Below are 144,179 nucleotides of genomic sequence, written 5' to 3' on the forward strand. Positions count from 1 at the left end.
TTTAACGACGCTTCATACACGCGCTACGTTCTTCAGCCTCAATGCTGCTGCTGCTTCTGTTGCTTCTGCTGAGACGAAGAAGCAGCTTTTGCAAGGTCAGCCCGAGAGAGGGGGGGTGAGATGAGGAGGAGGAGGGTTGTGATCAGGAGGAGCAGTTCTCGTGGTACTGGCTCGCTGATCCGTGCTCCGTGCGGGGCGATGCGCAGCCCGGAATCTAATTACTCTCGTGCACATGTTGACTTATGTCGTCTGCGGATCCTTCTATTTTTCCTTCGTCTCTTTGCATTCGCGCACGTGGATCCCCCTGGTGGTCTAGTAAGGTAAGGTTCGCATTAGTCGGAGGAAGTTTGTACTGGGTTTCAGCTTGACTGGAGCGGAGTCAAACGTAGGCACGATTGAACTGCAACGCCGGAATGCCTGCTGGCACTGTTTGTCTTATATGTGGAATAGCGGGCCGAAGCTGGACTCACGAAGCTGAATGTATTCGTTCAGTCGATACAAAAATAGCACGTAGGCAGTTGACCCTCCCAGCGACTTGAAAGTTTGTAAGCTATAGCAATACTTTCCTCGGCGGGCATGCGCGAGCGCACAATCCATCGACAATGGGTCTGCTTGTTGGATGGAAATTGCTCGGTAACCATGTGCTTCGGCGAAGCGCATCCTATAAATAACGGACAGACAGACAGACAGACAGACAGACAGACAGACAGACAGACAGACAGACAGACAGACAGACAGACGGACGGACGGACGGACGGACAGACGGACGGACGGACGGACGGACGGACGGACGGACGGACGGACGGACGGACAGACAGACAGACAGACAGACAGACAGACAGATAGATAGACAGACGGACGGACGGACGGACGGACGGACGGACGGACGGACGGACGGACGGACGTACAGACAGACAGACAGACAGACAGACAGACAGACAGACAGACAGACAGACAGACGGATGGACAGACAGACGGATGGACGGATGGACGGACGGACGGACAGACAGACAGACAGACAGACAGACAGACAGACAGACAGACAGACAGACAGACAGACAGACAGATCCATATATATCTGTCTATTTTTACCTTGCATTGAAAACTATCACTGCCAACGCGTGTACCCTGTACACCTACATTTGCCAGGGGATTAAAAAATGAGAAGCTCGGTTGGCCAAGGGTTTAGCCCTCAACAATAATAAGTAAAATGTTCAGAAATAAAATTAACTGTTTTTTAGAAGAAAAGATGATCCACTTTTACCTTCCCCATAATTATCGCCCTCGTACATCGTACAAACCGAAGAGGCCTTTTCGTCAGTGCCCGGACTCCTTGCATAAAAATCAAAAGGCCTGCATCTGCAATAAGCCAAGGGACAAGCCTCCAACGCTCTTGGCATGCATATAGCTTCTCCAGCCAACCGTGCGCCCCACGTCGGTAGCAAGTGCATCTGCATTCCGACACAAGATGCACGCTTCTTTCTTTCTTTCCGCACGTATAGGAAACACGCCAGGCACCGATCATATCTCTGAACACATGCGTGATATTACGTCGCTTCTTTGGTGTTCCGTGATGACGGTCACCCCGACGAGTGAGCATCGACTTCAGAACAACATTACATCAGCTGTGTAAAATTACCCGCGCAATGCGGGTTGCTTCATTACAGTCCTTCCGACGCAAGGAATGCTAAATGAACCACGCGATCTTGCGCAACTTCCCTTTGCGACCATGCACGAGACCGATAACGCCGCTCATAACGGAGTGCAAGCTGGGACGACAGCATTGCGTGTCCGCGCGACATACATCCACAGCTCAGGGACCGAGACAACTCGCCTCTCAAGGCCGCCCTTGTACGCAATAACGAGTGGATCGTTCAGCGCTAATCGTGATTTGCTGTAACCCCTGGAACTAAGCTGTTTGACCGGTCGTCCTAAGGCGGTGCGGCCGTTGGGGCTATTACAAGAATGTGGTATTTGTTTTTATAGGTTTTTAAATGACATTTATTTATGACGAATGCAACGACGGAGCAGTGGCGGTCCCAGGGGGGGGGGGGGGGGGCCGAAGGGGGCGGTCGCCCCCCCCAAAGAGGTCCTCAGTTTCTTATTTTTAGTTTTTTTAAGCATTCCACTTGCGCGAAGTTAAATCCCAGCGGGTTGCACCGCATACGCGCACACGCCTCCATGGTTATCACCGCTTTAGCAGAATTGGCGCAAGGAGGGGAGCGATTCTTTATTCGCCTCGCCCCTCCCCCCCCCCCCAAAAAAAAAAAAAAAAATCGCCCCCCCCCCCCCCCCCCCCCCCCAAAACCAATCTCTGGGACCGCTACTGCGACGGAGAGACACGCGTTCTCACGCAATGCGCACAAAGGCACGGTTCTGAGCGTTGGTCTTGCTGACAGTTCGACTGTCAGGTTCGACGATCTCCCGGGAAAGCGTTATTAGAAGCGAAGGTTTACGCAGAAGTAAGCTACCTCTGTCACTAAAAGGAATAGTATGCAGCCAATGCGTACTGCCGGTGATGATGCATATCGTGAGGAAATTCGGGGCCTTACTAAACAACTGGAAGGAAAAATTAGGTCGCCTCAACGGGCCATGGAACGAAGGATGATAGGAGTAATACTTAGAGACAGGAAACGAGCTTCGTGGATCAGAGAACACGCTTTTCTGATGGAGGCGGAAAGGAAAAACGCCCGTCTGTTCGATAGTTCGGCGCACGTTAGAGATTCCCACATGGTCAATATTAATCCGAAGCCCTCCACTACGGCGCTCCTCATAACCTGTGTAGTTTCGGCGCGTTAAACACCACAATCAATCAATCAATCAATCAATCAATCAATCAATCAATCAATCAATCAATCAATCAATCAATCAATCAATCAATCAATCAATCAATCAATCAATCAATCAATCAATCAATCAATCAATCAATGAATCAATCAATCAATGAATCAATCAATCAATTCAATGAATGAATCAATCAATCAATTCGATGAATTAGAGAACAAACTATAAAGTAGAAGATATCATAGTTCAAATAAAGAAAAAAAAAAGGACTTGGGCTGACTACGTAATTAGGCGAAATGACAATCGGCGGACTACCAGGGTAAGTAAGAGAGTGGATACCCAGAGACGGGTCTAAAAAAGGGGGAAAGCTAGTAACTTGATCGAGATACGAAATAAGGAAGTTCGGGGGAAAGAATGAACTCGGGCAGCGCAGGACAATAGAGGTTGGAGGTCAGTAGGAGAGGCCTTTCTCCTGCAGTGGACTTAAATATAAGGCTGATGATGATGATTTTACTTACGTTCGCCCAAAAACGTTAATGAGAGAGTAAATGTTAAGTCACTCTAAAACAGCCACGTGTTCACTCACGTCTATGCCCCGACATAAACATATGTATCTACGAAAGAGTACGAAACAAAAACGTGTTTTCAAATTTTAATGCAACAACTAACTGAAACTCTTACGGTTCCCTAAATGTGGCTGTACGTTTACGTTTGAAGTGGTGCTGTATTTTCTTATTTATTTATTTATTTATTTATTTATTTATTTATTTATTTATTTATTTATTTCAGTACCCTAAAGGCCCGTTAGGGCATTATCCAGGGGGGCATGTGCTTATACAACCCAATTGCAAGGTATATAAAAAAGGAACAAATGTGTAAAAACAAATTCGTACATATAAATGTGTACAAGTCAGAGTAAAAAAGCAGTGATCAAGGCGAACAACACAGCACGACCAAATTTTCGGAAAGAACCACCTCAACAAAAAAAAATTGCAACACTTCCCGCGTGGAGGTATTTGAGTAAAGCGGCCTCACATAAAGATGTATCTCTTACAGATGCAATACTTTCTGGTAACTGGTTCTAATCATTCATTGGCAGGAGAAATGGAGATGACTTGAATTTTTATGTACTGGCAAAAATTGGAGATGTTCCGGGGAAAATTGCGGGTGGTTATAATATAGGGAATGGAAATAAACAAGACGAAACAATTTGCGACGGAGATCGAAATTATGTAGATTAAGGGAATTTTTGAGAAAATTGAGGGAATGTAGATTAAGAGACTATTTTAGGGCATTAAGGGAATGCTACCAATTAGTATGTCTTATCTCTAAATACATTCGTGCGTGATTTGCGTGCTATGCAAGCGTGTGCGCATGGCAGGCGGTGTAATAGACAATGTAGAAAGTGTGTTGATATGCGCGATAATTTTAACAGTGATTCTGTTTAAGCTGGTTGTTGGGCCGGCGAACGTGCACTAGAATACCTCGTTGAGATATGACCTCATCGCGCGCGATGGCACCACGGTAGTTTTTCCTCGCCGAGCTCGGTCGGGACTTGTACATGTGCTGCCACCTGTCGGAGGCGCGATGCAACTGGTACAAGCACGGCTTCGGAAGCGCATCGCAGGGCGGCTCACTTGTTGTAACGAGTGGCGCAGTTTTGACGGTGCAACGAGACGAATTAATGTCAAAATGAAAAATGCAAAAAGGCCGAGGAGCGATAACGTTAATCAACTTCTTAATTAGAGTACCACACGCCAGACCACACAAGCCGAACGGTGGCCTCCGAGCGAGCTCAAAAACTTCGAGAAAACGCTCGTCCTTCTTCCTCCGCTACTTTAATCGGAGCTTCACCGCAAATCCGGTGGGCACTTGTACATTGTGCATACTTTAATAACCGAGTGTTCATTCCTCTTTGGGGGGCTAACGAAAATTTGGCCGAGTCTCCAAGCATAACCACTCATCAGCTTAGCCGAACCAAGAATGGGCTAGGTGCACGGGGCCGCAAGCTTTGCCCAGTCTTCGCGCCACTAACGCGAAGCTACCGCATTTTTTTTCTACCTTCAGTTCTCATCACATTCCTTCGCAGTCATGACAGGGAGATGGTTATTTTATTCAGTGCCCGAAACGAATGATAGCGGTAAGTTGCTTCCTTCACACAAAAGAAGAAAACAACAAGAAGAAAGAAACCTGTTTGCCAGTTAGATATTAGGTTCCCCAGCCGTATCGCCACCCTGCATCAGGCTAGTTCCTCTATAAGCCTAGCTCCCGCGCGGAGATGCGTGCCTATAAGTACAAATGAAGCCGCGATATCCGAAAGGCCGCCTCCCGTCTGCGCACGTGGGCGCGGCTCGGTCGAACAAGGTGAAGAAACAATTAAGAAGCTAAATGGATACGGTCGGAGGTATCGGGGACTGGGAATATGAGAAGATTACAGAGGTAAGAACAGATATATACAGATGGAGGGCCAGTTGTAAAGACAGAGAGAGAGAGGGAGAAAGCGGGGGAGAGAGGGAGGGAGCGAGAGAGAGATACGGATTCATATAGCCCGATAGAATTAATGAAGTCCACAAAGCCCAGAATTTGCAGATACACGCCAGAAAGGGGAGCGCGCGGCGATCATCACAAATAAAAAAATGAATAAATAAAAAATAAAAACGACATGATCAGGTTAATATCTTATTAGTTGCCATTGACGTTATGACGACGAAAGTACACGATGGATTGCCAGCAACTTTACAAGCTGGCAGGGGGCCGGTTCCTGACGCTTCAGGTTTATATCCTGCTGTTTTGCTATTCAAAGGTACCATACAGACAGCATGCAAGTTCGCTTCGATCGAATAATTGCCTGGTAAAAAGAATGCTCATGCGAATTTTAATGCGAATTTCGATCAAATAAGAAATGTAACCAGAAAATTGAAGAAAGGGTGGTTGCTCACTATCTACTTCTGCACACTTAACTTGTGACATGATAAGACCAATTTGAGCGATATTCTGATCCCGATAAGAGCCACCATTGGCTCCTACTGGCTTGCGGCGCTTGAAGCGGTCATGGTTGAAACTAAAAATAACGTTATTACGTCTGCCACCCGAAGTACGTCGCAACGCCCTTATTACGTGGTATCGTGCTGGTGTAAGCGGGTATAGTTTGGTATACAACTCGCATGAAAACTACGTCTTTAGTAAAGGCTACATTGCTTGCCGTCGGACTATATTGTACTAGGATACGAACTGCGTATTCACAATTGGCGGTGAGCGCGAACACAGGCGGCGCTGCGAAGCGCGCCTCCGTGACGACAGCTTAGGGATTCTCGCATTTGTTGTCTGCTTCGGTCAGGATCACTCTCCCTGCTGTTTCTTTGCGCTCGGTCAACGTCTGATGCTTGTCCGCACCAGAATTGGCGTGTGGGTAACTTTTTATCATAATAATAGGCTTAAAATCGCATACACTAGCTCATGGTGTCAATTAAAGTATAGTTTTGGATACTGCTACGGGAGAAACATTGCCGGCGCCACGCCATTCCTTGCGAAGCAGGTCCTGTGCGGAGCGCGAAGAGTCGGAGCTAGGCGTCAGCTTCTCATGTAAGCATTCGAACAAAAGGAACAGTCAGCTGCTAATAACCGACAACAGCGAAAATTGAAGACCAAAATAAATTCTAGGCCTTCAGGGCTGTCGGCTTTGGCAGAAGGCATCACGATTCCCGGTAATCATATGTAAGGTAAAACAGTTTTTACAACCTTGCCGAACGCTCGAACGCGTTTTGTCACATCACTTTACGTTGTCAAGGCATGAAAGTTTGCCGACATGCACTATAGACTGCAAAAACTGTAGGTTGAGTTCCAAATAACCCGGTGTGTATATACGCGCGTGCTGATTCTATACCAGGCATCTAACCAGTATGGAGGTTTATTGAGCAAAACGAGTCACGTCTTCGTTAAATTTATAGTAACACATATATGTTTGTTAAGACCTGGAGGGATATTTCAGACCATTTTGCACAGCCATATCTTCCCGATATTCGGATATGCAGTATAGGAAAACTGCACTCAAGAGGAGGAGGAGGAGTAAGGGGAGGAGGGGAAAACTTTGTTTCACAATTAAATCGATCTGGTTAGTGGGCCGGGTCCTCAGTTCAGGACAAGAGAGTAAAAGTAATTTTCTTCAAATCATAGAACGCCATCCCAAATAGAATAGGATTTGTTCTTCGTGCCTGGAAGGGTTGAAAAGCAATAAAGAGCTACTTGGAATTTTTCTTCGGTTCCGAGTCTTGTAATACATGCACGTATACTATTTATTACGTTAGTTAGCGAGTATATCATGCCTTCAACACCGTAATCATGTCATCATTGTTCGAGTTGAGAGTCACTTAGTTATGATAACGATATAATTACGATAGAAATTCGGAGCACAAAAGCCGCCTTCGAGTACTGTGGACCACGTTGTTTAGGGCGCGATCGCGGTGGCGTAGCACAAACCTTCTCATTGTATTTGCACGTGAATAAACAAAGCACGCTGCTGATATGCACCTTCTTGCACGCAGCCGTAATGAAAGCCAATTTGTGAAGAAGGGAATGTATGCCATACAAAATGAATGAAATATCCACACGACCTTTGTGAGGCTCGCAAACATCCCGAAACCTCCTAATAATAAGTTGGTGACGCCGCAGAAAAATTAATGCATTGGGCAGAAAAAAAAAGCAAGAAACATTAATCCGATACAACACAACAACGAAAGAAACAGAAGAAAGCCGCTTTATTTCCAGCTGTGCGATGAGCGTGTAGAGGCCGCTGCTTGGTACGTAGTATTAGACTGTTGAGTCTTCATAGGAGCATCTCAAAAATACTGCAGGGAAGCCTACGCATTTTGAACACTTATCGAGAAGCTCTGATCGCTGATCCTCGCGAATAAGCAAGAAAGGACGAGTTACACACGATCTTCTGACCGATACTCTGAAGAAAGTTGTTCTCTATCTCTTCGTGTGTTGCAAACTTGTGGGGGATACAGCTTAAAATCATTCAGATGCGTCAGAAGCTGGCAAAATAACTGAGTCGCTAGAAATACGCTTTTTAACGCAGTACAGCAACGAAGCGGGCGATTTCTAGCCCAGGCACTGTTGCCCCTCACAAGCGGAGTGTAGCAGACGACAGCGGCGCGAATCCCTAAGCCGACGTCAGAGCCAGGGGGCGCCACTCAAAGATCTCACCGCCAATAAAGGAATATTTTATGTGGTACGTATTTTTCAAGTTCAGCTTTTGGTTGACTTTTTGTTTCTTGATGGCCACCACTTATTTGAAACCTCGCCGAACTAGCCCTTTCCTCTCGACCCCTAAGAACGGGTCTGCATAATAGATTCTACACTTAAGAAATTTAGTCAGGTCGAGGGCTATCTACGACCGGTTTATTGTAATCGGCTAAACGCTTTGTAATTGAGATAGGACGGTCGCCCAAATGTCGCCACATATACATTCACCCCGCGCACGTATGGATAGGACAACAGCTCAGCTAAAGTGCCACGCATTCGGGACCACCACGTTCAGTTAGATAAAGAGAGTATACAATGAACAACAGCAACGTTATTTATGTGTATCCGGCGTCAATTGTGGCGCTGCAATCAACAAGATAAACGCGTCTACTCTCAGTCGGCACCGAGAACCCGCTGACGCTTTATGTAAATAAACGGCAGCATTTATATTGTCCCGATATGATAGACAAATGGAACGTCTGGCCGCCGGAATCACTCGCTGATACAATATTAACTCCATTAGCTCCTAAGCGGCTCCGGTTAATGTGTCTCCACCGCGTGCATTCAGAGATGCCGACATTCCAATAGAAAAATCTCACGGCTCATTCGCCTGGAGCATGCACGAATACGCGAGTTGCACCGAAGCTATAGACGCCCTATCGGGGAGTGCAGGGGGGAGGCTACACTGCGAGCCCATTAGAATGCAGTTCAGGTGCGCGTTTATGCACTCGCCCGCCAGACGTGAGACGCTCTTTCGGCATTTGTGTGTACGTGGTTACCTTTGGTCTGGAGTGGCTCATTTTTCGTACCTCGCTATTTCTGTCTCCCTTCACCAGATTTCTTTTTGTTTTCTCCTCCTCCGCCGATAAGGTATCGGTCGAGACGCAACGCCATCGGTTTTTACGGCCCTCCGATAGATAGGCCAACACGTATTTGCTTTTACGGCGCCCCCATACGGCGGAGTCGGCACATCGTCGCTCGCTGCGTTTTCGTCGGCCGCGGGCTTTGCTTTGTATACTTTCGCAAGACGCTGCAGATTTGACGACAGCTGGACCGTCCCGAAGAGGAATTTCGAGACGCCGCAGAAATCTGGAAGCAGCGAAAATAGAGCTTGCCCCTCCCGCAGCCCTCAGCATCGTTATTTCTTTTCGATGTTTAGTCGACGCTTTTCTAATCTGACCGTCCCTCCTTCAGACAGTTTGTGCTTCAGTTTTTCGTCCCCTCTTTCTTTCTTTGTTTCTTTTTCTTACGTCTGCACTTCGTCTTCATCCGAGCTCTGCAAAGATTGATGCCTTCCTGGTGTCTTTCTCTGTTGTTGTTTTTCAAATATTCTAGATCGAGCGCGCTGTTGCCTGATATCGCGCATTTCACCGGCGAGGTGATGAATTCTCTGCCGCGACCGAGACGGAGGATATGCAAATGAATGCTCCGCGAGGAGTCTTTTCTCTCCAACCACTGCGGCGGACTTTCCGTGTGAATTTTTATGACCGACGCACCGAGGAAGTAGCAATCGTCGTTCCAAAGCTCGCGGCCCATGTTGAAGGCGCTAAGTGTCCTCGCCTCTGAGGGGACAGCGCGAGGCGATGACACCGCGGCGTGCCATCCTCCGCTATCAGCTGCGCGCTATCTCACGCCTCAGCGCGCCCCGAGTCGTAGCCGTCGCTCTCCTCTACGGATTTGTTTGGTGCGTTCACTCTGATCCTGATTTGAGAACCGCTTTTTTTCAAATGTCGCGGAGGAATGACCGCGCGGAGCAAACATCCGGTTTTGCGCAGACGTGGGGGATGTTTTGGCGTTGACGCAATTTGTCGGAGAAGGACGCTGTGGGGGTCTTCCCATTGGGATGTTTATTGTTTGAACTACGGGGGAACTGAGGCTGCCAGGGGGATGTGATGAAACTGTCGAGGTATCGGCTTAGTAAGATCGGCACGCAACATCACGCAAAGAGGCTGCGACCCGAGAAAGAGGCACGAGAAAACGATAACTAAAATGGCCTTAGTAGACGCACCTATTGTGAGCATAATGAATGAAGGAATGAATTTATTTGGATGGAAGCGGTCGAATGACCCGCCGCGGTGGCTCAGTGACTAAGGCGTTGCGCTGCTGAGCACGAGGTCGCGGGTTCGATTCCCGGCCGTGGCGGCCGCTTTTCTGATGGAGGCGAAAAGCAAAAACGCCCGTGTGTTCGAGATTTCGGCGCACGTTAAAGATCCCCAGGTGGTCAAAATTAATCCGGAGCCCTCCACTACGGCGCGTCTCTTCGCCTGCGTTGCGTCGGCGCGTTAAACCCTACAATCAATCAATCAATCAATCACTCAATCAATCAATCAATCAATCAATCAATCAATCAATCAATCAATCAATCAATCAATCAATCAATCAATCAATCAATCAATCAATCAATCAATCAGCGGTCGAATGCCCCGGGTAGGGGAATGGGAGGAAGGGAAGGAGAAATAACGTGAAATCGAGAAAAGCAGCGTCACATCAACCAACGATATACCCGAATAACACGCTTATTGTTTTATCGTCGGAGTTTTTGATGTCGAGTACAGGTCTTTAATCACACGAAGTTGAAGAGCTTGAGGTTAGATCAACTCGGGAAAGGATTAAGGTTAATAATTTCTGGGGTCGCAGTGGCTTTTCTTTTTACTTTTCGCTTGCCTGGGTATTTTGATTTTTAGTCGAAACCAAATACCTCCAATGACACTTCTGGAAGCGATACCAGGAAGTTTCAACTATCAATCTGAATACTCTTGCTTGCATGCGAGTGTATACCATTTTATTTGCGTTCCTTTCTTTGTACATTAGGTTGTTAACATTTTATTGCGAACCATCACATGTTTATGCTTTTTCCGCCATTTGAGTCTTTTTTATTCAGAATATCAGACGATTGTTTGCATAAGACTGCAATTAATGCATACTTCAGGAGCGTTGGATAAAGCTAAAACGAGTGAGCATAGAGGTACTGATGATGCACGTTCATTTAAATAACACTAAGCCTTCTCACTTTCGCACTCGACGCTCGCGTTGAACGTCTTTCACCATTTACATAACTCGCCGGTCTTGATGCCACAGCGGTTTAATTGTGAGCAAGCTAATGCTTCTCGAATACTTCCATGCCCACACTGCAGCTCACGGGCGCGTTCTTCAACTGAACTCGACAGTGACGCCGGTAATTAACGTCATCGGCATCGCTTCGTAGAAGCGAGGCACAAAACCCACACTCCCCGCCGCGAAAGATTTGTGACGTGGCTACACGCGACTTCTCGCACGGCAGGTATTTCTAGCCTCCTCCTTAGCCACGTCTTTCGCAGGGCTGACCTTTATCGCGGATAGCAATCATCAGCGGGATGAATTCGCGGTGCGTCTTTGCCAGATACTGCGCGTATACTAGTCGAGGCACACTTTCTCTGTGCCGATGCTCCATGCGCTGCGAAGGAAAGGGACTCAGTACGTATTTGCTGTCGCTGATCCTTCGGCTTTCGCGATCTTTATCCGAGCAGGAGAAGGGGGCAGAGAAGGAGATCCTGCAAGATGACTCTCAGTTCACGCTGGGGCATCCATAATCCACGGAGGAACGCGCACCGAACTCGCGTGGGGAACGTCGGCCGCACAAGGGGGGGCTATTCATCACGACTCTGCCCAATACGCTCTGCATACAGATGAAGGGCGCAGTCCCTTTGAGCTCCCACGAGCCCTCGGCGGGGTACAAATTGGAGCGAGAGGACATCGATGACTCCGATAGTTCGGCGGCTTGATGCGATCGGCGCTACGTATATGGAATGATCGGCTCGTCCTATGACCTAACCCTTTTTTTTCTTTTTGAGTTAGCGCACCCTGTGGGAGGATTAAATAAAGTCTTTTCGAGGGCCGGTTAGACACGTGAAGCTCAGTTTCCTAGCTATTTTTTAACGATGATGAATTAAATTTGTCTACATGTACAACAGTCATAAATTTTACCTATTAAGTTAGCCAGCCCTGAGGACGTTTTCAAACACAGTTCTCCGAAACCGGAACAGAGAGTCGGGTTCAACTCGTCCGCCTGTGAGAATCTGTCCATCTCGAAGCAACCGTTCACCGCGCGATCCTCCTCCGTATCGCCGGGGGTTCAGAAATGGGATACAACATAGTGCAGTTCAGCGCTGCACTTAACACAGAAACACGTACGTCCATATTAGGATAATCAATGTTATGGGTGGAAATTTAGTGGAGTTTGCTGATAACTGTCGACGAGAAACTATAACCGAGCAGTAATAAAAGTAGCTTTATGAAGAAAATGTTAAGGATTGCCACCGTCTTCTTTCCCGCCTCCGTTGCAGTACAGTGACAACTAGTGCGCCTTCGACTGTTTCTTTTATTAACTCATCCGTCTCCGGTATAGTGTTGTCGTTATGTGAGAAAACTTTAACTCCCTACTGTGACAAGGGCTGCGCGCCCTGAAGGATCTGGCTTGAACGAAATCCCCAGTTGAAGTCGATGCAGGCTTAAAGGATGCGTAGAATGTGCTTTATGTTCTAAAAAACCGGAAACAAAAGGTTGTACCAAAACTTCGCTTATTGCTATCGCTCAGGTGCGCATTGCGCTATCCAGGCGCATATAGATTTTTTTTTGGCCGTGGTTTTCTCACGCAAGCCAACCTTGCTACCACGGTGTAACTCAGCTTCAGTGCTGTACTTGCTATGTTTTCTATAGGGCTCATATCAACATATTTGGATACACAAGAGTGTGTTTAAGAGGGTAGATTGAAGCTGGACTGGCATGACGGTTCTGTTAGAAAACCGTCGCGCGGAAAATGAAGTCATGGGCGGCGGCACCATTGTCACGGGGTGCTGCTTTTTTTTTTTTTTTTTTTTTTGATAAAGGGATGGGCGGGGGGGGGGGGGGGGGTGTAGGAGTCGGCTTCACTGCAAGGCTCTCCGCTGCTCCGAAACATAATTCTACAAGTTGTCACACACACAAAAAAAACCTGCACTTTTTGCCGTTTTATTTTCAAAAAAAAAAAAAAAAATCTTCACTAGCACACGAAACCTGGGGAGGGGCGAAGCATGCAGTGTATAAGTGTATTCTTGGCTCCTTGACGTTCTTGCCAGCGGAGATGAAACCGTTGGGGGGTGAAGGTAAAAGTAGAGGTTTCCCATTTACAGCTTCGCTTTAAAGGGGAAACCTCTTAAGGTTTCCCCTTAAAGGGGAAACCTTTAAAGGGGAAACCTTTACAGCTTTAAGTCTCTTGTCTTTGAAGCACGAAGATCTATAGCGCGAGGTGTAAACAAGTGTCCCGGTATTTTAGTGCCGTGATTTAACGAGACAACGATTATGACGCACAGGAGACGCCAACAGCCCCAGCCCTTAAGGGGCTTCGCCCATAAAAAAAGTGGTACACAAATTCTGTGAATGGTTTACTCTTTCGATCGTCTCGCTTATACATTGAGTCTCTGTAAAGTTGGCTTCACTAATATACACAAATGTATTGCTAAAAAATCATTTGGTTAGGTTTATGTAAGCCGCTTTACATCAAAGTATGACGCCGATATGTATTCCTAAAAAACCATACACACCGAGTTTTTAAAGTCGGCTTCACCGCTGTACACAAATGCATTGCTAGGACATTCTGTCAGGCGCTTTTGTTTTGCTTTGTTTTTTGAATTCATCCTTTTGGATATTGCAGGTACCACTCATACACATTCGCACTGTTATAACGAAGGCGTCACGCTTAAAGTGACACTTGTTTTCGGGAAATAGAGGGCGGGGAAGCACAGGATTACGCATTAAAAACTAACTATTCGTTTTTTCGCCTTCGTCAGTTGCCTATTGCTATTGCGCCAACACAATGCCTTGTTAAAAATGGTTCAAGGCGCCTAATCGTATGGGATGTTACTAGCGGCTTCAAATGTGTAGCATGCACACGTTTACGCACAATCGGGTATCTCAGGAGCCGTACGACGCGCATATCTTGAGTGGAGTTTTCGTGCATGTTTTGGCGCGCACTCGCCAGTGCTGCTTATCTCGGAGCCTTATCTGCACGCGGAAGCTGCTGTTTGCGCTATGTTTTCACGAGGGCTCACGTCGCCTGAAGCCACTCGTCTCGGCTCGTTACGAGTGGCACCCTGCAAGCTGCGACGAACCCGGGGCAGAGTTTTGACGTGGTGGCCTGTTTAGCATTTAAAGTCCGCGAAGAGAAGTGCACAACTAGCTGCAAAACGCTCGCAAAGCTGGCGACCACGCAAAGTTTCGAGGCAAACGGTATTATGAGCGAATGTGGCCTTTTGTTAGGTACATTTAAGCTTGGTAAACAAGAATGGGAGAAATACGGTTTTGCAGTAAATAAATGTTCATTCCTTGGTCTGGCGCTATCGTTGGCCTTTGCGAGCTCTCGTTCCCGGCGTAACGGGTGTGGTTCGCGATGGGGAGCTAATATTGGGGCTTCGAGCTTCCGAAGTGTATACTGACTTACCCTGGTATTCTAAGTTCCTCTTCCACTCGAGCCTCCAGTGGAGCAGATCCCTGAAATCGATGTCCCCAGCATGAGCATTGCGGAATCCTCCCCTCAGCCGAGTGGATGGAGCAAATGGAGTGGAGGAGGGACTCAGAATGCGGCCTTTAATCTATTCGGGATGTTGGGGGTGGGATGCCCGTAGGAAAGGTGATGCGCGCGATATTTGGCGGTACCCAAGTGTTGTGTTCGGGGTTGGGCGCTCCCCCTCCCCTCATTCCCCCAGACTCGGCCTGAGGGGGGTTCTTTGAGTTACTGTTTATGTAGGGTGCAGACAAGATCGCAGTGTACAGGACCACTTTGCGATTGCGTCAGCAAAGAATGGTTCCCCTGCCCCGTGATGAGGTATCGGCAGAAGTACGTGATTAGACGAAGAAAAGTTGGAAAGCTGGCAGGCTCGAAGCACAGACAAATATTGATCATTTATGCGAATGAAACGAATACGCTTCACACTGGAGACATCTTCATCATTGAACAATGAACTTTATTGACATCATGTACATTGTACACAATGCCAGAGGCCGGCAGAAAAAGCCATCTCAAGGACAGCTTGACGGAGCTGCGGGCCACCGTTTTGGCACCAGCGTACAACAGTGTTCTACAGTACAAAGACATAATAATAAGCCGCGTAGAAATATGGCATCCCTTGCCCCATTGAAAGAATGTAAAAAAAAAAACGACAACAACAACAATAACAACAAGAGAAAGAAAAAAAAGGAAAGAAAAAAATTGTTCAGGTTTCCCACATTTTCACATCCGTTATGACTCGTTTGTAATTTCGTAAAGGCAGTAGGCCTACCTCCACTTCACATATTGCGGGAGCACCTAAAGTTGGACGTCAAATTTTAAATTGGACGAACGAAGCAGACGAAAGAATGACCACAGAATCGCCTGAAGCATTCAAGTTTCTTGCCACTTCTGGTGACAATCCAAGAGAGTGATACTGGATATCGACCTCCGCACCGGCCTACCGCCTTCCTCCTCATACCACTACCTTCGTCAACCCGAAGCCATAATAAACCCCGCAGATCCGATTCCTGGAACAGTCAGGAACGGTGACAAAGGCCAGATAAAAGGAAAGACGTGCGTGGCTGGCATTCCGTCCTTCACGGCGGGGGGAATCTCTCCCCGTAATCTCAAGATGACTCCTTGCAGATTCCCATCCCGAGAAGATAATTCTTTCCCCGAGAACTCACCGCTTCCTAGCGGAAAAGGGGAGCGGTAGCTGTCCAGGAAGGTGACCATCGCACGCTAGATAAACTGGCACAGATAGCCACCCGTAGGGACGGGGCTGCGGCTACGTCAGGTGCGCTGGTGAGACGCCAAAGAGATATAACCGGAACGGAAGAAGCCCGCAAAAGTTGTGAGTTGACGGACACAGGAAGACAGGGGAGAGACAGAAAAGAGAACGGAAACAGGGCCCACAGTGCTGAGATAAGTCGCGAAAAGAGTGGCCGTTTTGTGGACGGAGGCGCCAGCGATTCGGCACACTGCAGGCAAACCGGACTGGAAGTCGCGCCACACACAGGCACGGAGGCGACGCACCGCTGGACGTCGTCGGCGGGCTGGCGCCCGGTTGTCCGGTGGTGGGGAGGGACTGAAGTGTTCGATGGCTATCGGCCGAGACCGCTCCATCACCTCCGCGTTGGTGGTGGTGGCGCTGTTTCGGGAACGCGAGACGTAAAGTATGCACGTGATGGCGCCCGATGTCGCCGTTCTCTCCGTGCGCAGCGGCACGAAACCCTGTTTGTTTTCTTTGCCTCGCGAAGGAAGGGGTTTTGGCACGCGATGGCTTGCACTTCCTAGGAAGGAGTAGTTAAACGGGGGCGTGGGGTTCAACCCCTCGCGGTGCCCGCTGCGTGAATGTGGGGTTCTTTTTTGGTTGTTGTTTCTTTTTGTGCGATACCCCGATCTGAGAAAGGTGCGGCTTTGCAGATTTGTTTAACGTTCTCGTCCGCCTTCTCTTCCGCCAGTGTGCTGGTCTTGCAAGTGCAGGTAAGTTTGCACTGACGTGGGTAGATCTGGAAAGACAGAAGGGAAGGGCCGAGCGTTTTGATAGCCTTTAACTGCGATGTGCACTAACTATGCGAACATTTGTGAGCTAACTATGCGAACTAGCACTATTTTTTTTCGCCGCTATATAATTGGTTAATGGGGAAGAGGCGAAGATAGCGGGATGGTTCTCGTATCAGTAAAATGTCTTTTGAATAATCTTAATGTGTAGTGGTAACTAGATTCCATATGATACAGTTTACGCGGAGCTCATGTGTTTAGGCCCGATATGAAAAAGAACGAAATTATAAAATAACAAAAATGTCACAAAGTAAGGGTGAACTCCTAAAAGACAACAAAAGCCCGATGCGTCTTTGTTGTCTGGTTTACACTTGGGAGGGACGTCGATTAAAAATTTTAACCCGATTAATCGGCAAGCTTTAATCGGTTAATTGATCGACTATTCCGTTGCGTGGGTTTATGAAGGAAAATGATAAATACATTTATAAATCAATGAGTTGATCAGTCAGTCGTTTATTAACGTGCCCAGGCCGCCGCATGGCCTTTGTGCTGGCGCACAAAAAAAAAACCCAACAAACAAAAGAAACACGCAACATTCTAATCAATCAATCAATCAATCAATCATGTTTATTTACGTGCCCAGGAACAGCCAGAGGCCTGAGTGCTGGCGCACGGGTAGTTACATGAAAACAAAATACAAGAAACATATAGCAAGAAACAAACAAGCGACAAGACACACACAAATTGAAGTAGTGAAAATGACAGAAATAAAGCACAGGCGGAGCCTGGGTACAGGTAAAAATAAAAAAAGAAGATGCCTATGTTGCTCTGCCCGTCGTAAAGGCCACACGACAGGCAGAGCAACAAAGTTTGACAGTAATACAACAAAAACAACGGCAAGAGTGTAGAGACAAATGACAAAACGAACAAATGACAGTAAACAGTTTCAAAAATAGGCAACTATCAGTTGGATAGACACAACCGCAGAGAAATCAAATTCCAGAAAAAAAAAAGAACGACAGACATATCATAGGTGTTTAACATACTGTATTCAACAGCGTTGTACGGTAAACTGTAAAGGATTTCTGAAAGATGTCAAGGCGTTCAAAGAAGCGGTTGTAACAATTCTGTATTCTGCGCACAGGAGAATGATTGGATAATAATAATAATAATAATAATAATCAATCAATCAATCAATCAATCAACCTTTATTTTCGGTGCCCAGGAACAACCCTAGGGTCTTGGTACTGGTACACCATATACAAATCGTACATAAAAACAAACTAAAATCAAGACAACACAACACACAAAACTGTATGCATGAAAGAAACAATAAAGTAAAGATAGTTACAGTAATCTCAGAAAGCAAAACAGCAAAAAAGAAAAAGAAAAAAAGAAAAGAAAAGAAAAGAAACAGGAGACCTAGCGTTGCAAGCCATGACACTCGGACAGCGAAATGTTCAAGGCACGTGAAAAACAGGAAATACTCACTGAACATGACAGCGATAAGTTATACGCATAACACGAAGGTTTTATAACAAAATGTTCGGAAGTTTCAACTTTGAAAGAAGTTCAGCATTACAAGCACTGGCACTCAAACGTATACAGAAAGAAATTCAAGCAACGCAAAACAAGGAAATGTGAAAAACAAACAAACAAGAACATGATTTGCCTAAAATAAATACAGCACATAAATTTGCAATGACTAAAGGCACTTAAGCTACAACAGTTTTCAAGTCGTTTGAGAACAAAGAAAAAGAGCTCTGAAATATATCAAGACGATCAGAATATTCATTATATGCACATTGTATTCTGCAGATGGACGAGCGTCTTCTACTTAAAGCATCTGTTCTAAAAGTTCGAAATGTTCGGAAAAGTTTGTTCGGCAAGTTGACATTGATAAGTGTAACCAAGTCGTCACACAAAATATCCCCATGAAGAAGTTTATAAAGAAAGATAATATCAGCTCGCATTCGTCGACACCGAAGGGAAGGAAGATTTTTCAGAAAAGGCACACTGCCGTTAGCGTCTTCTAGCACATGACGGAAGCGGTGCTTAAAGATAAAGAGGAACTTATTTTGAACTCTTTCGATACGGTCACTATTGGACTTGCAAGTTCCATTCCAAACAACAGAGCCGTATTCGAGAAGAGGTAGGCAGAGAGCCGAATACAACTTTAAAAAAGGAAGAGGACCTTTAAACTCTCTAGAATACCTGCAAACAGCACCCAGACATCGAAGAGAGCGACGGGTAATTTGTGTAACGTGGGAAGAGAAAGTCAGAGAAGAATCAAATAGTACTCCCAAGTCTCGAATTTCAGTCACCCTCGGCAATGCAGTGCTTGCAATTTTATAAGAGTATTGCAGCTGTTGAGTTTTTCTACTATAGGAGACAACTTTCGTTTTTGAGGGGTTCAAAATTAGGTCGTTTTTGGTGCACCAACGATGGAATGACGCAATATCAGCCTGAAGATAATTACAGTCATGAATATTGCGCACTTCTCTAAAGATTTTCATATCATCAGCATACAACAAAAAAGAAGAATTTTGAATTACAGAAGCAACATCGTTAATGAAAATGGAGAAAAGAAGGGGACCCAGAACAGATCCCTGGGGTACACCACTTGTTGCTTTGTACCTAAATGAAGTTTGACCGTTAACACTTACATAGCAATATCGCTGCTGGAGATAGCAACGTATAAGACCCACCAAAGAAGCGTGGACATCTAACAGAATGAGCTTGGCAAGCAATAACGAGTGGTTGACTACATCAAAGGCCTTGCTCATGTCACAGTAGACCACATCAAGCTGGCTTCTACCAACGATTGCTGGGACAGCCTGCTCCATGAAGCACGCGAGGTTTGTGGAAGTTGAACGACCACGCATAAAGCCATGTTGATTAGGAATGAGGACGTGTTTAAGTGAGAAAGACAACACCATATGAAGAGATAACTCGAATAGTTTAGAGGCAGAACAAAGGAGCGAGACTGGCCTATAGTTTATGGCGTCAGTTTTTGGGCCTGACTTGAATACAGGGAATACGCGAGAGATTTTCCATGAGCGAGGGAACGTGCCAGACCGGAGACAGTTATTAAACATTGAAGTGAACACTGGAACGAATATGTTTGCATACGTTTTTAGAATGGCGCCAGGAATACCATCTGGTCCACAAGAAAGCGAGGGCTTTAGCCGCTTGATACTGGTCCGCACGATGTTCTCATCCAGTTGGAAACAACCAGAGTTACCGCCCTGGTGACAAGGGGCGCTACTGTTATCACTGCCACCGCTAATTCCAAAAAAAGAAGAAAACTGACGAGCAAAGCAGTCGGCCACCTCCGCAACCTCATTGCCGTTGGAGTCTAGTAAACGAATAGATTCTTTAGTTTTACTGGATCTTGAATGAATGTACTTCCAGAAGGCTCCCGGTTGATGGGTTGCTTTAGCTTCTACTGATGCCAGGTACGAAGCATGATCACGCTTGTGCAATATTTTGCATAAGGCACGTAGGCGCCGAAACTCCTGAGTGAACTGGTTCGCACCAGAGCGCTTCATCTTTCTATGCGCACGTTCTTTGAGTTTAAGGGCATCCCGCAATTCAGAAGAAAACCAGTGTGGGAATTTGAACTTCTTTGGTAAATATTGCGGGATGTATTTCTTCATACCCAAAAGTACAATCTCAGTAAAACGGTCAACTTGTTCATTGACATCAGGTTCGTCAATGACTGTCGACCAAGGGACAGCAGAAAAGTAATCATACAGCCCAACGTAATCTCCCCGGGCGAAAGCGTAGCGAGGTTGCGTGTTGCAGGAACTTACGGAATGGTGGAGCATTGTGGGAAGGGAACAGGAAATAGAAAGAGGAGGATGAAATCTGCCAGGTCTAACTAAAGGACAATCAGAGTGTGACACACTAACATCATCAAAATTCGAAAAACACAGGTCCAAAATGTTTCCGCTGCAGTTTTCTATGTGATTATGCTGTGCCATGGAAGTGAAAGACGAAAAATCTAGTAATCTATTACCCTTCTGTTCAATGTGGTGGTTATGGTGGGAACAGGATAGATGGCTCCACTGAACGCCAGGAGCGTTAAAGTCTCCAAGAAGGAGGACCTTGCGGTTGCATTGAGTAATAAGCTCTTGTTCAATGGAGGAAACTAACTGATTGAATGCGTCAGGAGCTACATCAGGGGGAATGTAAAAAACCCCAACAAGAAGTTTTTCAGTTTTAGAGATAAGAATTTCAACCAATAATAATAATAATAATAATAATAATAATAATAATAATAATAATAATAATAATAATAATAATAATAATAATAATAATAATAATAATAATAATAATAATAATAATAATCAATCAATCAATCAATCATTTATTTGCGTGCCCAGGAATAGCCGGGGGGGGGGGCCTTTGTGCTGGCGCACGGAAACAGAAACACACGAAACATAATGTACACATCTTTCAAATACAAAATAAAATACAAAATACAAAAAAAAACGAAAGGATAGCTTATGTTGAAGTTACGGAATGAAAGTCATTTAAGTGCATGAACTCAAGGATAAAAGACAAATGCAGAATAAGAAAAGTTGGCAGTTACGCCAATACAAACTCACAGACATGTTTGCGAAACAGAGTAGGGCAATCATTAAATATATCAAGGTAATCCGAGTAAGGTAATACTGATAATAATAATAATATCAGTATGCTTCTAGGCCTGGTCGCAGACATTCCTGGTGAGATAAAGAGATCATCGTCATGTCGCTTTCGTCATTCGTCGTAATTGCAGGGGACGCCGATTAATAGTGCAACACTAAAGTGGTGTGAGCCCCCGCTATTAGGAATAGTCATTTTCCCGTCTAGGCTGGCCATCACCTTACGCTTTTCATCACTACAATCTTGGATCATACTTGCATCGTTTCCCGGTGTGGCTTACGGAGAGTTATTTGAACACAACTAAGATCCTCGACATGCCTCCGCTGCCTTTTAACATGACAGTGTTGGTTCCTTTTGCTCGCGTGACTTCAGCCAATTAACCATGATTAATCGCAGCTTAAGCATTAATCGATTAATCTGAAGGTGAATCGATCAATCCCCACCCCCAGTTTGCACGTTTGAAGCTTGAATCAATACCACTTTTCTTTCTTTTTTGTCGGGCTATCAATTTTAAGTAGGGCCGTTTTGTTTTAGCCACTTACTTTACTGTTGTGCTGAACGAAGATTTTTGTAAGATTTTGTCAAGCTGCGGCAGCTACGGTGAACGAGTGAACTGTTCGTGTTTGATTTGCATATGTATGCAACTTGGAAAAGGTAGCTAGCCGATAACGCAGGCTGAGAGATCGGAGACTTCGCGACTGCTGGAGTGGCAAAGCTTGATTTGAAGAGCAGTGATTCTCAACGCATTTCGGCACGCGTCAGCGCGCAGTAAATATGCACAAGAAGAGACAACTGAGATGTGACAAGCCCAGAGGGGCTGTAAGGCACAACGAGCTTCACCACGCGTCAGAAAAAAAATGGAACTGAAATTTTGAGAATATCGTACTAATACGTAAGCATTCGTTTCTGCCACTCCGCTATACACCGAACCTTCTTAAAGTCGGATTCACCGCTCTATACAAATTGATTGCCTGGAAGACCTTTTACTGGTTTCCGTGTACGCGGTACCATATCAAAGTATGAAGACCTGGTGTATCCGTACAAAACGTTACACCCTGCCTGACCTGTTTTAAAAGCCGGCTTCACTTATACACACAAATGAATGGCTAATGCATTATGTCGCATGTGTTTTCCTTGCTCTTTTTATTCCTGATTCTTCTTTGTCAATTAAAAAATGACCAAAAATTTGAATACACACCATAATAAGTATTACAGTAATCAGCTATTTTAACTTGACCAATTATATGCATGCATTTTGCAGATATAAAACGCCAGGTTTTTTTTTTCGGGAAGGCATTTTGTTGGGGTACTCGCCAAGGAAAAACGGGAGGCATTGAAAATCATTTCTATTCGGCGTAACGCAATAGATGGTTGTCTCACTAACCGTATTTTATAATCTGAATCGTCGTCATGACTTTTTGTTTTTGCTTGAACAGTGTTGAAGTCTTCTTTAAAGGGACAGACAACCGAATCTTGTCGTGTATATGTTCTCTAGCTCATACGAAAGCCTGCGTTTTATATAGCCCGGTAACCACAAGCAATCTCTGAATAAATCGGCGGAAATAATTTTAATTTGGCAGCAAACTTCCTAAATCGGAAGGGTGGCGGTTCGTAGTGTCGAAACTTGACACTACAATATGTGTCCCTGTCACGTGGCCTGCAAACCTAGCACCTACTGTAACTGCTGAAACGTTTATTTACGTATTGAAAACCTTTTAACACAAGTCTTTGTACAAGGTTAAATTGTATATGTATTTCTAAACATTATTTTGAAATTTTTAAAGACACGCCGCCCGCCATCTCTGGGTGGTTCTCAGTGTGGCTAGAATCAACCCAGAGTCAACCCATGCCAGGATCAACGGCAGCGTTCAGTAAACAGGCCCAGCGTAGGAGCTTTGACGATTCTGCCTGAGTAGGGGCGTTGATTCTGCCAAAAGATTTGATTTCAGTTTCCAAATACGCAAAACGGCAGCTTAAAAAAAAAAAAGAAACGTTGCGCCCGGGGAGAATCGAACTTCCCACCTGCACAACGTGAAACTAGATTCTACCTATCGTCTATCCCAACAGATGGCGCATTCGTGCAAAATAGACCGTTGCATTAAAAGAAAACACATACAGGAACAGGAAAGCCGGCGATTCAATTTTTTTTAGCTGGGGACAAGTTTTTAAATATCGTTTTTCATTTCGCATACAGACAAAAGTATGTTTGTGCGCTATTCTGTGTCATGGTTGCCAGCATTATTTTTTGGGACAGACACATACAGCCCGTAGATCTAAAAAAATTCGGTTTAAAAAGTTCTAGGGCGTTATCAGCAAAACCGTTTCTCGTCAAGGTGCTTTAAGTGATGCCCTTTCATTTGGGATAGAGAATATATACTCGACAAAAATCGGTTGTCGGTCCCTTTAAAGGGCCTTTATGTACAGCGGTTCATAGAAATAGCGGGATGCAGCGATTCATAGTCTTATAAAAATACAAACTAAGAGGAGCTAGGGTTTTATTGCCTAGACAAAAGGCTGCTTATATTGCTTTTAAAATACTCTCCCAGCAAAGCAGTTGTGTAGAGTGGGAAAGCCGACTTTAGGTGCTCGGTGAAAGCATAGTGGTTTACGCCTTTAATGGTTATTCCCACTTTGGCGTTTTTGCATATTTTTGCAGCGTAGCTGTTTACTTCTAGCACCTGTTTGCGTGCCCGCGTGAGTTCTCAGGGTGGGTATGCGGGCTGGGAAATGTCCGCGAACATGAATTTTCGTAAAGAGAGAAGGCGCTTCGAGGAGGTTTAATAGCGCGCGTGCTGTTCCATACAGGGGTTTTAAACTCGGTAGTACTGACAGGCGACCGTTTATGCCGGTACACCGCAGATGAAGGGAACAGAAAAACGTAGTCAAACGAAGCTGCGAAATTCGTCATCGTCGTCAGCTCTCCAATTACACGACAGCAGAAGCCAGTAGCGGCGCAATGCGCAAGACACAGATCGGAGCCATGCGAAAGCGATAAGGTGGCCCGCAAAGCAAAGCGTCTCAAGCGACAAGATTACAAAGCCCTCAGACGACCCCAAGCGGAAGCAAAGAGAGTATCACGCGTTCAGCTTGACATTCGTGCGTTCTCATTCACAAAACGTAAGGAGTGCCGAGATGTTCTCACGGTTTTTCTTCCGTGAGTGTGTGCAACCCAATGAAATCGGAACAGCTTCGCTGGGTAATCATCCACCACGTGATTGGTTTGTCCCTTGAATTTAGCTTGTTTCAAGTTTGAAAACATCTTTTTTTTTACAGCTGACAGTGAAGATGATGAAGGACACGGAAAGCGACATTAGCAAGGCCCACTGTAAGTAAAAGGAAAAAATGTGATGCATGTTCTCTCTAAGGATGTGAAGGCAAAAGCCAAGTTGGGCCTTCTGTTGATCTTTCTGTTAAACTTTCATGTCACTCTCGTCAGGCCGCTGCCGCAAGCTGCATCCGTACTCTCTTCCTCCCGACGGTGGTTTCGACGAGATGCATTTCGACATGCTCTAACCTCTTTTTCCGTGGCCCACTTTCTGGTCTTTCCGGTCACCATTAGGGCCTGCTCCGTCGTCTTCCACAGCGATGTGCAACCAATCTCTGCGACCACGCGGCGACGCATATACAAGGCGCGTTCATTTTTTTTTTACTTTGCGAGAGTTTGCCTTACGGCATAACAGTTATATGTACAACATCACATTTGTTTCACGCAGAAACGTCAACAGATACCGGTACTGAGGGCCCCATATCCACCGCTGTAGATCAGGGGGTCTTCCAGGATGGAGCCCTGTACCCCGGAGGTGTTGCATGCGAGAGGTTTGAAGGACAGGGTAGGTCCATAGAAGGTGGCTCGTGTCAGATTCGGACGCAGGGACCGTACAAAAGGGACAGGTGGTCGGAAACGGTGCGCGATAGCGGGCAGGCCAAGCGTGGGTCACTGCTGGGGATAAGGCCACCCCAACTCGAAGCCTCTGCAGCAGGATCTCCTCCCAACGAGCGAGCCCACTGGGGAGGTCAGTTCCACGTGGTGGAGTGGCGCGGCGGAGGTTGTTTTTTTACACCAGCAGTTCTTCTAGGGTGGACACCGGAAGAAGTGGTAGCGGCCGTGGAAGGTCGACACGGCGACAGGCGCGATCCGCCGCTATGTGGGCAGGAAGCATGTCCCGGCGCATCTACAAAACACGCACAGGTCATGGGTATGTGTCCAGGATCGCGTGAATACGTGCCGACGTGCTGGTGCTACGCGCAACGCGACGTAGATCACGAATCGCTGTCGTTCCGTGTATATTTTGTGGTCCTGCTCTCTACGGCCGTCCAGAAATGAGGCACACTGCGGTTGGGTACAATGAGAAACTCTTTACTCACATCCTCCACGCTGTCACCCGTCCGGCCACACACAGACACACCGAAAAACACTCTGCCTCGAGTTCGAGTCCCCGCGCGCGGTTCTTCAGCACCACCGCCCGCTCCTTCGCCTCGCTGCCCGCTGCCCGTCGTGTCCGCCAGCGCCATCTCTCGGGGCCCGACGTCCCCAGGTCCCGCGGCAGCAAAGTGTGCGCGGGGGAATCTTGGAGGCCATGCGTGGCCGGTGGGTGACCGGCGGCGAAGAGGGCCCGAGGAGAGAGCTCGTGGCGAGGGGCGCAGAAGCGCTCCCCACATCTCTCCCCCCCCTCAAGCCTCGCCCGCCGTCCCCAGAAGCAGCTGGTCGGCGGTCTCCTCCGACAGGTCCATCTCGTCGGCGTCCTCCGGCGTCAGGCTGGGCGACTCGAGCGCGTGCCCCAGGCCGGCGTCAGTGGCCGCCCCCGGAGGGGCCGCAAACGGCTGCCAGGCCGCCCCGCTGTGTACCAGCAGGCTCCTGGGGGCCGGGTCCGGTGCCCCGATGGGTGGGGCGACGAGCGCGGGCCTGCCACCCGCCAGCCCCTGGCTCGCCGCACATTCCAAGGGCTCCCCGGACACCAGGCCGCGTGCGACGGCCGTGAGCAGGTCGGGGCGGGTGGCCATCAACACCCGCACGGCCGCCTCCTCGAGCCCGGCGGTTAGCCCGGACGGCGCCGACCAGCGAAGGCCGGCCGCGCCGGCAGCTGCGGCCCGCGCCGCCCTCTGGCTCCTCGCCGTCCGCTCCAGGTGCAGGGCGCCGATCCGGTGGGCGTCCCAGCTGACGACGAGGGTGCCGCAGGTGCCGCACAGCGCCCTCCGCTCGTCCTCGGAGAACGCCGGCGGCGGCTCGTCGTCCCGCTCCGCCAGCGTCAAGCCGCGGAACGGTGGCGGCACCCCCTCCGGGTCGTCCCCGCGCTCGGGCCGGGCCTGGTCCCTCCAACGCGACCGCGCGCAGTAAGATACTGCCGCGCCGTCCGCGACCACTGTCCAGGTGGCCGCGCTCCGCAGCTTCTTCGTTCCTCCCCCTCTCGGGGCGGCGCGCGCCGCCGATGAAACCGCTCAACTCGGCGCGCGCGCTTCCGCCGCCTCCATCGGGGCTGCTAGCCGCGCGTGCACCCGCCTCCAGCGGCGCACGCGACAAAGCATCGGCTACCTTGTTGGTGCAGCCTCGGCGGTACTCGATTGTGTACGCGTAACGTTGCAACGTCAGCGCCCACCTCGCGAGCCTGCCTGCGGGGTTTTTAAGCCCCTTCAGCCACGTCAGTGCCTGGTTATCCGTCTGCACGGTGAAAACCGCGCCATCTAGGTACATGTCGAACTTCGACAACGCGAACATGATAGCCAAGCACTCCTTTTCGGTTACGGAGTAATTCCGCTCCGCCGGTGTGAGCGTGCGGCTCGCGAAAGCGACTGGCCGCAGCTCGCTCTCGTGTTCCTGCAACAAAACAGCTCCCACACCGTAGTCACTAGCGTCTGTCTGCAAAACAAACGGTTTGTTCAGGTCGGGAAGGCGCAAACTAGCGGTGTCCGCTATTGCGCAAGCCAAAGAAACGAAGGAATCCTCTTGTTCCTTTTCCCAGACCCACTTTACGTTCTTCCGCAACAGCTTGTAAAGAGGCCGTGCGAGTTCCGTACAGTGCGGTATGAACTGCCTGTAGAAAGCAACCATGCCCAAAAACCTTCGCAGGCTTTTCACGTCTAGTGGTCGAGGGTAACTAAGGATGGCCTGCAGCTTCTCATCGTTCGGTCTCAGGGTACCATTGTCCACGACAAAACCCAACAGATCGACCTTAGATGATGCCAGCTGCACTTTCCTTGGGTTGATCGTCAGACCGGCCTTCCTCATGCGTTCCAGGACGGAACTCAAGTGCACGAGGTGCTCCTCAAAAGTCTCAGAATAGATCACCACATCATCCAGGTAGGCCATCGCATAGTTGTACCTCGCGTCCCCCAAGACAATGTCCATCAGCCGCATGAACCAACTAGGAGCGTTCGACAAGCCAAACGGGAGTCGAGTAAATTCGAAGAGCCCGCGGTGGCAGGTGAATGCGGTCTTTTCGATGTCAGCTTCGGACATTTGAATCTGCAGGTACCCTCTGCTAGCGTCCAGCACAGTGAAGTAGCGAGCGTTGCCCAGCTGATCTATCACCGACTGAATGCTCGGAAAAGGGTACGCATCTCTCTCGGTCAGTGCGTTCAGCTTTCTGTAGTCTGCGCACAGTCGTACTGAACCGTCTTTTTTCAGTGCCAAGACTACAGGGGATGCCCAGCGGCTTCGTGAGGGTCTCACTGCGCCTGTCTCGATCATTTTATCTAGTGCGCAGTCGAGGTGCTTCCTCTTATGGGCACTTATCGGCCTCGGGTTGAACCGGAATGGCCGAGCATCACCCGTGTCTATCTCGTGCTCTAGCACATCTGTCAAGCCAGGTCTCTCGGTAAAGCAGTCCGAAAAGGGGAGCAATGTTTCCGCCAACATTCGGCGCTGATCATCGGATCCTGCAAAAGATGCGACAATCGCCTCGACCTCGGCACTCATCTTTCCTGACGCATCCCTCTGGCCCTCCGCGGCACAGTAGAGATTGCTTGCCGGCTGCGGTCGTAAACCGGGCGTCGGCGTGTTCGCGAAAGGAAAGAACTGGGTTAGCGGCCCGAACTGGTAGCCGTTCCTCCCCATGTCGAGCACGATGCCCTCCTTTGAAAGGAAGTCTCTCCCCAGTATGACCGAGGTAGACAAGCCAGGCAGGTAAACAAAACGCTGCCTGCGCTTCTTGCCTTCCAAAGTGAGCGTAAGTCTAACGGCTCCCTCTGCTTTCGCTGACCCTGCTGCTAAGCTCAAGGGTGTCCCAGCGGACCTGACCAAGATTCTTCTTTTCCGGCAGGCTTCGAAGATTTCGTCTCCGATGAGAGAAACCGTCGAGCCCGTGTCGACCAGTGCAAAAAGTTCCTGACCGACTAATTGCACTCGCATGAATGAGGCAGACGAAGGGGGTCTCCCTGCGCCCTGCATGCGGAGGGGGCCAGCTGCCCGTCGACGCCAGCTTCGGGGTGCCCTGGGGGCTCCCTCGCGCCCCCTCTGTCTGGCCCCCTCTTCTCGCTTCCCGCCGGCGACGACGAGCCACCGTCCTTCACCGTCGCCGGCGATCCGAGTTTCCCTGCGTGCTACGCATTTTCTCGGGGCATTGACGGGAGAAGTGGCCAGGCTTGTGGCAAAACCAGCACAAACGGGCCATTTCGTCCTGCTGCCCCCTTCCTACGCCTGCGTTGTTTCTTTCAGAGGAGTTTGGGTGGCCGCCATTCGCTCCCCCTTGTCCTCGAAAGCCGGCGTTTTGTCGAGGGGCCGATCGGCGGTCTTCCAGCCCCGAACGGCGCCTTTGCTCGTAGGAGTACGGGTCTAGCGCCCTGATAGTGGCGGAGTTCCCCACTGCAGTCTCTTGCCTCACGGCCATTGTTTCGGCCTGATGGGCGCTAGGCACCGGCGCTCCTGACCAAGCGCAACCCGGTTCGAGCGATTCTCCGGGCCTCGGCGGCAGCCTGTAGCGCAGCTCGGCGAGCAGATCCGCCTGAACTATGCGCGCTTCCTGTGCGAGGGCCTCGAGGTTAGGAAAACTCCGACCCCGCAAGTGCGGTCTAAAACGCGGGTGGCATTGCCTGCACACCCGTGCTACTTTGTCCGCGTCGGCTGCCGCTGGGTCGGCCCGTTCGTAGAGCTCCTGCATCGCCCGCACGTACTCGAGGAGGCTCTCCTCAGGGTACTGCGTGCGAAGTGCAAGCTCGTCCCTCATACGGTGTTCGTAATCGGGTGGTAGGAACTCCGCGCGGAATCGGTCCTTGAAATCTGCCATCGACGTGAACGCCGGCTGGCAGCGCCTCCACCGCGCAGCGGTTCCCACCAGTGCTACGGGCAGGACTTGCCTCAGCACATCCTCCCCCGATGCGCCCAGCGCCGTTCGGTAGGAATCGAGTTGTTGAAGGAACTCGTACACCAATTTCGCGTCACCGTAGCCGGAGTATGAGGGGACCTCAACGTTAAGGCGCGGCCGCGAACCTGACGCTACTGGGGCCGCGGCGGGGGCCACCGGCGCCGAACCGAGCGTTCGGGTAATCTCCGCGAACATCGCGGTCATCTGCCTCATCATGGAGGCGAGATCTGCGGGCTGCGACTGCTCAGCAGCCTCCCGCATAACGGCGTCCGCCGCCGCGTCTTCCCCCGAGCCCTGCGGGCTCTCCTTTTGTCCCGTCTCACTCCTTGTGGTCGGGGCCATCGCGAGCGAACTATGTCTACAACGCCAAACTGCACACACACCGGTACAAAACACTCCGCGCTAGCTACTTACGCAACGCGAAAAACGAACCACATTCAGAAATCTACAACGGGAACAGAGGCATCCAGACAATATATGACGAAAACTCAAGCAAACACACATCAAAATAAAAAAAAACTGCAATAGGCGCGCATCAGAATACACGAACGACTTCTTCTCAAGCGCTACATACCTTCCTACAAGCCTACAAGACGCTACGTATCAGGGCCGTAGCCAGAAATTTTTTTCGGAGGGGGTTATGGGTTATCGGAAGGGAGGATATTTGCCGAAAGGGGCATTAAGTCTGGCTCGAGGGCTGCCTGGAAAAATTTTCGGAGGGGGTTCTATCCCCCAAACCCCCCCTCTGGCTACGTCCATGCTACGTATATATACCCACGATGTAATGTAGTCACCTAAGCCGTTACACAAACACAGAACGAAGAACGCAAAAACTTCAGGTTTTCGCAGCTACCGTGAAAACTAAACTAAGAAACCACGACTCCGCCATCCACCAGATTTACCATACATGCATCTATACGGCGGAAAGGTCCGTGAAGCCTAGTGCCCAAAATGGCGCTTCCTTTCCGGAACAAAGGAATACCGGCCCAAACCGCAGTGGGCCCCTTCCCGGCCGCCGCAGAGAGCAAATGTCCACTGGTGGGCTTGGAATCAGCCCCACTTTCGGGCGCCAGATGTGGTCCTGCTCTCTACGGCCGTCCAGAAATGAGGCACACTGCGGTTGGGTACAATGAGAAACTCTTTACTCACATCCTCCACGCTGTCACCCGTCCGGCCACACACAGACACACCGAAAAAAATTCCCCCGCATTTCCCCGAGGGGGAGAATGTGAAAGTGCGAATGCACGGTTGTCGGCCCGCTTGCGGCGCTTGCGCTCGGCCCCCGCAGCCCACCGCCTCGCCGCCTTCTCTTCCATCTCTTCCATCGGGTTTGTAGTATCACGTGTACACCACGCAGTTATCAAGCCGCTATAACGCCGCTGAGTCGCCAACGCACGCCGCTGACGACGTAGTTTGAATGCGTTAAAGATATAAGGCGCGTCACTAACACTGATATCAGCGTCGCGTCCGTGGCTTGGTCGGTAGAGCGTCGCGCTGCGGCCGCTAAGTCCTCGGATCGAAACCTGGCGCCGGATGCTGTTTCTTTTTTAAATATAGAGGAGCACTGCGGACGCCGCCGCCGCCGCCGCCGGCGGCGGTGGATGGTTTGGGGTCGCTTATAAAGTGCATTCGCACTTAAAACACTCTGCCTCGAGTTCGAGTCCCCGCGCGCGGTTCTTCAGCACCACCGCCCGCTCCTTCGCCTCGCTGCCCGCTGCCCGTCGTGTCCGCCAGCGCCATCTCTCGGGGCCCGACGTCCCCAGGTCCCGTGGCAGCAAAGTGTGCGCGGGGGAATCTTGGAGGCCATGCGTGGCCGGTGGGTGACCGGCGGCGGAGAGGGCCCGAGGAGAGAGCTCGTGGCGAGGGGCGCCGAAGCGCTCCCCACAATTTCCAGTTTCACGCAGGTAGTTACTACTGTCGAGTGTCGATGCAAGCGCTTGGAGACCATCCCGAATAGCAGTAAGTTCTGCCAACAGGCTTGGTAGAGAGCGGAGGTTCCCGTAGGCGCAGCACTAGTTTAAGGTTGGGTGAGAGGGACAATCCAAGTCTGTGGTTACGAGGCAGTCGTGTGCCCCGGTGTCCACGAAAGCTTTGCATGACTCGTGGCCGCATCGCAGGCGCCCAGTGACGGACATGAAGGAGGACTGCAGCCACAAGGCGTGTTCAGAACGTTCTACACTCCGTCTCCTTTTCTCAGAAACCTTCACCGGCCATGCTATTTCGCTTTTCTTGAGGGCACTCAAATTTTCTGTACTTAGGGAATTTCATAAAATATGGAGATCTAAAGCTTTCGCCCTAATACAACTTGCAGACTTCAAGTTTGACAGCGTCTGCGGGCATATTGGAATGCCTAAGCTGTTTTAAATAAGGGGGGGGGGGTGCCAGGAGCATGGCGCCGCAGCGATTGGTGGATTTGGCACCGCCGGCGTCGTCGTCAAGCAGCAACGTCACCAACTGGAGCGGTGGGCCCCGTACGCCGGCTCCCGGCTAGCGGGACACTGCGTCCTAGAGCGACGCCTTTGCCGATGTCTTCCTCTCCGGGCACGCGCACATCACCGTCCCGTCATGGCACCTGCGTTTTCGCCCAAAACGCTGACTATACATGTATGTAGTAAGTACTCCAGCGGGGAAGGTTGGGGAGCCGCCCGTGGTGCGAGAACTCTGGACTGCTTACGATGCTCCCTTTTCACCTGTACATTATCATCATCATTAACTGCCGGACCAGCACTTCGTTCTTATCTCTTTAGATACTCATCATCCCGGTGTTCGCGGCCTCCTCGCACGAGCTTCCGAATAAACTGTTGCCCTGAACATCCACCTCTCCCGTGAACCTTGTGCGCCCTATATATACGGCGGACTTCCGTTTCACGCGTAGCATTGATTTCCGAGTAATTTCACTTCCGATGACGTGTAACGCCCTGCATTTGCACAGAAATCCATAATTGGCGGAGTAAACAACTTTAGTCTCTGTATAGCGTAAATGGAAATAATTCGTCGAAGGGAGTTTTGAGAAAGTAACAGATACGAAGAATAGAAAAAAAAAAAAAAACGTTTTGCGTAAATGAACTATGTACAACGGCAACGAAAGACAAATCAAAAAAGAAAAAGGCAGGAAAAGAACGACGGGAAAGCCAGTAAAAGCTTGCTGGGAGCGCCGTTTAAAGTTTAGAAGGCTGTTTTACCAAGTTCTAGAGTCATGGAAACAAACTATCCCATCGATATGTATCGGCCGTAACTTTGGAGAATAAATTACACCAAAACCATTCACAATTTCGCAAAAGATTTTGTAATGTTCATATCCTTGCTATGTGCGAAATCACTTTTCTGCGGTTGTTTCGCTAGGTTCCTTACCTGTCGGCTTTTGAGCGGGAAAGTTGGGGACGAACACAACTCTATTTGTGTTTAGTTGCACACCTTCCATATTCGGCTCATATTATCTTTGGAAGCTATAATGTGCGCCCCTATGTACACACAGCCGAGCGAGAAGTATACCGGCCGACGTACAGGAAACTTTACCGCTCCTTTCTAAATGAGGCTGAGAGAATCGTGAAAGCTTTATGACATCAAGACTGCGCCAAAAGTGCGCCAAAACCTCGAAAGTGCGTCAAAGTGGTTTCGAATGGTTCTGCATAGCTATATACGTCGTGCTCAAGCATTCTTTCTCTTTGACCATGCGACTGGATCGAGTGAACAGACAGACAGACAGACAGACAGACAGACAGACAGACAGACAGACAGACAGACAGACAGACAGACAGTCGCGTTTAGGCAACACAAGAAACACTATCCTATTCAGAAAGGAGAAACGTAAAACAAAAACACAAGAATACCGCACGATAAGCTCTTGATGAGAAGGAAGTTTTCCTTGAAAGGATCCCTTGTTAGGGAGGGCACGTATTTCGCGAGACCCTTGCAGCCTGACAAATCGTGACACGGCCTCCCTCCCACCCCTGACTTAGACGCACTTAATAGAGCATCCTCGTACTGCAGCGTCCGTGGAAAGACGTTGATGGAGAGACGTTAAGCTGTTAAAACACGACTGGTTAGCGAAGAAGTGGGAACTTTTTATGGACTTGGAAGTCCATTTTTACGGCTGCAGGGTTTTTCTCAATCATACGATAAAAGGCAGAAAAAAAAGAAAGAAAGCAAGGAAAAAAAACGAGGGGGGGGGGGGATCTTATGGCGAACAGTTTGAAACTTCTTCTTTTTAAATTGTCACCAAGATGAGAATCTACGTGTTATATATTGACGCGGATGCAGCTAGGTTAGATGAGATTACTTCTGGAATGTGCAGCGGCGGCGTGCGTTTCGCCCCTCAGGTTTTATGCCTCCGATAACTCGAAAGATTCCACGTGCAAATGCGGCGAAATGGGGCACCACATTCCTGCGAGTTAGGGGCCAGGACTATAACAAGGAAGAACGAAAAAAACAAAACGGGGCTAGAAAGGGCATCCGAAAAATCGTAAAAAAGTGTGTGTGTGTGTGTGTGTGTGTGTGTGTGTGTGTGTGTGTGTGTGTGTGTGTGTGTGTGTGTGTGTGTGTGTGTGTGTGTGTGTGTGTGTGTGTGCGTGCGTGGTAGAGGGCCAGCTTTCTGTGTATGTTGCGTCGGGGCGGGTGTGATTGGAAAATATAGGGCAAGCAACACAACTTAGCAACTGGATAAAGTGGCCTATTTGGTATTTCATTGTTTGTACAATTGAGCGCAAAAAACGGACAGGGACTGTGAAAGGACACTTGTGTCGCGTCCTTTCACAGTGCTTCTCTTTCTTTGCGCTCAACTGTAATAACATGGCCAAGAACACTTTACCGAAGTATTAAACGCAGTTTCAGAAGGTAACTTTTATACTTTCTGAAAGGCATGCATAAAAAAGAGGAGGGATGATGAACATTTGAAATCAGAAATAGTGGGAGACCCAATTACGCTGAAACCTGTGCTTATGGCCATTCCGACACGCACTGAAAATTCAGGCTATGATGTGTGCACTGAAAAAAAATCAGGGAAGCTTGCACTCACGAGCAAGACTTGAATGGCGAAGCTGTCGTAGGGGAGCATTGCCGGACACATAGTTAAGTTTCAGTATGATTGTTTATTTGCATAGTTGCGGTGCTAGTAATCGTCGTCATATGCATCCAAGAGGTCGTCGTATTCCTCGCGGCGAGTGGTAAATGAAGAGTAGTCCTCAGCATTGTACACTTCCACCAGCCCTTCTTCATCGACTCGATGCAGCGGTGGCGGGATCTGCAAGTCGTCTCGGGTGGGATGGGCACACTCCTAGCCTTGTCTCCAATTACCCATAATGGCTCCTAGAGAATGCGGCGGCCGCGGTGACATCTCCCAAGCAGGGTGTCTTTTCTTCTCTAGCATTAGCGCTGGATATCCTCTCTTTTTCTTTTTGCTAAAGCCACTCTGCGTGCAGGGGACGCTCGCCGGCCGCCGCGGGGCACGCGCCCACGAGCAATCACATTTTATTGGTATTTTTTCCTGCAACACCGAACTTACGGCTTGTACAACACCTGCACTGTTAAACAAGTGGCGGATCGTATCTATGTCACGAGAAGCTTTCACCGTGGGTTGGAACGAAAATGCGCGTGGCATTTCGTTGATAATGGTATTGTGATAACCGTGGTTGCTGATTTTTGTGAACGGTGAGTAATGACAAGTGCGCAGGACATACGAGACGTAACAAAGAACGTTCAACGTCTCAATCTTCCTGGTCAACAGGCGACCAGCTCCAAGCGTAGTGAACGTGATACCCACAGTAACTGGGTCTTTCGATTGATTGTAGGGCTTTATACTCCCAAACGCAACGCAGGCGGTGAGGCGCGCCGTAGTGGAGGGTTCCGGATTAATTTTGACCACTTGGGCGGGATCTTTAACGAGCGCCAAAATCTCGTCACACCGGCGTTTTTGCTTTTCGCCTCCATCAGAAAAGCGGCCGGCGCGGCAGGGAATCGAACGCGTCACCTCGTGCTTAGCAGCACAAAGCCTCAGCCAGAGTGCCACCGAGGCGGGTAACTGGGTCTTTTCCAGGTGCTGTTCCGACAGTCGCTTCCTGGGGCAGCACCTAGGGCGCGGTACCGGGTGGCGAGTGTTACCTGGGTAAGATAAAACCCAGCGCCGCACCAGGTAGGAATTCCAGCAGCAACAGCAGCACCAGCAGCAGCAACTCCCTGAATACAGAGAGAAGAGGCTAGGAAAACATCGCAGTACTTCTGTGTCGAAAAAATTCGCCACTGGTAATTTCCGGTTTCAAAACTGTACCTTTTTAATGCTGTTAATCGGCCTCCCTAAGCTGCTTCTGTGAACACCCATGAGTTAAAATTAACGTGAAAAGAGTTGCGCCAAGAGACAGAAGTGACAGGCGTTAAATAAATTGCAACAGTGGCGCACGCTTTTAAAGCCGACTTTTTTGTCAGTTTAACCAGACGCTCTTTTAATTAGGTGCTCCCGTTAATTATACAAATGGTTCTTGCTCTGTTGCCGCCCTGTATTCACGCTCTAATCTTTATCGTAATTAAGCAGGATAAGATGAATAAATGATCTGAGGCTTGAAGTTAGTAAGCGGGGCAGTAAATTAAAAGAGGAATATACCTTGTACTGTCACCTAGCCATAGGCAAACAACAAAAATAAAGCCAGAGCCAGCGCTTGCACAACCTTCTCTCGCGTTTCTTGTATTCTTCTCCCGCGTTTATGCAAGAATTCAACATGAACAGTAAACAAACAAACAAGCAAACAAACAAACAAGCAAACAAAAAGAAGGCCTGCACCAAATATTGGGCAGCAACGTTTTCATCTGCCCTGAGAAAATACCGTATTTTTGCGGTTACAAGCACCCCCCCTCCCCCCCCCCCCCCCCGATTCTAAGCAACCTCCCGTCCTTTCAGGAAAAAAAATCGGAAAAAGTTTGCATGCGAATCTAAGCACCCCAGTTTCTAAGCAACCACCGCAAGGTGGATTTAAGACGCGTAGAAACTGGCCCGAGTTGGCGTTTGTGGCCGAATAATTTATGAAGTTTGCAATTATAAACCATTCGACGGAACAGAAGACGACCTGTTGTGGGATACAGAAAGCGGTGGCTCAAACGGAACAACGGACTCGATGGGAAGTAAGGGTGACATACCGTCAGACGTAAGCAGTGGATTCACAGCCTGTACAAATTTTTTCTCTTGAATCTCTGCCAAATGAAACATTAATTCTTGCGCCCATCTCGTCGAGATACCGCCACAAAAAGTGTGCGTGTTGTTCGTATCTAAGCACCCCCAAAACTTTGGGGAACCACGATCGTAGAAAAAAGGGGATGCTTAGCATCGAGTAATACGGAATAATCATTTTTGTCTTATGTTAGTTCCAATGCTGAGAAAGGCATGCAACTCCCCGTATGCCGTTCTTCGTTAATTACTAAAACGAAGGTTCGGTTGCAGCACTACGAATATTTGCATTTCGAAATGTGCCACGAAACCCTGTGAGAATTACAGAACTGCATGCGGTTAGCATCGCACATCGTACTAATACCGCATCAACCACGCAAGCTGATCGGTGCTGCCATCTGTCGGAACGCGGCACGTAACTTCAGTTTCTGCTCCCTCTCCTGGGCAGTCGGTCAGCGTCCGGCCGTCTCCTTTCCCCAGTTCTCCTGCCCGCGCCTGGTCAGCCTTCCTACAAACGTCCTGCCGATTCTTTTTGCTCGTACGGCCGGTTCGAAAAGCGCATTCCAAAGTTAAGCGAGTCGAGAGCGTTTTCGTGTTCGCGGGAGGCGGAGGCTTTTGCATTGGCATGTGGGCGCTCGCGGCGACCGAAATCAGAGGAAGGGTGGGTTCTCATGAATATCCAGACTAGGCGCCGTGAAAAAGAGACACCGAGGGCTTGTTTGTCTTAGACACTAACCTTCCGTCTCCGTTTTAAGTCAGAATTGACCACGGCGGCTTGCCCGCAAAAAGTACGGCAGATAAAAAAAGCGGGAACACGAGGCGGGCAGCAACTGTGTGGGCCACCACCACCAGCACTATTGCAACAGGAAGGCGCTTGAGTGACGCACCATTAATCTTGGTCGTGGACGAAGATAGCAGTTATCGCTCTGGCGTCGTTCATTTTTCGATGACGAATGGTTTTGAAACGCCGCTGCTGCTTCCCTTCACAGTTGGTATCGTTCTCAATTTTGTTCTTTCTTGGCCTTCTCGATTACGTTATTTTCTTCTTCTTCGCAAGCACACGCGGGAAACCTTTCACAGTTGCAGCTAAACTGAAACGCGACTCCTTCGCTCCGTTTTTGGTGGTTGAACTGCTCCTTTTCCCTCTCTGCTCATACGCTGCCGCTGCTCGACTTACGAAGTGTCCAGTTTAGGCCCCACAGCGAGACAAGAAAATGACGCTTACAAATGACCGGAGTGTGTGCCCTAAGAAAAAAAAAAATTAGTCGGTGTCGTGAGAGTTGCTGGAAACCGCGAGTACGCTGATAAAAAGCCTTGCAGATGAACTGAGCGTCTGTACAACTTAGGTTCGCGCTGATAGGCTTAGGCGATGTAATTATTTTATTCCCAGCTTTCGTACGGCATAAAAACTACCAGAAAACGTCGTAAGCAAGTGTGACTGGTTGTGTGAACAGGAGAGGAGACTAATCTCTCAGAAGCGAAGGAGTTCTGGAATGAATAGTAGGGGTATCAGTTGTCGACCCTGTGGGACGCCACGCATTTGGGAAATAGACATGTCGCTGTGGGCGTCTGTATCGCTGTTGGCTGCTATAGTTCGTTGATCATTTCGTTACGCCTAAGTAAAATTATCAATCACATCCACTGACAAACATTCTCAGCTATATATATTAGGCGGGGTTTCTTGACTGCACCATTCTTGGAACACTAATCAGTTTTGAGAAGACGCCGCGCAAGGACCCGGGTCACTGAAGATAGGAATGCCTGCAAGAAGATTAAATGTGCGGAAGGATTAGTGTGAGAAACGATGGCTACATAGACTGATAAATGGCGAGGAGAATCAGCTTTATGTTGACAGGAATAACTTGCGGGAAAATTCAACGCCAAGAGAGATCTGAAAGGAGCAGCAGGACAGGGAGGGGCAAGGAGCAAGGAACCAGTGCGATAGAAAACAGAAGTTGCCGAGCTCACGTGTTACACTCACAGTGTCGATGTAATACACTTCACAAAAATAAATACCAGTTATTTCAGAGGTTCCTTATTAAGAAAATAATTCGGGATAGTTCGATGATAGCCGCAACGTTCAATGTTTATTAGATGGGTGCTGTCATTCGTTCCCTAATACTCACCAAATGAATATCTTTCTAGGGCCGCTTTATATGAGCCCTTCTTTCTTATTTAGGTACTGTCCGGATAAAACTGTATTCCTTATAGTAAGTGATCTAACGATGTTTAACTACTAACAGACATATTGTAATCCGTATTCTGGAACACAAAAGAGGAAGAAATATCGGTCGGAGCAGTCACTGCACATCTCACTCGTAAAGCTGTGATATACAAATTTCGTCACATGGGACCCTTCCTGCCTGTCTATTAAACGCTACTTTCAATTTGCTTCAATTTGTCTTTAACCCTGAGACTAAGCTAACTGAGCATATATCCTCTAACATTTCTTGGGAGCCTTCTCCTAATCCACTAAACAAGACAACGTCATCTAGAAATCTTACTGGTGTCCCTGACTTCTCTTTTCAAGCTAGATAAATACTCCCTCCAGACATGCTGCAGATAACTTCGGTGAGATTGCCGCTCGAACCGACAGTGCCTGCACGCCCCATTAAAGAAAATTTCAGGGATGCGCGGCGTAATGAAAAGTGCACAATTTAAAATTTTCAGTGGTGACGAACTGACGACAGAAAACGCACTGTCGCACTTCGTTGTATATTCAGCACCCCGCTATGGGCCAAGCACTACTTGCAAATATTGGCGTAGCTCATATGGACTACTAAAGATGTAACGACAATTTGAATGGACTGCCACAGCTTTACCGTGTTTTGGATACTCACCCCGACTGTCGCGATAATTATTATAGGGCTCGCGCAGCCAGCCGTTGTACAGAGCCTCGAAGCTTTGCAAGTGGATTAAGGTCAATTTCGCCTTTCGCGGTAAGAAAGGAAGGAAATAAACTTTATTTTTCCAAGCACCCTTAGTCCAAGGTGCCTTCTTTGGAAGCCACGGCCAAGGCTGCAGAAGCTACAGAAGGTGCGTCGTGTCATCGTAAATTATGTTGTACGCATACGCGTTCAAGCGCACCCTTTTGGAATGTAGCAGCCGTTCGTAGTGTTTCATTCACTCGCGCCCAGACATCAGCCGACCCTTTAGTATCATTCACAAACGCTCTTGGTCGAGGCAGGAGGATCCATACATACTTTTTTGCCTTTCTTCAGAGCCTTGAAGGCGCACCTTTCTTTCTCAAACTATGCTGGGGAAACTTTGTTTTAAATTTCTGCTTCGCGTAGAAAAGTTTCAATCCCGACTTCGGCGATACAGAAAACTGCAAGGCGATATCCCGTGTACGAAGAGCATAATTTCTCACCGAGTTGTTCCGAAGTGCTCAACCGCGTTAACGATATTCCGTATAGACAAACGAAACATTTCACGTTGTGGTAGGAACAACACCGTCATCGCCCAAGTCTACCTGACGTATATAAATGACCCAGGTTACAAAAAAAAAAAAAAAAAAAAAAAGGAGGGAAAACCGGGGCATCGTCGTTGAAGCATCGCGTTAACCAAAGTCTGGCGCCGTGATTAGCTGCGTACCATTGCTGATTATACAAGCCTCTTGTAAGAGCACAGCAGGGGGCAATGGTACGCATTGTTTTCGTGGCTGCGTGCCCAACCAGACGGGACGCCGGGTGCACGCACATCCATCATCTTGGTCGGCTTCAGCGCGCACGTGCTCGATGTGGCCCGGCACGCAAAGCAGACGTGAACCAGCTCACGGTGCCGTGTTGCACTTCGCTCACCTCCACTTGACGAATTGCACGCAGCTGGGGAAAGGATGCGCTATGATTTGCGATGGTAATGCCCCAGGCACGGCAAGGGATCGGGAACGGCTTTTCGCTTCAGCTCACATCGACGAGCACGAAAATGGAGCTGACATCTAGCAACACCACGAAGCTAGCCGCTTCGGACCTTTATGTTGCAAGTCACGAAACATTTAAATAAACATTCAATTGTGTGAGAGATATTATCACACATTTACCATTTCGTTCAGGTTTTGTCACGAAACGGCTTTAAAGACCGGGGAAAAGACGCCCGGGTTGGCCATTTTGATTCCTTCACGTCAAGAACTTTGAATATTTTGATTAGCTCAGTAAAGGGTACACACGTAATAAATAAACGAATAATAATAAACTTCCGCTAATATACTAATAGTTCTTGCGACGCGATGCTCCTTGCACAATGCGCAGGCGGGCACAGGAAGACTGTCCTAATGCGGTCGTTGCTCAGGTCTATCGTTTTGGATCAGCGACATCCTCAAGAAAATTAAATGAACGCGTGTGTTGACTGCGCAAAAAATCACGACTTTAGATGCAGGCGCACGTGTCACGCTTGTTGGCTCCTAAACAGGTCGCTTCGTGATTCGGTGCGCCTCGTTCGCCCCGTAAAACAAAGGCTCGCGAGCGCTGCCTCCGTGATAGGGATCATGAAACCACAAACTGCGCGGCTGCGTGCCCAAATGCAATGCAGATCGGCTGCATTTTTCACCGGATGAAGGCGATTACGTCTTCGCCTGCACGGGGCGCAATGGACGCCTCGCGTGCGCGCGCAGACGACGGAAGAGATCGTCTGCGACTTCCTAGCAGACGACGTGCGTTTCGTGTCGTCTGCTCGCGTGCGAGACGCACACTCGGAGTGTACGTTCGTGTGTGCACAAAAGAACAAAGTGTGTATGTTGTCGTGGCTTCTTCTAGAGATGGCGAGGAACAAGCCGTAGCATTCAAGACGCTGCCTCAGTCCTCCTGATTGCGGCTTTTGCATCATCCCCCTCCTATTTGAAGAAAGTTTGGGCTTCCATATTTCTTGCTGCTGCGGACTGCAGCCGGAATAGGATTGCGTGAGCTAAGGTGCTTGCTTCTCGGCAAAGACGGCCTCGGCGGAAAACAGCTGTCTCGTTGTGCTTCTCAACGATTTTTCCCAAGATCGGCTTGCAGATTAGACTGAATCCAATACGGAGGAGCAAAGCTCGTCTTTGTTGGGTGATAGCTCCACCTGCGGCGCTGCTAGGGGTCGCTCGAGGTAAGTGGGCAGATGTTTTTATCCTTGCTTCTCAAACTACGCTCAGGTTAAAAGGCTGGTACTTTGAATGCCTGGTTTGTGAGCGGCGATGAATCATAAATACGTCCATAGAAGTGATTACTGACACACGGACTGCTAACCATAACCTATGCATGATTTAACCAGGCGGTGAGGACAGAAAGAACTCAGAAAGCAGTTTAGGGTAAATAGAGCTCGATGACACAGCTTCGACGAAACTGATTCGATTTGTTTTAACAGACTACTGATAGCGTCGTGAAAAGCGTCTATTGGCGTTCTTGATGAGAAAAGGTCTACGGAGTCGAAGAATAGAGTCATGGAACATAGGTGGGCGCCCCATGCCCCATGGCGCCTATGCTCACCATCGACGACAACGAGGGGGTGGCGATACCGCCTTGTGAATATTGTGAATGGATCGCTCATCAAACGGGGCTAATGTGCTAGGAGAGCGCGTCGCATTAATGCGCCAAGCAGGGGTAGATTTAGACGCGTAAGTCGACTTTCGAAGTGCACGTAAACGCGAGCTCATCGCATTAGGAATTATGTCGACAGCATCAGTAAGGCATGCAAACGCACCTTTGCATTAAAAAAAAAAAACATCTTAATCGGGTGCGAGACACCAAACAAAGCGACTCGAACAAAAAAAAAAAAAAAAACGCGAACCAGCCTAGCCTGAAGCACCGAAAGTGGAATAAACGCTGCTTTGCCTTCGATGTGCGACACTGTATGGCGCCACCATCGCACCCAGGGTAATGCGCTGCATGTAAATGCTGGTGCATCGCAGTACTCGTGATGCGCTAGGAAATGTGACGCGCTACTGTCGCATTCTGTCGCATTCATGTAAACGCGGCTACACACGAGCGCGCCCGTAGTCGTCCAGACGATCGCCCGTAGTCGTCCAGGCTTGCGCGTGGGCTTACAGCACATGAGCAGCTCCCGCCTTCATCGTCGTCGTCATGTAGTGACCGGCGCGCCACGGGTCCGCCGCGTCCAACACGGTGACTACGAATCTGTCAAGCCATTCCTTCACAATCCACACGTGGAGACGGCCACCGGACCAGCTGACGAAGAAGCAGAGGTCTACTGAGGCGAGGGCGCGCTACAAGAGGATCTGCCCTATACGCGGCTGTGCCGACAGAAGACGACGGCGAAAGGGATGGCGACGATTGCTACTGAATAAAACACTGTACATGCTTAGTTGTCTTTGCTTTACAGCGCCGTCAGAAACGGCTTTGCACTGCTGGGGCCCATCTGCTCCCTCCCTCTCTCCTGGGATCCGCTGTCAGTTTGGGGTGAAGCTAGGTCGACCCCATGCTCCGCTGTTTCTCCAGCCTCGCACCAGTAGTGCAAGCTGCGCCAATTTTTTTCTATGCCTCTTTTTTTCTCTTTGTGTCTTTAGATTGTCTGTAAGTCTCCACCTGGCTGGTAAGAGAAAACAAGTGACAATTAAAGAGTTACGGACTCTTCCTTTATTAATTGAAAGTTTGCGGAAGAGGATGACTTGTTTAAAATTTTAATTAACGCTAATGATTAACGAGTTTGCACAAGCAGCTTTGCTGACAGGTGTTTTTTCCCCCGCAGAGCTGTGACCATCGTTACACGCACCTAATCAACGGCGCGCAATTATTTCTGTACGCGCAGCTTTCGTTGTATCGCTGGCGGTTTGGGTTAAAATAAAAAAAAAAATGGTAATAAGAAACAGAACGCGCTTTCAGAAATTACGAGAACACGTTCTTGATTCATGCACGCTCGCAGGCCCGGTGTTGCTGCCCTGCAGCTTCTTCCATCGGAAATTAATCTCCTTCTTGTCGTGGATTACCATAATTCCCCGCTCGCAGCTGTCAGGCTCACTCACGCGTTCATGCGTTTCGGCCGCTGCCTCGTTGCGAACGAGCTCGACGCAGGTAAACAGTCGGGCGCTCAGCCGTTGCGTAAGTTGAAAAATGGCGATTCCGCCGACCGCGTCACGACAGCTACAAGACTTATACCCACCCCCTTGGAACAACACAATTTGTCAAGCGCTTTCGCCGTCGTTCCAGCTGTCCCATTGTTTGCGTCCCTTTCATCACCGAGAATGTTGGGACCGTATATAAACGCAGTGTTTTAGCACTTCCCGTCTTCTTTTTGAGCTTGCTTTCGTTATACGGTCGTCTTCCCGTGTGTCTACCGTCGACATTAAGGCGAAAGTTCTGACGTGCTGAAAGTGGTTGGTAGTAAAACTCAATGGAAGCGTTTGATTTCCTAGAAACCTACAGGAGCTTACATTTTGAAGATCGCTTTGCATTTTGCTTAGCAGATGGGTGGTACCCGCAAATCATTCTTTTCAAAAAACTAAATCACACTACTGATAGTTATAGCCGTCTCAAAATGTACACAAGAGAGCAAAAATGTCTGCAAGGCTTCGCGAATATTAGGGGCGGCCTTTTAATTATCATACCGACATGACCAAAATGAATTAATGCAGTTCCTTCTATTAGCAATTTGCCATCTTCGTATTTCTCCTTGTGCACGTAAAATAAATGGCATATAAATAATTTTTTTTAATTGCGAAAGTTCGCTCTGCAGCATAAAACGGTGGAGGCGAGTGTGTTTAAATGTACGTAAACAGGAAGTTTTCACTAAGAAAGTCTAAAAGGCTCCGGTGATACGGCCCAAAGAGCCAGCATGTAGTCGGGAGGCCGGCCTGGGTTGAGTCTCACACTATGCAGTACTTGCTGTCGGGAACGTTGGAGGCCACGGCAAGTCCACAGAAGATGGTGAATGTCTGCGGTCGATGCCGACGTGGTGCAAAATGGACATGTCCGGCCAAACGGAGCCCGTCGATCCATAATTAACCCTCATTTTATCAAGTTATGGAGAAAGAATTTCATTATAAGCGGTAATTCGATAACACGCATAATTTCGAATAAAGTGAAACTTCGAGCAAAGCGAGCTCAGCCTGGGTTTAAACGCCAGCCTCGTTTCTCACCCCCTGCGTCTACTAGACAAAACGTAAGGCCCCCAAAGCCGCCTTGAAGTAGGATGCGTTTGGAGTCAGAGAGTTAAATGGAAGTAAAAACTACGCGTCGTTGCAACTCTGTATAAAGGGTAGCTACACAGGCAGAATGTCACGCGTTTGATCCCTAACAGCTGCGCACATACGCGTTCAGAAACTAGAGGATGTCTTACATTGTATCGAGCCAGACAGACCTTTGTCACCAAATGCTAAAAGCTCCGGCAAACTACATTGGACTGTCATTCAGAGGTTAAGTATATCTTCTACTCACAGAAAGCAAAGTTTTATTGAACGGTTACACATGAAAAACTGCCACTTTCGATGCTGTTTCTCCATTCAGGCCGACAACCACGATAAATTATTTCTCTTCATACCGATTCCACTTCTTCACTTTTTACACTGTTCCGAAAGCTATATTGGAATAGAACACATCACTAACAGACATACCACGACGTGTGACAGCTCCACCTCCTAATAACCGATTACGAGCTTGCCGAAGGTTATCGTGACCAAGTCGTTCCTGGGAGTTCTTGGTTGGTTATGAGGTTTAACGCGCCGACGCTACACAGGCGATGGGGCGTGCCATATAGTGGAAGGCTGCGGACTAATTTTGATCCTTAACGTTTGCCTAAATTTCGAACAGACGGGCGTTTTCGCGTTGCACCTCTACCTGAAAAGCGGCCGACGCGGCCGGGAATCGAACTCGCGTCCTTGGGCTCAGCAGCACAACGCCTTAACCACTGAGCCACTGCGGCGGATGAGTTCTTACCTGTACACATATTGTTTGTGCAAGTATTCCCTGTTTGTGAGTCTCGCCTGTTTGTTTTTAAGTAATACCGCAACCGGGATCCATAGCGCTGTAAGTTGTGCTATGTTTTTACGTCCTAAAGTCTTTAGGTACCTATACATGAAAAGCACGGACAAGCACTGGCTAAGGAAGACTAGATGGTTAACGATGAAGTACGGAAAGAGCAGTGGAGAATCAAAGACATCCAAGATAAAAAAGAAGCAAGGTAGTTAGAAAAAAAAAAAACATGGAGAAAATATGGAAGGTAGAACGTCGCTAGAGATGTGCAGGGCATAAAAAAATTGGACAACCGAAAGGAAAATCTACACGATAATTCCAAGCACAGTGCTTTGTTTTTTTAGGCTAGAGCAGGTTTCTTGAGAACTCAGAGCTTTGTGGGGAAGTACACACAAAATGACGAGGTATGCGTGGTCTGCGGAAAAGAAACAGAAACTATGTGACACATAGTGTTGGAATGTGAGTGTATCCATCCAAATTTACAAGAAGGAAATATTCGGCTTCCAGAAGCCCTAGGATTTAAGGGCAGCACAGAGGAAGTTAACTTCGAGGCTGTCGAGGCGACGAAAAGAAGATTAAATGCTAGTGGGCGAAAAGCTGATAGGGGGATATTGCTTAGGACAGCTACCACCGGGAACAGAAAATAAGTATTTTTTGCCTGCCCTCACAGCAGCGCTAGTATTAAACGAAAAGTATAAAACATAAATATAGTTTTTTTGGTAAAGTGACACGTCATTATTACGTTACAAAGCGGATACCACTATCAATCAATCAATCAATCAATCAATCAATCAATCAATCAATCAATCAATCAATGAACTGGCGTCTGACATGGCTAATCTGTGTAGCCGCTGAATTACTGCTTAGAAGGGAGTTATGTATAACATTTGCTGTTGTGGGAGGTGGCAGGTTTTAGAGCATTTTTAGTCGAGATTTGACGATTACTTCCTGTTTAAAGTCATCATAGAAAATTTAAGCGAGAACTGAAGACAAAAAAAAAAAATGGCGCCGACACCGCCGTTTTATATAAACTGAAAAGTCTATTTATTTAGCTGGTTAGTTCGGTTCTGAGGGGATAACTATGTGTTTTTTTGTAACAAAAGACTTTTCAGTTGACAGTAAGCTCCGGTGTCGTCCCCTTTCTTGTCCTTGTTTCAGTTCGCGCTTAAATTTGGGATAATGTACACCCAAGAGCAGAAGTTTACGGAACACGAAAGCAGCAATTTTGAGTTATTTCTCTGCCGCACTGCAGCCCGGAGTACTATGTGCAGTAGTTTTCATTAGTTCAGTACTTATACGACATTTCGTATGCATTCGACAGTTTGTCGGGATGCTGCAGGAAGAGAAATAACCTAAACTTGCCATTTCCCTTCTGCGTAAACTTTTGATCGTGGCTGTACGTTCACCCAGTAGCTTGTCTGTCCATTTTACTGCTGTTTAAAGCTTCGCTCAACGTACTATACGTGTTCTAAGCACAAAGTCTGTGTTTACGACAACCGCAACAAAGAGAATCCGCTATTACCACAGCAGTGAACTACATTCCTGTGAACTGCGCAGCTCGCACGCGCATGCGCACACACAGTGAGCGCGCGCGTGCTTTCGTCCCCACATACGACTTTCAAAAGAACTGTGTTCAGAGGCGACCTGTGGTTTAGTCTCACGCTCTTGCGCGCAACCGAGAAGTACTTCGCGCGAGCATCCATCCACATGCCGGCCGTATTACTTACACAGTCGGCGCGAAAGGCTCGGCACTTTCTCATGCGCGCAGCGGGTTCGTTAAAAAATGGAGCAAGTTTTCTCCTGCCCCGTCGGCCATTTCGCGACCGCTCATCCATCGTGAAATTTCGCCGCGGCGACGAACATCCGCTTAGGGTGAAAAGAATGGCGGCACCTACCCGCGTGCCACTCTCCGGGTCATTCGTCATGACCACTTTCGCCGTTCGTTTACGAAACCGAGTCTCGGTTTCACCGCGTGCATGGGAAGATTGTTTTCAAGCGGCGCTCCCAGCTTCAGTTCGCCGCAGGCGGGACTCAATCGGGGACACTTCTAACATTGTCATTTTGCTTTACCCATACGCTGCTTCTTTTATTTCTTCTCTGCTTACTACTCTCTCTCTCCCTCTCCCTTCCTTTCTCTTTCCCTCTCTCCGATGACCTTTCTTCGTTGTAGCGTGGAGAGGTGCCCCGTATCGGCCATTACGTGGAAGCATATTCATTTTGGCCCGGCTTGTTTGTCTTGCGGGTTTTGTCCCGGCCGGAGCTAATCATTACTCGCCGAGCGCCAGGGGGCCCCCACCGGTCCTCTTTGTTTAAACACTGGGCGGAGTTGAGTTGAAAGGCGATATTTCACGTGGCCGGAGTGCGCCTTTGTTCGCTTTATCTTTGGACTTTTTTTGGCTTCGACTCAGGCTTGGCTTCCGCTCGGGCTTGTTTCTTTCTTGTCCGTAAGCTGTGGGGCCTTCGTTACCTTCGTCAAAGTGAATTCCTAAAAAGAGAGAGTGAAATGTAGGGGAGGGGGGATGGGAGGAAAGAAGAAGTCAAGGAGCCGTATCCTGTCTTTGTATGCTCGCAAAATGAGTACAGACTGCTTTCGTTCGACTAGTACAAACTGCACAAACAAAATAAAGAAAGGGAGTAAACCGCTTGGTTAGTTGAGCTCTTCAGGTCTGGTAGTGGTGTCTACTGGCGTAGTTCAAACTATGTAGTTGGCAGATTAGAAAAGGTTGTTGGAGGCGTATAGGGGAATCTTAACAGCGAGCGCCCTTTGCACCCTTCACCATGACACGAGATGCAGTCTCGACGTTCCGGGCACTGCTACCCTCAAATAAAATGATGTCTGTCTGTCTGTCTGTCTGTCTGTCTGTCTGTCTGTCTGTCTGCTGTCCATCTGCCTGTCTGTCCACGACCACTCGATGAAAAATACTTTCATCGAGCGGCCGTGGTTTGTCCGTCTGCTCATGAGGGACTGCAGGAGCAAACAGGGCCATTCGCTCTTGAGCAAACTGAACGGAAGCGCGTGCGCGTTCACGCACCTTGGGCTAGTCCCGCCATCTGTCGGGTGGCTTTGGAAACATCGTTGACAATGGCGGTACCGCATGTGCGTTTCCACATTAGCGCGTGCCCACTTGCACGGTTCCCACGGAGCTTCGAAATGGTGAAAACTACGAAGGGTTCGACGTATAATCTTGATTGAATTGGAAGCTGTAAGCTGGGGTACATCGGCTGGTAGGGAAAACTTAGGTGCTCGCACTGTGTGTGTGTGTGTGTGTGTGTGTGTGTGTGTGTGTGTGTGTGTGTGTGTGTGTGTGTGTGTGTGTGTGTGTGTGTGTGTGTGTGTGTGTGTGTGTGTGAGAGAGAGAGAGAGAGAGAGAGACAGAGAGAGAGAGAGAGAGAGAGAGAGAGAGAGAGAGAGAGAGAGATTTGTGTAATGGAGAGGTTACCTCCAACCAACGAGTTACCTTCAACCAAAAGAGGAGCTGGCTTCTGAAATCTTTGCTTTATTGAAGTTGCGAAGTTGCGGTGCTTAGAATCCATCCGGCCAAACAGAAAAATTACACTGGAAAGGACAGAAACACTGAAAGGTCCTGTGTGCGCCCAGCGTACGATGCTATACGTACAGTAACAGAGTGTCTGTAACATATATACACGCTCTAATAAGCGCTATTTACCGTACGCGACATTTTTATAATATGTCCATACATGTGTATACTATACTTTGCAATAACGATATATAAGTCACTAAGGCTACATACATCCACATACAAACAGCACAAAGTGGTATTAGTATATTACATATACGTCCACCTACATACAGTACAATACCGTATTTGCATCATTCTAACGAGCACCTCTTTTCGCTAAAAGTAGCCCTCAGAGTTGGGAGCGCGTTGCAGTCAGTCTCAAAATCGAAATCGGCTTGAAAGCGGACAGCAGTATTGCCATGGCTACGAACTTCTCCCAAAATCAAACCCAATCTAATCCAAAACAATGCGCCAACATTACGTAAGCAAATTTTGGTACACCCGTTCCTCAATGGGCATGCCTTAGCCAGCTGTTGCACATATTCTTGCTGCTGCCGTTAGCACCTTGTTTCAGTTATGGCCCGAAGAGGTACCTATATAAAGGGTACACCAAGCGCAAGGTAATTTAACTTGTCGATAGCGAGGGAAACCGAGCAGCATCATGCACACGGGGCGTATATATAGGAGTGCAATTGACGTAAACAAAGAGCCGTATTTTCATGCAAGGCATCCCCGTCCCTGTGCGCAAACGTTTTCGAGAACTGGAAGGCTCCCTGGTGCAGCTCATAAATTAGCAACGAACAGGCGAGCGGCACATCACGTCTAAAACTAAGAAAATCAAGGCGCGGGAAAGCGCAAACCCTTTCAGTCTTCCCCGCTCCAGTTTTAATGTCAGCAAGAGCTGGATAAGCAACTTTATGAGGCACAAAGGGATTTATGCTGCCACAGTTGCGGGTGCTAGATAAACTGTCTTCTGCCAGGTACGTGGTGTCATGTCTTTTACGTCTTCGCGGTAGAAAAGGCGCGAAATTATTCAAGCGAACCTTGTATTGGCTGACTTGCACCGTAGGTTGTGGCGTAAGCCGAAACGTCTTGCGGCAAAACAAATTTTATCCACGTGCTCCAATGACGACGACGACGACGATGATGATGACACGGGGGGATTGCCACCCCCCCCCCCCCTCCCCTGAGTGGGTCCGTGCCCCTGGGAACTTCAAGATTGAATTATAGATTGAAAGCCTCCCGGGGATACCCATTCTCCAGCGTAGCTCCCGCTGTGAAAAGTTTGCGCTGCCCCGGGCACCCTGTACCACATGGTATTGGAGAGTTCGGCGAACCCTAAGATTCAAAGAATCGCGCACCCTTCCTCTGAGCAGTAGGAGGAGGAGCTATTCAACTCCGTTCTCTATTCCCAGCTTAGGCTGGTGGAAAGGGCCCTGGCATCCGCAAGAACGAGCATACATGCATACATACATACCCTGCACCTGGTGATGGTCTCACATACTTGTAGCCCGAAAAAAACAGATCATTGTATCGGGGTAGCGCTGGCCATAAAAAAGCTTTACCATTCTTTCCTAAAGAAAGTTGAGAGAAGCGCGAAAACCTTTTGTCATCAAAACTGAGTTAAAAGTGCGCCAAAACCTTCGCTAAAACTGCTTTCAACCTCCTCTTGAAGTGCGTCCAATCGATCGTCAAATCCTTCTAAGTCCCAAAACGAAGAACGAACTCATGCGACGATTTCTTTGCGCGCATAGTAAACGCGTCGACGAACGATATAAATGTACACCGACACTTGGTTTAGGAGATAAAGATGTACTATTGTGCTCGTCCTTCATGATCCATGCCTGAATTGTCCTATCTAGAGCCGACACAATGGAAGCACGGTTTTATCAGAGCTTTTCTTATCAGAACTTATCAGAGCTTTTCGGTCGACCAACCGGTCTATGGGGAAATGCATTAGCGCTTTGACAGGACGCCATCGGTCCCACCAAGAAAGCTTTCGCTTTAATAACATTGAAATTAACTTGTAGAAGAAAAGCGGAGACCATTTTTAGCTTCCTTCTGTAGTTCATTTTGCGACGAAGAGGCAACGCAAAAGAAGAAGCAAGCGCGCACCGCACCTTCTCGCATACCAGGACTCAACCGGGGCGCGCTCAAGTCAGCAGGCAAACCGATGATTCCCATTGGTTCTTCGGTCATTTGCTCTGGCACGTCGCAGTATGGGTTCGCTTATCGGCTAAGCAAACAGTCACCACGCGTTCACCGGCGGCGCCGTTTGAGCGCTCCGAATTTGCTTCGGCGATCACGGCGGGCGTGTCAGTCTCTACTTGTCCAGCGCACCGCAGGGTCCAGAAAGCGCACGGCCGCTTGCAGCGAGCCCGCACTCGAACAGTCGCAAGCGGGGAGGGATGGGGCGAAAGCCCCCAGCGCGCGCCCGTCTAAAATCTATCTTTCCGGACAGCTCCGAGGCGCGCCGGGCCTCGAGATCGAATCTCATCGAGAGGGACGCAGACGGACTCGTTCAACGGGACTGAACCGTAGTACGTCCACCTACTCGATCACAAGGCTGTATCATGCGTAAACTATCACGTGGTTAGTTGACTAATAGGACGATTGGTCCAGGCTGAAGAAGCTTATCCTTCTCCTGTTAGCGAAGCTGAAAGAATCGGCATTGTATATGGCCTCGGTTAGCCAACAGTCGGAAAGCCAAGTTGACAAGTCTAGGGCATGCTTACTGGGTGAGTGTTTGTGGTACCAGAACAAGGTAGAGGGGACCACAATACCGTACGTGGAGCGTTATGCTCTTGCCCCCCGAACAATCGCGTGAGAGATAAAACAGCGATATCCATGAGTGCATTTTGAGCATGATAATTGGATTGGACGCATTTCTTCCCGAAATGCATTTCAAATACACTTGGCAATAATTTTTATGCCTACCTAGAATAATGCTTGATAAGATTCATAAGAAAGGATAACTTTGAACGGACCTCGAAATAAGGAAAATATATTTAAATAGTAATAAAAAGCCACAACATCGGACTGTCTGCGTAGCTTATCTTTTCTGCCACGAGTGTCGTTGCTGCGCCTTACCCGGAGGAAACAAACACAGCGTCACGATCTAATTTTCGCGCGCCTCAACTGCGCCTCAAGCCAGACCTCTTCCGCGAACGGGACTGCGCATTGAACACTTGAAAATATGCTGGGCCCAGATGATGCGGTCGCTAAGGCTAAGCTTAACTTGGCACTTAGTTTTTCGCGAGGTTCCACTTCTATGGGCGGACATGCAGTGCTGCATTGCTCACTCTCGCACGAATGCAGCACAGATGCAAAAGGCCAGTCCCGGTAACCAAATAAACAGAGAGAGAGGAAAAGAGAGAAATGTTCCAGATCTCGGCTATGCAAACCTCCGTAGCAAGAGCCGACAAGAGTAGGAGTAGATGGGAGCACGAGACATCCGCAAAGGGAAGACGCACTGCGTGCTCACAGAACTGCCGAGACAAGGTCTGCCCCGAACTGCCGAGACACGCCGCCGCTCTGCCAGCAAGAGAGATGACCACGGCGCAACGGTGCAGCCAGAGCGGGGTTCCCCGCCGCGAAAACCAATATGGAGGACGACGGGCAACGATTCGCTTTTGGTTTTTCACCTTCCCGTTCCTCGCCCCGGAGTCGAGGAGAGACAAGGCGCAGAGTCCTGCTTCTTCTTCTTCTCCTTTCCTGGCTGCTCCTTCCGCGAGTCCGACCATGTGGCGTTTCTGTGGGCCTCCGCTGCTGCTGTCGTGGCCTGGAAGAGTGGTCGCATCTATCACCGGGCGCCGGTGGGCGCCCTCCGCGTCTTCTGGAATCGCTCCATCAACGTCCGCCCGGCTGTGGCTCCCGCCTCATCACGCGTGGGACAACGGGGAACATGCGACGCGGCTCCTCGAGGAGGGACCAGAGCGGCAAGATTGGTGACACAAACGGCGAGGAGCCTTGTATCCCATCGTGGATCGCAACGGCGCTGTCCTTGTTTCGATCAAGTGCGACTTTGATTCGTCTAGGCAGAGGGCTGTGGTCTTGGCGTATCATGCCTGAATGGCTGCGTGGGAGTCCCAGACCTAGTTTGAGCCCTTACTGTATCGTTTCTGTTCTTGTAGACGGACAGATAGAAGCAGGGTACAATGTTATTTTAGAACTGTCGATAGGTAGTTTAAGGTAGGCGGTTACCCTCTAATCAACAGTAGCACAGAGAAGCTTCTTGGAGACAAAATGGTACGCTGTTACCCTATCGCAGGCGTTTTTGAAGGCACGAGAAGCGTTCGTGGTACCGATGTAAATAATCGACGTAGCCACTTCGAACAAGGAGCCTAGCTTTGGGTAACGGCAAACTCGCCGAAGGAATCCAGGAAGACTACAACTTCTCCTTCCTCCATAACCCAGTTTCAGGGAAAAATAAAGCCGCCGTCATCATCATCATCATCACCATCACCACACCATCAAACTCGCAATCGATATCTTCCTGTATTTCCCCCGTCCGCAAGTTGAAAATACTATCATCATTATGGCCATCCACAGCACCATCGCGGTACTCGTCATAGTAGTCTACATTGTTCTTAAAAAAATACGAAGGTGGTTACGATGAAGGTTGTCGTGAGAGTTCTTGCTTAAAAGAGGTCGTTACAAGGCTTTTATCTTCTATTCTTCCTAACAATACTAGTGTTATTTGCTGGCCCAAATTTGTTTTAAAAAGTGTCTTGCTTAGCAAGCACGTATAGAGAGCTTCCCCGGTGTTCTGGCCGGTCGAAGTTACAGCCCAGTAGAACGTACGCATCAGTATCCCCTCATTCGAATAGGAGGGAAATTATGGTACCGACCAATCTCAGCCCTAATTAAGGTTCTCTTTACACTGGAAGCAGGTATACATGGCTCGCAATGGCGTCACTGAATCTGCCATCTTGAGCACTGCTTGCACGGTGGAGGACTGTGAACTTATCTGCTGCTGTCATCTCGAGAAACGCTGTGGAAGCTGAGGGCAGTACTCCAGAAAGGGCTGTGGCGACGTCACATGCAAGCCCTGCATAACGAAGCAACGCGCTGACAGGAACCGTTTCCATAGACCATTTCCGTTCTTTAAACATGGATACCACCATGCCTCGTTTAGGACTGCGCTGCGCATGCGCATTTAGATGACCCTGTCGACTGCAAACCAGCGCTCCAGAGGAGCCCAATTGATAAAACGGCTGCTCCCTGGACGAATAAGCTTAAAAGGCACGCACGCACGTCGAATGATTAGCGTAAGATTTCTTTTTATTCATAAACACAAGACAAAGCATGGATGAAATTTTAAGAGTAACTGCATGTGTTCTGTTAACTTCTAATCCCGCGAAACTTCCAGGAGGGCTGCAGCGTGCGAAGTGCTATTGCGCTGATTCTCTACGCTCCAAACCAGCAGGAGGAGTTTCAAGCATTCAACGCATCCAGTTTCTCGAAACCGCTTAGTGAGAAGCCTGGGACGGGCACAGCCCTTGCTTCGCGTCTAACTTCTAGTATAACTGCATATACTTCTCCGTAGCGGGGCCGGACTGAGAAAGATGCTTCCCACGTCTCCCAGGCCTCCGAGATGGCTGAGTGACACGTCCGTCACTAGGTTAATGTTACACGGAGGAGTCATCACAGTTGAAATGAGCGCCGAGAAATCTCACGCGGCTTTGCTTTCGACATACGCGCACGTCCGCGCTCCAGTTTAGCCGTATGGCATGCAGTGCCTTCCACGCGGTGACAGGTCGCACGCGCGTCAGCCGCTCCAGATGCGGGTCGCGTTCCCTCAGCGTCTTGGCGCATTTGGTTCCAAGATGCGTGACGCACCGTCAACCATCTAAGACTTTCTCCCATAGGCGGCCCCGTCAGCACACGTGCTCTGCCCCACAGAGGCGGATTTAGTGCCCGCGTCACGTCTGGAGCGACAGGCCACCGAAGCTTTCGCGCCTAAACGCCAGATGTCGCCGCGTCACGCGTGCTGCGGCGGGCACCCCATTGTTTCCCGGCACGCACGCCGAGCCCGGTGGACCAATAAACACATCCTCGTTGACACGCATAGCTCGTCCGACCCTGCTGTGGATTGGTATGGGCGTTTTTGGCGACGCTGCTCCAGTTTCGCCGTCGGCCGGCTCGGGCTATACGACAGCCGTTTCTCCCACCGGGTGAGGCTAGCCCGAGGTGCGGGATGACGAGGTCTCTCCGCTTATTGTTTATCGTTCGCTGTATATCACGACCAGCCGCCGAAGCGGACGCCCGTTTATTTTTGTTCGTCCCCCTGTTCGTGTCGTTAATGACGCACTTGACGCCGTCCATCGCGGAGCAGCACCCGAGCGGCTCCTTCGGCTCGCGGGATCTTGACAAGTGCTGAGGCCGGGAATGTCAGGAGGAATACGTGTGGGGACCTGTTCCCAGGACTGGAGTTTTGAACGCGTGGTAGCGTTACTAGTGCAGTTGTAAAGGAACTTTGGGCCTGCATCGCCGAACCTGATGATACGCGGGATCAGGATTCTATATGGTATGCGACTACTTTCTTTGGTGGTGTTTGGAATGATGTGTGGAATCACCTTCTTTATGCCCTTACTTCAGTTAGTGATGAGATAAATGAAAAGTCACATGCCTTATGAGGAGCGTCGTGATGACCCCTCCTCATAATCTCTTCCCTCTGTTGTGTGCAGTATCACGACTAACTTGCCTGGTTCCGGGACCATTTGTTCTGGGAGCCCCTGGTACAGAACCGTTAGTTCTGGGGCCATTTATTCAGGAATTAATTGTTCTGGGGCCAATTCTATACCGGAGTCCTTGAAGATTATTTGCGGGACCATTAGTACCGGGGCTATTTATTCCGGAGTTGTTTGTTCCGGAACCATTCTTTCCGTGACCATTCATTCCTTACTCTTTTGTTCCAGGGCCATTAGTTACAAAAGCATTACTTTCAAGCGTCGTCCATTCCAAATTCCTTTGTTCCGGGTCTATTACTCATGGAATCATTGGTTCCGGGGTCCTTTATTCAGGAGCCGTTTGTTCCGCTACTGAAATGACCCTTGCCAGGGAGCGTGGAGCGTGCCCCGTCGGCAGGCGGATCGCGATAGGCTCCTCATTGCGTTACCCACCCTAGAGAGAGAGGGGCGTAATGCGGGGTGAATCCTACACTCAACATAAAGAAGGGAGAATTGGATCAGCGCAGGGTGTACATGCTTTTGGACACTGTAGCTACATCAGAACATTTGGCCACGAGCTTTGTTTGTCCGGAAATTACAGCAGTACAAACTCCTCACCTTACTCGTCCACCACTCCACAGCAGGAAAGAAACGTCCGAAAGGACTTTGTCGAGGTTTAAGCTTCGCCTTTGAGAATGAAACACGAGAGCTCACCACGAGCGCATGTAGACACACCGTCAGCTCTTGCAGAAGACGAGGACACAAGGAGCGCCCACACTGGTAGAATGGACCACCTCCATCGCGCACGTGTTTCCTCCTGGTGGCCTTGCGGAGGTCCCGTGGTAATGGTTCAATGGCGAACGTAATAGCGCCATTACTGGCACTGCCAAGCTCGAAGCAATGCGTCAGTTAGCTCACCAGCATCTTGGGGTGCGGAGGCCAGTGAACCCATCAATTCCGACGGGTCATTGGAACAATAAAAAAATTACTCTTCTCATAGTTCCCATGGGCTAAAGTGGACTGGAAAAAAATTCAGTTGAGCTCTATTTTACTTTTCTCAGAAGTACACGCCACTGGGGTCTTCTATCGTGATGCTTCATCTTCAAATTGGTTGCAGCAGGAGCGGTGTTCTTGGACTAGGGCTGCAGTGGTCTCTGCTGCAGGGGGTGCCCGCTGCACCAGGACGGTCTGGTCTTTGAGGCGGTCGCTGACCAGCAGTTCCTCCCATTGCTCCACGTTAGGTATTTTGGTTTTGGGGGCAGCCTTTGTATTCTGGAATTTCTATTCGGGTTAATAGAGTGGCGGTTTTTGATTGCACCAAGACACGCGTCCACATTTAGAGTGGGGTACATCTTGCTTTGTAACTTAAGAAATGTGCCTCTTTGGAGTTGTATCCGGGTGGTGGCTTCTGTCCTTGTCATGAATTTGTGCCGAAGAAGGGGGGTCTCATTCTAATCCCTATTAATATACAGGTGTGACAGAGTACTCCGTGGGGAGTGACGTGGGTTGTTTAAAGTCGGGTTTTTTGAGTGCTCCGTTTGTGGTATAGCCTCGAGCTACCCTGCAAGCCTCTATTTTCTCTGCAATCTCCGCCTGCCCTGGGGTCAACAGGATTTTGTGTTGGATTGCAGGGGGGTGTTCAAAGTGATGTGTTATGCCACCTTTCACCTTGAGGAGTTCCCGGAGAGTGCAGTTCCTTACTCTGGGGTTCAGAAAATGTCGACAGGCCTCTTGGGAGTCGGAGATATATAGTGACTGAACCCCGGTCCTGAAGCTCTTCGCCGCTGCTAAAGCGACAGCTAGCTCCTCGGCTTTTGTCATGGTGCTGTGACCCGGTACACTGGCTGAACGATTGCAGTACCGACGTTCTCTTGGTGGCTGTGGTAGGGAACTCTAGGGACAATACAAGAAGGCCTCTGTGCATGCAGCAGTGCATGCAGAGGAATGAAGGAAGGCACAGCCAGCACAGACAGGCGTTGTATTCTTACGCATCTACATTCGTCTGTTATTTCTGCTGTTAACTTTGAAGCAATGCCACTACCATGTCGGCAACGTGTCATCCTGATACCAGGGGACCGGTAAACTTGCCAACGCCATGTGCATACACATTGCAGCCTTTGCGAACCCCGCTATGGTTGTGCAACTACGTTCTCAAAGGTACTACTCGCACTTGAAGTGACTGCGTGCCTTCACACACCAACGCTAAATGCATATAAAGTATTCGGCCCCATGTAGACCGCAATGACTGCAATCATTGAAACGGTATAGCAATTATCGCAACAGTCCTTGCGACGATTAATGAGGAACGTATATGCGTTTCTCATTACCTTAAATGTTCGTACCATTTAGACCAGGAGATGATCAATGGACGTTTTTAGAAAATGTCACACACGACAAGGCGAGGTGAATGAAGGGGGAGCTACTAGGTCATCCTTAATAACCTCAGTAGGCGAATTCAGTTCAAGATGTTTATTCTCTCTCTCTCCATAGTTTTCCTCCTGGACCCGCAGTCTAACTAAGGGTTCCAAGAATTCTGTTTTGAGCAAAGTGTAAACCCCTGCGCTCATCCGCCTGCTAGCGGTTGAAGTTTTACGTTGAATGTGGCGCCAATGAATTTTTCTTTAGGAAGATCTTTTGTTACAGATTAGATGGCGCCACAATCGCGGAATTAGGGCTTTTTCGAGATCGAAAATTTCTTCTAGCTTGTTCATTCCTTGGCCACCGGCCTATTGTCCCAGTGCCATCGACAAATGTGTTGATTGTTCTGTCGGTATCGCAGACAGAAAAGAGGCCGTTTGTGCGCGCTTCTGCCCCCATTGTTCCATTTTGGTGCACCTCTTGCGGAATACTAAACACAGAAACCTAAAACAAGTATCAGAGACCGCTGTATCTAGGGTAGCGCCACATGTACGGCTTTTTCAGAAAACTATCATGCTCGCCATCTTATCCTTAAAATTATAGTTTTACGCGCTAAAGCAGCGCGTGCAGTAGCTTAGAGGCGTGCTTTAGTGGAGCTGCTATCAATTAACTCATGCGATCTGAAACGTACAAATCGAGCACACCATCGCTTCCTTATGTTTCTCATTTTCATGCTTAACAGAACGCCGCTAAAACGTTCAAACCTATATATTGAGAAGGGGCTACGGTGTAGGATTTTCTCCTTTCTAACATGCTAGCTGCTGCAACCGATTTTTGTGCAAACATGTACGCTTTGAGAACCGCGGGTTTATCACGGCGGCGAATCTCAATAGCCTCGCCCGCGAGCTTCTGCAACGGGCGCCTGGGATTCCCTGGCCTTATCCACCCACGTGGGACACTACTGTCCACTACAGACGAGAAATAAAGCTTCACTATGAGAACATAAAAAGAAGCTCTTCGTCCAGTTCATGTTCCAGACGCATAGAGCTAAAGGCCCTCCTTACACCTTCTCGTTATTTTCTCTACCGCAACCGGCACTCCCCAGCATGTCCCAATTGTCGCGAACCATACGCCAATTTAGAACATTGTATTTTCGCCTACCCCATGTCAATTCGATCACCCCATTTTCCATTTCCTCCTCCTTCAACATGGCGGGATTGGCTAGCCTCGGACCAGCTGGCGGACCAGTTGGCTTTGGTGAACCTGCAGCCCGGCACATTCTCGACGCCTGATGTTGCGTTCTAATTACGTTTTTCCTCCTCTGTACCCTTCATAAAAAAAAAAAAAACCCTCCATTTCTAAAGAAAGTTGAGTGAAGCAAGAAAGCTGAAAGTGCGCACGATTGATCGACAAACCTTCAAGGACCAAATCGTAAACGGAGAACGATCCCATGCGACAACTTTTCGCGCACTAAGTGAACGCATCTACGAACGATACAAGCGCATACCGATACGTGGTTTATGCGATAGAGTAATACTATCGTACTCATTCTTCATGATCGACGCGTGTACTGTCGTATGCGGAACCGTGCCTTTCTCGCGCTTTTTAAGTACCTAACCGTTTTGACACAATTGAAGCCAGGCTTCCCGCACGTGCCGTGCGTCCAGAGATCTTATCAGAGCTTTTCGGCCGACCAACTGGTCTATGGGGAAACGCGTTAGTTTTTTGACAGCACGGCATTGGTGTCCCTCTAAGAAAGCTTTCGTTTTAAGACTACTGAGCCAACTTCAATTTATTATGGTGGAGCCCAGTTGCGCTTTTTTTTGCAGCGCCTAACTGGGGTCCGAAATGCTCAATACTGGGCCCTCTTCATTTCAATTCATTTCTTAATGGCATCGAAGGATGGATTACACAATGATATTATTGCAGCTAGCACATGACATGAGATTTTGCCGCGCAGCGTTGACCTCCGGCAATAACTGCACACCTTCAACTGCCGGAACGCTGACGCCAGTTTTCGGTGGTGCAAAAATAACTGCGTTCTTAAAAATATCCCTGCTTTTCCACAATACACTGAAACGACCAATCGCTGGCTCAAAAGGAGTAAATCCGACGAACGGCAAGGCCCGACCAATGGTTCCACTCCAAAATATGATGTGGGGTTTGACATAATTGAATGCAAAACGGCATTCGTGCATTGCACAATGCCCCAACTCAGACCACGTTTTTTCGAGTCACACCGTATGCCGGACAACCTCATTGGTCTACTTCGTTCATTTTACCGCAGTGATTGGTAATTCCGGTGAATTGGGGTAAAGCTGACCGCCAGGCACTTTTAGAGTCTGTCCGACCCCAAATCCTTCAATAACCTCGGCAATTAATCGCTCACGCAAAGCGTTTCCATTCCTATCCGCCTAACTTTTTGATTGGTTGCAAAAATGTTAAACAGGTCACCGCGACGAGTGACTTCGATGTAACGTGGCATGTCAAAGGTCTTCCCATCTCCCAACTTACCCAGAAAATGTTGGTTTCATATTAGAGGGGCAATGAAAGAGCTAAGACATGGTTTTTGAGTTTTCTCGCTCGAGACCGATTTATGATTGGTCCGAAGCTCAAGTACGCTCCATAAATTTGAATCATCTTAGGAGTATCTCATCTCTTCCATTGGAGAGCGCTCAAAAGCGATTCTCCTCAGTCTTCTTTGACGCTACACGGTAGACGATCCCCGCGTGTACAGTGACGTTCTCAATCAACTTCTCTCGAACAGCTCGCAAACAAGGCGCAGAGGGAGCGAGTTTCTTTTCCAGTTTAAATGCGTGCATTAGAAATTTCGCTGACCTTAGGTTCCCCAGGTCTGTTCGTTTGAATGTGCCGTCAAGAGTTTTCTACCCTCAGCCTGTTTTCATTGTCAAACATAATTAAGCACATAATTTTCGTGTTTTCAGGACATTTTCTTCGGTAAAGTTTCAGTCTCAGAGTAGTATATCTTGATTTAAATTCTTTAACCGCGCTTGTAATGCCTCCTGCACGTCGATCGATCGATCGATTGTAGGGTTTAACGCGCCGACGCAACGCAGGCGATGAGGCGCGCCGTGGTGGAGGGCTCCGGATTAATTTTGACCACCTGAGGATCTTTAACGTGCGCCGAAATCTCGTACACACGGGCGTTTTTGCTTTTCGCCTCCATCAGAAAAGCGGCCGCCGCGGCCGGGAATCGAACCCGCGACCTCGTGCTCTGCAGCGCAACGCCTTAGCCACTGAGCCACCGCGGCGGGTCCTCCTGCACGTCGAAACTCATCAGTGCATCTGCGGTGCTACATTTTGTGCAGCCACCCATCTGCCTACTGTTTGTTGCTTGCTTGTAATTATGTTCATTATGGTGCGTACTGAACAATACATCCATCAGTGCTCACGTGTTGGACGTAGCGTGTGGACTCCTAAGCCAGTGTGGGCCGAGGTCCACAGAAGCCCCACAGGATCCTGGGAAGGGTGTTGGAGGATGATATGGAGATCTTGTGGGGAGATTCAACCCTTTAGGTAGTTGGAGAGGTGTGCTGGGCGTTGGAGAGGATGGTGGTGGGTTGGGGGTGTTGAACTATTGCGAGGGTGATGGCGGCTTCCTCTGCCACCGTAGAGGAAGGGTGTGAGGACGGCCGGGAATGGAAGTAGTGTCAGAGCGATTGTTTGGGCGTTGGGAGGCCTCCACATTGATAGAAGTGGGTAGATGGTGTGGTCTTTGGCGCGTGCTATGTAACGTGCTGCATGGTGGAAAAGGTCCAGTTTCGAGGAAGTGATTTTGATGAGGAGTAGGCGTCGTAGGGGGGTAATGACTTTAAATGTTGCGAAATGTAAGCAAGCCTCCTTTACACGCAGCCGCAAGCCTATTTTATCAAAATACACTGTACGAAGTACGCCTCTTGAAACAGTGTTGGATTATAAATACATTGGCGCCTATTTTTCATCTAACCGAACCTGGAAACGTCAGGTTGAACACCTGTCCTTTTCAGCCTCCCGCATGCTTAATTTTCTAAAACACAACTTCAGTGAGATGCTCCTTTAAAAGTTAAGGAACTTTTATATTCCATCAACGTAAGATCCATTGCGAAGTACGCCTACGCCGTTTGGGACCCACGATTTGATAATTTATGTGCACTGCTAGAACGTGTCCAGAAGTGCGCCGCCCGATTTGTAACTAAACATTATAGTTTTAGCACTAGCATTACATCACTTAAAGCAGAGTTAGGGTGGGAAACACTAAGTAAAGTCGGCTGAATCACAAATTTGAACTACATTACCGTATTTATTTTAAAAAGACTGGTATCTATCCTAACATTTTCTTACTACCTTCGCACGTTGTATCTAAGCGACGCGACCACGAATGGAAAATTCGTGAAATTGACTGCCGTGCTGATGTTTACAAGGGCTCTTTCTTTTCCCAATCCATTGGTGAATGAAATAAACTACCGAGTAATATCGTTAACTGTATAAATCTGATGCTCTGTTCAACGCGTTCTTGTCACACTTGTAATGTTTTTCTTTTCTTTTTGTTTTCTTTTTTCTTTTTTCCTCCTCAATGGTGACATTGTTTGTACATTTGATGCGCCATTGGGCTGATTTGAGTCACTCACCATTGTGTCTCTTTCTTCCTCATGTGATGAATTGTATTCATGTATTTGCGTATACCCCCCGGCTGTAATGCCTGGTCAGTGGCTGCAGGTAATACAAATAAATAAATAAATAAATAAATAAATAAATAAATAAATAAATAAATAAATAAATAAATAAATAAATAAATAAATAAATAAATAAATAAATAAATAAATAAATACACTGTGTGTGGGGGGGGGGGGGCGGTTAATGTGCAGGGAATTCAGGATGTGGTGACCGGCGTATGTGCGGGAAAGACGGATGATTTTGGAGGAGCGTTGAGCGTCGATGAGTTCCTGCGTTGACGCATCGCTTGAACCACGCAGCTGGAGTCGCCATTTACCTCAGGGATAGTGTCGAAGCTTTGGTTTACGTTGGAGGATCCCACGACGACCCGAAGCACTTGTATACATCCGGTGCTTGAGGAGAGGTTCTATATGGGTAAGCAGCTGCGAACACGCCACGCACACCTCGGATCCCATAGCTATCATTGTGACTGCGAATAATTAATCAACGTCATCCTACAGCGCGTGCAAATAGAGGAATTGCACAAAACGGCTTTTGTGTGCAGGAAGATTTCCGATGTAGTATTGCGTTTATTTACCCGACGGATAAGCATAACTAATCGGTAGTGTACACTGGTAGCAATTAATGAAGAGCCATGGCTCGTTGGGGCACAGTTGGAGCGTTAGAGAAGCACCGTTGTCACCCCATCGAAAATTAGTGAGTAAATTTCGGATTATCCTCTTTATCTCCTTAAATATGCCATATGATTCCGTATTTTTGCGTCCTCATCCAAAGTAGGGTGCTAAGCGCTTCACCGTAAAAGGCATGGCGCTGTTGGTTGTACTCTGAAATAATTAAATAAATACTTCAAGGCAAAACAACTCAAACTATTCTTACGCATCGCAACTGACGCAGCAAAAACCTGTACAGATCGCGTGCGCTGACGCCGCACGCTCCGATACGGCGGGAAGGAAACCAGGCAAGACGGCAAACGCGGACGACGAGCTACGAGGTCGCCACACGTATCAACAGGCCGCGAATGCAATGCGGGGTCGAAGACAAAGCGGTCTGCTTCCGAGGATAAATAGACTCAGTGCCGCCAGCCGCAACACCGAACCGAAAGGAAACAAAACAGAAAACAAGGAGATACTGACGAAGGCGCAGGAAACCGGTTCCTGGTACCGAAGTAGCGATACACGAGCAGGAGACGAGGGAGAGAGAGAGATGGGTGCAGACGAGGGAAGGACGAGGGGGGAGCAGTCGGCTCCGTGGCGTCATTAATAAGGTTTGAATAAGGATGGCGGCGCATTGGCCTGGCCGGGCGTGCGGGGCACAGGTGGAACCGGGAGAGGAGGAACGACCCGTGTTTGTTTTAGACGGATGGGTCTGTCGGCGATGAGGGCACGCCGAGGGCCTGTCAGGGCCGGCTGTGGTTAGCAAGAGAGAGAGGGGGAAAGAATCACCGTATGGTTCCCGGCTGAATGCAAGCGCTGTGGCGAGTATCTCCAGAACAACCATAGACCAGAATAAATTCCGCGCTTACTGCAAGCGTATGGTACATGTCTCCCCATGCACCACTGTATAGTATAAGTTAATTTACGGAATGCGTGCCGCGGAGCCTATTTTGTGCTGGCTGAACCAGAACTGAAATGAGCGGAAGACGCTAATTGCTTTTCTGCTTACTGGCTATGGTGACTTGGAGACCGTCCGCTGCATTGAAAGAAACAAAGAGAAACTATAGGAACGCTACCTTCGCTACTTAACGAAAACATACGAGGCTCGTCCGTATAAGAAACTGTACGCGTGGAGCATGTGATGACTTGGAACGCGGAGACGCTCAGGCGTTGAAAGGCCGAGGTATATGGCCGCGCGCGAATGTGGTCGTTCACGTTTTAATTAGCGATGGGCGGGGCGGACCAGTCACGGCCAAATTGCTTTATCATGAAATGGATTACGCGTAGGTCGTCGCAGAAAACGCGGAGCACCAGAGGTACCTTTTCCGCGTGTGTATATAGGCGCGCGTATGAGCGTGTGTGGCTGGGACGTAGGTGGGAAGGATGGGAGATTACAAGGAACACCGAGGCGCATCCACTGAGTTCCGGAGTAGGGTGTTGGTCGGATGAAGATGAGACTCGCTGACTGCTGAGGTCTTCTAGGGGCAGGCCATAAAGCGCTGTTCATACACCCGCAGCTGGCGTAGTGATTACTCTTGCAGACCCAACTGAACGACTCGTGTTGGCGGGGGGAGATGAATCTATTAGCAAGAGAAGATCGTGGGGGCGAACAGAACAATTATGAAATACTAAAAAAGGCGAGAAGGGAATGCGAAGTATATGTAGAAGATCAATAAAAAAAGGCAATGAAAAAGAAGCTCCTCTCGCAATTCCATAGGGGCAAAAATTTTTTTTTATTTTCCTGATGTTCTCAGCCTAGTGGGTCCTGCTACGAAGAACAAGAGCAGCCAGCGAGGACCTGAGTTTTCCAGAGTAAAGGAGACCACCCCACAGGGCAAGTGCCCTAGCATCAGTCCTTACGACTCGTCTGCAGTAAAAATTATTCAATCAAATCATGAATACTCTGAGAGAGCCTTCCCGTTGATCGGAAGCACGATGAAACCGTGCGGGCCCTTCTGCATCTATAATCACTATCCGCTGTGTGTAGTACGACCGCTGCTCCGCTACGTCTCCGTCACGGTTTTTTGACGTGACGGTGCCGTGACGGAGAAGGTGATGGCTGTGTGAATGTGGCATAACGTGTACTAAAAAAACACAGGGACACTCGTTTACGCCTCGCGCTGGAGTGCTTGGTGCTTCAAAGCCAAGAGACTTTTACAGCAAAGCTGTATAGCTCTACCCCCCTACGGTTTCACCTCCGTAGGCAAAAACGCCAAGGCGCAAGAATACACCTATTGACTGCATGCTTCGCCCCTCCCAAGGTTTCGCGTTAGTGGAGATGGCCCGGGATTTTTTCTAATTTTGCATGTCCATGCATCCACCCGTCTCCATATCCAAACTGCTTCGACGGTGTCGGAATAGCGCGATCAGACAGACGTCCGCTTCATAACGCGAGGTACCCAGGGTTGATTTCGACCACGGGAGGCATTTTTCGTTTCACTTCACTCACGATCATCATCTTCATCAGAGAAGGTTGGCTTTCCTGCAGCGCGTTTTAGATGCGACGTACGCCATCCGTGAGACATGGAAAGCTTTTCTTTAATAGAACTGAAACAAATCTCCAGTGTTCAACCCCAAGTACATACAGATCCCCCTACGTGATGCACGTGGAGAGAGCGGTGGATTTGTGTAACTGAAGTTCCAGTAAACGTATTTCTCTGGCACATCCCGCAGGATGGCAGGGCAGCGGATGCTCAAGGCGAAAACGCGTCCGGCAGGCTGAACTCGTGTAATCAAGAACTCGCAGCTTTAGGCTACACTCTAATCAAAAATCGCCGCACGTGTGCTTCACCAAATTGCTTAGGGATGCCAAAAATCAGCGTACCTAATAGTGACCCACACCAGCGGTGATGTTTTAAAGTATTTACAACCTCCCCTCTCCGCACTTGTGAATTATCGGTCTGCCGGCGACAAGCAATTGTCTTTCTCCTTTGCTAAGTTCCCATTGAGTTGCGTGAGGGAGGATTTGGAAGAGAGCTAAACGTAATGGCCGATTTTATTAAAGGATGTATCAGCACCCTTTAATCAGCAGCTATATCAGCAGTTATATCAGCAGCTGTATCAGCTATATCAGCAGGTATAGCAACATGAGTTTGCAAAGAGAAATTTGTTTTGGGGTAAACATAAGTCCACATCAAGGCTCTAAACGCCCTTAAAACAAAACAACAAATCAAATGTTTGTTAGCATTTAATTCAGTGATCATAGGTTTGCTTGAAGTGACAATTAGCTGCATTAGGAAACAAACCAAAGCGGTGTTTTTCCACGCTATGAAATAAGTTTCAGAGCTTCCAGCTAACGCAAAAATTCGCCGCTGTTCTTTCTTTCTTTCTTTCTTTCTTTCTTTCTTTCTTTCTTTCTTTCTTTCTTTCTTTCTTTCTTTCTTTCTTTCCGTCTTTCTTTCTTTCCTTCCTTCCTTCTTTCTTTCTTTCTTTCTTTCTTTTTATCTGTCCTTCAATCGATCACATCAAATTTATTTGCCTTGCAGATGGGTACAGGGGAAGGAGCAGCCACAAAAAGCTGCACAAAGCAGCTTGACGGGGCGTTATGTGTTATGAACCTTGAGTTATGAACCTTAAGTTTTGCTTGTTTTACACTTTTCCCTTGTTTTTCTTCCTTTAGTTTATCCTTTTCCGCCTTCTTACCTTTCATTTACTTGTTTATACTTCCATTTTTATGCTTTTATTGTCCTTCTCCATTTAAATTTTCTTCTACTCTTTCTTTCTTGAATTTTAAAATGATTTTCCGTTATTTCTTATACCTTCTTTTCTTTCTTCGTTTCTTGCCTTACCTTTCATTTACTTGTTTATATTTCCATTTGTATGTTTTTATTGTCTTTCTCCAGTTTAATTTTCTTCCTCTTTTTCTTTCTTGATTTTTAAAATTATTTTCTGTTGTTTCTTATGCCTTGTTTTCTTTCTTCGTTTCTATTTTTCTTCCCCACTTCTTTGGTTATCCCCCCCCCCCCCCCCCCTCCCATATTTTTTTCTTGCCTCACGAAAATTGCGCGAAACCACTACCACTGAAGGCAGTCAACAGGCCTCTTTCGGCGCCTTTTTCTGATCGGCATCTCCAGACGATGACAGCGGAGACTTATTGGGAACCATGTTTCAAGCAACCACCGTTCATCTTGTATTTCTCGAGAGCCGACACATACCGGCGGGTCTTCTTTGTGCCTGAAGATCAAGCCGAAGCTGCGCTTCAAGAAACAATCCTTAAGAAATAAGAAGAAGAAAAAGAAAAGATGACAGACAAGACAAACGGGACACCGACGGTATCCGCTAAAAGAAACGTTTTATGTCCTCGTAGTCGGTGATAGTAGCCTTTGCGGCGTGCGTACCCATCTGCCGCCTCGTACTCGACACAAAAGTGGCGTCTCGATTGATAGCGGCATTTCCCGCAAAAAGGAGCGCGGGAATCGATCGAGAAGCGCTGTCGAAGAGGCGCTCCCTTTGATCGTCGTCGCCGCGCTATTGTTTCTCCTGCGTTGTAGATCCGCTCTCATGTTCGGTGAAGACCGCCGACGGTGGGGTTTCGCGGTAAGGTCAGAAGCACAGACTGCTCGTTATTCTCGAGTCGCTTCACCGTTAACTTCAATAATACAAAACGCAAAAAAAAAAAACAAAAAAAAAACAAAGCACAATTTTTAAAAGCTATAACCGAGGTTGGCGTAGGTGTTACTTGGTAATTTGTATTAAACGAATGCTGCCACGACAAAGAAATTAACTGCGTTAGAACGGAACGCAATAAACCAACCAGTTGCTAGTCAGCGCCTTGTGTCGTCGTTTCCTCGTCCTGTCTTTTTGCGCTGTTTTGAATTTCAAAGAAATTAATTCAGTGAAATGGCTTCGTGAGTGTAGGGCTTCCGGTAGAGATTTTAGTGAAACCTCCCTTTGTTCTTCAGGCGAAAACGAATCACGATTGCGATAAAGGCAAGAGTGGTGTAAAAAGCGCGTACTGATTAAGTTTCTTCGAAGTATACCGCAAACAGCATAAGGCATGTATTCTAAGAAAAAAAAAAAAAAAAGCACTTGCTAGAGCGGCGCCCGTAATGTCGACTTTCTTCTTTCGGGTTAATCTTGTATAAAACGTGAACCTTGCGCATTTATACTACCCCAATGGCATTGATGTCTCTTGTGAATCTGGTGGTAAAGAAGTCGATTATCGAAAATAACACGCACGTTTACCAGTCAATCTGGAAGCCAGATTGAATGCTGACGAAATAACGTGTGCTTAGTGGGAACGAATGTAACACAAATTATTTTTACGAATGCTACAAGGTGTCATAACTGCATACTCTGGCAGTTTATCGACAACGATGCCCCCCCCCCCCCCCCCCCAAAAAAAATAAATAAAATAAAAAGAGAAAATCTGTTGATATAACCGCAAATATGTTGCCGTAATTCAAGCCGGTGATCGCCATTCCGCCGTCGTTGGCAACTTATTCGAAACTTCGTGATAATACTGATTCTGTTGCGATGATCATTCCGCTGACCATTGCACGGAGTTGCGCTGATCATTGTGTTTCCTTGTGAAGGCAGCCCGTCGCGTTGATTGTTGTTAAAGCGCTTCTTCACTCTCTGCGCTGCCAAAACGGACCACAACGGAACGGGTTGCGTAACCCCAGAAACAGTCGGAAGAGAGGTCGAATGTCGACGAGCGACTTCTTACGGAACCCCTTCCGTCCAGGACCGTTTTTGCAGCACGGAAAGAGAAACAGAACAGGTTTTACGGTTGCATTAACCTAAGTAGCTTGTACGTTGCCTTGAAGTGTTTCGCCTCCAACAAGGAGTTCTCCCGAGTACACTTATGCTGACCTCCAGCGTTCCGCCAGAAAATATTTCTGGCTTGTTTTTACTTTTGCGATCTAGAGAATTGTAAAAAACCCCGCCCCCCTGGCACGCCAACAGGCGGACTCACTGGGTCTCTTCGATTTACAGTCTCGGACTCACCGCGGACTCCCAGAGAAGCAGTCCGGTATTCAATTTTCCATTGTAACTGATTGATTGATTGATTGATTGAGTGTAGGGTTTAACGCGCCAACGCAACGCAGGCGATGAGACGCGCCGTAGTGGAGGGATCCAGATTAATTTGGGCCACCTTGGGATCTTTAACGTGCGCCGAAATATTGTACACACGGGCGTTTTTGCTTTTCGCCTCCATCAGAAAAGCGGCCGCCGCGGCCGGGAATCGAACCCGTGACCTCGTGCTCAGCAGCGCAACGCCTTAGCCACTGAGCCACCGCGGCGGGTGATTTTCCCATGTATCCGTATGGCTTCGGGGAATCCTCGGACTACCCGCGGACTATCCGTGGTGAGTCCGAGACTGTAAATCGAAGAGCCCCACTTTCTCTGAGGTGCAAAAACGGGCCTCACATAAGGGGCCTCCGTTCTTGCATACTCGGATTGTGGCAGTACAGAACCCCTTCCGTCGAGGCCCGTTTTTGCAGCACTGACTAATACCAGTGCCACACGTATACGAAAAATGACATTAAATGCTAATGCTTTAAGTTTTAACGCCATTAATTCGCTGCTACAAGCAAATATCTAATACCATTCGCTGGAATGTCATTTTTGGTTTAAGGAGTTCGGCACAACCCATTCGCCTTCACGAACGCCTCAAATATGCCTACTCTCGAACGCGATGAGCACCAAATGAAACCAACGAAACTCTCAGCACCAGAATGTTGAGGCGGAAACGTAGCTGAACTTTGAAGTAAGACGATTTTTTGGGCACTCTTAGTGGCGAAGTTCTGAAGAAGACGAAGTTCACTAAAACAGCGGCGAAAGGCAAAACGTCGCGTTACTCGTCGTTTTCAATATTTCGGATTTGGCTACCACTGGCAGGCGGCGGCAGCTGCTGAAGCCACTTTTAGAAACGGCTCACAATTTTGTAGAAAACACTATTTCTGATAACATTTTCTTTCACGTAAAACAATTGTAACCCTTGCAAGACGTTTTTCTCTACGTTAAACACTTTTAAAATATGAGTGCATTTCTCTTTTCCGTCATTGTCACCATCATGCCTAACACGTACAATGCCTTTGCGTTTCGGCGTGTAGCACGGCCCGCCCAAATAATGTTACTGGGTATCTTAAGGCTTTAAACACTTAATGTCATTTTTCTTGTACGTGTGGCACGGGTATAAACCTGGCGAAAAGTAAGCAACCAAACTCGTACAGGCGTCTTTATATACGCAGACAAGGGGTGCGACTTGGGCTAGCGTGTAAAGCATGGTATCGACGAAAAGCGCAGCCCTACGAGTACGACGAACTTTAGGAGGCCAAGGCGCTTCGAGTTCTCCTTCTCCCGCTAGTCCGTCTGATAAGTTTCCACTTTGCATGAGTATCAGGTACGCTCGTGAGGGCACACTGATGGAAACAATAAACCCTCCGATTTACGGCTGTAGTTTGTGAAAGGAAAAAAAATGTGCCCCAGCTTTCGGGGAAAAATCCCGGGCCATCATTACTAACGTGAAACCTGATGAGGAGTGAAACATGCAGTGTAAAAGTGTATTCTTGGCCCCTTGGTGTTTTTTCCCACGCACATGCAACCACGGGGGTAGAAATATAGAGCTTTGCTGCTGTAAAACTCTCGTGTCTTTGAAGACCAGCTCGGCACCGCAGCGCCAAAAAGCCCTGGTGCAATGAGCCCTGGAGTCAGCAAAGGCTCGCGGCCTCCTGGACGTAGGACGCCGACCACCACCCCTCACTCCCGTCCTTTTGCTCAATAAATGTTTACTCCTCCTCCTCACCTTTGAAGCACGAGGCATTGGGAAACGACTGTCCCGGTGTGTTCTTTTAGTACGCGTTACGTTCTAGCGCGAGGCGTTGGAAAACGAGTGTCCCGGTGTTTTAGTACCGGGACTACATTAAACGACGCCGACGACAGGAGGCGGCGACAGCCCAAGCCCCTAAGGGGCTTCGCCCCTAAAAAAAAGTGTTTACGTCGACGAAGTCAGGCCGTTAAACTTCACGATTAAAACGCAGCGCAAGGGGTGCATTTGCGCTGTTGTCCCTATATGGATTTCATTTTTAACTCAACTCGCATGCTGGCCCTCGTCATTCACCGATCTCGGGCATTCGGTCACGCTGATTGTCGTTCTGTAGCGCTGGGGGGAAACCTTACAGTGTGTTTGAACAATTAATGCCGCCGTCGGTGGTAGAAGAGCACTGCACAGGCTCGGGCTTACCCGAAATCTCGGGCCCGGCCCGGTCAGGCATTGGTTTGGGTCTAGCTTCGTCTTTCTGACAGTGATCGCCGGCCGGGCCCGGGCAATGACTGACTTGGCCGTTCCCGTTCTGGACTCGGATTGTGGGGGTTGTGTGCGTTCAGCCTGCAACTAGTTATCCTCTCGCACATTAAGGAGCCATGAAGACAAAATACAAGTTGGGTTTATTAGAAAGACTACTTAGTCTCGATAACAATGATACCAATATCATCGCAATCTTCGAACAAATACCGGAGATATTAAAGAAAACGCGTGAAGCAGTCGCGACCCCCCTAGCCAACTTCCCGCAACTTTTCTATGACGTCACGGAACCTTGTTTGTGCGATTGGCGGCCGCCTAACTGACCTGTTGCGACGACACATGACTGGACGTCTGTAATGGGGCCTTTAGTTCCATTTGACCGCATCACTTGAATACTAACGTGCAGTTAACGCACTGAAAATTATGTTTTATTGTTGGCCCGTGTGACGTCATTCTTGTCATACCACGTCACTGTGGCGCAAAATTTGGAAGTTTTTAAATACTTCTTGCTTTTTTTTCGTTAAAAGAAACATCTTTTGTGGCTGTAATGAAGCTGAGTGAGATACTGAATCCTAGTTCTTTCAAATTAAACGAAGTTGTATTTTCTCTTCATGGCTCCTTTAAACCCCTTTTAACCTCCGGTTTGCAGCTTTTAGCTAACAATACCACTCCTGAGTACTTCCTTTTCTTCGTCCGGCAGGCCTTGCGCTGTTTGAACAGAAGGACCATCCCGTCTCTGTCGTCTCTCTTTTCCGCCACGATTCACCCCCCTCCAGATGACTTGTCGAGATAGTTCTTTTTCTCCCGCCACGGTGGCTCGGGGGCTATGGAGTTGTGCTGCTGAGACCACAGACGAGGGTTGGATTCCCGGCCACGGTGACTGCTTTTCGGATGGAGGCGAAAAACAAAAACTTTAGCGAGTTCAAATTTGAGCGCACGTTAAAGATCCCCGGGTGGTCGAAATTAATCTGGACCTTCCACTTCAGCGCGCCTCATCGCCTAGGTGTAGCTTTGATGCGTTAAGCACCCAAAAGTTTGAATTAAATTGGTTTTCGAGTTTTCAGTCATGAAAAAAAAAGTAAGGTCGTTCCTGACGCTAGTCTCAGCAACGGTTGCAGCGCATGCAAGTCACCTTTTATGCTAACAATGTACAAAGGGTGCTGAGTATTCCTTCCATATATAGAAGTTGGAAAAGGAAACAAACATGTTCTGCTAAAACGATCGGTTCTGCTTGGACGATGCTAACTGTTATTATTTTATTTTTTCGCACAGCTACGTTACTTGTTGGCCATTTTTTATTCTACGAGATTGCTCTTTCCGCCTCGATCAGCAAGAAGGATTGAATGCTCCATGCTACGAGCGTTATAAGGGTCGATGCAAGGTAGAAGCTCCTGTTAAAAGTTTGGGCACTTCAACTGCGTTCCAACCATAGTGGTTTTTTTTTTTGCTTTCTGAAATTTCAGGAAATAAACGATTTTAGCAACTGAGCGGCACAACTGAACTCTGTGGCATTTTCAGACGGGCCATACCTCAGTGACCACGTTTTAAGGGCATCATCGCCTTTGAGACCTAATAACGCCTCTGCGCGGTTTGAATTCTCGGCACAACTGAACTGATAAAAAATTATGAACATCCGGTCCAAGTTTTTCTGGAAGGTACTCGAGTGCTTGAAATAAACTGTCCATGAAAACGTCCTCACAGAAAATGGTGTTTTATGTGCTTATACCCCGAAACAAGTGATTGGATGCTCATGGGAAGCAATAAAACTAAATTTATACCGTTAGTTGCCACTGGAAATTTGCAACCATATATAGTTTCGAGGCGAGTCATTTGGCCTGGCCTGCGCTATTCCCGGTGCCCTACGAATCCGAGCAAAACCCGATATCATCCGATGATTTCATCCCCCCCCCCCTCCCCCGCGTAATTGCACCTGATTTGCGCTCTAAAGTTTGCCAGAACATACTGCTTGTCACAACAAGGTGAGTGCAGCCCGAAAGAAAATTCTGATAAAGGAATCAAAGTCTTAGCCTACCAGGTCGACTTGACCTGCGGAACATATTTTTAAGGCGAAAACCGTCGTCTCCGTCGTCGTTGTCGCCGTTGTACGGTCAAGAAAATGATGGCCGACGATAAATAAAACGCACGTTTGAATTCGTATGCGATTTGAACCTGGGTCTTGAAAGCAAGAGCCGAGGGCGTCATCACAGCGCTACCTCCGCGTGTGAACAGTAGTGGTGGAACAAAAGTTTTAACAGTGTTTGGTGCGTGATGAAAGTGGTGGCACGTAAGTAGAACAGGTGTATCCCAGCAGCGCTCAACTGTGATTATGGGGATGCTGCGCCATGGCTTACCAGTCTGTCTGTTGAACTAGCAGAAGCGTTGCTCGGTGGGATAGTTGGAGAGACATTTCTTCACTCTTAAAAAAAACGTCGGGGAATTCACTAATGGAATACTAACAAGTTACTTGTCCCAGTATACACTAGGTACTTAGTAACTAGAGGTAGTAAATGTAGCACTTGTGAGAATTACTAACCGAAGCAGGCAGTAAGCACCGCTACCCCACTAGTAAAGTCCCAGCGATAGCACTCTTCTGAGCTACATGCACTTACTAACTGGCCATGCGCAACCTAGTCATAAGCACGAACTTAATCTAGTGCTACTACTTCCTATACTCAGTTAACTTATTAACCATGCAGTTGTTAGTGGTAGAGCCTACGTACAAAACTGCGGGGTAGTAAGGTTCGTAAGGAGTTAGTAAATACGACAGTTACTACTTTTTTACGACCTTTTTGATTAAAAGTGTTGGATGGGACCAGCGAGAACGAAGCGGAGGCAAAGGAAGGAACACAGCGACCGTCCTTTTGTTCCTTCCGCTGTCTCTGTTTCGTGCGCACTGGTTCCACCCTGTTGAGTTATTTCGTTCAAAAGTCAAAGAAAGGAAAGCGAAGTAAGATGCGCAACTACAATGTAGCAGTGGAAACGCATTGGATAAGTATCGCCGGACTTTCTCGCCTTCAAAGCTCGTTGGCAGACTTTGGTATTATGATGAGTTTTTTTTTTTACGATCGAAAAGCAAGCGGAATTCCCATAGCATGCGTAAGAGCCTGCAAATAAATAAATGGATGCTTTCAAGCTAGCCGGGAGCCAATACCTCGTCAAATTGTTTGCAATTACAAACTGAAGGTTTTTTCAGTACTATGCCAAGGGCGGTGACGAAAAATGTGTTGCGTGCCAGCAAAGGTGAGATAGCGCCAGTTCAAAAAAAAAAAAAAAAGCTTTCCCTTTATTACCTGGCCATTTCCTCAGAACACCTTATCTTCGTTAAAACCGTTGTTTTTGAAAACAGTAATAACGTGTTATTGTTGCTGATTGTTATTTTCACCTGCGTGGAAGTAAAGTCATGATTCTATTCGGCATTCCACTTTAAAAATAGCGCCAATTTTTATGTTACCGAAAAATTCGAAAAATAATAAGGGCTAAGAACAAAGGACCCTATAAACAGCTTTTATGTGCGCAATTCTCAGCTCTGTCGCCCTGTTTATGCAAAAAATGTTTGAGTTCCCAGTACGGAACAATTGTGCAAGCCGCGGAGCGATGCCTGACGCGAAGGTCATTTTCGCTCTATGTATGGGCTCTGGCGTACAGTCGGTTTTGTTCCCTCTACAAGCTGAACCCAGTTCTAAAAATGGGCTATACGGGAGAAAAGCTGAATTCGCCTGATGCGCGACTTTTTACGGAACACCGTCCGTTTGGGCGCGTTTTCGCAGCCGGGAGTGAGAAGACCATAGTATTAAAGGGGCCATGAACACAAAGTACAACCTTGCTTAATTTGAAAGGACTAGGTAACTTACTCGGCTCCATTCCAGCCACGCAAGACATTTTTAACAAACAAAGAAAAAACGCAAGGAATATTTACGAACTTTCAAATTTCGCGTTATTGTGATGTGAATGGACACGAATGACGTAATATGGCCCAGCAACTGAAAACATAGGGCCTCTTCGATTATCAGTCCCGGACCGTCCGCTGACTGCCCAGGACGCGATCCAGTGCTCGATTTTTGTATGTATTCCTACGAGACTTCAGTCCGAAGGCAGTCCTCGGACTGCCCGCGGGCCGTCCAGGACTGGTAAATCGAGGAGGCCCATAGTTGTCAGTGTGTTCACCGCACGTTAACATACACGTGATGCGATCAAACGGAACTAGAGGACCCACTACAATCGCCAAGTCATGTTTCTTTGCGGTGGCTTGGTCTGGCAGCCGCCAATAGCACAAACAAGATTCGGTGACGTCATAAAGGAGTCGCCGGAAAGTGAGTGGAAAGTCGCCACTGCTTCCTTTGTTTTGTTTAATATCTCTATTACTTGTTTGAAGTTCGTGATAAACTTGGTAATATTTTTATCGGAACAAAGTAGCCTTTTCAACGAACCAAACTTGTATTTTGTCTTCATGGCCTCTTTAATAAACAAATGCCACGAAGCAAAAATGCAAAATACAGTAGAATCTCGATAAACGGTAATCGCTTAAACGGAATTGCCGCTTAAACGGAACAGTAGCCTGTAAGTTGGTTGGTTTCGTATTCAGATAACGTAAAGAAGCTGTCGGTAATCGGAACAACAAATGGAACTTCCTGTGAAACCCATTGGCATGAGAATCAGCTTTTTACAGCTCCGGCCATTTCGTTTTTTTTCTTCCTCCTTGTTTTTTTAGCCTGGTTGGCCTCGTAAGCCTGATCTCATTAGTGGTCAGCCATTTTAGCGCAACGAATGCAACATCGCAGTTCTTGTTACAGTCGTTCCGTCTCGATTGAAGACGCCGAAGTTACAGGGCTCAGCTCCTGCCCCCTCGTTCGTGCAAACGTGGGGCTATTCGCGCTTCACTACCGCGTGGCCGTCCAATGAATTCGGTAGCTCGTAAGCACTCGCGAAGTTGAGGCCTCTAGCCTCCGTGGAGATGCAGCTGTAAGGACTCAAACAAAAATAATTGATGCATTTTGTAGTGCATAGCGACTCATTGTTTCCAAATCTACTTTGTGAATGCTATGTTGCCTAAACCTCTTGTAGCTTTTTGGCTTTCTGAAAAACTATCAGTTACATTCACCTACTAGTGCTTAGAGTTCTATGAAATGGTTAAAGTGTGCGCACATAAATTTGAACTTTCCCACATCTATCTCAGCAAACGGAACTCCTTTTAAACGAAACTAATTTTTTCGGTCCCTTGAAGTTCCGTTTATCGAAAGTCTATTGTACCTTGTTATCAGCGATGACCGGGGTAATGGAGTGGCTATCGAGAGACGGGACTAAGACCTGATAACTCGGCGTAGTAATGTAGCAAAAAAAAAAAAACATCCAGAATTTTTTAATAAAGGAACGCTCCGAATATTACTTATGTATTAATTTTCTGCATCGTATTTGTGTAATGTTTTGTTCTTCTTCAACAATAATGACAAGTATGAACATTGCCACCGGACTTAGACATTTAGGTTTGGCTGTGGGTGTATGACCCTATTGTGCAAATTTTGTTTCAGTTTGGTTGGGTGGCTGAATTGAGTCACAGACAGACAGACAGACAGACAGACAGACAGACAGACAGACAGACAGACAGACAGACAGACAGACAGACAGACAGACAGACAGTCAGTCAGTCAGTCAGTCAGTCAGTCAGACAGTCAGACAGTCAGACAGTCAGACAGACAGACAGTCAGTCAGTCAGACAGACAGTCAGACAGACAGACAGACCAAAATTTCTGCGTTAGCCGAAGAAAGACTTCTTAACAAAAACTTAACGGCAAGGAATGCATTCAGGCAGCGCAAGGTAGCAGCAGTTGGAAATCGATGGGAGAAGCCTTCTTCTTGCAATGAATGATGGGCTGACGATGATGACGACGACGGCGACGGCGACAACGACGACGACGACGACGATGATGATGATGATGATGCTGAGCTTGTAATAGAGTCCGGGTTGTTATGGTTCCCGCTTCAGAAGCGGAAGCGGAAGCGGAAGCAGAAGCTGGAGCTGCAGATGAACTTCGGAACTGGCCAAGGCAATGGGAGTTTCAGATCTTTTGGCGGCGAGTGCGCGGGTATACTGACGACGATGCACGCAGGGCGATGCAGACATGCTGACCTGCACGCTTCGAAAAAAAAGTGCCCCTTTTAAAAAACTAGTGGCAGCTTTCGCGGCAAAGGACGAAAAAAGTGTGGAGAAAGTGGACCTTTTATTCCACTGATAAACTTGAAAAGCTACGAATGAAGGCGGCTGGGTCTATATAATCACGTTACTGACGCGCTGATCCTTTTTTTTTGTGTGCACGATACGCCCGTGGAACACACTGCCTGAATTTAAGCACCACATTCAGGGAACCCAAAGTTGAATTCAATCCTAAAAATCTTGCTATTATAAGTTTGGAATGCATATTTGCACTTGTGTGTGCTCATATCAATTTTCCATAGGTCGTACTGGGGGGATTAAAAGAAATACAAACAACGGAGCAGACGGCCTCCGACGCATGCCGCATTGTCTGGCTGCACTGTAAGTAAACATCGCGCATGTGTAGTTCCTTCGGAGCGTTTGAGAGCGTGGTTTACTGTTACGGAAAATGCTCGATAAAGAAGAGACGCCGGTCACTTATTTTGAGGCGTCTTTTTATGCTCTGTCACCACTGATAATCCTGATATCTACTGCATTCGGGAGCCAAACCCGCAGCAAGCTGATTGCAGCTAGCATGATGCCCTTCAACGATCATCCTGCTCAGTGGCGACGCAGCGTGAAAAGGCCCCTCAAATTAAATGACCGGCCTTGCTTTGTGATCAAGCATTCCCCATAAATGTAGGCCACACTCTCAAACGCTCTGGAACAATTGCGCATGCGCGCAGTTTACTGGCTTTGCAGCCAGATAGTGCAGCATGCGTCGGAGGCTGTGCGCTCCGTTGTTCACGTTTGTTTTGATCCCCCCTGTACATGCATATTATTGTGTATAGTATGCCGTTATACGTTATACTTGCAATGCCAATTCTTAAGTAATACAAATTCTACCTTTACTTGTGTTATGTAAACTTTGTATCAAATGGAGTTTGTTTTCTGTATTATGTTTTCTGTATTATGTTTTCTGAGCTCGAAAATTTTGTACTTTGTCACGTTGCTGCTGAGTGGTGTGTAGGGGGGGAGGGGGAGGGGGAGGGGGGGGGGGGCCGGGGGATGTCGCTTTGTCAGGTAATTCGTTTGCCTTTTCGTCATCCCCCGAAGACAACCGCTTCTGTGATGTTTTTATGTGTTCATTGCGATGTTTACTCGGTAACATCTCCCCTGTAACTTTTTTCGGTTGTCTGAAATAAAACATTCACATTCACATTCACATTCACTTTTGATTATGTTTGCGCATTGTTTTGTACGCGTAGTTCGTACACAAATTTCACCGTACATGACTATGTTATAGCTTTTATGGTATGTATCAATACAAAAATCTTGTAACCCCAGCCTGTATCGGCCCTACATGCCAACAGTCTGCGTAAAAAAAAGTGTTCTGGGCGGTTATCTAATTGGCACACCTACTCGCGCATGCACGCACGCACGCACGCACGCACACGGCAATATTGTGCGGCCACATTTTATTTAACATTGCTATTTAATAAAGCGTAGCTTTCTATGTATCATTGATAAGATATGTGGCGTCGAAAACGCACTGCAGGAAAGCCAAATTTTTCTGACGATGATGATGATAGTGGGTGAAGTGAAAAAAAAAGTTTCCGTTGTCAGAATCGAACAAGGGTCCCTCGCGTTATGCAGCCGACGTCTAGACATCCGATTGCGCCATTCCGAAGAGGTGGAAGCAGTTGTATTTGGGGAGGGATGCATGGACGTGCAAAATTAGAAAAAAAGTCATCCACGACGACGCCGACGGCGACGACGAAGACGATAGTTGAACGCGATAGTTGAACGACGATAGTTGAGACGATAGCCTAACGACGACGATAGTTGAATGCGAGGCTTTCTTCGAGAGAAATCAAATGGCCAATGGTCAAAGCCGTTTCGAATAAATGTCCAAAGTACGTGCAAGTCAAAGCTAAAGCTCCACGAATCTAAGTCCAAATTGTCCTCGAGCCACAGTCCAAACTCAAACGTAAACCAAGTTCCTTCCCTCGCGAGAAAGGTTTGAGTTCAACCTTCGTCGTAATTTGATGGAGGGGTGCATGATTTTTTATCACAGTGCCTCAACGTGGTGCAGCGTGCACTGCAAATTTAGAGAGCATGGGGTGCTCCTCTAAGGAACCGAGCGGTATCACTTAGTATGTCCATAATTTTCATGCAACGAGCTGTTACCTTGGATATACCTGCTCGTCAAAACAACCTTATGGAGATATCTAGGAGGATGTTCATGAAATCAGCTGTCCACAGTTGCACACGGTGGCGTACATCTCTCGGTAAGCTGGGCGAACCGTCACTTAAAAGTGAAGTGAACACAAAGGAAGGCGTCACCATCAATGAAAACTGGGCAAGGCACCTGGAAAACAGTAAAAAAACTCTTCAGTCATTTGTAACGGCATTTGAGTGATGTTTCGAAACGTAGTAGACACGTTTCTTTTCTAGTGCTTCTACTACAAGTAGGGGCAGAGTTGCCGGTGTTTTTCTTTCGTCAAAAAGAAAATACTTTTGGGCAAGTTTTTATTCATTTAAAAAGACGTAACATCGTCAAAAGTTGTAAACTCAGAGATAAACACACAGGACAAGCGCTGACTGACAATAGTGTTCACATTAGAAAGAGCGGACGGACTACGTAAAGGCAGACCCCATGGTAGCCGAAATTTGTTGCTAAAGAATATGCTGTTGGGCAAGTTGGGGAGTTGGAAAGTTGTTGTTTTGTTTTGTTTTTGTTGTTGTCGTTGTCGTTGTTGCTGCTGTTGTTTTTATCGGGGTCGTTGTTCTTGTTGTTGATGTTGCTGCTGTTGTCGTTGTCGTTGTTGTTGCCGTTGCTATGGTTTTTGTTCTTGTCGTTGTTGCTCTCATCGTCGTTGCTGTTGTTGTTGGCATGCTGGACACCATAAAATAGTGGCCAGCAAACGTTCGGGTGACTCAGCATAAAAACTCTTTGTTTTAAAAGTTGAAACTGTAATAAAAGGAAAGGAGTAACTACTAAACATAGTGTCGGCAGTAATTCTATAGCACACCTTATGATATCTCCGTGCCAGTGCCATTGTTTCAGTGTGCAGAACTCCAAATGCGAACTGTTATTTACCGCCCGGCACGAGCATTTCCACTGAAAAACAGAACCCTTTGTTCTCAACGCGGCCAGTCCCAATGCCACCGGCTTTTTGCCCAATGATTGTTCTTCGAAAAGAAAGTCGTAAAAAAATCCTAACTTCTGCCGGCGCACGCTGTCTCTGTACTTTTTTTCTCAACCCGATATTTTTTACTTTACCGGGCGCAAGCTGGTTTATATCAGGGATTCTGAGAACCGCAAGCGAAGCACGCATTGTGTAGGTCACCACGGCACGTGAAAAGGAGCTATCACAGCTCGGTCTTGATTTTGCGCATAAAACCCAACGGCAGAAACAGCGGCAGCTCCACAAAGGGCTTGTTTTTCTTTAGAACGAACTGCAGCGAGCAGCCGTCGGAGAGCATTTTAATTTATGGCTCCGCTCTATTCAAATCCGAAACGGGCAAGCGGCTGCCGGATGAACTCATAAAGAGAAATGTTTGGTCCGCATTGAGCGGACGTTTTATTGTGCCCTCGATTCGCCGGTTATTCTTTGCCCCCTGCGGCTCGATCAACGCATGCTAGTTTGGTCGGCCTTGTTTGCATAAGGCGTGCTCGGAGAATTAAAACTTCTTGTTCGCGCCAGCACTGCTCGTGTGAGAACAATGGAACAACGCGGTAACACGCATGGCAGACTTGTTTACTCTGCCATGCGAGGGCTTCTGCGAGAAGCCACGGGATGAAGCATCGAAGTGTTTGTCACACTTAAGCGGTGTAAGTTGGGTCAGGGTTGTTCGTGGTCTCGCATATTTAAGGGCCATGCAAGCAGCGTCGTGCGGCCAGTCCGTTCAAACCTGCCGCGAAACCATCGCGAACGAACTACAGAGAATGAATAAAGGTGTGGCTATATGATCCACTTCTACAGACAAGACATGCATATTTAAGGAGAAGGGCATGCCGCATGCATATTTATGCATAAGACACGCATGTCTTGGGTGTAGAAGTGCATCTACGCGATTTCTTTTTTACTTTCTGTCCTCTTTTCAATCGGCCGAATGAAATCTGTGACGCTTCGATATCTCCTCCTCTTCACCATCAGCGGGAATATGTTCACTCACGCACTCCCTTGTGGCTGCACGGCCGATTCAATGTCGTATAAAATGGGACACGCATGAAACCCGATGCATGAGTAGGTGCGTGGTCATTCGGATGGGCTGAGTGACGTTAAACTTTGCCGAAAGACTGTTTCACCGTCAAACGCTTACAAAGCATTCTCTATGCTTGCAATAAGCACCTTTCTGCGTGCATGCGTGTGGCATGTCTAGTCCGTATGTATGTATGTATGTATGTATGTATGTATGTATGTATGTATGTATGTATGTATGTATGTATGTATGTATGTATGTATGTATGTATGTATGTATGTATGTATGTATGTATGTATGTATCTAGCTGTGGTCCACTTTTTTGTAGCCTTTTTGACCGTTCCCCTCAACAACTGTATAGTCATTCCTGTACATGTTGTCGCAATAAGCTTTCAACTTTCAACTCTTGTGTCGGCTCGAAGCTCAACGGGCTCTCCCCAGAGAATGGCAGCGCCGTCGCCACGAACATTGTACGGTTCGCGCAAATGAATCGGCAGCTAAACGTCAGCGGCAGGAGGCCCCCTACGCTCTCCGTTCCCTAGTGGGAGGGAGAGGAACCCACCCCTGCGAGACTACTGCGCCCTCCATCGGTAGGTCTGGGAAGTCGCTGGCGGCCTGGCAGGAACCGGTTCCCAGACACACCTATAGAGGGCGCAGTAGTCTCGCCGCCGGCGGGCCTAGGAACTTGTTCCTGCCCCTGTGTGACGCATGGCCTACACTAGACTTACGGAAAGGCCGGAGCTACAGCAGCTACGCTGGTAAAAATTGATATAGCAAGGCAGTGGCGTAGCCAGAAATATCTTTGGGGGATGTTATACGCCGCCGGTAAAAAAAAAAAAAAGACCCCGCGCCTGTGCAAACCAATGTCTTGGTCATTTTTCTGCTTTAATAAAGCAGAAAAATGCCGCATTCGCTGTAATATCTAAATAAAAAATAAGAGTGTACGCAGGACTCCCAGGAACCATTTACCAACAAATTGACACTGTTCTTATCTAAGGTTTACAATCTACCCGGAGCGAAAATAGCATCGGTGAAAAAAGGCTGAAAGGGGAGGAGGGGGATGAGCACTCAGATAATTTTGGGGGTGTTCTGACACTGAAACACACCCCTGGCAACGCCCCTGCTGCAAGGGATCGTAAACGTTGTACAAATAACAAGATCTCCACAGTGTTTATATCTCCAGGGTACATATGGGGAGAACGTTAAGGGTGATATTCGGAGCAAAGTCGCCTTTTGTGGGTTAATTATTTTGGGTATCATTACTAAATGCGTGGTACGGCTGTTTTTGGAGACTTGGCAGAAGTACGTATACAATATTCACCTACAGTCGCGAACTAACTATATGTTGTAGACAATTCAAATTCGGGCACAACAAATGTGCTTAAAAGCGCGTAACTTCGAATCGTTGCCTAGTATAGCGGCTATTTATAAGTTAGAGCTAGGTGATAGGAGGTGCCGTGGGAAATTTTCTGGAGATCGGAAGACACTAGTCGCGGTAATTGCTTTCCCGGAAATTGGCACGGTAACCTAAATGGTTGCCCAATCTGCTGCGTTTTCAAGGCGAAAGCTTTTTTAGTGGGACAGATAACGTCTTGTCAAAACACTGATGCATTTCCCCGTCGACAGGTTGCTCGACCGTAAAGCTCCAATAACATCTCTGGACACACGGCGCATGCGTGAAACCGGACTTCCATCGTGTCAAAACAGTTACTTGAAAATCGCGAAAAAAAAATGGTCGTAGATAAGACACGCATCGATCACGAATAACGGGTACGATAGCGTGCCTTTATCTCATAAACCATATATCGGCATACATTCAGATCGTTCGTAGATGCATTCACTTTGTGCGCAAAAAATAGTCGCATGGGTTCGTTCTTCGTTTGCGATTTGGGTCTTTGAAGGTTCGACGATCGATTGAACGCACTTTCAGTGAAGGTTTTGACGCACTTTTGACGCAGTGTTATTGATGGGAAGTTTTCGCGGAACTTTCTTCAGGAAGGGGTGGTAAAGTTTTTTTGTAAAGATTGTATCGCGTGAAAACTAGGGACCGGTGTCAGGTCACGACTCATTTTTTTAGCTCTGTTTGGTGGGCGCGCCGTTTATTCGGCTTAACAACCAAAGTGTGTCATTTACCTTCAAGTACTTACCGATATGGATGCTGGTGACGACGCTTCAAGGCTATGTGATCATCTTTTGGTCGGATATCATATATCACCTATCGGAAAAGTTATTTTCTATATGCACTACTGATATGCCTAAACATTACCCGTCGTTAGGCCAGACTAATTTTTCAATCCTTCTGAATGATTGTAGAGATCTTTTAGAAGTGCACTGATTTTCTTTGCTGCCCAAACAGTAATAGCTTCAAAGTTTCAAGCTTTAGAACAAGGTGACGTCTATTCACAACAGACGCCACCGTATTCCCAGCAGTTTAACCGAGTATGTGAACTCTGTCTGCGTAGAAAACAACGCTGCAGGTTTTCCGGCTTTGTGTCACCAGGGCAGCAAAAATCGTCCCTTGCAGCAACAGAATAGTGTTTTGAAGTACCTGTATATCCACGGTTAATTTTTAGGGGTGAAGCCCGTTAAAGGTTGGGGCTATTGGAGTCTCCTGTCATCGTCGTCGTAATAGTCATTCATCTCATGTAGTCACGGTACTAAAACACCGGGAAACTCGTTTACGACTCGCGCTGGAACGTAAAACCAAATGAACTCCATATAAACAGAAGCGAACTAAAACGTGCACTAATTAGAAATAAGCCCAGCAAGTGAAATGAAGTCTAATTACACAAAATTTGAAATTACTTTTCCAATCTCCCGCGCCCGTCCACTGCTGCAGGCTCTGTATGTCAAACGATGGATGGCGCCACACGTCTAAGCGCCGTCCCTGAACAACGCTTACAAAATGAGCATTTTCAAACGCCGAAGGAACAGCGTAATGCCAGTGCGACGTTCAGTACACCTGGTCTGCCAAGGGGCCCGTAACAACATTATCTTGCTCGTTTGAATACATGTTTATTAAATCAACTCCTCACTAAGCCACAGCCCGCACGCTCTCGCTCCCGCATCTTTAACCACACAAGCACAGATAACCTCTCTGTTTTTTAGAGATCATAATAGTCTTTCTTGGACAGCCCCGACGGGAGAATTTCGGTCTTTCTGTCCACGGCCACTCAATGAAAGGACCTCTCTTTCATCAAGTGACCGTAGTCTGTCTGTCTGTCTGTCTGTCTGTCTGTCTGTCTGTCTGTCTGTCTGAAAAGATGAGCGTACTGACAAGGTAGTCAGTGTTACATGTAGATATTACCTGTCCCATTACCGCGAGGGCGAGAAAAAATGGCACCTCAAGGTCTCCTGCAACACAACGCTGATAACCTGTCACTCGATTCAACCACCCTACCAAAATTTGAAAGGATGCTTTAAAAAGCGTACACACACAACGCCCTTCCAAACTACTGAAACTGGTGGCATGCAACATAATATCAACATAATTAAGCAAAAAGAAAACACCACGCCTATTTCAGGCAAAAACATGAGTACATAACTGACAGTAGCAGCGTTGTTTTGATTCAAATAGACCTGGGATTTGTTCTTGCGATAGCAAATTAAAAGAAATGCCGCAAAAATTGGTCTCATGGTCTCGAAGACAGAGGTGAACGTAACTACCTAATAAAGATGCTTACTTGAGCCGCGCCGAGAACATTTGAAAGAAAGGGTCCCAACAGGCAGCGCGCGAAAAATGCGAAGGCGGGAAAACTGAATCTAATGGAGGAAACTTTCACTGGATACCTTTTTGTAGGAGGTAGAGAGGAGAATAACAGCGCGAGTGGTGTGAACGGGAGAGGAAAGGGGGCTTTGAGGCAGGGATGCCAGAAGACCGTCTTTTTTTACGGAATTGTCATCGAAGCAAGCCGACACAAAACCACCTTTTTTTATCGCTTCAGTTTTTCACTGTAAAGTTTTCTGTTCTAATATTATTTATAGCATTTGCTTGCATCTTATTTCAAATATTCTTCTCGCTTTCGTTCCCCCTCTTACTGCTGTCCCCATAATCTCCCATATTCAACCCCCATAACTATAGTCAACTTCACTCAAATGCCATTAACAGTGCTGACCTCGCCAGATCTATGCTTCTCTTGGCCATGAATGAATTATGACGCTTTTGTGGTTTCAAACAAAGCAGTCACTCCCCCCCAAATGATCTTGAATTTCCAGGAATCTGCGGCTTGCAATGGGGAGGTCCCTTGACTCTTTGTACTACGGGTGAGGAGAATTAGCTACAGTGATACAATGTACGCAGTTTAGAACGTCACCAGCCGTACTGCCGTACTGCTATATTGCCGAAATGTGGAATGGGGTAAATGAATTGTGCTACCGGTGCCGCCTTATTAACGCGGCTCGTTTCTTTGGCGCTCCAAATTACGACAGAACGTGGCTTTTTTGGAACGAAAGAGATCACATCGCCACTTAAATTGCTTTGACCTTTTTTTTAATGTTGTCGCGGTATGTCAGTCAGCGGGCAGCCCAATACCTGCAACGCGCGCAGGCGAAGGAGGTGACAGAACGCCTTTAAGTGAAGCGGTCGCTGGAAGTACAGCATCGACAGACAGGTAAGTTACGGGCGGTTTAATCTAGCGCAGGTACGTGAAGGCTTTATTTGTACAGTGATCTCGCACCATATCATCCCAAAGAAACATGACCAACAAGTTCACAGTGTAAAAAGTCTAGGTGTAACGTAAGCGCATTATATGTCATCAAATCCGTCGTGCCCATAATTGCAACAGCAAGGTGAACTTGAGTGCACTGGTGACAAGAAGGGCTTCCATTGGTCATGAAGTTTTATATGCGAAGAATATCTTGGCGTACCAGGGTGGTTTTCCGACGTCGATTTTTTGACATCGCTTTTTTTAAAGCCGTTTTCATCTACCAAGACACCGTGAGCTGAACACAACATATGTGCTCCCTTCTTTTGCATTTTGAAATGATTTATTTGTTTAGGTATAGTACGCATACACAGTTCAGGCTTCGTCGGAAGTCCGTCTGGTCAGGTTGTAAGTTCATAACAAAGTTCAAATCACTGACCAAGTCAATTGAACAAAGTTGACGTTTCGGATCCCGCTCACTCGGATCCTATACATCATACGCAAAATGTCTCTCCACAATCCTCTGCAAAGATAAACTGGGCAAAAAGCGCTTGACACTCGATTTTCTGATTTGGAACTTTCCCCTCCCCCCCACTACCTACTTCCCCCCAGGCTCTTATGGCCTCTAGTTTCCGATACAGTGACTCACTCTCACTCACTCACTCACTCACTCACTCACTCACTCACTCACTCACTCACTCACTCACTCACTCACTCACTCACTCACTCACTCACTCACTCACTCACTCACTCACTCACTCACTCACTCACTCACTCACTCACTCACTCACTCACTCACTCACTCACTCACTCACTCACTCACTCACTCACTCACTCACTCACTCACTCACTCACTCACTCAACAACTCGCGCAACAATGCACGTTCAGCGAGAAGGAATGTATTATGAGGCAGTTGAAAAAAGGCAACTTACAAAGTATGTAAACGTTATCAGAATTTATATTACAATCATTCATTCACAAAATACAATATAGAATACAATTATAAGATAATTATGACAAACTTAAACATATTAGAAATAAGTAACATTTAAACAACGCCGGAAAATGCTATGTATTATAAATCAAGCACTGCTCCAAGTAATCTCTTTCTTGAGGGGGAGCTTGACCTTGTTGTAGCGAATGCGCAGCTTATTCCAGAGGGACATACAATACAGAAAAGAAGCATAGGGACAACCTGCTGTACAAAATAATACAAAATTTTCATTTGTCACGGGTTCGATTCCCGGCACCGGCAGCCGCTTTTCTGATGGAGCCGAAAAGCGAAAACACCTGTGTGTTCGAGATTTCGGCGCACGTTAAAATCCCCAGGTGGTCAAAATTAATCCGGAGCCCTCCACTACGGCGTGCCTTATCACCTGTGTAGCGTCGGCGCGTTAAGCTCCACAATTGTATCAGCAAGATTTTCACTCATCAGCCGCAACATTGCTTTTAAACTTCAGAGACTAAACTCTAAAATAATTTATTGGCGTATTTATGCCGCGAGTACAAATAATTTAGTTTTATCCGCATATAGGGTTATTAAATCGTGTAAGAGCTACAAGTGAAGTACATTTATCCACCTTCTTCTTAAACTACCATCTCGAGTTAAACGCCATAAATAAAACGGTTGCCTCGCCTGCGTATAAACATATATTGTGTTTCGGGCGCGAGAACAATGCAGTTATTGTAGAGGAAGAATAAGGGGCCCAAAATAGAGTCCTGTGTCATGCCATACTTGATCGCTTTCAAGGTATGAGTAAGCATATTTGAGTCACATATTACCCACGATGATTTTGCGGATATTTGTTCTTAAAAGATGAAGTGAAGTACCACGAATAAAGCAAACCTAATGTTTAATGAAAATAACGCTGGGCTTTACGTATTCAAATGCCTTCTTGGAGCGAAAAAAAAAAGTGTATACGACTGGTTTTCAATACGCATAATTGGCGCTTTTTGAATATCTACGATGGCGCCATGTCTTGATTCTCAATGTATACGACTGTTTTTCAATACTTCTAATTGGCGTTTGTTAAAGGTCTAAGTGGGCGTTGTCTGATGCTTTTTTTAAAAACCCGTATAATCCTCATTTATAAAGGAAAAACACACGCAGAAGAATTCCCCTTCAAGGTAAGTAACGAAATACTAGAGGAAGTGGTGAATTATAAGAATTTTGGTAAAATTGTTCGTGTTGATACAAATCCCCACAAAGAAATTAGGCGCATAATTAGGCTCGCAAGAATCTACCTCTGTCACGATGACCAAGGAACACTTCAAATTATGCAAGATTTTGAGTAATGCTGTATTGTTATAACGACGATTCACTCACTGTACACGAGTTCTCTACTTTTAAGCAGATACACGAATAAAGCGAATTTGTTATAACGAGGGTATACAATAGACGCACTCTTCAGTACTAGAGAACTCATCTACAGCAAGCCTTTGCTATAAAGAACTATATAGTTAATTTATAGTAATCAGCTGTTATAGTAAAATCGCTTTATTCTTGATTGGAAGTGTTTAGGAGCAACTAAGAATCTATAAAAGCGTATACCAATAAGATTCTACACTATCTAGCTCTGCCTAAACATTTACTCAAGTATAGACTCTGCCCTAGAGAACTGAAAGCGTCACGAGACGCAAGCATTTCGTCGCCCGCCTGCTTTACAAGTGCGCGAGCACGTTTGAAAGGTTATCGGGTTCAAAGCTCGCAATGGCGATGCCCTGTTTACCCATGTACGAGGGCCTCCGGTCTATGCCCGGTCTCAAGACGATAACGCGCGCCTTCACGCACTGCCCTGCGAGCACGTACGCGGGGCCTATACAGACGTACACGGCTCATCTCTTGTTTGGTTAACGTGGCGCACCGATGTATTCCTAACTTCGGGGAACGCCTAATCGCGCCGTCTGGGAAAATAACGTGCCAGGGAAGCTCTCGTCAGGACCGCTTTTCAAGTCCCCCCGTGTGGAGTGTGTGTTGTAGTCAGCCCAGGCCTAACCATGGTCCCGCCCGCCGCGGTGGCTCAGCAGCTAAGGCGTTGGGCTGCTGAGCTCAAAGACGCGGGTTCGGTCTCGGCCGCGTGTTTCCAAACGCTTCGCTGCAGAGAGCACCCACGTGACATGTGTGATGTCACTGCGCGCGCTATTCTTTGGAGCCCGTGCTAAAGGGCACCTGCCGTTCGGGCCCTGTGGCCTCGGTGTACAGTAGTATTGATTACTGGCGCTTGCGGCTTCGGTTCGAGCCCCAGGGCAGGTCTGTCTTTTTTTTTTTATTGCCTATTTTTTTCTGATTTAATTTTTTTTACAAAACTCAAATCTACGCGTTGTTTTCTTTAATCAATGTGATTTGGTACGTTTTAGGTCGTCAGGTTTGGTGCGCAGCCAATGACGACATTTAGTTACCGTCCTGCATTGCGCGAACAGACATGTCACGTGGGTGCTCTGTGCGGGGAAGCGTTTGAAAATACGCGTCCCGGCCGCGGTGACTGCTTTTCTGATGGAGGCGAAAGCGAAAACACCCGTGTGTTCGAGATTTCGGCGCACGTAAAAGATCTCCAGGTGGTCAAAATTAATCCGGAGCTCTTTACTGCCACGTGTCTCATAGTCCAGGCCCGTTAAACTGCCTCAATTTGAATTTGAATTTCAACCGGGGTTTCTAACGAGTATGTCCACGCACCACTCCGTGGGTGCAGGCCGATACCGAGTGGTGCCGATTGATTCATTTCCACTGGGCTGATTGAACGAGCAATGGAAAGAAAGGTTACAGGAGAAACACTCAAGAATTAAGTGTTTCTCCTGTCGGAAAAGAGCGCAGCATTTAAGCAGCCTACCTCGGGTGAAAGACATCGTAGCTCAAATTCGGAGGAAGCAGTGGACCTGGGCTGGACATGTTATAGGAAGAACTGACAGCCAGTAAACCACCACCAAGGTAACGGGGTGGCTGCCGAGGGCAGGGCTAGAAGCAGAGGGAGTCTATTAACTAAAAATAACTCGGAGTCGCAGAATGGACGAGAGCATCGCAAGACGATCACCTGAAGGAACATGGAAGGGGCCTTTGACCTGTAATGGACAGGAACGGGTGGATGATAAGGCTGATGGTGATGATGATTGATTGATTGGTTAGATTTTAACTGATTGATTGATTGATTGATTGATTGATTGATTGATTGATTGATTGATTGATTGATTGATTGATTGATTGATTCGTCATCGGCCGCTCGCTGCCTAGTGAGCGCCTCATCTGCTGCATTGGGAGCGGGACAAGCAAGAGTAAACGCCACTGGTCTTATTGAGACAGGAATGCCTTGTTCATTAATCAAGTACGTTATATCAATTTCTTTGATATTGGATAGTGTGCGAAGCGGAAGGATGATCGCGCGTGTAATCAATCCCATTGGTCATATGTCAGCGAAAAATTCCAGGCCATCTCCACTTACGTGAAACCGAGGGAGGGGCGAAGCATGCAGTGTATAAATGTATTCAAAGATTGTAAGTCTCTCTCCTGCCACACGGCGCGCGCTGATTGGGCGCCGGAGAAGCGCAGGTGGGAGGAGCAATCGCGCGCTTGCTGAGGCGGTGGCGCCCTCTGTTGCGTTGAACCCGATTTAAGCAATTAAATGATAGACAGACTGGCCGTAAGTTGTCTTCGTGTCACACGCCGCAGCATGCTTGAAGTATGCTTTACAGGAGAAAACCTGGCGTTGAAATCAATTTTGAAACGGGAGTAAACAAATTTCTATTATTAATGCAATTAAATATGACTGGGCCTGTATTTTAAATTAGTTTAAATTATGTTAGTGTATTTTCAACCGTTTTTATCCATGTATACACTTCTTTTTGACCATCGTTTGACAACTTGATTTAGCGTGACGACAGGAGACGCCGATAGCCCGAGCACCTAAGGTGCTTCACCCCTAAAAGTGCGGGAAACAACTCTGTCCCTCACACCAAACGATGTCATCGATTCCTCACCAAAGCCGCGGCGCGTAACTCTTCATGCATAGCGCGTCCACATTGTTCAGAGGAATGCAATGCCCTCTCTGTTTTTAAAGCGAAGCTTTATGTGCCTAGGGTGACGTACAGTAATTTGTACACACGCCCCTACACTCCCCCCCCCCCAACACCTTCCTCCCAGAAGGATTTCGATACCCCCAAGAAGATTACGTAACCCCAACAGCCCTCCCCCCTTCTTCCTCCCCAGCTTCCAAAGGAGTATTTCGACAACTCCCAAAACCAAAATTATGAATAAACCCTTGGTGGCGTGCATTGGCGCGAGGAACCTTGCGGCAAAGCCTAATATACTAACAATGCTCAGCAGAAAACGGCCGTGACTCTGGTTTTTCAAAACCTTTCCAAAATAATTGCGTGACAATAAGCTTTTAATTATACAACTATATCATTGCTCGGAGCTTCACATTGTTGTCACCATTAATTAGTTCACAGTGAAGTTTGTAAATGTTACAAAATTTTCCAGTAGATGGGCATTTACGGAACGGCGTATTAATGGAAACAACTTCGAATGTAAACATCTTCGACAGAACTCTGCCTGGTTCTTTTAAACTTGAGGAAGAGGCAAATACACCAACCACGGCGGCCGCCTTTCTGGTGGGGGTGAGAAGCGAAAGCGCCCGTGTGTTCCAGATTTCGGCGCATCATAAAGGTTCCAAGGGGTCCTAGGTAATCCGGAGCCCTCCATACGGCGCGCCTCATAACCTGTGTAGTCTCGGCGCGTTAGACCCCATAATCAATCGAATCAATTACACCAACCAAGGACTCTTATTAAATGCTGTCCCAACACTTCCGGGCCTACTCGGCTCCTTCATACGGGATGGCTGTTCCCGGCCACAAGCAGTAGTTATATAAGGTAGCTTTTTTTTTCTTTTTTTTCCCCCCCGTTTACTCGCTCCTTGCCGTTGCACGTCGGAGGCCGTGGGCGTAAATGGCGGGAAGGGCAACTCGGGACAGAAAACGGCTGCAACCTTTGTTTTACTGAAACTGGTTCAACAAAACTATATTAAATTCCGCAGCTAAGTCTATTCTATCATTCCTCTCAGTTGCATTTACTTGTTATAATTAGTTCCCAATAAATGGGTTAGTCCCTTTGTTCAAAATTCTGTGCGACGTCTGTGTCGCGTGCAACACAGCCTTGCTTCTCCTCCACGAACACAGAGTGGAACAGCTCATGACTCTAAGTGCAGGACACTCTAGGGGCTCGCCTTGTCGTCATAGCTCGCTCGATGGACCCAGAGGATTCGAAAGCCGAGCGGTTTATATAGTCATAAAGGTTCAAAACTCGTGAACCGCTGGCGCTTGTCGTATATCTCCCCATTGTTTAGCGCAAAAAAAACTGCAGGTACATTTGAGGCAAAATATACGTATTTAACCGGCAGAGCCCGCGTTCACTTAGTTAGGAACGCTCGTTGGGTTGGTTCTTACGGCAGTAAGCGAAAAAAAAGTGACAGTGCAACGCCTGCACGTGCGGGAGTAGAAAGCAAGCACAAAAGGAACAGAACTCCCGCTGGCGCAGTTTCAGGTAGGGGGCGCGCGAGCACTGCGAAGGTGGGAAATTTGAATTACATTGAGTTGTAGCAGTGAGCGGATAACGGTGCTACAGCCCATTATGGCGAATCACTGCCTTCAGATTGAGTGGAACGGCTTTAATTTTTTTCCCTCGTTAGGTTGTAACGGGATTATTATAAGACTAACACTTCTGTGCTGTTGTAAATGCACACAAGTCCCGCCACATTGTCCGCGAGGTATTTCCAGCTACCAGAGTGCATGTCCTAAGAGGCTGCTTTCAATCTCCCGCCTCAAAGCTTCCATTGCGGTCTTGGCCTAGAAAAAAAAAAAAAAAACTATTCCCAATTGCGCTTGTCTGTAGGGTTCTCGCAACTTTCCCTTCTTCAACTTTAGCTCTACTTTTGACCGTGAAAAGAGCAAGGACTGCTGCTAGCAAAGGGGACCACCTGTTGACTTTTGCCTAATTGTCTCCCCTCCCTCTCTATATCCCCCCTCCTCTCGTCAGGGAACATCTAAATCAATTTGAGTGCTGGGTGCGCTTACTTTTTTGAGACCCCCACTATAATTATGCTTTTCTTTCTCACGCTAACCTACGCGACAGTATAAAATGGCTGTTTTTATTCGTCGAACCACCCGCATCTGATAACATTCATCAAGCTTTTCTATCTGCGTCCTCGTAATTACTTATGCAGGCGGTTGCGGTTTGTTTATCAGAGGCCCGTTCTCAAACAGGCGCACACGCACGTCGCAGTCGTGCACGTTATCGCGAACGAGATGCATTCCGCACACCGTTCACAAGAGTAATCATTCCGTGCAGGCACGCAGCAGTCAGGGTTCGTGTACTTCGGCGTTCCATATGAGTTGCGCGTTTCCCTTTTGTTTGATTATCTGCCCAGAATCACTCACCTGTGTTCGGTTCCCGCCGCTCTCTCTCCACTCGCTCAAACATAGACAGAGTCCCCGCTAATAGGCTGCAGTCACGGGATGGCTCTATTAAACGCCGGCAGAAGCCGCAGTCGGCCGGCGTCGACCTCTATAGCGTGCTCCATGCACTCTCGCAGGAGGCATTCCCAGAGCCTGGCGGCGGGCTCGCGGGCCCCGAAATGACACGCACGTCGCCAGGAAATTCATCATCGAGACGGGAAAGCCCCTCTTGCGAACTCGCCCGCAGGTATTCCGCCTTGGTGTACCGTATTTACACGAATAGCGGGGAATTGCTTTGTAGCGGATGCGTCAGACTTCTCGGTTTTTTAAAGACTGTAACAAGAGTATCTATTTATGACTATTTAACGATGTGCCTAATGACGTTTCGAGTTGTGTTGACGCAGCAAGCTTCAGAAAGCAGTCTCGGTAATCGATGGTTGCAACGGCCTGCTGAGTGGAGCTCCTCTTCAGATACCTCTCGCTAGAAGCAAGGAAGTACGAGAATTGGCTAGCCATGTGAACTCATAAAGGGCACCCTAACCTGTATGTACGACTAGAGGCAGATGGTATTTTGTTATATTAGTAAAAAGAATTGAAAAAATATAGTAAGGACTTAAGACGTATAAGACCTCAGTGTAAACCCTGTAGCCTTATAAGTCAAACAGAGCAATATTTGTTAATCGTACACTCTAGTACAGGGCACAGTATTTTTTTTCAGTGGCGTAAACTCATTTCTCATAATTTTATTAGGTAGAGAGGGTTTCATTTTTACATATTAATAATACACTGCATCGCTATGAAAGCACGTGTGATTGAACGAGTACAGTTTATTCCAGAAGAGGATGTCGACTCTGCTTGTTTGGGGGATGGGCGGTTGGGGTTTTTTTTCTGGAGGGGGGGGGGGGGACACGCAGTCTCCACATTAGCTGGTATATCCCGCTGTCTTGAGGGAAATTCCCGAGAGATTTACACTGATAGAACGACGACCCTTATTCTTGTGCGTCTCTTGTGGCCGACAGGCAGCCGGCCCAGCAGCTGACGAGGACCCACACCACACTTTTTTTTCCCAGCTGTTCTGACACATTCTCGTGAGCATCACGGAAAGGAACGACACAAGGGCAGTTAGGAAGAAGGAAATGAAGAAAGATGATAGATAAAAAGAAATAAATGAAATTCAAATTTTGGGGGCTTTCTGCGCTGAGGCACACCAGGGCTACAAGGCGAACGTGTAGTTGAGGCCTACGGCTTCATTTATAACGCCTGAAAATCCATACCACGCGCCCCAAACGTGTACGGGTAATTAAAAGAACGCTGTTACCTCCGTTGTGCAGTTAGATTGTGCTCCAATATCCCTGCGATTTACTTCGCTCTAATAATATGCGCATGCACGAACCACGGAAGCCGTTCAGGGACTTTGAATGGTCTTGCCTATAAATCATTTTCAAGCATTTTTTATTTCTTGGCCTGTCGGTTCAATAAGTGACAGACAGACAGACAGACAGACAGACAGACAGACAGACAGACAGACAGACAGACAGACAGACAGACAGACAGACAGACAGACAGACAGACAGACAGACAGACAATTTTTTTCTGTTTAAGTATCCCAAATAAAGCCGTTCCACTCAATGTGAAAGCTGTCGGAAGTGCAGAGCAGCGATTCACCATCATGGGCTGTAGCGCCGTTATCCGCTCACTGCTACTACCCAATTCAATTCAAATTTCCCGCCATCGCAGTGCTCGCGCACCCCCGATTAAAATTACGCCAGTGGGAGTGGTGTTTTTTTTGGGCTTGCTTTTCCCCCTGCACGTGCCGGCGTTGCACTGCCTTTTTTTTTTGGCTTACTATCGTAAAAACCACCCCAACGAGCGATCCTAACTAAATGAACGCGGGCGCTGCTGACCCGCCGCGGTGGCTCAGTGGCTAAGGCGTTGCGCTGCTGAGCACGAGGTCGCGGGTTCGATTCCCGGCCGCGGCGGCCGCTTTTCTGATGGAGGCGAAAAGCAAAAACGCCCGTGTGTACGAGATTTCGGCGCACGATAAAGATCCCCAGGTGGTCAAAATTAATCCGGAGCCCTCCACTACAGCGCGCCTCATCGCCTGCGTTGAGTCGGCGCGTTAAACCCCACAATCAATCAATCAATCGGGCGCTGCTGGTTAATTGCGTATATTTTGCCTCAATCTACCTGCAGGTTTCTTTGCGCTAAACAACGGGGATATGTAGGACAAGCCCTAGCGGTTCAGGAGGTTCCAATGCTTATGACTATATAAACCGTTTGGCTTTCGAAGCCTCTGGGTTACGTCGCGACGGCAGCCGCTATAACGCCGCGTGGCTCTACGTGCGTCTAGCGAGACACCCACGAGGAAGCGGACGCCGCCGCGCGCGAACTTTCGAACCGCGAGGCGCCCCCCCGCTCCTCACCGGCGGACGGGTCCCACGACATCGAACAAGAGCCCCTTGCATCATATGGGGAGATACTACAATGGTACCGGCTTGGGAGGCGGACCAAACCACCCCCTCATCCGAAGCTCAACCGCGCCGAAGCAGTGCTTTACAGGCAACTACAGACGAACTCAGTGCTCACCCCGGTGCTCGCGCGCCACGTGTGCCCCGACATCTACGAAAACGTGTTGTGCAGTATGTGCAAGAGAACAAATGCAACGCTAGCCCACCTGATGTGGGGCTGTGAAAGACATTTAATAGAGGCAGACGACGCAAGGCGTATGCCCGAGGACACCACTCTCGCCATGAACTCGAGTGAGCACGAGATACAAATACGGATTATCCAGCGGCTCGAGGCTGCTCTTGCAGGGCAGAAGCGTAGGGAAGCGTCGTCGGAGGGTCGACGGGTCAACACCCGCACACCCAACGCGCGCCGAACGCGCCGACGCCCGCGAGGCATTGCTTCGGGGACGACCTGACCCTCGTCTAGGAGAGGCCGGCCCTGCGTGGCCGTAGCCCCCTCCCTCCGCAGGAACATTCAATAAAGTCATTTTCTCTCTCTCTCTCTAGCGAGAGAGATATACGACGACAAGGGGAACCCCTAAAGTGCCCCGCACTTAAAAAATGGCAGCATATCTCCACTCCGTTGATGATGGCGAGGGTGCGCAGTACGGGGACTCGAAATGATATCCAAGTTGCACCCCGAGTGACATCCGATTTGCGCCCCTACCACCATTAGATTTGAGCCGTGAGTTGCACCTTGATTATTTCCTATAAATGAAACTGCAAAGCCCGGCTCAAATCGAATGTCGCTTGATTTTCGCTTGATGGTTGTGTGCGCACGGATGGACGCGGACGGACTACGGGAGGTCCTAAGGTACTCCACACCGTTACAGGCGAGGGAGTAAGCCGTTTTTATCACGGGTACTAACAGTCGTAGCCCAATTGGTAATACGGCTGACGATTACTCTGTCTGGTCTACCAGGCACAGGCTTGAATCGTGCCGGTGCCTGTGTGATTCTTTGCGATTGTAAATGCTATGCGCACGGACGCGGACGGACATTGTGCGGTCCTAAGGTACTTCGCACCTAAAAAAACACGATTGTTTTTTTAAATCTCACAGCAAGGAGGTGAACCCACGCATACAACGCGCGAGTGTTCTTCAAGAGGAGGAAAGAACACACGAGAGACACCTGAGCACGTGGAAAGAGGGAAAAAGTTATGCTTTTGCTGCCGTCTCCATCGTTCACGCAGGGGAGCAATTGATGGAGGGTTTTCCGCATCATAGTTATCACCACGAGATTCGCGTACGTCGACACAAAGCCGAAGGAGGAAAAAAAAGGTAGACGCGAAACAATAAGCGGCGCCTCTTTTTCCGCAACGACTGTTCCTCGTTCCCCCAGCAATCTGTCAAGGCGAATTCGAGTGTCATCTCCGATACGACATCGCGCCTGAGAATAACGTGCTGATGGAATGTTTGCTTCCTCATAGGCTGCGTCTCGGGCCAAAGGGAAGACAATGACTTGTCAGTGTAATGCCCTACACGAATACGCGAATTTGTGATTTGAGCAACTCGAGGGTAGGAACAGAATTGCCCAGAGTAACGCGCTTCTCAGAAGCAAACAAGAATTCTGCAACGCTTGTATTTCCTGCGATTGAGCTGGAAGAACTGAGAAAGCGAATTATGACACAAAGCGTGTTTGTGTTAAGTCTTGAAACGAAACAACCGGAGAAACAGCGTACGGCGAACACACACACAAAAAAAATGAACCAGAACACGGAAACAGCGCGATTTCTTTCCGTGCAAATGAATTTGTAGCGTTGATTTATTACAATAACAAATATTGAAAATGCGTCTTTCCAAATATACCCCTAGTGAGCGATTATTTTATCTACACTATCCAAATTCTCTTGATTTTGCGTGTTGAGGTTCATGTTTTCGTGTTCTCGTTTCATTTGTCCATGACTACATCATAGATTTTTTTTTAAAGTGCGGTAACATTAAGTGAGGTCGCCGAATGGTCCATCGCTTTTTATATTCTACGTAGCTAGATCCGCAGGTAGCCAGGGGTGCTTACCTGCGCATACCTATATTATGTCAGATGGAACTTATGTCGTTTCTGCACCCTGGATGGCATAATGCATTAGTGTCTGGTCATGATATGACATTCGGAGGAGTATGTTGCACTTGAAACCAGATTCAACAAACTTGACGGGGGCAGCAAATATTTTCGAAATGTCGCTAGTTTCGCTAGACCGAGAGGAAGCAGCAGCCAGTTTCTGCGTGCTGGTGCTGCAAAATAAATTTATTCATTGAACTAAGAAATAATAAATTTGTAGCACTAAGAGCACGCAATAATCCTACTACTTAGGTGTAGCAATACTTCTTAGCTCACGTTTAGAGCTTTGTCCAACACCACATTGATTAACCAAATGATTCTCGATTAACACAATGGATTAGCAGGATGATAAAAGGTGCACTAGATTCTGTATACATCCCGTTGGCTGCCGTCTCTAACAGCCTATCACCTCAGACGACTAGAACTAGGAATCTAGTGTGGTACTAATCCTTCTTCGCCCAGATATGCTAACCAAGACATTGTTCAGATAGCTGAAACTCTCCACGCCACATCGAAGTGGGGTGACAAGCAGAAATCAGTTATTTCGGTATAGGTTCGCCCTGCCTTGAGTACTGCAGCAATACACGCATGATACGCGCAGTAGTGGGTGGCTACGGATTAGTCTAGACCATTTGAACACATATAGGGTGCACCGAAATCGCGACACACGGGCGCTTTCATTTTTCGTCGTCATCAGGAAAACGGCTACCGTAGCCCGGGTCGGACCCTATGTTTGGGCTCAGCACCACAACGCCTTAGCCCCTGAGCCACCCTATAGCGCTTATTCTGTACCAGTTACAAAAAGATTGGCGCCGTCAAAGATGTGGTCTTGACATGCTTCAAGCAACACGGGGATGGTTTAAACTTCACCTACGAAGTCCCCATAGAAAACAAACTGCAGTTGTAAGATTTGACACTATCTTTTGCCTCTGTCCACACGTGCCACAAATATGCACCCCAGTCTGAGAAACCTCTTTTAAAGTTTAGATCATCGCACTCATAGCTTGTAAAAAAATAGCATTGCCCTCTCCTGCGTGAAATTTTCAGTTTTGAAATCCTGCTGTCACATGATGCGTCAGAGCCATGAAGGACAGAGAGAGAGAGAAAACTTTAATGAATACTGAAGAGGTTAGCCCCACAAACGGCGGGGCTTGCTACTTCAGATGGGGGTGAACATAGCGAGGTGAAAAAAAAGAAAAAAGAAGAGGGTAAGAAGTGCGCACCAACAATGAATAAGAGGGAGAAGAAAATAAAATCAGTTCGGAACGTAGAAAAAAAAATTACAGCACTAGGAGAAAAAATCTGAGGATCCCAAGTTTAAAGAACATCGGTTAGTCCCGTGTCAGACAGAAAAGTTAAGATAGCCTTTGTCCTTTGCGCCGCGTCAGCGTGATTTTGCCACGGACCAAGAAAGTGACGCAGCTCTAAAGAGTGTCCTCGTAGCAGTCGCACTAGAGTTCTTTTAGCTGTTTCGCGTTGAGTTGTATGCTTCGGGCAGTAACACAAGACATGCTGTATGTCGTCTCTCACAGAGCACACAGAGCACAATGGCGAGTCCGCCCAGCCTTTCAGAAGTCCTGACCGATTGGCTCTCCAGTACGAATGCTACGCTCATGGATGAATTATTCACAATGCACGAGCTTATCTCAGCAGTTAGCGTCCGTTAACCTGCTTTCTTCGCCAGGCGCCGATGGCGTTATATACTCAGCTTTACGACATCTCGGCGGTAACGCCCTCCGGCAACTGCTTACCTTCTACAACAAGTCGTGGGAGACAGGCTGCGTGGAAGCAAGCTGGAAACTTGGTCGCCTAGTTCCGGTCCTTAAACCAGGAAAACCGCCAACCGACATCAACTCTTACCGGCCTATTGCTTTGCTAAGCTGCATAGGGAAGGTAATGGAGAAAATGGTGCTGCAGCGACTCGTCTGGGATCTTGAGGACAGAGAAGTGTATCCCCCAGAGATGTCAGGGTTCAGAGAAGGAAGAAGCAGCGTTGACAACGTCATTGCTTTGGTGAGGGACATTCATCGGCAAAAGGCTGCGAAAAAGAGCACAGTAGCTGTGTTCCTAGACATCAAGGCGGCTTTCGATAGCGTTTCTCATGAAGCTGTTCGAAGGCAAATGGCGTTTGTAGGGCTACGAGGGCGGACGCACTCTTGGCTCTGTAACTACTTGCATAAGCGGTACGTCTATATGACCACCAAGGAAGGCGACACAAGGCGGCATGAGATTACACAAGGCGTCCCTCAAGGCGGAGTCCTAAGCCCTGTGCTGTTTAGCATCTGTCTCATCCGGATCACGAAAGTGCGACCCCAAGGTGTTAACATATCTCTCTATGCTGATGACATCTATATCTAGGCTTCTGGCAAAAACCGGAGAAGTATACGATCAAAACTGCAGAAAGCTCTTCTTGCAATTCAAAAGTTCCTTAGCACCTGCGGCTTGCTAATTTCACCCGAAAAGTGTGCCGCGGTCGCCTTTACGAGGCGGGATTTATCCCGCTATCCTCTGGTCTTAAATGAAACAGAAATACCATACGTTCACAACCATAAATTTCTCGGAGTTACATTAGATCGCTCACTATCTTGGGCCCCCCATATCCGTATCCTTAGAGAACGCCTGCACTCATTTGTGCCCATTTTCCGGATGCTGACAGGAAAAACATGGGGCTGCTCAGTGCCTTCGCTACTACGACTTTATAAGGCACTATTCCTTGGCCTTCTGCGGTACAGCCTCCCAGCGCTGATTGGTTTGTCTAAGACAAACTTCAGAGTGATAGAGTGTGCACAGGCTCAAGTTCTGCGCATCTGCCTGGGCCTTCCAAGGTGCACATCCACGAATGGAACTCTCTGCGAAGCAAGGTGTATGTCCGCCCAGACACTCCAAGCCCAAGAGTTCCTTCGCACCAGCCTCCGTCACGTAACCCGGTGTGCTGACCATCCTCTAGCACAGGTGTCTTCCCCGCATGTACGGAGCCTCCTACCGGCCATGAAGGACAGGTTTCCAGGTTACTAAGGAAATCTAGCGTGTGTTTCGTCGCCTCTTTTACCTCTGTCTCTGTTTAGTGTTCGCTAGTACGATGATTTTCTTAGTCAGTAACCAACTCGCCCAACTTACCGCCTTAGTTCCAGGTTACTGCAAGAAGGTTTTTTGTCCTTATCAGTGTTAGCTGCGTGAGAGAAAGCTTTCAAAGCTTTTAAATCACCTCTGCAATCTGAGATGGTTTGGGACACGAGGATGAAAATGATTGTAAAAACATGCGTTCATGGGCTTCCCCATTGTATGAAGAAGATAGGCAGAAAGTATTGTGTAAATGTTGTTTTTTCCGCCAAAAGTAAACAGAGCCCAGTTTTTCCCACTGATGAGGGCATGCACAAAAAGAAAAACCAAAATGAAAGCTCCGCAAGAAAATGTGATATGAAGCATACTCCCCGATTTGTTGATTGCAATATGGAAGGGGTCGTGTTTCAGCTACCCTTGAATTGTGATCGCTTGCACGTGGGGCAGTCGGGGAGATGTGTAAATACCAGACTCAGAGAGCATATTTCGTCACTAAAAAGAAGGCCCTGTAGCCACTTGTCACTTCACTACAAGAAATGCAAGTGTACCCCGCCCTTCAATGACACAACGAAGACAGCAATCAATGACAGCAATCAATGAGGAAGACAGCAATGACAGTACGAAGACAGCAATCAAACAACAAGAGGATTGGTGAAAGATTTCCACATTAAGAGATTGGGAGAGGTCTGCATAAGCCACCCATCCTTATCCCTGCCAGATAAGGAAGTTAGTTTGCTGTCGTCAGGGTTATGAGCGGGAAGGGCGAATGAAAAATCTTGCAGCTGTTTTTATCGTGTGTAAAAATCTTGCAGCTGTTTTTATCGATTCACGCAGTCATTGCACATGACCAGATGTATGTCTGTATAAATTTTAGTTTATAGTCAGCGCCTGTGCTTGTCTGTCTTTCTTTGTCCCCATTATTTTAGCGCTAGTAGAAGGAGGATGTTCTGTATCTAGACTCCAATGAGAAGCAGCCACGTGACGCTGAATGGAGCCCGCTGCCATAATCCCTTGTCCCAAAGTCCATTGTATTAACCACTACGCTACTACTCGTAGTAAGACGGCGGTTCTAATCCTCGGCCGGCCTGTTTTCGTGCTGCCGTGGCACTCCTGTCGCGCGTGCATCGCGCGAGAGGCATTTTCTCCTCCTCTCGCGTCGAGTGGGGGCCCAGAAGCGGCGTTTGACGGTTGTGGAGGCATCTTTCCAAGACTTTCCGTCAATGCTTGTTTGCCTTGTCGCGTGCTCCTGGCGATTGCCGCGGGGTGAAAGTGCGGCTTATCGCCACCGGCGGCGGCGACCGCGCTCCTGGGTCTCGCTTCCGTCGCTGTTTCTGCCGCGTACAACCGAGATTGAGAAGGCCGCACGGTCGCGTCACTTCTACGCCAGACCAATTACGTGAACGGTCCAGCGTAAATACGCCGAGATAGAGGCCGTCAGTTTGAGGGGTGCGACTTGACCAATCAGTCTCAACGAGAAGGGGAAGATGAGGCGGAGGGTCTTAGGCTATGTCTCTGAAGATGGACCTGTCCCGCAGGTCGGCAAGAAGCGGCTCAGCGTTGATAAGCGAAGGGACGGCTGTTCTTTATTTCTCACGCGTTCGTGCTCCTACTTGAAGGCTCTGCCGTCGATGGCGGCTTCCGTTTGTAGGCAGAAAATAAAGTAGTGTGTAGCAGCGCGATCAGCCTTTGCATTACGCATGCAGCGTCGAGCGAGCTCCCAAGTGCTGCTTCATTGCAGTGCCAGCCGTAGATAGCACGGCGGTCGGGGCGCTCGTCGCGATTTGCTTATCGTCGGTGTTGTGGAGTGAGGCTTCGATGGGGGCAAGGTACCGTAACGGTTTTCGATTTGTAAGGAAGAGTACTACGGTGATGGCATCGCCACTTTCGAATGAAGAGAGTTGTGCACATAACCATTGTCAGCTCACATCGAACCACTAGTTTAAATATTCTGGAGCTACAGGAGCGGAAAACTTCTTTTGGACGGTTGCATTGAAGATTGGAAAGAAAGAAAGAGGGGACAGAGAGTGAGGGAGTGATTTATTGAAGTAGGAGGTGAAAATGAACTGGACAGGGGATATTTTGAATTCATTCGGGAGTTCACCAGCATACAACCCAGAAAGAACTTCATTAAAAACCAACAGCGGTTCAGTCTACCCGATCGCAGGCATTCTTCTTCTTCTTCTTCTTCTTCTTCTTCTTCAACAACAACAACAACAACAACAACAACAACAACAACAACAACAACAACAAAAACAGCCTATTTATGTCCACTGCATGATGAAGACCCCTTACCATTAAATGCTTAACTCTGCTCATTTTTGATGCACCGTGTTAGAGTTAGCTGTTCCCCGAAAGCGAAGGCAGGAGTCAGCCAGGTCGGGTCAAAAGTATACGACAGCTGCATCGGTGTCCATAAGTCAGGTATGTTTGGAGTATTGTAAGGACATTCTCATAGGACATGTTGCTGATTCGAATATCCACCACAGTGTATGCGCAGTGGTCGTTCTGCTGTCCTTCTTTGGGAGAGGACACTATATGTGTACACCCTTTGTCAAAATTTTCTAGGCCAATTCTAAGCCTTCTCGACTACAATGAATTTTCAAAGAATAAGCTTTACCTTGAAATATGACAAAAATATTTTGTGGCAGTAAGAAAGAAAGGTGTTTTCTCTAGCTTTCCGGCATAAAATCTTTCCGCCTTGCTCGGGACGTAAGCTTTACATTCAATTTCTTTGCGGCCTGCACACTTTCAGCTTGGCCTAGAAAATTTTGACAAAGTCTGTACATATAGTGCTATTCTGGGGTGGTATTCTCGTAATTGTCCCTTTTGAAAACGTCCCTTTTGCGCCCCTTTCTCGTGACGTACTTCCGGTTAAGCAATGAGCGTTGGCAGTAGGTTTGCCGCGCTTGCGTTACGTCACTTCCGGTTGTTTGCTTTTAGCCAATCAGGGCTTGCCAAAAGGGACACTTTGAAAGAGACGTAAAAGGGACAAAACTCGACAATACCGCCCCTGATCTTGTCGTAGTAAGACTGCTTGCTGCCTTTCTAAGTTAAGGTGAGCCGGGGGTAATTCCCTTCTACGCAGAGGGAAGACACGTAGATTAGGCTATACGCACAGGAAAACGAGAGCAATAATACCCTCGCCCTTTATTCCTGTATCCTGAATTTACAGGGATCGGTTAGACAAACACGAAAAGAAAGAAAAACATGATTACACATTAGCCAAGCATCACATCCTTAATTACTAAGTTCGCCAGCGCCATTTTGGTCCTTTCCTTATCGCAGGATAACAGGTTGCCTTCAGTGATGACGTTTGGAAGTATCATTGATCACGTTTCGAGTGATAAGAAAGCTATAACAGCCGCTTTGGACGACCATGCAACTTACGATCCTTTAGCGGTCATGATTTGTTTATTCGGTCGTCTTGGAACTTGGTAGCCAACGGATTGCTTTGGACGAGGCAAGCAGCGAAGAAGAACCTTTCAGGACTTTCAAGTCGCTAGTGGCGGCCTGACAAGAGCGAATCGACGGGGCGCCAGCCGCCATATTTGGTTCAAGACAGGACGCCGGGAGAGGAGTCTCGGCTTTGTTATGGTGTCGCGACGATAAAGAAGTTTAGGAGGGCGCTGCTCTGCTTACGCTTATGTTTTTTTTACTTCGCCATCTTCAAAGGATCTCGGCGCCTTCTCAGAAGCCTAACGATCCGTTGGCGACATGAGGGCCCGCCGAGCGGAGCTTTGATTTCGATAGCGGTCCACTCCTAGCAAAAAAGGAAGCCGCGCTCCGCCGTGGAGCATCTGTGATATCGAATCCGCGATAAGGTCTCTGTCGTTGCTGACAATGCTTCGGCGTAACGGATGCGCCCTTGTGGACAACGTTCCTTCGATGGCGGATCGTTGCTTCTCCACCGAACATTTTGAGCTCCTTTTATCTTCTGGCTATATGTTATAGGATTTAGGCGGCTACTAGTCGGCTAGACGACGAACCTACGTTTTCCGCGGCAGAATTGGTGATGCGACCAGTTCCGGGAACAGGTGGCACCGCAAGGGCGCCCTTAATTTTAAACACGCCTTTTCCAGCCACGTTGCTTTGCAAGGGGTCACAGCCAATAACTGTATTGTTCGGGAATACTGCCGTTAACTTTGCTGTAGAGAGAGAGAGAGAGAGAGAGAGAGAGAGAGAGAGAGAGAGAGAGAGAGAGAGAGAGAGAAAGATGGCGGCGGCACAGAGACAAGATTCTTTAATGAGGTCGAACAGGTCTGCCGTGTATAATGCTGGGTTTTTGAGACAGGTTAACGCGGACACCCAAAAAAGGGGGTGAGGGTGGCAAGGAAATAAAGTGAGCTACGAGCTGTCCTGCTGTTCAGGTGCTTTTAGAAATCCCTAAAGAACTCTAATGCTTCTAGCGTAGTTCGTGACACCCACCAAGTTCTTGACATAGGTTCGAGCCCCGCAACCTTCGCGATGTTGCTCGCGCCGACGGGAAGCGTGGAGACACGCTCAAGACATATCCATTGTCTTTCCGAACACCAGAAATGGGATTCCACCATCCAATCTCAAATGTTGAAACAATGCTGAGGCGCAGGCTATTCACTACACGGTCGGCATGTTTGGGTAGACGTCGCGGCGAGCGGATTGTGCATTGAAGATCGGCAGTGAAACGCGGGCGTACTGTATATGCACATTTGTATTGTTGTAGATTCATTCTAGATCCCAAGGGTCCTTATGACGTCACATGCGATTGGCGGTGACCGACCGAAGACACCGCCAAGAAATATGACTACAGCTGTAGTGGCGTCTCTTGTTCCGTAGGATCGTACCACTTGTATGCTAACGTGCAGTTGACACCGTGATAACTGTTTCTAGCATTCCCCTATGACTTCACTTCTGACGTCATCTAGAGCAGAATTCGGAGAGTTTGAATACTCTTGATCTTTTTTCTTGTAACAAAAACCTTCTGTCGGCACTGCAGTTGAGTTGAGCGAGTTACGAAAGATCTTTCAAAGCATAGTTGTATTTTTTTTGTTAAAAAAACATCTTTAGAGACTGCGGTTGGGTTGAGTAAGTTACGAAAGATCATTCACACGAAGCATAGTTGTACTGTTTTTTGTTAAAAAAACATCTTTAGGGACTGCAGTTGAGTTGAATGAGTTACGAAACGACATCATTCAAACTAAGCATAGTTGTACTTTGTCTTTGTGGCCCCTGTAAGCTTCTAAACTACAAATTTGTCGTCAATGAAACGGCGCGAACGAATCGAGTGAAACATTGTAGCTGCGATGTCAGAGTACAATTAAACCACACGAACTTTAAACCACCCCATTAACGTATATGACTGTTGATGCCCCCGAAATCGAATTCATCAACAGCTCAGTGCTTCATCTTCTTGTATTTGTGTCACGCTGTCCCGAGCGTACAAGCTGCATCGCCTTGAAACGATCATCCTGGCGCCATCTGGCGGAAGTATTCGAGCCGTTTCATTCTTGCATACCCCAGCTTTCGTAACGTGGTTGCCTTGCGGTGTATTATTGCGTTTGGGTCCTGGAGCTAGGCTGATAACAAAAGCCGAAAAAGAAATACTTGTAAATACTTCTATTGAGCCCAAATCCGTCCTTAAATGGCTCAAGCTCCGCACCAGCTTTTATCGCAGTCCATTTACTGCTGCGGCGGCCGCCATATATCAGCAACCTCCTGGAAAACGCTGACAGGATGCGATGGCACGAACAAGCGTAATTCGCCGTCCGTTCACGGCTTCGCCAGCATCGTCGATAATACGGGTTCCGCTGGCGCCATGCGGCTGGTCGTAACGTAAAAAAAGAAGGCATCGATAAGAAAGGTTCAAACAAAATCAGCGCTGAACCAAAAAAAAAAAAAAATCCTTGGACTGGAACTACTGCGAGAAGGATGAAAAGAGAGAGGGGATGCTCGAACCTTTGGGAGGCCCTCTTCCTAATTGTAGGAACAAACAACCGCGGGGCAGTCGTGCGGGCCTACAGGACAGAGAAGCCATTAGCCGTACCCAGTTCGGGCTTTGCGTCAAGTTTTCTTTCTCCAGCTTCTTCTTCTGCCCTTCTCAAACCCTTTCCCACTCATCAGGATCTCGGAAGCGCATCTGCAAGCTATGCCTGGCCGGCTGAGCAGCCGAGGTTGCGAATATGCCCCGCTTTTTCTTATTATTAGTCTTTTAAATTTCGCGCTCGTCCGCGTGGTTCCTCATTATGCGGTGTGCTGACAACGTTATTTCTCATTAGACGACTATGCGGCGTACGTTGCATAAAAAACTAGACTGGGCTTGACCTCCTTCGGCCCAGATCGTGGAATATTCGTCGGTGGTCGCTGTCGATTAATTCAATGTCGTGATTCCGTACACGCAATACAATCCCGGAGCGGAATTACCAGCAGCATCAAAAGCCGCCAGTCTGCTTTCTCGTGGTGGACACACGGTGTGATGTAAGCTTGTTTGAAGGTCGCTACTTATTTTTCTAGACCGTTCGGTTTTACAGACAACTTGAGCTAGAACGGACCAACAAAAGAAAGACGGTACGAAAGAAAATAGCAATACAGGCAGAGTCGACTACCAGTTGGGCCGTCAGTATATATGCTGTTGGGCTGTTCAGTTTGAAGAATACATCGCCAACCATACCTAGCATCTACTAGGGTTGCTTCAGTGACTCGCCCGCAAGAACCAACAAAAACATTTGTGCACCCCATTTTAACGAACCCGCCCTAGAGTCGTCAGAATTGCGCACTGGTCGGGCAGGCCGGGCAAGAAAACCATGATAGGGGAACAAGGAAAGCTGAGGAATATGTGACGTTGTGTGTGCAGTTTATATGTAGAGCGGTTCGTTTTCTGGTTTTATATATACATTCGAACACGGATATATCGAACTCCAAAAGGATCGCGAAATAGTTCGATATATGAAAAATTCGATATAAAAAATATGGGCTCTGAGACCTCACTGATGGCGAACGATCACTTACCGATGGGCGCATTCAAGAATGACAACAAATTCCGCACTCACGACGCAACAGGACGCTTTATTTCCGTGAAAAAAAAATCGCTGATCTTGGCCTACTTCTTCGTCCTGGAAATGAAATTAAAGACGCTGGTCTCAATCTTCTCGAGGCCGTCCAGGTGCGACAGCCCAGTTCCTTTCATGTCGCCGCAACAACGGCGAATCAAGCTGAACGCAGCGGCCACTTCACCCGCGGAGTACGATCGTGTAGCCGCCTTCTCGTCCGGACGATCTTCACCACTCGAGCTATCGGCCTGGGTTCCTGCGACCGCAGCTACAATATCCTCGTCACCGAGGCTCGAAACAGCCTGAACATTGGTGTCAGCGTTCACGAAGTCATCGGCAGACACTTCGGCTGGAACAGCAGCCGGGAAAAGGGACGACAACTCACGAAACGTGTCGCCCATACACTTGTCGTCGTCGTTGCCGTCTTCGCAAGCTTCGGAAAGTTCGGCCGTCACAAAGCTGCCTTCCGGAAGCAGTTGGCCACGGTCTCCTTCTTCACGCCGTTCCAAGCTCTTGTCATCACATGTATGGCTCCCAGCAGGTCAACCTTAAGCTCGGTGCCCACGCTGAGGTTCATCAAAAGCCTATCGAGGAGTCGCCTCCTGTACCCGACCTTCGCCATGCCCGCACATTATTCCCCCTCCTCATCCTCAACCTCAAGGGGGGGTGCAGGGACCGCCGAAGAGCACCTACCAGCTCCCGCAGCGTTCGATATACCCGATGTCGGGAAAAATACGGTTCGATATAAACGTACGAATTCCTATACTTTTACACGGAATTTTCAAGGGGATAATTTATGAGTTCGATATAGACAATAATTCGATATACCCGTGTTCGATATATCCGTGTTCGACTGTAGTTTTTAAATTCGGGGGCGAAAATCGGGTGCTATTTCTGAACTGATGATCGGAAAGAAATCATTTTTTTTAATTATTCCGAAATACAGTTTTTTTCGGGTTAAATGTACAGACGTACTTAGTTTATTGTGGACGGTATCAAGAGCTTCTTAGCACTAACGCGCTAAAACTGATATTTATTTCAAGCTGGTAATCGCGGGGACACAGAGGTTTCTAGAAAATGCTCTCCGAAATATGTCATTTGTTTGGAAAGAAGTCAGTAATCATGACTGTAAAGAGCATTGATAACTTCTAAAAAATGAAACATATTTTTCACGAAAAGCTGGTGATCAATTTTTCACTTATCCTTGTCTACATTCATTATCGTCTGCTTGCGCAACATGTCGGTCTACATTCGAGACCTGTCTGATCGCTGAACGTATCTCAACTGGGAGAAAGTCCTCTCGACATCACATCTTCCGTTAGCTATGCCCAACAATGCCAGTGCAGCGTTTGCAGGCCTGAGGTAGCGAGCGATAGAGTCATGCCAATACTCAATGAGTTCGGCAGCTGTGTTTTTGGAGCCTGCTTGCAGCAAGTACTGGTTGAGAACGGCGGACCGTCAGCGCACGATTGTGCAGATCGATACTTTGAAAAGGTCCATTCGGGGAGAAATCGGGTTTAGCACGATTCTCCTGAAACATGTTCAGAGTGTAAGAATCGGCTAAAATCGGGTTTTACCCGAAAACGAACAACCCTATTTCTATATGACTCGAAAGGTTGTCCTTTCGCACCGTACTGGAAAGAAGAGAATACTGCTTGAAATAGGAACAAAATAGATTAAAGGCTTTTTTTTCACAAACATCTTTCGATTTCTCAGTTGTCTTTTTGCAGTGTCATTCCTACAACATTCCTACAACCTGCCATTCCTACAACATGCCATCCCGAACCTTCACCAGCGCTCTGTAGCTCTGTTGTAAAACCTATACGCTGCAGCCCTCTTACCAAGAAACCCCTTACTTTTTTGTGTTATGCCTTCACACATCACCGGGGCAACTAACAAAACCTCTAATTTCAGATGTCAAAGTGCTCGTGTAAAGCACACACGGAGTTAAGGGTATTTGCTTTGTCGTGAGTGACTGCATGCGCAATTACAGTAACCACCACGACCTGTGAACTCAGCCTGTGCTCCGGGCAATAAGAAAGTGCGAGTGGTCAGTGCTCACAACAATGTCGTATAATACCCCCCCCCCCCCTTCCCACAGCATAAACACACACCCGTGCATCTTTCGCCGCAGGCAGTGTGACCGGGGTAATACCCTTTGTTTTACTACGAATGTTTTACTTCCTCGACCCACTGGACAGCTCGCGGCAGCGTGCTATGTTCTAAACATAAATAGATGAACGAGGAGGAAAAGATCGCCGTCGTCGCCAGGAAAGATTGTCTCACAAGAGGGACGCCTCGAGGGGTCCAAAGCTCCATCAAGCTTAATGGCCCCTCGACGACATTAAAATTGAGTGGCCCTGGGGAAAAGGAGGCGGCGCGCTTCTTTTGTTGATGGCGCCGGTGATTTAGCCATCGCCCTGTAGATGATGTGTAATGATGGTTCTTCCGGCACCCGTGTTACTAGTTTGGTGGAAGCGACACACTTGAAGGATTCCCCCAAATTTGGGAGCGCTGTTCCACTACAGTCCCTGCTCTTCGCGCTCAAGCGGCGGCGGAGACCTGGTAAAGAAGCGCTCATTTGCCCGGACGCAGGTCCTCGGCTTGAAGTCTCTACAGAGTCATTTGCTTTAATCGGCGCTACGTGTAATGAAGACAAAAACACCTGGTCAACGAAAGGGGCAGAGGTCATCAGTTTGTGTTCTTCATACTTCTTCTAGATTGAGTAATTTGCGGGCACATTCGTGTTCACGTCGAAAATTATGACGCTAACAAGATCACCGCCTCTTTTATTCTTTTTTTTTTAAGTTCCGATTAAATTTTCGAATCTCAGAAATTGGTGCGAGAAGGCGTAGGCATGTATGCCTCAACACCCCCCTTCCCTTCTTTTTTCTTTTGTACGGGAAACGATGGTTTTGGGTGTCCCTGGGGGTGAGAGTTGCTTCTGTAGAGCTTGTTCAGGGAGTGTAGAAGACTATAAATACCGATACAATCTGAACAGGGAGTGTTATCTTTTCTGCCGCATTGCTTGTACGAACATGTACACCCTGGGTCAAAAGTTTACCGGACACGATCTCGATTTTCAACATTAATTTATCTGCTCTCTAAAGGCTCAGTACTTAATTTGGATTCGTAAGCGAAGCATAACTCTTCGGGGTATCGTCAAAATACGCGTAGCAGGAGCTTAGCCCCCACAGAGCAGAGAAATTAACGTTGAAAGTCGAAATAGTGTCATGTAAACTTTTCATCCCAGGTGTGCCCCAGCAGGCGCATTGACTGAAAAAAGTTTCTATGGGCAGGTATACCTTTCTCTGCTTTTCTACGTTTTCGATACACACTCGTAAGTGAGGCAGCACTTCAGATTTTGATTCCGGAGTCAAATTTGAAATTTTGTTTCTAGAGTGATCTGCCGGGTGAGTTGCTTCCTGGCTCAAAATAAAATAGAGCGCGTAAGGAGGGGTACAAAATAAAGTTGAGTAGACGGAACGAGCGCTATAGTTGTCTTTCTTTGTACCCGTCTTTTCGCGCTCATTTTATTTTCGTTTGTGGCATATAGCCTGCTGAATCTCTAATTCCAAGAAAAGAGGCAAGAACTAAAAGGACAAAAAAAAAAATTAGTGTAGCGTTATAGACTGGGGCATTAATTTTTTTTGTTTTGCCTTCAGAAAATTAGCGCTTGTTTATTCTGCGGCAGGCTTACAGTTGTGGCCTGCCTTGTGTAACAGCCGGGTCGTACGGTCCCCTGAAGTGTGCGGTTTACAAATCTGAGGTTTGTATAACTGGAATACAGTTAATTTGGGCCTGTCAGACCACGTGCGCGCAGCAGTGATACCTTGATTAATTATTGGGTTTTAACGTGGTAACGCACGCAGGTGATGAGGCGCGCCGTAGTGGAGGGCTCCTGATTAATTTTGACCACCTGGGCATCTTTAACGTGCGCCGAAATCTTCGCCGGCAGTGATACCTTGCTTTTACTTCTGTCTTAAGGCAGCCGCATATTATGTTTGAAATTATTATTATATTGATCATATATGGATAGCATCATAATGCCGATATATTATTATGGCGGAACCCTTAGATGCCTCATCAAACACGAGAAGTTACCGTAGTCGTCGTCAACACCAATGGTACCAAAATGTCCACCGCTGTAAACAGAAAATAATAAAAAAAAACTGAAAACGCATCTGGGTTCGGGGGGTATTTGAACCCGCGCCTACAGAGCAAGAGTCAAGTACGTTACCACTGCGCATGCGTGCCGCTTGTCACGGGAACGTGACGGTACGTGAGTAGAACAAGTGCACGCGGAGGAGAGTTCTGACAGCGGGGAAGCTGCCAGGCGGTCTGCCTGCAGAAGTAATTGGCGCGAAAATACGAAAACGCGAAGGAAGAAACGCAGACACGATGTAGCTGTAAAGATGTTTTCGACACTCGCTGAACTTTCGAAGTATGCAAACAGACTTGAATTTCCGATAATTTTTTTTATTGTTTCATGTCAATTTTTATTAACACCTGTCCATTAAGCTGACGTTTTGCCAGTAATTCAGGTGATTGCCAATTAAGTGATGCCAAAAAGTTGATAGTGATATTGAAAAGTACTATTTGTACTCAACTATTGATATGTCTTCGCGCTAGCTATAGTTTCCAAAGCTCTATCGACAGTAAATATAGCGGTAGTTTTTTGCTTCCTTACTAATGGAGTGTTTTTCCTTGGCGCTCTTTGCCCTTAGTTAGCCTTGCGCCATAAAAATACAATCATAATCATCATCGTAATCATCATCATCATCATAATCATCACTAATGGAGTGTTGTTGAGCTTCGTAGAAATATCAAATTAAAATATACTTACATATAGAGTCTATGCGAATCAGTGCCTCTTGAAAGGCCCTAAATGTTCATCTATCCTTACTTGGCTGTCGCATCTTTGGGCGCTTTACAGGCTTAAAAAAAATCTTTGATTCATATTAATTGCTCGATTATTAGATGTGTCGCTAATTTATTGCTCGAGTGTGGTCTAAACAGCGTGGTAATAAAATATGGGGCAGCTACTTCGTGCATACGTTTAATGGGGACTAATTAGGAGGGTGATACATGTAGGTGTTGTCTAATACGCATTAGGATGACAAAAAAAAAGCGATCTAGGGGAATTAAATCACGTCCCGGTTGTAATTAGAGGTTGTGTTCCCGCAGTTATATTTTTCGCTCGGCTTAGTTAATTACTTAGGCTACATTCTTAACTACCTGCATAAATACTGCTTTAAACGCTCCGCTGCCAATTAGAAGTTGTCAAGCGTTACAAAAACGTCTTACTCAGCTTCTTCTATTGGCTACAATTAGCCTCATCGCTTTTTTTCCCGCCTAGAAACGGAAGCCTACGAAATTTTAAAGGCTGGTTGTGACAGCACGCTTAAACACAGTGTGATATAAAAAAGGCCTGCTTTATTCCGTATGTGCAATGCTTGGCTTGATGCATGGTGAAGAGTTGGTGCATAATTACAAAGAGGGGAACATCGCTCGTGGTTGTCGCTTTCTTGTGTTCCGTCTGTGTTGCGCTCTTCCCTGTTGTGCTCTGTTGTGGTGTTGGTATGTGTTGCGCTGTGTTGCGCTGTCTTTGTTATTCTGTCTTTGATAGTTTGGGCAGCGCTTTTGCGTTAATTTTGGCTGCGAAATTAGGCATGGAGGAAATAAAAACTTCCCTTTCCTGCATGGATTTCGAAAGATTATCACGGTGTTAAAGAGGGCACGAATACAACATACATGCTTTGCTCAGTTTGAAACAACTACCATTTGGTAACCCACTAATATTCATTCCAGCCAACAAAGACGTTTTCAAGGGGCGAAGCCTCTTAGGCGCTGGGGCTGTTGGTATTTCCTGTCATCGCCACCGCCGCCGCCGTCGTCATCGTCGTAATTGTCGTCTCATGTAATCACGGTACTAAAACACTGGGAAACCCGCTTACGCCTCGCGCTAGGACGTAACGCGTACTAAAAAAACACCGGGACACTAGTTTACGCCTCGCGCTGGAGCGCTTCGTAACGCGTACTAAAAAAGACCCGTGACTCGTTTACTCCTCGCGCTAGAGAGCTTCGTGTTTCAAATACAAGAGGCTATTACAGCAAAGCTGTGTACCTCTACCCCCAACTGTTTCATATCCGTTGGCGAAAACGCCAAGGCCCCCAAAATATACTGATGCACTGCATGCTTCGCCCCTCCCCAAGTTTCACGTTAGTGTAGATGGTCCGGGATTTTCTTTTTTTACTGGAGAGACGCGAGAAATGCCGAAAAAAGTTTCAAATTTCGCGCTTCGATGACGTACTGTACTCAGGATTGGCGTAATATGGGCCGGCTCTAGAAAGATACTCACCACTGCACGTTGGCATCGAGGCGATACCATCAAACGGAACTAGAAGCCCAACTTCCATCGCCCAGTCACGTTTATTGGCTGTTCCTTAGGTTGGTGGCCACCAATCGCACAAACAAGATTCTGTGACGTCATACAGAAATCGACGGAAAGTGGCTGGGAAGCCGTCACTTTTTCGTATGTTTTCTTAAATACCCGGATAATTTTCGTAAGTTCGCGATAAAACTGGTACGATTATTAACGGGAAAAATCAGTCTTTTTATAGAGTCATACTTGTATTTTGTCTTCGTTGCTCCCTTTGGCGCCTGTCAAGCACCAACGGCAAGTTATTAGAACATAATTATACAAACACAGTTGAACTTCGTTATAACGAACACTGATAAAGCGAATTATCGGCTATAACGAGCTAAATACAGACTTTGGTTGGTCACGTTTTATTTCAATGACACTTATTCTTTTATAACGAAACTCAAACCGTGAAAGCCGCGCGATGTCGGATGTAACGAAGAAATATTTGACCAGGAAGCTGAGAAGCTAATTGGACCCCCCCCCCGTAGTCCTAAACTGCAGATGCAGAAGTATATCCTTTTGTTCGTACACAATGAAAAACTTGATCCTACTCAGTGCTGTGAGTACCCACCAGACGAAGATCACATCCTTCATCAGATAAATAAGGACGCAGTCCTGTCTTGTCAAGTGAACTTTGTTCTGTTGTAATTTCACGTACTGATGTTCCGGTTCATTCATCTCGAAATGCAACAAGGAGAGCGGTAAGGGTTACCTTATGTATAGTGGGTTCGAAGCCACAAAAAATGCATTTTTGTATCAAGTATTTTTGTGTCAAGCTGTGTTGTATTTTGTATGAAATGTTGTCGATTTGTTGTAGCCGATTTTTACCTCTACTGTTATAACAAATATTGGTTATAACAAACTAATTTGCTTTGCCGATAATACTTCGTTATGACGAGGTTCGACTGTAGTACTGGTGGTGCGTTACAGAACCATCTGACGTCGAGTTCGGATTTGCCGCTAAGGGGAAAGAGATTCTTCTGCTATCCGCATTCCTGTCATCGCTGAAATAGAGTCAATCGCCACCGCTGCCCGTTCATCAACTCTGATCCCTCCCCCCTGCGATGTATACCGGCCCGCATACACACGCATGCCGACGTGACCGAGTAATTTCCGCATATCGCCCCGGAACACGGAGAGCACGATTCGGCATCGACGAAATCGCCCTCACGACTCGGAGACTTGACGACCGGCGAGATGCAAGACATCGGGAAAAAGCGAGGCTTTCCGACGGCAGTTTTCAAAGAGGTACAGCCTTATTTCGTTGAACTGCCGAATTGTATTGCCGAAAGTGCGGGCGGCCTTTGAACACATCCCTGAACCTCAGGTTTTCCGGAACTCTCTTCGATGACCTCCTGCGGGGGAGTGAGCCATCAGCGGGCTTGCGTCCGCATTCTTGTGAATTGTATAAGAACTATATCGTCCGCTCCTCAAAGGATACACCGCGCTTCATACCGCCGATACCGCACGCATTCAGCAGGTATATAGAAATGCTTTCGGGTTTTTACGGGCCTTCTTTCCGTGTTCTTTTGTTTTCCTTTTCGGGCAAAGACATGATGCGTAGCGTTCAAAATTCGTGGAATGTCAATCGACCGGCCCTGTGCGGTCAATTGATACGCATGCACGCGAACGCACGTTCCAGGCATTCGCGTAGAGAAAATAATATCCGCGGAATGCAGACCACACATGCTGGAGGCATTCCATTTACGCGTTGACAAGCATTCCTCAGAACATGCCCCTGAATAACGTGATCGGAGAGGCGATTAGGTTACGGCTTCAACGTAATGGGTTGTCTCGCTAAGGAGAGGCGTATCGATGGCTGCTGGCACGTGGCGTCGAGGGTATATTGGTATATCACGTTCCTCTGTCACGCCGATGATATTTTCTGAAAAAAAAAGGCATGATTAAAATGCGGGCAACCAAGCTTACAGGCGATCCAGTGTATCAACAAAAAAGTAAGCCTTTGAAACACGTACCTACGCACTCGCGTAAAAGAATATTTCTGTTTTGTACTTGCAACACGGACTCAAACCAATAGCTGACATCTGCAGTGCGTGCGTAGACGTGGTGCCGAGACCAGAATCGATCAAGGCCCCGCGGCTGTGAAGCAAGTGGAAACAGCCGAATAAATGCTATTCGAATCAAACAACCCCACCTTGGTACACACTTGAAATGGAAGTCAGGTCGTACATTGCGTGGTGCGTACCCATTCTCTTTGTCAAACAGAAATACAGTCCCAGTTTCCTTGGGGTGCAGAAGGATCTGATCCTTAGGACCAGGAGAAGAGCGCAGGAAACTGGGGCCATGGAAGGAGGCAACCAACCGGTGGCATAGCTAAAAATATTTTTCCAGGGGGTGTTACACGGCGCCGTCAAAAAAAACAAAATCTAAACCTAGAAGGAAAGATAGCCTGCGCACAAACATGATTACATTTTCATTTTCTTATCCAATTATCTTATTTTTCTTTCTAGATACTAATATATCAATGCGGAAAGTGGACAGCGTGAACGAAAAAAAAAAAAAAAAAGGCCGTAACGAGCAGGGGACAGAGGCGGAATGCACGGCTCAGAGGATTTCAGTGGACGGCAGTGTTCTGACAGCGCTACACCCACCTTGGCTACGACCCTGGAACCATCCGTAGTCCAGTCAAGACTTTATATTATCAATAAACGCTTTGAACGCTATGAACGCTCAGAGAAACGCGAGAAAAACATAAAAAACTAAACGTTTACGGACGTTTCAGGGAGAGGGCTTCCTTTCTTCAGGGTACAGGGTAAGATGGTTTCAGTGGTTATATATAAAATGTGGCAAGGCAGAGGGCAGGGCAAGGGAAGCGAGAGTTCGTACAATCGGATCATGGTTGGAGTGCAGCAAAAAAAAAAAAAAAAAAAGAGAGAGAGAGAGAGAGAGAGAGAGAGAGAGAAGTGGAATACACAAGAAAAAGAAAAGATAACAATAAATCAAAATCACGTGGTTCGAACAGGAGAGAGAAGAAAAAACTGGCAATTACCTTTTAAGATGATCGTTTTTTTCTCTGTCTCATTTTCGAATTAGTTGATTTTGAATTTTGTGTTATCATTCCTTTTTTCTTCTCTCTCTCTCTCTCTGTATATATATATATATATATATATATATATATATATATATATATATATATATATATATATATAATAAATCCTACTACCGCATCCCTGCAATGCAGAATAACATTGCATACAATTCACAACGCGGACGCACTGGCACCGGCGTTTTACCTGAAGCGGCAAGCCCGCTGTTGGCTCACTCCCCCGCAGGAGTTCATCCAAGAGAGTTCCGGAAAACCTGAGGTTCAGGGATGTGTTCAAAGGCCGCCCGGACTTTTGCCAATACAATTCAGCAGTTCAGCGAAATAAGGCTGTACCTCTTTGAAAACTTGAAAACGTCGTCGTAACGCCTCGCTTTTTCCCTATGGCTTCTATCTATGGCTTCTATTCTATATATATATATATATATATATATATATATATATATATATATATGAGAACGAAATAAACGGCCAGAACGATAGAAAGCAAAAGCAAGAGCGAACGAATGTCAGCCCCTCCTTAGCGCTGCCGGTCGTACGGTCGTAACAGAGAGTCTCAAGACCGACGCACGCAGCTGTCGCTCCATTCAAGACGTTCGTCTACGACCGCGTCGGCGCCCCGCCACAACGGCTCCATGGCATTCCCTCCGCATCACTGTATACGACAGCGGGCGTCGTCCGATCTCCGATTCGCCATCTGCCGTGCAATCCACGTCGTGCGCCCTTTGTTGCCGCCTTGTTCGGCAACCGAGCGATAGACGCATGCGCTGCCGCACCGGCAGTGCTCGTCAAGTGTTTACGACGTTGTTTCGCCCCGTCGGTGCGGAGTGCGTATGGGCATTTAACGTTCGCTACCACCTTCTAACCACACTTGTTAGTTACGCATCCGGACGTGGTATATCGAACCTGGCTGGCGCAACGTCTGAGACTGCATGCTGGCTCCAGCGCCCAACAACCTTCGCGTCGAAAGGGGTGTTGACTCGGCTTTCGAATGACGACGTGTGCCGCGGTCGCCTTAGAGCGATTGGTTCGCCGACATGCGCAGTGCGGTTGTATCAGGTTGGGGTCGAAAAATGTTCGAGAGCCACGTGGGTTGAGTGTCTCGTAACGAGCGGTGGCGCCATCGTGGCGTCGGTGCTGGGCGGCTCTTTTGAATCATGGGAGCTGAGACGTTGAACTACAGGCGGCTCGGAAAAGGCGGACGAAAAGCGTCGAAGGTGTATACAATACAACATCCCACCCTCTTTCCCCAAGAGGGCGAATAAGAAATAAGAGCAAGGCGTTGTGCAGGTGCGTCTCGGCAACCTATAGCTTTACTTTGGCGGCTCTTACCGCGCCACGGCGGTCCGCGTTCGTGGCCAGGGTTAAATGCACAGGAGAACTGTGTTTTGGCGGCTTCCGTTTGCTTGAGGCCTTCTGGTTCACCTTGCAGTGCGCACGTGTGAAGAGTGAGTGTCGGATGATCGTAGCCGAATGATATGGAAGCTGATTTGCTCCGTGTTGCCGGGCAAAAAGACACCCCCCCTTTTTTTTGCATTCTTCGCCAGCCATTTGTGCCTGTGGTCACCGACACGTTGCCACAGAACGCCTGTGAACTTGCGTGCTGGTGGATGGCTGTTTGTTTGGGTGTTCGGTGGCGCGAGGAGAAGGACATGAGGGCTTGAGGAGTAATGTCGGTACAGACCGTTAGACAACGGAACATAGGAGGGATGGAACGAAACTGGATGAGATTATGTTGCCGTCACGGTGGTTGCCGTACAAACAGATCCAGTGAGGGGTTCGTTCGAAAAAGCAAGAATAAAAATGGCGGCTCCCGCCCTCTTCTTGAACTCTTTCCGCCACCCTTGCTACTGACAACTAAACGCACCAGCCTAATGAGGCTTCACATCGTTCCTTCATCAGAAAAGCTATCTTAGGTTACTACAGCAGATTTAGGTGTTAAAATGTACTATCAGAACCCACTTTGAAATGCCCACCGTAGAGTGGTTTGGGCAGAAATTATTTTTAAAAATCCCGCAATATGCGATAGAAAGTTAGAAAGCGTTAAACACACATGGATTTTGTGGCACTCGCATACGAGAAAGGAGAAGGGGATAAGACGAAAACCATGATGATGATGATTGCTATTGGTTTCCCTTTGTATCAGGGTGATTGCATGTCATCTTACCAAAAAGGACTAATATATATCCATGTTTTACACTCTTGGTTTAATACTAGCGCTGCTTAGGGCAGGCACAAAAAGCTTATTAGGCACAAAATGCCCTTTTTTTCCTGTTACAGGTGGTAGCTGCCCTATGCAATATTCCCCGCTCTGCTTCTCGTCCACCAGCATTCTAATCTTCTTTTCGTCGCCTCGACAGCCTTGAGTTAACTTCCTCTGTGCTACCCTTAACTCCTAGGGCTTCCGGAAGCCGAATATTCCCTTCATGTAGATTTGGATGGATATCCTCACATTCTAACACTATGTGCCGCACAGTTTCTGTTCCTTGTCCGCAGACCACGCATACCCCATCATTTTGTGAATACTTCCCCACAAAACTCTTAGTTCGCAGGCAACCTGCTCTAGCCTCAAAAAGCAAAGCACTCCCCTGGGAATCATCGTAGAAATTTTCCTTTCTAATGTTCAATTTCTCAGCCCTGTACATCTCTTACGACGTTTTAGCTTCCATTTTTTGTCTCCATTAATTCGTTTCAATCTGCCTTGCCTCTTTTTTGGTTACCTTGCCTTGCCTTTTTTATGGTAACGTTGCCTACTTCCTCCCCCCCCCCCCCCCCTTCTTCAAATTTTTGTAATACACAGGAGTGAGTAGAGCAACAATAGACGAGGGCGCTATGCATGGCAAAAAAAAAAAAAACAGCACTAAAAACGAGACAGATGGACGAAGCAAAAGGCAAGCGCCAAGCCTGTCATCATGTAACGGCTGCGAGAAATGCTTTTCTTTCTCGAGCCACGTGCCAAGCTTACGCTGGCATGCTTTCAAGTTTCACCACAACGATCACCATGCTGCAATCCCCCTAAATGAGAACAAAAACGAACAAAACCGGCGAAAGGTCACATAACTGTGGTATTATTGTATACACCCAGCGCCACAAAGTTTTAAATCCGGAATGGATTCTTTGTTTACGTTCTGTTAATTTTTTTCTGCTTTCGTGTTCTTCCTCCCTCTTTCACATTGAAGCCGATGATTACTGCGAATGAATGTCACCCTATTTCCGATGTCCCGGTCGCCCAAGCTCTCCCGCCAAAGAAAACGCTCAGCGCCTTTGTACACCTTTTCAAGTACCTCGGCGGAAAAACATGAAGGGACCGTGTGTCTTCCATGCTAAAGTATTACAACGAATTGTTTCTGGGTGGCCTGCGGCATAGCTTACCGCTGTTTCTCAATACGTTCAACCAGTTTACATTTGGATCGGGCTACTCAGGCGTAGTGTTGCCTTCTTTTGGTGCAACGTTCTTCGACCATTCCACTATTTCTGTTCGGGAGACCAGGACCGTAGCCAGAATTTTTTCCCGTAGGAGGTTATAGATTATCGGAAGAAGGGAGCTTTTCCGAAAGGAACACTCGCTTACGCGGTGCCTGGAACAAACTTCGGAGGCACCCCCCCCCCCCCCCTCTCCTTCGGCCGCCGTGACTGTAGGCACTGAGAGGGCACGTTAGCCTGTCTTCGCATCATCTTGATTCCCCAGCTGTGTTTAGATGCCTAATTTACAACTTTCATTCAGATGACACATTCGCAACACTAACGCCTCTCTGAGGCGTCAGTTTTGGTACAATTTTGGTACAGTTTTGGTACAACACAGCTGCACTAGTCATGATTGTCCTACTATGATTTCGCCATTCTAGATTGGGCTCTAATGTCTATGACGCGTGGTTTCTTTGGTGCGGTGTTTTAAATATGCACGCTAATCCAGGGATTTACAGGTCGTGCGTGCGGGCATAGACCTACTGTAGCGAAACCTTACGGGGTTCAGACTTCGGCCATAAGTTCCGCGCCACTGTGAGAGCCATCGGGCAATCTGCTTCGATGTTATGGTTAGGAAATCGTTTAAATTCAATGTTATTCTGAGCCATGCACTTTTTTTTTCTTACCCGGGCAAACATTCCGGAAGAACCTTTTTCGGCGGCATTTCCCCAAAAAGTCACTTAACAGTTTTTTTATCGGGATCCGCCGACATTGATATCAGCTGCAAAAAAGGAAAAATCTTTTGGGATGTCGAAAAGACTCTCTATTCGCAGAGAATATCGTTCTTTCAAGAAAGTTTCAATTTAAACTCCGGTGAGCACGCATCAACAATGCTTAAAAGCACACTCGGAAACTACAACTCCACATTCAAAGCTCGCGCCGAAAACGAAGGCGTCTTCGCAATATTGTCAGGCCATCGGGCAGGCGGCGCCATCTCACGGGTTGAAGTAGTACTTCATCGTGGGGCTACAGATGACGGGCAGTGTGGATCACCACCGTGGTGCGGATACTTCGGCGTTTGTTGACTGCCTTTGTGACACATCCCAAAGTAATTTGTCGAGCAGTCGGGTAAAAGTCTCGAACAACCTAGCTCATAACCACGTGAGCATAAAGAAAAAAAAAAAAAAAAGTGAGTGGAGGTGCGGGGTATCGATCCCCGTACCTCTCGCATGCTAAGCGAGCGCTCTACCATCTGAGCTACACCCCCAACGGACGTTAAGCCTCAATAGGACGGTATTTATGCCGGTGCAACTATTTTTCTTGCGCAAACCCTTCGATTTGGCGTGTGCTTTGCTTGTTACGCTTCTTTCAGTTTGATTTACGGTCAAGTGTTACATTCTGAGTCCAGTCATGGTTGCCGAAAAAGCGATGCTGAACGCGCGGAGAGTTCAGCGAAGTGAGATCTCATGACGATCGTCGTCCAGTGCATTGAAGTCCTGCTCTCTGAAACGTTTTGAGCCAGATAGGCAGCAGTTGCGCGGTGGTCGTGTGTACAGACGTAATTCGTGTGATCCCATGGGAGGAGAGGTGGTGAAACATTCCAATCAGAGAGAGAGAGAGAGCGGTTGAGAGGGAAGCAGTGGGATAGAACAAATAGAGAGGATATTGGTCAAACCTCCCAGCTGATCTATTCCAAAAGTCAGGAAAGTGAACCAGAATATTATTGTTCACTCTGGAATCAGTAAGAGATTGGTCCGGTTCTGCAAGGGCATCTGCGTTGTTCTGATAAAGGTTGCAAATGAATATCGAAAACTGCCCTTAAGGTCAAAATATTCTGGACTCGTGGAAGGGTTCTGCTTTTTCGAAGTCTCGAATCGGGTCGAACAGAAAAAAAAAATAAGGAAAAGAACTTGCTAAGTATGTTGGAACGATTAGTAACGCATTGAAAACAAAACAAAACAACAACAAAAGACAAAAACAAGGAGCAGACTTCGAACATAATTTAAAATGTAATAATAAGAGTTTCTTTCTATAGTATCGGGTACGTGTTACTAACACGCAATGCTGCTTTACAAGAGTGGGCAATGTTGGGCCAGAATAAACGTGAAAACAACAACAACAACAACAACAACATTAACAACAACAAAAAAGGCTGGAGTGCACATAGGTGTTTTTCCATCGGCCAAAATGTTCGCGGCCGCCATTTATCCCTGGAGACAGGATTTCAGAGTCGCAATGTGTTTAGCAGCCATGTATACCTACCGATATGACATTGCTCGTCTCCGGGATTTGCAGAACACGTGCATATTCGTTTGAAACAAAATATTCGATACACGGAATACCAAGTTCTCCAGTTTAATAACAACATCGCAATTATTCAATTCGTGCGAGAATATCCCCCCGCCCCCTCCACTAAGAACGCATCCAAATAAAAAGAACTTATTTTTAACATTTTGACTAAATATATGGCACTTTCTGGAACTATTCCCGGGCAACATATACAGGGTGTCACGACGATAATTGGAACACCTTAAAATTTTTTCCTGAGCGAACCGCTCTCGGTTCGCGCTCAAAATTCACAAGAAGGTCGTATTTTGTGGTCTATTTTGTTTGACACCGGGAATAATGACGGCACTTACCTGTTTGTTCCGGAAATAAATAAAAACGATTTTAACCTATGGGAAATGGCAGCCCATTTGGACGTGCGAACCAGTGCCAGGTGATCTTGGGACGACAGCGCCAGCTGGGGTATGAAGAGCGAAACGGACGATGGGGATTCACGCTCATTCCACGGCAGGAAGGAGCAAAATGGCGCAGGAGATGATCAGAAAATGTAAAAGCAGGTGAGGAAACAAATCCAACATTTATTGGCAATGATGAACCGTGTTGATAATTTATTATGATTGGTATCAGCTGTTATGCAATATGTATGATCATCGTAAACTAAGGACGAAACAGATTTTCTGATCGTTTGCTACCGGTCAACTGTGAATCCCCATCGTGGCCTCCGCGATCGGCTGCCGGCGGCGCGCCGATCGCGGAGGCCACGTCCCTATCGTCAAGTTTCGCTCTGCATACCCCAGGTGGCGCCGTCGTTCCAAGATCAGCTTGCTGGCTCGCACGTCCAAATCGGCCGCAATTTTGCAATGGGCGAAAATGGTGCTTGTTTATTTTCAGAATAAACCAGTAAGTACCGTCGTTGTTTCCGGTGTCAAACAAAATAGACCACAAAATGCGACCTTCGTGTGAAGTTTTAGCGCGAACCGAGCAGCGGTTCGCTCAGGAATAATTTTTAAAGTGTTCCAAATATCGTCGTAGCACCCTGTACATTGGCTGATACTGTGAACGGCCATCCTTTCGCTGCGTCTTGTGGTTGCCTCTCGGTCTGTACCTCGTACTTTCGCCGTGCCTGCGCAAAATGAGTGAAGGGAAAATGCAATAATCAAATTGCAAAAGGGAATCCTTAAGGTAGTCAGGATGGGCAAATCCAGGCGACACATCGTAAGTATATACGTAAAATGTAGGCACAAGTAAGCTGCCGCACCAAGAAAGAGCGCGAACAGTTGAAAGGAGGTCATCACCACCACCACCACCACCACCACAATCATCATCATCATCATCGTCATCATTTATTTACCCTTAAAGACCCTGTCTCTGGCATTATGCAAGGGGGGGGGGGGCGGATACGACAACTTGCGAATGGTCATGATAACTGATGAGGGGGGAAACACAACAGCAATAGCAAGAAGGTTACATAAACACGCCAACAGCAATAACAAGATTACATGAATGGGGAAAGTGAAAAACAATGCAGCGTATACATGTTCATTCAAACAAACAAAAAAAAAAAAAAAACAGACAGGGGAAAAAAAATTGCGGCCACCTCCCCGCGAGGGGAACCCTGTGTAGATGCGACGCATCGTGGGGTTCACTTGGTGTTTCCGTTGGATTGATTCTGAAATCACGTGAAACGTGTCGGGAACGCGTATGATTATTATGTTTTATGATTATTATTATGTTTTATTGGCCAATCTTGGTCAATCTCTCTAAGTGGTATGCTTGGGGCTTCGCTGTCGCTACGACCTTTACTCCATCATTGTTGCTGGAAGTGGGAGCTTCTTTTCTTTTATTGCAAGTGTTAATCATTGCCCCATCATGCGTTGTATCAGTAGCATATCGACGTAGTTTTAATGAGTCAAGGATATAAGGCGCGTTCGTAGCATTCGATTCTGTCTCGGCTTTCTCTTAACACGCCAGTCTGGAATACGCCAGTCTGGAATGTGTCATCAACAATGTAACAAAATGTAGCAGCATGTATAATAGTGTGTCTTGCCCTGTACATTGCATATTTATTATGTAAATAAACCTGTTTTGTTGGGGGAAAAAAATCGGTTTTGTGGCGCTGTGGGAAGAGCACCATGTACCTCGCGTACCGCCCACAGGGTCGTGCGATCGAAACCGGGCGCCGCTAACTGTTATTTTTTTTATAGTGTAGGGGGAGGGGTGTGGAGGGACAACAACGCCGTATGGAAGGACAATGCGAGTGAATGAGATGCAGTCGCATCTAAAAAACAGATGGAACAACAAAGAGAAAAAGATGAGCCAATATGTAAAGCAGGGTTAATAAGTTTTTGGGGAGCAACAAGAAAAGACTAACCCAGCAGCCGTTTGACCGCATGGGGTAACAACGGCTTAAAAGAAGACAAAAAAAATGTGGGAGGAGGCAATACAAAAACAGATGTAACACCATTAACAATAGCGTGAGACAGGAATATGGAGGGTAAACAAGCAAGGTTGGCGCACAACAGGGTTAGTGATCCCTGACGCAGTTTCAGCGCATGTAATCTCAAGATAAATTCGGAAGGAAACAACACATGGTGCGCCAAAAAGAAGAGGACGTCTCAACAAGAATCGATTAAACGCATGAGGTAACAGGAAATACAAAAGCAAAGAGAACAAGAGATGAGATACTTGGGAACTATACACTAACATCCGGGTTTGATTGTACTGCCCGCAGTTAGGTAATGGGATCTAGTTTTACAGGTGAACTGTTAACGACATCTTGAATTTATTTGGGTCACGTGCGGTTACTATTGAATCAGGCACGTTAGTCCACTCCTCTACGGCAATAGGAAGAAAATATTTGTTGAATGCATTTGTGGAGCCATACAGACGCTGCTCACTCAATGAGTTATGTAGGCGGTGTGAAGTGCAGAATGGCGGTGGCAATAACGAGGTATGCATGTCGGGGAATGTATAATATAGTTTATGAAAAAGATAGAGCCTTGCGATTTCCCGCCTAGAAGTGAGGGTGGGGAGACCGAGGGGCGATTTTATGACTGAGATGCTCGAAAGAAAGCTATATGTCGCAGAGATAAATCGGGCTGCGCGATTTCTGATTGACTCAAGATAATTTATCAAATAGGTTTGGTGGGGGTTCCATATTGCTGAAGCGTATTCAAGCCTAGCCCGGACAAAGGTTGAGTATGCCAATTCTAAATATTATAAATTTTAAATAGGCTCTAAATATCTTACTTCTAAAGGAGATTCTAAATATCTGCTTCTAAATTTCTAAATTCTTATGTTTAGTTAGCTGTTCCAGCACATGCTGCAAGCAACAACTCGAATGAATGCGGAATTCATGTCGACATTCTGTAATAATACGGTACCGCCAGTAGAAGCCGCACTCAAATGAGGTAAACGGTGTGCGTCGACCGTTCGTGAGAGACTTGATTACAAGTATAGGAAGACCATCACTTCCATACAAATAGCATAAAATTTGTAAGCGAAGCATAGACTATAACATTGCAAGACAAAAACAGTTGGAAGAGCGTAATAGAGGAGTAACAGAGCTTCATGGGTAATGGTGTAATAAGCGTAATAGAACGTAATAGAATCTTTCCTCCATGATTGTGAACCAACTAGCCCGTATTCACACCTTAGCGGTAGAGGCATTCGTCGTGTAGTGGACAGAAGCGGGTTTGTGATGGTGATGACGATGCGTGTACGCGTGAGGAACAACCCCAGAGGGTCGTTGCGAAGTGAGACGTCATGGAATGTTAAAATCGATGAAAATAACAGCTTCGTTGAAATAAACTGGCGGGTTAATCTTGTTGATATAACTGCGACTGAATGACGAAGCTTGTTCGTATTTTATAGTTTTGACCGAGGCATGGTCAACTCTTTCGGCAGACAACTTTTCTTGCATGGGTATGCTTTTTCCACAAACACCAACTTATCCATGCATAAAATCACGGGGAGACATCAGCCCCCCTTAAAATGCAGTGATTGCAAAGGCGTTGGTGTGTAATTGTCGAACGCGTCCTATAGTTTTATCATCATCATTTCCGCTCTACGTCATTTTCTTTGCTGCATTACTATGACAAGCCATACCAGCACTCGCATCCCGAGGCACCGAATTCCTTACCTATAGAGACCGAGGCTGTCGCTCAATCTGTCGCATTGACCACATTAGTTTTTTTTTTTTTTTTTTTTTGCGAACGTCGCAAGTTAAGCGATCAGAGCACTGACGAAACACGACGCTGTAAAAGCACGTTTTGCGGCGGGCATATACACCCGTCTGTAACTATCTACCCGTTGCAACAACGACTGGTTGACTTCCTTGCACAACACAGCGGTTGTGCTAAAAAGGCGAGTGGAGCGATGAGCGACTTCAGGCGCAGCAGCAAATTAAAAAGTTGCCTTGAATCTACTCTGGGAACGTAGCCGACAGCGAAGCCAAATGTGTGTCCGACACAGAACACAACTGACCGGGCGCAATTATTTCAAATGAGGGAAGAAACAAAACACGCCTGTTTGGAATTTGAGACTTCGTATGCTTCTCAGAAAAGTAGCTCAATAAATCTTGTAACGAGTACAATTTTATCCTAACACACCGAAATGGGGCTGTTCCTTTCCCTTGAACTTTGTGGTGCTGTTTGAATGAATTAGAAGCTGTGGATTCATGTTATCTGTATTGAAACTGCGTCTCGGCCTCGTCGGCCGCTTTTCTGGTGCAGGAGAAAAGCGAAAACGCCCGTGTGTACGAGATTTTGGCGCACATCAAAGATCCCCAGGTGGTCAAAATTAATCCGAAGCCCTCCACTACAGCGCGCCTCATCGCCTGCGTTGCGTCGACGCGTTAAATCCTGCAATCAATCAATGAAACTGCGTCTGATAGTTATCCGCGCCAGCTGAGATAGATCTCCCCATGGCTACGTATTCATTTGAATAGCGCAACGTCATATAATTGGTTTAGAGACATTTTCGATTCAACACGAGTAACAGCCGTTTTCTGGAACCAAACCCCTCCCGTATAAGTGTATGTATTGACGGAAGACGTGAATTTCGTTTTTTTTTTTGTTTACAGCTCCGCGGCGACAACTGCGTGAGCTTCGGTGCAATGACGGCCGTCTTAGCGGTAAATTGCAGTGAGATTTTTTTCCGAAATATCTAAATGAGATTGAGAGCTGAAGAGCATCCGCGCGGAAACTGGCTCTGCCGCAAGGCGCTTTGGTGTGTGTATGAGAGACATGCTTGAGACATTGGGGCATGGGTTTCCCCAAGAATCGAATGAAGGGAGTGGGGGTGGGGGTGTCTCAATGGTTGGGGTAGGGGGGGGGGGCGCAGAGGAGGCGGGAGGTTGAATAAACTAAACAAACTGTTTCTTTTTTTGTTCTCTAGTTAAATAATAGATGTCTATTAACCAAATCCTCATCCCCGTGACGTATGTTTCCCTTTTTCTCTATTTAAATCCGGGATGCGGTGTCCTCTATTTAATCCTAAAAAATAAGTTATTGTTTAGAACTTCAGTTTTTACCGAAAAAGGTCAGTATTCAGTTCTTAATTGCCTGACCATTTTCCAACGTATAAGGACATTTTCAAACTTGTTGCCTGGGTCTATGACGAAATTTAAGTTTTTGAAACAATGTTTACGCAGTACACGAATTATGCAGCAGTTATGAAGCGGGCACCGATTGTCTTTTGACGCTCACAAGTAATTAAAACGCCAGGATTAGCTTCCGTAGCTCTTCGCCTAACCAAATTCGTAATTTTAAATGTAGATGTTGAAAGAGCTTCTTCAAAGAGTAGAGCTGTAAACAAAGAACTGCCCCGAATCAATGAAGAAAGTAAATTATGTGTTTTCACTACCGTCAGCTCAAGATAAAGGTGGCCCCAGTTGAATTATGTTTGGGTGAGAGCTTGTTGATATACGCTTTGTTCGTACTTCTTTGCGGGCTTGTTCTTGTTCTGTACCAGTGGCATCTGACAAATGAATGTCACGTAGTTCTTATCATTATATCTGGACACTTCTTTTTTGACGGAGTGTGAAAACAACGCTAATAATTCAGGTTCCTAATAAAAAAAATCAATCGAAGACCGGACATAGGATAATGGGTCAAATAATGACGCAGCAAAAATCTCGGAATCTCGAAAACGTGAAATTTTTTAGACGTCTACAGAAACAAATCAAAGTGTTAGTAATGCTAATAAAAGAAGGAAACATTGATTTTCAAAATAAAAATAGGAAAATAGGAAATAGGAAAATTTAAAGACTAAAACTTCATAACACCGCACCTATTTACAACAGTATACATTTATTGCTGTATCACTACACCGCTTTTACGAAGAAATAATTAAAAGCTTGTCGGCCAACGTCAATAGCGTCTCGCGTGTCAGGTACCACCGAACCTTCCATACTTATGCTCATCAGCTCATTCACATGGTTGGGAAGACGACGGCTTCTTTATGAGCGGAAAACTTCAGAGCGGAAAACGAGCGCTCAAAAGTGGCTGTTGTGATCGGCAGCAGCAGGAGATGGATGAAGACGTCTTGCACGCTGAGGAAAATTGTGGCGTGGTGAGGCTGAACGAGCAGAGATGCTACAAATGCGGTGGACGTCAAATATTCCTGAATTCATGTGGAATTGTTCTTCTTTGCATCGTAGTTGCTTCCAATTTGTTCATCGTATCGCAGACCGACTGCTGGGAAGAACTGTTTTCCAGACTACAACTTGTTTCTTATGCGGCAAGAACGCGTAAAAACAACGGAGCGCTCTAAAGCAGTCTACAAGTCGTTGTCGGAGATTCGCAAGAATCAGTTCCTTGTACATGGTTAAATGGAATTCTAAGCTTCTCTGGTCATCGCGTGTTAACTCTTGAATGTGAGTGCCACTTTTTTTAGGCCCTGCACCGATGTGTTTACGTCTTTGAGCACTCCTCCGACCGAAAGGTCCGCAATCGTCCCCGTTGGTGCCTCGACGAGAGGACATAGGTCTGCCACAGTCGTAGACGTTTTCTGAATGGCGGTCTTGAAAGACGCCAATGGCTTGAACAGACGATCCACACATGAAATAATTGCAATCGTTTTCTCTGGCCGCAGCAATAGCCCGCCAGCTTCAATGCTCATGTCCCCACCATCTTGATAAATGCTCTCTAAGGCCACCAGTAAACGCTCAAATAGCGTCGGGATACCATACAACGACCGGTCGTGGGAGAGTCAGCGAGTTTTTTTCGAATAGCCATAGCTTCAGCTTCAATCCTTGGACATCCTCAATATTTTCAAGGACGCTCAGGTGCTTGGGCCCTTGCTAAATAATAGGAGAGCGAGGAGATCAAGCTGATGGTCCGCTTGATTTCCTTTGATGACTCTGCAGCTCGAAGCAACGCAAGCTGCAGAAAGTGAGTATAACAAAGGTGGGGGCTGCAATGCTGCTTGAGTAAGGATTGTACCCATCCATGCCGGCGAGAGCAGTTCGCCGCCCCATCGAATGCACAAGAATCCATCTTGGTCGAGTCCAACAAAGACGTGCTCAGCTCTTTCAAAATTGGCGATGTCACAGATTTGGCCTATGTGTCATAAATAACATCGGCATCAGGAAATGCGCCCGTTGGGTGGCCGTTGGTATCAAGATAACCCACGTAGAAGGGCTTAAAATTTGTCTTACGTTGACGTCGTTGCATTCATCAGCCATGCAAGAAAACTTCCTGAAAGTAGAGAGGGTTGTCTTCACTTTCTCTACGGTCGTTCCCTTAAAGGTCGCTCGAAACCCTTCAACCCAGTCTGTTGAATTTCTCGCAGAAAGTTAATGAGTGCTGGTTTGCTTGCGTTGAACCCCTCCGCGACCTCGGGATTCACTTGTGCCAGAGAACTCAGCAGGGGTATCCAGTTGGATGTGGGGGCCATTTCTTGTTTGGAAAGAAAATAAGATGCGACCGCTATGTTCTTTCTCATAAACCGAGCCTTGTCGTCAGCGCATTTAGTCGCCTCGTTTAACGCTTCTGAAATCGTCTGTGGCTGGCGTAAAAGGCGTTCAACGTGTCTGTGAGCCAAACGATCCGGGCCTGCCAGTCACGAAGAACTTTCAGCGGCAACTTCGGAAATTCATGTGAGATGCAACAGCCGGGTCTCCGACGAAGGGAGAGGGGCTGCCAGCTCTGCTGTTTTTCCACCCTTGCACCACTAGTGCAAGTTGAGGCATTTTTTTTCGAAAGTTTTTAAAAGGGCTCTAAAAGCCGTAGAGCTTATTTGAAGCAGGAGATTACACCTCTACCTTTTGTTCAAAGGCAAGCAGCCTTGGTTTGTTTGTCTTGAGAGAAATAATTACCAGTATTGGAGAGGATGACAGGTACCTCGGTAGTGGGAAAAGGCGTGGTTTGAGGCTTCTAGTGCACTTGGTGCCCAACTATCGAAATTTTCTCCCTAATTTTAAATAAAGGGCCCTGCACACTCGTATACAAATCCTTCTAAGTATACCGCATCCATACAATTCTTGTCTTAGCCGCAAATCTGGCATTGATTGATCACAGACATCGTATTTGCGTTGTTGTAGCACTACATGCGCTTGAAACGATATTATTACACGCATGCAACTACTACAGAAGTAAACAAAGCAAGCTGGGATACCTCTTCTGTTCTTTTAACAAGAAAGTGTTTTATTCCGGTATTCACGAAGATTTCACTTACGTCATATCCGTCACGGAAGTGACGCGAGTACCCAGGCAGCACGGAAAGTCCGTTTCTTGACCGGCCAACCTATGGCTGTTCTCCGGAATGCTCGGCAAGAGGCAACAAATTGGCTGCCGTTGATAATAAAATGGACGGTACGAATCCGGCTGCCGTCACCTCGTAACGTTTTCGGCAGCCAATGCTCATATGTTGGTCGCCTTTCACTGGTTTGCCGTAACCACGGTTTCTCCCCGGCGCGGGTTGCTTATAAATTCTCTGGTAAGTCACCCGCCGCCGAGGAACGGCGCTTGCTCCCGCAACATTGATCACAAGACGTGCGGCAAGCTTGCGGCTGCCGAGTACTCTTTTTTTCTTTGAAAGCCGGTCATCAAAAGATGAGCAGCACGTACCCGTCTAACGAAGCAAACGGCCTGTAAAGGGTGCACCCCTGCACACAATGTCTTCTTGCGGGGAAGCAACCTTTAATACTAAAGAGTACATATACTTCAGGTTGTTCGTTGTCGGGTTTTATATTACAACACGAAGGTGTTTTATGCCTATATACACCAACATTCCACTGACGTCATATCCGTCACGGGAATGACGCCAGTACACCTTTGCCGAAGCAACCCGCCAGCAGGACGTCGCTCGTCAAGCACATCCACAAAAATTCGCCAACCCGCAAATCATGCTAAGCTGGAGATTTCGCTACACATTTCACTTTCGTGTTTTACAAATTCCTATGACGGAGGAATGAACCCCAGTTTTTCACGTTTCTTTCATCAGCTAAATGAGGCATATCAACAAAGTAGTTCTCTTTTTCCACTCCGCGGAGCCACTAGATCGCCGAGCGAACTCCAAGCCAGTGTCGAACTCTGAGCCAGTGTCTCTGAGCCAGAGACCCCCATTTCCTATTATAACGCGTTTAACTTAGGCTCCTTGAAACAATTACGTTTTCCCACCCAACGAAATTCCACCTAATACTGTAGCCGACCGATTTTTCGTACCTGGAGGGAAACGAAAAATAGTCCGAATAAAAGAGCAATGCGAAAAATCCGCGAGTCTTTACTCCCATGGTAGATCTGCGAAATATCAAGCAAGTGCGAATTTTAGGAGTCCAAAAAAATGGTCGGCTACTGTATATCCAACCCAGTACTCCGTTATGTGCCAATTTTTTAGCGAAAGTGGCACCCTCTACCATATCGTGTGGGGGCGTCAATAAAACCCCAATATAGGCAGGCCTATGCGAGCGAGAGAGCGAGCGAACGAACGAACGAACGAGCGAACGAGCGAGCGAGCGACTGACCTACCGAACGACCGAACAACCGAACAACCGACCAAGCGAACGACCAACCAAGCGAACGAACAAACGAACAAGCGTGCGAACGAACGTTCACGTTAAGTCCAACGCCAACGCTACTAATAACCCAAAGGAAATAATGCTGTGCGCCCGTAGTGTGACGGATGATAGCTGAATCGGATAGGAGCCGGTTTCAGAACGCGATTGACACAGGTTCGATTTCCCCCGAGGGACGCGCCGCTTTTTTCAGTTCGCGTTGGCAAACTTGCGGCCGCATTAAACGTTCCACGGTTACAATTTCGAGACATTTTAGACTTCTGGGTTATAAAACTATTGGGCTGCACTCGTTGTTGCGGGGCAATGATGTGGTCCTACTGCATTCAAGTTGGCGCAGTGAGGCATTAAAATAACAGTAAAGGGCATCCTGCTTTATCAATAACAGATGTCTTATCAAGACCAAATTTAATAGATTAAACACAAGGAAATAGTGAGCTAGAGATAAAGTTTTATGCGAAAATATTACGGGCCATTGTAGCATAAATCCTTGGCATCATTTTCTTCCTCTGAGCATGTCACTGAGGATGGCACAAAAAGACAGGTGGTTTTTTTCAGAAACCATTAGGTATTTGTAATAACCTTCATGATAAGACATATCCATAAGACATTTTCCCTAGCTGCTATCCGGCATCGCTTAAAGAGACCTTGCAACAACACTTCCGATAAACACTCTTTTCTTCCTTCGTGCTTGGAAGCACTGCACAAGCTATAGTTATAGCTAGCACAGAGCGACACTGGGTGCTTCGGTAGTTGCCTTCGAGTTTCCACTTCCTTTTTGTGGCGATATGCTTTAAAAGTAGCTAGTGAACGCATTTGTTGCAGCAACTCAAAGGAAGCCAGCGACTACGCTAAGATGATATTTTCTGAGCGCGCGAACATTGCCAAAACTGGGAAAAGAAAATATTTTTGTGGCATTGCTGTAATGCTTGAGCCTTGAACAGAAAATTTTGATTGAAATACTTTTTGAACCCCTTTTTGAAGTAAAGGGTGCGCTTGTTGACTACGTTCTGAAAGCATTGATGATTTAGAAAAAAAAAAGCTGAAAAAATCGTTGCATGGTGCTTTTAATATACATATTGCTGCCATGATATTTTATACTTATTGTTCTGGTGCGTTCTAAAACACTAATTTCACCTCGATGCGCTGTTCGAAATTTCTGTGAAGATTCAACCAAACACAAATAAATCGATTGGATTTGTCGTCATTGTCGCTGTGCATCGTTTAAATCATCGTGTGCGAAGGAAAATTTGACATCCACCTCAATGCAGCCGCATGGCCAAAAAAGAAAGCTGCATTGAGCTGGATGTCAAGTTTTCCTTCGCATAAACTTGCTCCACGTTGGGGATTTCCCCTAAATCTGGTCGATCCTCATCATGGTCATAATCTAGACTAACCGGACCTATTATCTGCCAACGGCCACAAAGTGTCTGCAAATTACAATGCTGGGAAATCGGTGTCTTTAATTTTTTTTTTGGAAGTGTCTGTGTTGAAAAAGGGGAGATGAAATAGTCAAGCTCACAGAAGACACATTGCCGACTTCAGCTAGTTTATTTTTAAGACCCATAGACGCTTCGTGCGATGACCATAGTGTATACAGCAGTAGTCGTTGTCATGGAGTTAGAAAGCTTTGCTGTGCTGGGTCCTGGTAACTGTATGGTCTGCATCAGCGCCAACAGCTGAAAAAAACAAAACAAAATACTTTTAAGGCAAATGTTACTGTGGACGCGGGTGCTAAGGCATCACGCGCTACGTTTTCTTGTCGGTGCTTGCAATCTGCTGATACGTAAATATAAACCGAGGTAGTCAACAGTAATGTTATCTAAGCCAATGTATATTTTAAGTATATCCACCAGCCCCACTTTAAATACCTTTTTCTGCCATTTTCTGCTCCCATCCAGAAAAAAAACACTACAGACAATCATTAAAAAAATTGGGCTGCCTGGTGAATTTTAAATTTGCGTTTGTATCGGGAGAGTAGCGCAGCGGGCGCAACTTCTGAGGTTGTAAGTGCAGGGGCGTATTGAAGCACATGGTTTTTAAACGCGAAATATACTCGATAACAAATAGTTTGTGGTTAGACGCAAGAACTGTAGTCTCACCACAGCTTAGGGAATTGGGTGCCCGCAGTGAAGAATTACGGACTTTGGATGTGCTGCAAGCACGGAGTGCAAGCAATTTTGATGCTTTGCAGTGTGCTGGTGAACGACATGTGCCCCTTTATTTGACGATGTATTGACTTACCTGCGTTTACAGGAGAGTTTACTGGCTGAATTGGAAGCTGCTAGATCCTCCGAGGCCACTGCTTGCTCCGAAGCCACCATAACCTCCTAGGCCGTATCCTCCGTATCCGCCAAGTCCTCCAAGGCCGTATCCTCCATATCCGCTGAGTCCTCCAAGACCGTATCCTCCGTATCCGCCTAGTCCTCCAAGGCCATACCCTCCGTATCCGCCAAGTCCTCCGAGGCCGTATCCTCCGAATCCGCCGAGTCCTCCGAGGCCATATCCTCCGTATCCGCGAAGTCCTCCAAGGCCGTATCCTCCGTAGCCGCCAAGTCCTCCAAGGCCGTATCCTCCGTAGCCGCCGAGTCCTCCAAGGCCATATCCTGAGTTTCCACTAAGTCCTCCAAGGCCATATCCTGGATATCCACTAAGTCCTCCAAGACCATATCCTGGATATCCGCTAAGTCCTCCGAGGCCGTATCCTGGATATCCGCTAAGTCCTCCGGGGCCATATCCTGGATATCCGCTAAGTCCTCCGGGGCCATATCCTGGATATCCGCTAAGTCCTCCGGGGCCATATCCTGGATATCCGCTTAGTCCTCCGGGGCCATATCCTGGATATCCGCTAAGTCCTCCGGGGCCATATCCTGGATATCCGCTAAGTCCTCCGGGGCCATATCCTGGATATCCGCTAAGTCCTCCGGGGCCATATCCTGGATATCCGCTAAGTGGTCCTAGGCCATATCCTCCAAGGCTGGAACCTCCAAGGCTGTATCCTCCAAGGTTGTATCCAACGGGCACTGGAGAGACGACTGGAGCTGGGAATGGCACTGGCCTAGGAACTGGGACTGGGTGGGGGACGCGAACTGGAACTGGGTGTGGGCGGGGGAAAGGAACTGGGTATGGGCGGGCAACTGGAACAGGGAATGGGCGTGGAACTGGGACTGGCCTTGGAACTGGGACTGGGAAGGGGGCAGTGACGAGGTGGGTTGGGATCGGGACTGGGAAGCGGGATGACCTTCCACTCAGGGGGTCGACAACTTGTCCAACTCCGGTTTGGAAGCCGACGAAACCTTGGCGGACTCCGTTGCCAAGGTTCCTGACTCCACGGGCACCAGCGAGGAGACCTCCCAAGCCACCGTATCCTCCGAGGCCACTGAGTCCTCCGAGGCCACTGAGTCCTCCGAGGCCGCCGTATCCTCCGAGACCACTGAGTCCTCCGAGGCCATATCCGCTAAGTCCTCCAAGGCCGTATCCGCTCAGTCCTCCGAGGCCATATCCGCTAAGTCCTCCGAGTCCGTATCCACTAAGTCCTCCAAGGCCGTATCCTCCGTATCCACGAAGTCCTCCGAGGCCGTATCCTCCGTATCCGCCAAGTCCTCCAAGGCCATATCCACTAAGTCCTCCAAGGCCACCGTAGCCGCCTAGAAGACCATATCCACCGCCGAGACCGCCGTATCCTCCGAGGCCACTAAGTCCTCCCAGGCCATATCCTCCTCCGAGGCCATATCCTCCTCCGAGGCCATATCCTCCTCCAAGGCCATATCCTCCTCCTAGGCCATATCCTCCTCCGAGGCCATATCCTCCTCCTAGGCCATATCCTCCTCCGAGGCCGTATCCACCGTACCCGGAGAGTCGGCGGTAGTACTGGCCGAGGGCGCCTTGGTAAGCTGTGTAGAAGTGCAAGTCCGCAGTGAGGCACCGTTACTTTCACAGGTTGATGCAAAATGGCATAGAAAGAAGCTGTCTAAATTCGAGAATGCTCATACAGAGGACGAATTTTTTTTCTTTCAGCGATGTTTTGGCTGAGCTCAAAGTACAGACAAAGGAAATTGTGTATTTGATACAAAAAACTATGTAGTTATGAGCTGCCGGGAGCAAAGATCCGAATGCTGAGTTTCGGAAACTGACAAAAATGATTTTTCTCCAAGAGGTAGAAACTTTTACGAACGTTGCCTTATATTTTACGTGTCTGTCAACATTCCATGTATTTCGGCAGAAGAGTGCGCCTTCTGGGGTTGCGCTAAGTTCAACATATCACGTTGCCACTATACTACATAGAGCGTGAACCGATCACTGGCGAGTTCGCGCCATTTAATGCGCTTGCCTAATTGCGCTTTTTACTTGGTTTTTTGGGAGCGAGCGGGTTAACCTTGTTCGTTCATTATCATGTTTCTAACACACAAATTAGTATTTTGTATTTCGTCAAGAATAATTGAAAAAATACTTCAATAGTGTAGATACTGCTCCTGTTTTGGGTCAGATGGGCTTTGTGGACACAGAAAAACGTCCACAACCACGATGATGCACTAAGTAACGCACTAAGTAAAATAAAATTTTGAGCAATCATGTTGGACCCCCAGTGTGAACAAGGAAAAAAAGATGAAGTGCGCATAAACAAAAGTGGCTCACGTTGGTTTCTCCAAAGGTCGTGCTCGAGAGTGCTAGGCCTAAGTCGCTATCTGGTGCTACACAAGAAACCGGGAATATGCGTTTTGACATGGGAAGGGTAGTCTGACCGAGAACGCCAGAGCGAATTAAGACTTGCTTTACCGATTACTCCGACTCCCCGATGGGTCTCAAATGTGTTATCGGCATTTCTTTTTCGTCTTCCAGCTCCTTCACCATTGTTTAATCATTGCAAATCGTGCTTATGTTCCTTCAGACAAATGTACGGAGTACCTGAGCGTTCAGCGCTAATAATCCGGCAGACGACCACGCCATCTAATCAAACTGGCCTAAAGAGCACACAACGGCCTGAAGTTCCAAAACAGTGCACAAAACTGCGATAGATTTAGTAAACATCGTGAGACCATTTACGAATTACAAACAACAAAAAACGCAAAAATAGAGCCCCGGGACGCAAACACAAGTGACTAGCCTGCAAGCCTGATACAATTTCTGCTCACCACGGAGTCGGTCGGCAATATGCGGCCGCTGTATTTGAACACGCAACGAGATGTCTAAAGTACTCAGTGCCTCTGACAAAATGGAAGCGTGGTGGCGGCAAAAACTTAATGCAGCGACTACTCTGATTGCAGTAGAATTTTTTCGCGAGCCCGAACTGAACATTGCCTGCAAGAGTGCTGGTTGTCCTCCATATTTCGTACCCTTTGTCAGTTCATTGCATACCCTGAATTCCCCAGCTTATTCTGCCGGTTTTTGGAGTTGTGGAGGGTCTTTTTCCCTGGTTAGAGTTTTGTGTGTTGCGTTGTTCTTCTCTGGCCGTATAGTCCTTGTGCCTAACCTATGGGAAGATTCCAGTTTGGTGCATGGTTCGCTGTGATGCAAGCGTTTGCGCTGCGTAGCTGTAATTGCTACCACGGTAACAGGTACGCTTTCCACTTTACTGTCCGCCAGTGCCGGCATACGGTAGTTCGTAACGTTTCATACTTTATGTGGCCGCTAGGTCACTAAAATGGGGTCATGCCAAAGCGATGTCCTGCTTGAGGCGCGCAGAGGGTACATATGAGTGTATAATAGGCTTACGGATTGCTAGTTAGTGGCTGATCCAGTGAGAACTCTATGCAGCCTTACTACGACAATCGGTTCACAGCGCGTTGTAACCAAACCTTCCTATCCTTAAACCAAGCAACATGCCCTATGAAAAACTGCAATATGGCTGAAAATGACAACACACACGTTTAGAAGTCGGACTGGTGAAGGCACAGGTGTGCTTCAGGGCTTAGAGCTTAGACAATCTCTGGAGTTCTGGCTACCAAAAAAGAAAAGGCTCTTGAACGTGACACTTCGAACATTTTCGTGACTGGCGCCCAATGGTTTCGGTTAAGCTGGTGGCCTTTATAGGAGGTAAGGATACAGTCTAACTCTAAGTCGCTTCATGACTCTTAGTTTCTACAGCGGCGCAAAGCCTCAACGTTAGTTTGCATGAAAGCAAGAAACATTGCTGCTACTCACCGACAGAAAGGAGGGCGACCACAAGGAAGGCCTTCATCTCGGATGCGACCGGTCTGCAGCCGAAGCCGGGTGCTATCCGGGGTTCAGGCCGAATGTTTTATACGTTTCCACCGCGCATTGTTCTCATCCTGAGAACTTCGAGGTGGGCCACGATTGCTGCCACGCGGAAGGTTCCAATTTGTTGCCACAACAATGCTGAAAAAGCAAGAAAAAAATATTTTACAGCTTCGGAACAGCAAAATGTATATGCTGTTGCACCCCCTAAATCCCATTTCCCAAGAAACAATGAGAACAATATGAAATGTTCACGGAAGTCAGCAAGTACGCGGGAAATAAAAAGAAAGTATGTACAAAAGCCAAGACTTTTGGAGAAAAAAAAAATGTCACAATTGTTCAGTCGGCCTGACGAAAATGCACTGCTTCTTTCGACAGCTAGAAAGTTTCAAGGATGTGCCTGCGGCGATACAGCCGCAACAATTGAAGCAGGATCGCTAAACTTTCTTGCACACACACACTAAAAAAGTTGGACTTGCAAGGGCGCAGGTGCATGCACATAATCTCGCAAGAAAGCGTTATAAATTTTCCTCTCAAATTCCCGCAAATGTGAAGACATTTGTTCTGACGCCTCTAACACAATCAGCTTTGTTCCTCCTCTCAGCTACTCTGACCGAGAACTATTGTTGTACACAACGTGTGCGTACCAACAGCTAGGTAAGCGTTAACTAACACAATAACTTAGGATTAAACAGGTCGATGCATTTTCGTCCTTTCTGTATACTCCGGCGCGCACACGTTCGAGCGACCCCACAATCTAAGGAGTGGTTGGGACGTCGGATGAGGCATCCTCCTCAAGGGAAGGGTTTTAGCGGGTGCAGTAAAGGACAGAAGTGTTGCAAGCTGGGCGAGTTGGAAGGCCTTCTTTTCGGGGACCCAACGCAAACAAAACGACGAGAGAGTGAAGGATGTACCGCGGCCGTCCTTGTGTACCTATCTGCATTGTGTCTTCTTCGTGCCTGCCTTCATTCTGTAATAATTTCGTCCGCACTGGTTCCACCCAGGCAGTAAAAGTCGTAGGAAGGCACATGGCCCTAACTAAATGTTTACGAGACTGCTTGGTTAAATCATACAATGAAATGCCGTTAACCCCCTTTTAAAATGGGGAACGGAATTTCAATGGGGCAGGAGAAAATACAACCTTGGAAATTAGCGCATGGTACGGGACAATTGGGACATGCTGGAGAGTGTCGTATACGGTAGAGAAAGGAACGAGCAGGTGCAAGGAGGGTATTTAAGTGTGCGTCGAAGAATGCCTATGTTGGTTAGAGATTTATCTCGAACAGGTAGTGTACGAAGAGTTTATTTAATGTTCTCATAGTGAAGCTTTATTTCTTGTTGAGTGCAGGGGAGGGTCCCACGTGGCTGGATAGGGCCAGGGAACCCCAGGCGCCAGGTTCCACACCCTCGTCCTTCAACATGGCGGACTTGGCCAGCCTCGGACCAGCTGACGAACCAGTTGGCGTTGGTGATCCCGCTCCAGGACATTCTCGACACTTAATGTTGTGTTTGAATAAAGTTTTTCCTCCTTCTCCTTTTTTAAATATTGATCTCAAGATTTTGCGAAGTAAACCAAGAACACCACGGTTTCGCATAAAAGCCCTCAAGCCTGACGGAAAGCGCAGGAGGGAAGGCCCGAAAGAGTTTGTTTTTACCGGTATCTTGTAGCCCTTGAGTTCGCAAGACAGGCTAACCATGTTAGTGTGAATTACGCCGACATTAAAGATCTATTGCAGTAAGCCGTATTTTGAACTAACGATAGGTCCTACCAACTGCCCGAGTGCGAAGCGGAAGACATATCGGAGCCCTTGGTAATTTTACCTTCTGGTTCGGAGTGTCTTGGGTTAAGGGGTAGAGAGAAGTTGGTGGGAGCTTGAAATATTGGTATTGCCACTGGAAGAAGTGAACGGTGTCGCGTAGCTCTATGCTCAGAAATCACCGAGGAACAAACAGCTGTTTGCGGGGGTGCATCCAACATGAACTCAGCTAAGGGTGCTTGTAAATAGATTGACTCATCTTGTAAATACATCATTTCATCATCAACCATGGTTCGTGTCATCTGTTCTGCCGCAGATGATGTAGTAGTGAACAGTTGTTTGTTAGCGAAGGACCTCACGAAGGACTTTATACGTGCTCAACCTACAGTGAAATTTTCATACTTCGCGGACTTTTCTGTTAGGCTAGCTTCGGAGGGGCATGCTCAGAGAGGTTGCCAGTTTGGAGTCACGTTGGCACAAAACCGAAGGCCATAACGTGTAGGTAGGTTGCCCTGACGTCGACTGCCATGCTGGTTCACGCATGCGCAGTGGAAGGCTGCGAACTTATCTGCCGCTCGTATCTTGAACAGCCCTGAGAAAGCTGAGAGTCCCATGGTTTAAAAAAATGTAGCGGGCCGTTGTGGTGTAAACATCCTGTTCTCGGCGCCAAACAAATTATCAAAGATAGGTAGCGCGGCAGATAGGAGGTTGGCAGAACACGTGGAAGCTGTGGAGTAAAACATGTCAAGTTTTATTTTTTATTTACAGAATACTGTCAATGCTCCATGGGGATTATTACAGGGGTGAGCGTCACTGTCACAACCTTCGACGTATTATTACAGGAGAGAGAGAGAGATGTAACTTTATTCTGCAGCTCAAGTCCGAGCCGCGGAGTTATGAGTCCAGGGGTGAGCATCACTGTCACAACTTTTGACGTATGCAACACAAAAAATCAGAATAAGAAAGGACACATAATCACTGTGAACGTAGCAGTATGGAATAGTACAATCATACAATTTTATTTGTACCATAACACAAGTAGGAATTCACCAGCAAAGAAAGCGAGGTGGAGAAGAAAAGAGGCAAAGAAAGAAGAAAACGGAGAGCGGAGACATCAATTGAGATATTATTATCAAAGGACCCCAAAACAATAAATACCTGCAGACAAGTGCTTTGGTATGACAATTCGAACCGGGAGTGGCTGCGTGAAGAAAACAGTTACTGACAGTACATGCTAACTCGTTTAGGATAAATCTGTACCTTCAATTAGTTTCATAAATTTGTTTAATATTGGCTGCTGTGTAATGACTGCACCCAGTGTGTTCCATTCTCGAATTGCGCGTAGAAAGAACGAGTACCAAAAAGTAATATTACTTAATGAATATTCTTCGAGTTTTGTGCCTTGTAGTGTTGGTGTGGTGTATGCAATTCCTTTTGTCTGCGGTCAAGTTTATATTGGGCAAACGGGCCAACGTTCGACTACTGGAGCATAGACTTTCTTTGAAGGGTGATGACTATTCACACGTTGCACAGCACTGCAAAAAATGTAGAGGTTGTTTCCCTGTCTGTGAGGATACAAAAGTAGTAGCCGTACATAAAAACCAGCACGTCAGAGAGTAATAGAGGCTTTCCATATTAGAAGAAACGAGGGCAAATGCGTTAGTGCTCCTTCTGTGTCATTATTTAACAAGGAATTTCAATTTCCTATCTGCTAGCAGATTGTGTCACTCCTTGGATGCGGAAATTCGTCGCGTGCCCCAGTGTTTAAAGGAGCCATGAAGAGAAAACACAAGTTTGGTTCATTCAAATGATTGCCTCGTTAGAATCATACTGACACCACTTTTAACGTAAACTTCGCTCAAATAAGCCACATAATTAGGAAAAAAGGGAATGGCCATGCGACCCACTAGCTCATTTCCCGCAACAGAACCTATGATGTCACACGAGACAGCTCTGCGATTGGCGGAGGGCGGCAAAAGCAAACGAACATTAGGCAGTGTATAAGCCTGCCGAACGAGCTATTTGCCTTAAATTTAGGGCACATTCTTTTTAAAGTCGTAAGAATGGTGGTAAGTGTAAGTTACAAAAGCACGTGTAAACATAGAAGTACCGCTGCGTACTGCTGTTGTTGGTACTGCGCGCACTATTCTTGTTTAGCTGCACAGGACTGCGGGGCTTTGGGGTTTTCTCAGACGACACTGGCTGATTGATTGACGCGACGGTGTCTTACGTGAACATATTTGTCGAGCGAGCAGTATGTTTCACAAAACGATTTTCTCCCAGAACGAAAAAAAAAAGGCAGAAAACGAC

At 47.3% G+C, this 144,179-nt stretch overlaps 2 protein-coding genes, 1 long non-coding RNA gene and 1 other non-coding gene across 4 annotated transcripts in view; all 4 read right to left on the reverse strand.

Annotated features, from left to right (window-relative positions):
• Positions 1-28,515: 28,515 nt before the first annotated feature.
• Positions 28,516-29,823, reverse strand: LOC144152975 (uncharacterized). The gene has a single exon (XM_077684585.1). The coding sequence runs from the start codon at positions 29,743-29,745 to the stop codon at positions 28,690-28,692; it is 1,056 nt and encodes a 351-aa protein (XP_077540711.1). The 5' UTR covers positions 29,746-29,823; the 3' UTR covers positions 28,516-28,689.
• A 2,184-nt stretch (positions 29,824-32,007) lies between these two features.
• Positions 32,008-94,314, reverse strand: LOC144151799 (uncharacterized). Its single transcript, XR_013318974.1, has 3 exons — positions 94,056-94,314; positions 35,581-35,655; positions 32,008-32,056 (listed from the first exon to the last, which is right to left on the reverse strand). It is a non-coding gene; the product is annotated as an uncharacterized LOC144151799 (long non-coding RNA).
• Positions 94,315-122,810: 28,496 nt separating this feature from the next.
• Trnaa-agc (transfer RNA alanine (anticodon AGC)) lies at positions 122,811-122,883 on the reverse strand. Its single transcript has one exon. It is a non-coding gene; the product is annotated as a tRNA-Ala (tRNA).
• Positions 122,884-135,449: 12,566 nt separating this feature from the next.
• LOC144153191 (uncharacterized) overlaps positions 135,450-144,179 on the reverse strand; it is a 49,078-nt gene continuing 40,348 nt past the window's right edge. Inside the window, exons 3-5 of the mRNA XM_077684839.1 lie at positions 140,059-140,152; positions 136,162-137,810; positions 135,450-135,596 (exon numbers count right to left, since the gene is read on the reverse strand). Of these exons, the coding sequence (XP_077540965.1) occupies positions 136,180-137,810; positions 140,059-140,152 (1,725 nt within the window). The 3' untranslated portion in view covers positions 135,450-135,596; positions 136,162-136,179. The remainder of the gene's footprint in view (positions 135,597-136,161; positions 137,811-140,058; positions 140,153-144,179) is intronic.

Source organism: Haemaphysalis longicornis, unplaced genomic scaffold (genome assembly GCF_048455015.1).
Source record: "Haemaphysalis longicornis isolate Haplotype H1 unplaced genomic scaffold, Haemaphysalis longicornis Haplotype H1 scaffold_9, whole genome shotgun sequence".
Lineage (NCBI taxonomy): Eukaryota > Metazoa > Arthropoda > Arachnida > Ixodida > Ixodidae > Haemaphysalis > Haemaphysalis longicornis.

What these genes read in the sequence shown, in the direction of transcription:
- LOC144152975 (XM_077684585.1), bottom strand. Translation starts at nt 29,745, where the DNA reads ATGCGGGAGGCTGCTGAGCAGTCGCAGCCCGCAGATCTCGCCTCCATG.